Raw genomic sequence first — 119,503 nt, 5'->3', positions numbered from 1 at the left:
CAACAACTTGCTGTGCTTAAGAGACAGGGAAAGAGGGCTGAGCTGGTGCGATTGATTACTGTATACGGAGGCCACTAAGACCAAGGAGGACAGCACACAGCAAGAAGGCTGAAGTGTGCTGGACATCCTTGGTCCCAGGAGGCCATGCTGGCTAGAGAAGAACTCTATTCGCCCAGCTTACAGGGTAGACATGGCTGGCTTTGAAACCAGATCAGCATCTTGATGAAGTGACGGGAGGTCATTCTCCGAAATGTTTGGTAGTCAGCCTGGGCACAGTACTCTCAGTGCCTTTTAAGGAGGAGGGACAGGAGATCAATCTTCCGCCAGCCACCCGTGATGCGTTATAAACCCATGTGCACACCGCAGTTGAGGACAGTCCAAGCCAGAGAAATGAGACAACAACCTCACGCTGCTGCTCGTCAGAGCTCGGTTTTATTGTTTCAACAACACAAAAGGCTGCCATCTCTCTTTAAATAACAAACTATACAGATCACAAGGAGCAGTAAAATACAGATGGTTTCCATGGGAACACACATACGGATTCAATAAATAATATAAAATGCTTTTTGTGCTAAAATAGAACTCTTGTCTCATAGTTACAGGTCCATCCATCTCTGTTACCCAGAAAAAGCCAGGTCTGCTATTACCTAGAACATAGAAAAATATAATTTAATAACAGAACTAAAAAAAAAAAGGCCAGTGTTGAGTTTATAAACCACATGCAATACGTACAAACAAGGGCCGGTAAACAACTAAGGAAACAAACAAACGGACAAATCACAGTTGACGACTGGAATGATCGCTCCACCCCCGCCCCACCTTCAAAGACATTTTCTCTCTAGGGCCAAACGAAAAGGGAAGGAGGCTAGACACTTGTTTCCGAAAGGACCCCGCTGGGGACCTCACTCTAGCCACGGGTTTGGACTAACTATGAGAAGGTCTTTGTTCTTCATGACAGCATACACTTTGAACCCACTTTCCGCGCCACATCTCAGGACAGCACCTCCCCGCTGCTGGCTGAGTGCTCACACTTGTTCTTAGTCAGAAAGCAACAACTCTGATTCTGTCCTGGGACTTGTCAGCTTCCTGTCTCGGTGTCCTGAATACTAAGGCTGTGGGATCTGAGACGCTGCGCTCAGTTCTCTCTTATTTAAGTAAACAAAAGTGAATCAACAAGGAAAACCTTAAGGTCCATCACAACTGAGGAGAGCAGGCTTACAGCTCAGCTTTCTTCATTCCAAAGCAACAAACAAGCAGATGAGAATGAGGCCTGAATAAAGTAAAACAGTCCTGTTAACACAGACGCAAGCAACTTTCAGGTCAGCCTCACTTGGGAAAAGAAATTTTGTTTTTGTTTTTTGTTTTTTAAATTTGCCAAAGTTCAAAGTGGAAATGGAGTTAAACACGCAGAAAGGCCATGGTGTCATCCTGGGACACCGTCCCCAACCCCGGCAGCACATTCAGTAGCAGTGACCGGACACTGTCTCACAGTGTAAGGTGACAAACTCAGGGTCCAAGGAGAGACCACCGATGAGGGACCTCCCTGGGAATGTCCAGGGAAGAACGCATGATGACACCTTCATGAGGGGAGCAACTCAGTCTCGGGAACTCATCATTTGGGAATTCCCAGGGGGTCTCCCACTGGTGTCCATCCTTTCTTCCTTGGTGCTTTTTCATGTCCAAGAGTCGGGTTTCCATCAGCTGACCAAGCAAACCTTCTCCGCCTGCCCTGAGCCCACCACAGATTCCACTGGCCTCTCAGGAATATGAAACAGACTAGCTCCTGTCCTGGGGAGCTCTGACCCTTTGCCACACTGCCCACTGGTGAACAGTCATGGCTAGTGGGGCCTCAGAATAGCTTCTTCTAATAGGCACATGGCTAAGGACAAGCGGCTACTCAGGCTAAGTCTTATTAGGTGGCTAACAGTTGGCTCTCCACCCTCCACCCCCACTGTAGATTAAACCCAGACCATGAACTTGAGAGGCAAGAGTGTGGCCCCAAAGCTACTGCCAAAGCCCTTGGTGTTCTGAAGGCAAGGCCTTGCTATGTAGCCCAGGCTAGCCTCAAAATCATAAGCCCCCTTCCTCTGTCAATCAAGGCTGGGCTCATGATCCTGCTGAATCAAGTCTGTCCAATGCTATCTTTCTTGAAAGATATCATCTCTCCCCAGTAAGCCACCATCCACACTGCACGCTGCTGGTTTTACAGTTTGTAATATCAATCAACAGAGCCATCAGTGTGCAGACCCCTGTGTCAACAGTGAGACAGGTTCCCCTGTCAACCGTGACAGTGAGACAATTTCTACAGACTTTGCCAAAGTATCACACTTAACCATGTCCCAGAGGCACGTGCATGGAGCCCCAGGAGCCAGTGGGTAGTTCAGGTTAAAAAAATAAAAATAAACTGGGGTTTGCCAAAGGCTTTGATTTAGCGTGTGTCACATGGCTGCTTTAAAGTGATCTAACAGTCTTGTTTATGGAACCGGGGCTGCTTAGGACAGAACTGTATTAAAGCAGCATCTCTTGGAATGTCTTTGACCGTGTTAAGTACTCTTCCCCAGAAACTGGAACCAGGAGAAGGCATGGGCTCGTTCTGTTAATGTATAGAACCATCTGACATCCAGGGACCCACCAACGTGACAGAAACCCTCAAACAGTGTAAACTCAGCAGCTTTCCCTGACGCGGCCACCCCGTCACCGCATGCTTGGGTGGAAAGACGGCCTCTGAGGACCCATCACTGCCACAGGAATCTTGAGGACCTACTGCAAGGACCATCTGCCCTCCCTCAGCTGTGTCCTCATGAGGGAAACGGGGTTGAGGGGATAAAATGGTTTACCTGGAGTAAGTCTGAGGCAGGGGGCTCTGAGGAGAGCCTCTCCACACAGCAATTCTTTTCTAAAAGGGAAAAGAGTCTTCAAATTGGCTCAGCCAAGATGGTAACACATGATGTCTGTGAGAATGTAGCTCAATATCACGTAGGTACAGGAACCCATGATCCTCTGTCACCTTTAAAAACCCTTTGGTACGGCTATAACCCCATACAAAATTTAGTCTGGCTAGCCCAATGCTGGCTGGGGTCAAGCCACCCTCCTGATTGGCAGAGGGTACTGTATATCCCCTGAAAAGGCCAGAGATGCAGCTCCCACCCCTGCAGGTCTGCTTGAGCTTGTGTGAGCTGCCCACCCCAGCCACACCCACAGAGTAACATCAACACTTAACTACATGTGTATATGTGCAATAGAATCTGAACACCATTCTCTTGAAGCAAGCAGGGTGCCTGTGCTAGGCTGCAGCCATATTCCCACACTAGAGGCAGTGAACAGTGGTACATGGATGTGGACTCGAACCCTGAATGGGCAACGAGATGGGTACTGAGCCCCACAACTTCCCCACGCACCTGCATAGTAACAGATAAATTATCTTCCAAACTCTCAAAAGATCATTGCAATGTTAAAAATAAATAAACACCGTATTTTCCCAGCATAGAAACACAAGGGTACACACTGAGAACTGTCAGATCTAGGACAGAATGCAAAGAACTTCAATGTCAGGTTCTTACGTGCTCAGCAGTTTGTCTAGAAACACAGCCCCCAGGAGCTGGACAAGTCCGCGGAGCCCTTCAAGGACTTCTGTTTCAGTGCGATGACACAGGAACCCAGCATTTATTTGGGGCAGAGGTGGAGGAAGTAACTTTCAGGGGAAGGGTGCTGGGCAAACTGCCGCCCCCGTGAGAATAACCCAGTGCACAGTGCATCAATGACAGAAGGATGTGGGGCATGCCAGGGCGCACGGGAGACCGCTGGACACTGCCACCCATCAGTGTGAGTTCATTATAAATTATACTCTTCATGTCCTCGGATATGCTTCCCAGGCCTGGCAGAGGGAGCACGACTCTGTCATAGACCTGCCCCTCATGGAGACCCCAAGCGCGTGCCTGGTAGGTTACCTACATCCTGCTTGACCTGAAGTCCTGAGACATCTCGTCTGGTCGCGTTGACCAGAAGGTGGCTATTCCTCAAAGGGACATTCCTACCTCTGCTCTCTGACTGGCATCCTTAGAGCAGAGCCACCAGAGGCAAGCAGTGTACGTGCTACTCGGTGCTACCTCATCACCTCTGGGACAAACAGGAATTATCCCTGACCTACAGAGACCCCAGGCTACTGTACCTCCTCCAGGATGTGGAGCCACACCCCCAAACTCTAGGCAGGCACTCAGATACATCGGTGCCTAGGACAGCCCCAGACACTGTGGTCCCATCCCAGACAGGCTCGATGCCAGACACAAACGCTTGAGTGATAAAGGTCATTTCCTGTTCTGAGGCCATGGGTACCAAAGTAAGTGGGTATGCAGAAAAAAATGCCTTCTGCTTCTTCAGTAATTTCAATTGTGGACAGGCCAGCCCAGAGGTTGTCCCAACTCCTGCAAGGCCACCTTTTTGTTATGGGCATCCCCAGCCTGGAGCAGCCCGGTGCTCAGAACCGTTGTGTCTCAGCTCCACACGGCTCCCCGTGGCTCCATTCCACTCCTGCACTGAAGAGCCGGGGCCCCTCCTGCGGGCCTTGCTGCTCTGTGGTTTAGAGGCCGCTGCTGTTTCTGTGGCACAGTGGTGGCTTGGAGAGCTCCAGGATGGTGGTTCGGGGTTTGTTGAGGAACTTGGGGGCACGGCGCAGCAGCCTCTGGGCCTCATTGAAGGTGCATGTCAGCTCCTTCAGCCACTGTGCAAATTCGGGGTCACTCTGCACAGAGAGAGAAACACGCAGGAATTGGGACCTGTCTACCCATCTGCCAACAGTATCTACCAAAGTGTTTGGAGCCTGAAAGAGGACACATCCTGCCTGCCAGCCCTGCTTCAGCCTTGCTTCTTCCTTCAGGTCCCCTGCAGCGTGGTAAGAAACTCAGAGTCAGTTCTGGGCTCTCCCAGTGCATCCCTTGTATCCTATCTACTGCCTTGATCTAGTTGGGGATTTTCTCTGGGTCCTAAAAACCACAGCCTATAGAATAAAGAACAGGGGGAGAGGGTCCTGATATGGTAAGACACCCTCTCACATGTCTAAGGTAGTTCTGAAGTTCCTGTGTCCACCTGTAATTCCAATACTGGGAAAGCCAAGTCACAGAGTCCCAGGTTCCCCACCAGCCTGGACTACGTAGCAAGACCCTGTCTCAACAATAAGCTAACAGGTGTCCTTGTTCTACCAGTTCCTCTCCCTTCATCCTGTGAAAACACATGTGCACACACCTTAGTACACCAAAGAAAAGTGTAAAATGGTGAAACTTGAGCTACACTACAGCTCAGAAAAAAACAAAGACAGTCCCCCTGGAAAAGTCCTTTTGGAAACTCAGAGATCAGAGAGATAAGTTAGCCGGGAGAGCAGACTCCAGCTCTGCCTGCCCCAGGCAGTCCCCAGACTCAACTATCCTCTCCGCTAACACAAATTTACCTGTGTTAGTTTACAGGGACTTAACTGACCTAAACCTTACAGCTAAGTCTGTGAGAGAGGCAAGGAGAAGCTTGGGGATCTGGCAAGAGCCCCGGAAATCAGCCATCCCTGTCTGTTGTTATTCCAGAGAATGCCAATAAAAGCTCACCTCACATTGCAAGACGAACTGTTTCCCTCCTTTTATTCGGAATAAAATGCACTTTCTCTCTTTAATCTGGGTCTCCTCCACCGACAAGATCTGTTCCATGGTCAGTAAATTTTGCTAAATACAAATGGGAAAAGTGAACAATTAATCACTTTGCTACTTTGTGATCTCTTCCGGCAAATTAAAGGGTGAATTTTCAAAAGCCAATGACATTTTCTTTTTCTTTCTTGGCTGATATTCTAGAAATGAGGAGAAGGGCTACAAAGAACACCAAAAGAAGTTCAAAGTAACCAAGGAAGCACCGTTTCTGTGAGGGCCCCACCACCCAGGATTCTGGAATACAGTGTTGGTGTGGAAAGCCATGAAAGTACAGGGCCACATGGCAGGGACATCTGCAGCTGTCTAGCCATCAGCAGAACCGTGAACAGCGGTGGGTGACAGCTAAGGCATGGATGGGCTAAGACACTAGATCCACATCTGAAAGACCTAAATACAGGAGGCGGTCCTGCAGGATGCTCACAGCAGATCTAATGTGAAGGCTCAGCAGGCCGCAGTGAGGTTACACAGGGGCAGTGTTTGTTTATTTATATTTTAGATACATTCTAAGGAATCTGGAGTGGAAAACATGAGAAACTCCCACGCAGTCTGTTCCTCTGTTCATTCTTACAGATCTACCTCTGGACTGCCTAGCTTCACACAGAATACTGAATGTCCAAACAAAATAATAGTAATAATACATTGTTGCAACTGTGACAGTTTGCTTTGGCCTTGCACAGCGAGGCTTGAGAGGATTGCCTGCCCAGGCTCTGGGAAGATACTTCAATACCTGCCAGCACAGAGCTGCATCTAGGCGCACGAAGCAAATCTAAGATATTTTAATTTTAAAAGGCCTGTGGCACAACCGGGAAGTAACCACAGGCTACTGCCACTGTTCATAAGGAGCAGTTCTCAAAAACCATGACTCAAAGTCAACACAGCAGAGCTGAGCCTCCTGCTCGGGTCCTCTGAAGCTGAGAGGCTGCTGATCCTCATCCCAGACTCCTAATTACAACCATGGCCTTACCCCGGGGACCATGGCCGCACTCACAGTGATGAACCCTGCCCTGCCTCACGGCAGACCACACACCATCCACCCAGGTGGGGTCCTTTCTGGGCCTCTCACACGGAGGGTGTTTAATGAAGCAGCCTGCCTTGTCCCTTTGCTACCATTAGCTTGAGAAAGGGTCTGAGAGATTGAGATTCCAGCAGAGGGCAGACAGCCTGGGTCAGCGTCCTTGCCACCCTAAACAGATCCCACGGGTGACATTTCATCTGATCTGACTTGGGGAGAGACCAAGACATACCGGGGTCAACAGCCCTCTCCACCCACAGCAGGCTGGCTGTGCCCTTGGCTGCCCTGGATTCCTTTCGGTAAATTGGGGTTGGACCCTGCAAGCTGCTAACCACTGAGTTTGTTTATGGCGCCTGGCCTCGGGTTAGTGTGCCCTAATTATGGGAGCTGTGAGGCTTTCTGTGTCTCCCACTTCTCAGTGAGGAAACTGAGGCCCAGAGAGGCACCTTGGAGTGTGCTGAGTCCTGCGAGCCATGAGTTGGGATTGCCCTTTCCTGCTCTGCTCTTCTCCCATACCACCATTCCACTCTCCAGCCTCCAATGACTCTGTGAGGCTGCTGCACTCAGGACTCTGTCTTCAAAGGACACCTGTGTCTTTATTCCAGGAAGGAACTTGACACAGACACTAAAAGTTAGACCATAGCAACCCTTGCTTCTGAGACACAAGGGACACAGATAGGAGGCAGTGTGAGGGAGCCCCAGAACTCCAGCACCCCAGAGCTGCACAGGTGCCACCCCCAGAACTCACCCGAGATTCGCCCTCTCCTCTCCACTCCAGTCTGTTGGGGAACAGGTAGAAGTAGCGCCTCTGCCATTGCGTGAGAAAGGGGTTGCCCAGCTTCAGCATGAACCCATGCATGATGCAGTCCTTCCCCAGGGCATAATCTGAGAGTGGAGACACATGGTCACTCAGGTCCTGAGCTAACACCACTAATGACAAGCTTTGGGGCCAGACGGGGGCACATGTCTCTACAAAAGCAATTCGTTTTTTTAAACACCATGATCTCATTTTCTTAACACATGGGACTGGGATGTGGGAGGTCAGAAGGTTCCAGGCTCTGAGTTCAAACCTTGATTCTTGGCATTTGAACCAGCAGTACATACTGGCAACTCAGACCAGACAAAATTTTGTTCCCAAACTACTAAATAAGAGACTGTTTAATCGTGAATTATCTCCAAAGTCCCGTTAATCCACTTCCATCCTATAAATTCCCCTGGCAGTCACTGCAGGCTCACCCTCGGCTCACCGCCCTCGAAGACAGCGGAGTCCAACAGCTCAGACTCACACTGACTGAGTCTTTAAAGTGGGGGCATTTCACAATGTGGTAAAATCACCCACTCATCCATCAGTCTACCCATGATGCTATTGGGGCTAGGCATGGATCAGTGTTTGGTGGGCTCACTGAGGAACAACAATAAAAATGAGACAAAAATCTGCCTGCCCTTGGGAATGTACAATCTGGAGAGAGTCAAACAACACTCATGTTCCTTGAGATGGAGAAAAAGTAAAAGACAGCAGAGGAAGGCAGGGGTGGGGCCCACGGAGCTGCCCTTCTGACATGGGCTTGCATTTCTGGGTAGAATTAAAACACATTTAGTTCTGCCTTTGTCCTGGACACAGGTGGCGGGACTGTACTTTCCTGTCACCGAGACATCTGGAATCTCAATGCCCTATCTTCAAAGACTAAATCCTTCAAAGACTAAATCCAGGAGCAGGGAGACCCCAGAACACAGATAGCAATGCCTCCCTCAGTGTTCATTCCCATCTGCCTGGAGACTGGACAAACCCAAGCCTGACACACTGTTTCCTATGCTGGGAAGCACTTGATGACAGTGAGCCCCACAGCCTTTTACCTTCCTCCTGACCAAGTTGTTTATTTTTAGCCCTCTTCCTGGCCTCGATTTTATCTGTATCGGCGTTGACGGCATCGTAGATGGTCTCCACCACTTCCTGCTGCCAGCGCTCAGAGATCACCAGTGGGAAGTTCTTATAGAGGTCCTGATCGCAGTCCAAGAGCTGGGTGTGTAAGGACAGGGGAACACACGCTCTAGTGCCTCCCATGGCTACACCAGGGAAGGCTTCACTTTGGCCCCAGGTCAGGCAGACTGGGCCTGGTCTTCAATAACACTAGGGTATTTTTGTCAAGGAAAATGAACTTATGTTGACTTTTAAAATTTGTTTGTATGCATGTGTGTGTGGTCCTGTGTGTGTCCATGTGTATGAAGGTGCATGTGTATGTGTGTCTGTGTGAGTAGGCCAGAGGTAGGTAACAGTCTTTCTCTAACACAGCATATTTATGTATTTATACGTGGGGGACAGTCTCTCTTACTGAACCTGGAGCTTACTGACTAATGACACCAGGCTCTCTCTTGTCTCTGTTCTCCTTTACTTCTCAGTGCTGGTTATGAGTGTGCATCACTGTGCCTAGTTTTACTCCCATGCTAGGGCTCTGAACTCAGGCGCTCGTGTGCAGCAAACACTTGACTGTGTGCTCCTCCAGCCCCACACACTGTGTTTGATTTAGAAGCAGTAAGAGACTCTTGGCAGCCAAGTAGACTTTCAGCTGTGGGTGCCGTATTTATAAAAAAAAAATGGGGACAAGGGTCTGCATAGTATTCAAAATTCGATAAGGGAGAAAAGCTGGGCCGGCTGACCAACCTCCCTCACATGGTGTGAAAAAGCAGACTGCAGGCTGGGTCAGCCGGCATTGCATGACCTCCCAACACCAGCACTGTGCACAGACGAATGTTTAAACACAAGTGACTGGAGAGCAGGCGCCCAGTCCGGGAGCTGCAGTGAAGGGTGTGCACTTCACAGCAGCACTGTCTTCGTCTCACCCTCTAAGGCAGGCTGCCCTGGGGGTCCAAGAGACGGTGGCTTTGCTACAGTTCCTGTAACACCCCATGGTCTTGAGGTCAGTCTCCACCCAGCTGCCCCTGCTCACAGCTGCCTCTCCTCCAGGCTACATCTCCCTCCAGCCTCTATCTTCGTTCCGTCCCCAGCACTCCCGTTCTGAGTGTCCCTGTGACAGCCCCTGCCAGACGCAGTCACAGAGCCCACCATTCACTCTCCAAGTAGCTGGTGTGGGTTTGACATGCAGAACCATCACTGTGGCTGGAAGGGGGCCTTCAGGTGGGAAACTGAGCAACTGGCCCTGCTGGGATAAACTCCAGCAGCAGAGAAGAGCCGGGGCTGGGCTAAGCCCCAGAGTCAGGGCAGATGACAGGCTGGCAAGCTGGTGACCCGCTGACTTAGCATTTTACAGATGGTGCTCTTCCTCATGACTCACTCTCCCTGTGAGTATGTCTTGTCACCACTTGGAAAAACAGAGTCATGCACCAAAGTCTGAAAAATGCAGAGGACCCTTGATTGACATGTGCAAAGAGATTCCTGCTGTGTGCATATTCCCTCCTGACACAGGCAGATCCTAGACCAGTGTTCTCAACCTTCCTAAAGCAGGGACCCTTTGGTACAATTCCTCATGTTGTGGTGATGCCCAAACATAAAATTACTTTGTTGCTACTTCATAACTGTAATTTTGCTACTGTTATGGATTGTAATGTAAATATCTGATATGCAGATGGTCTTCAGAAGCCCAAGGGTCATTTGACTCCCAAAGGGGTCACAACCCACAGGTTGGGAACCACATCCCTAGACTTAGACGCACGAAGATCATGGATTCTTCTGCTCTGAGTGGAATGTGTTTGAATCAGTTGTTATTCCTGTCGCAGATCCAAGTTGGAGTCTAACTGCAAATGCCACACATGACAACGCAAGCGAGCACCCTGTCACTCGTCAACGTGAAATGATGGGGAAAAGAAAGCTGTGGCTGCTGCTGCTGAATGTAGGTGCTAATACTGAAACTATAGCTAAGTGCAATAGAGTCTCCTCTTCTCAAGCTAGAAGGGTGGGGTGGCCTGTTACGCCAGCAGCGGGGGAGCTGAGGAGGTCCTTTGGTTCAGGGCTTGCTGGGCTGCAGAGTGAGTGAAGGGTTGGGGGTATAGCTTGCTGGTAGAGTGTTTGTATAGCATGTACAAGGGCTCAAGTCGATCCCCAGTCCCCTCCATACACAGTGAATATAGCCGAAATCCCATACCTGGAAGTGTGCATACCTTAATGCCTTTGGTGTCTTCCTCATCAAATGAGCCAATATCAAAAGCGTCAGCAGCGTTGACTTCTCCCCGAGGAGGGATTAGGGGTGGTGGGTACTAGAATATCCAACAAGTAGGTAGGGCCCAGTTACCAGCTGCCCTGTATGCCCCCAGCCCAAAATAACAGTCTATAAAAAGAACACAGCCTGGTTTTCAGGAAGCACATGCCCAGAGAGGGCAGATCACCCTGAGCCTCATCAGTGCTGACTGCCCGGGTGACCTGAGCATGGCAGGGTGGGCGGGCACTCCCTCCTCCCCATAGGAACTGCCATCACTCTGCAGCTGGGCTTCACACAGAAACACACTTAAAAATTCAACTGGGGTGTTCCTATACCAAAGAGAAGCACAACGAAGCTTAAAATAAGGGGAAGGGGTAGGGTACGGCTGCACGGAAAAGGACGGCTTAGTGGAGAGAGGCCTGGTTTCGGCTCTAGCATGAAACAAAAGTTAAAAAAAAAATAAAAATCAGGAAAGGACAGTATAGGGCTAGAAAAACGTCTATGTTCCTTGCATACTGAAGGCTGACTCTATACATATTCCAATTAGGCAGACAACTGCTGTCCTGGGCCTTCTATTCATGTGTTGAGATGTTATCTCCAAAATTCTTAGATGGCTGCCCCTCAGCACCTGCAGAGGGCCTTTCCAGGCCGTCACCTGGCGACAAGTCCACTGAGGAGCAGGTCCCTCACATACAGCAGCAAGGGTTTGCACAGAACTTGTATATATCGTATATAGCCCCCATAAACTTCAGTCTTGAGGTGACAGTGTAAATGCTAGCAGATAGTGGTCAGTCTGTGTCATTTAACACCAGGAGTCTGCATGTGCTGAGCACACCAGTGGTTTTATGTTTTTTTGTTTTTTTCCTGAATATTTTCTATCCATGGTTGGTTGAACTACAGATGCAAAATCGGGCACATCTGGCCCGTGTGAAAAATAAGTAAAAGGAACCTCCCCAGTAGGAGTCCCCTACATGGCAATGCATCCAGGCAGAATATATAGACATGGCAGGCTGGGGTGGGGACCCTGGAGGGGCAGAGTTAGGAAGCCAGCAGCAGAAAGACAGACAGAGAGCTCAGAGGGCCCAGAGGGATACCTTCCGTAAGTACACGTGCTGCCAGTCGATGCCCTTGAAGAAGATGTGCTCCTTCACCTCCTGTGCCCTGGGGAAGAGGAGGGAGAGAGAGAGTCCTGCAGAGGTCAGATGGGAAATGTGACCAGTGCTGTGCTGTCTCCCAGAGAGTGTGTCTCTCCCACAGAGAACGGTCCTGTTCATCAAGAAACCAATTGCAGGCTGGAAAACAGCCCAGGGGGTAAAGTGCTTGCCATGTAGCCACAAGAACCTGAGTTTGGATCCCTGGCTCCCATGTAAATGCTGGACTGACATGATAGCAAGAGGCAGACAGGGGATGCCCTGGCACGCGGCTAGCTAGACTAGGCCAATCAGAAAACTCTGGGGAGCGACCTGCTCCAGTATATAAGGTAGAGAGCAATCAAGGAAGACACTCATCAATCTTGGGCTCACACACACACATGCAGATATGTGCACAAGCATAATACACAGATTCACATGTACACATGTGTAGAAAAAAAGCAAGAAGTTACTTTCCGAGAACATAGAAAATGCTGCAGCAACTGGAGGCATCAACACTGAACCTGGGAAGATGTCTCCTTGTCCAGATGCATCCTGTAGCTTAAGACAGCCTGGTAGTTCCCACAGACACACACATGTACATCCATGTTGTGTGGGTGCACATGAAACACAATCTGAAGAAGAGTGATGCTGGAGAGCCGAGTGTTAAAGTATCTCCAGCAAATTCCAATCAGCCATGATGGACAGAAGGACAGGAAGAGGGCAGGACTGTGAAGCCTCCAGCATTCACTTAGATCACAAACTCCAATGGCACAATGTGAGCCCCCACCCCCATTCAGCTGAGTAAACAAACTCCTGGAAGGTCAGGATCAAGGCTGAGCACACACAGCAGTGATGATTCCTGTGGGCTGATCCTCAGCCTTGCCCTGCCCCCTTTCTATCAATTCCCAAGACCCCAGATCCAGAGCGTGCAGCCCTTCGGAGCTATTCTTCACCTGCCCCCTCCTCCATCCTCGGTGACTCCAGTCTCTCTGCTCTGCTGAGCCACTGCAGTGGGGTCCCACCTCCAAGCCCTCACTCCCTCTGAAAGGCGAGTCACAGGTTTGACCACTGTATGGCCCTTTAGTGCAATGCTCAGACCTGTGACCCGCCTCTCTTCAAAGGATGCTGCTCAGTATCCCTTCTCTAGCACACTGCTGCATCTGCTGCCCTCACAGTTCCTCCTCAACCGAAATCACTTAACAAATGCTCAGAGATGGATGGAGGACCCCAGGCAAAGCAGATACCATGTCCTCAGGAGTGACATTCCAGGGGCCTTGTCCTGTCTTCACCTGCACCTGCTGCTGTCTACACACAGCAGGCTGAACACGTGACAGAAGGAACTAGAGAGGAGGCTGGCGTCCAGTCTGGCTCCTTCCTTTCCCTGCTGTCATAGGAAGCGCGGGGTGGAGCACACAGACACATCAAGAGGCTGTCCAAAGGTAGCTGGGGATGGACAGGGTGGTGTGCTCCGGGGATGGAGCACGTGCTGACCCCAGACTCTGTGTGCGTGCGTGTGTGTATGTGCGTGCTGGAACTCTGTGGAATCGCTGACACACACAGACACACATGTGCACTCAATTCACACACCAAGCATTGTTCCCACCCCTGAATCCTCAAGTCTCCACAACTAGATGTGAATTCTAACTGGAAGCTTCGAAGGCCCTGGAAGGTTTGACATTTGAGAAACCAAACTTGCCAAAGAGCTTCTTAAAAAACAAAATCAATAGAAAGGCTGGGGATCTAAATGATCAGAGAGTAAAACAAGGAATCAAAGGGGAGAGACAGCGAACACACAAGGTCAGGGCATCATTCTGCCAGTGCTCATAGGAGTGCTAAGTGAACACGATAGGCTGGGGAGATGGCGCAATCTCTAAAGCTGAAGAACACCGGTCTTGGAGAAGCCCCACCCCCAGCATCCAGAGAAGTCCTGACAGCACAAAGCCACAGCCTCAGACCTTTAGCACTTCTGCCCAGCTGCGACATCAGGCTGGTTTCGGGGGGCAGTATTCACTCCTCAGCCCCCCTCTAGGGGGCTACTTGGGAACATACTGAAGTTAAAGATGGGGCCCAGAAAGTGGAGGGCTGGGTTCAGGTTAACACCAGACCCAGGGACCTCAAGTGCAACAGGGGATGGTGAAAAGGGAGAGACTGAGACCACACTCAGTTCTCACAGGACTTGGGAGGAAAAAGGAAAACCCCTTATCTCTCCTCTCCTCTCTATTTCCTCCCCCTCTTCTCTGTCCCCCTTTGTTCCCCTCCCCTCCGGTCCCCATCTCTCCCCCTTCCTTTCATGATTTCCTTCACATCTCTCCCCCTCCCTCTCTCCTCCCCGCATGTCCCCCTCTCCCCTCCCTCACCCTCTCTTCCTGTCCAATCTCTCTCCCTCTCTCCCCCAACTTCTCTCCTGTCCCCCTCTCCCCATCCTTCCCCTTCCTCCATCTCCCTTCCTATCATCTCTTCCCCCTCTATACCCTATCTCCTCCCCTTTCTCTATTCTCCCTCCCCTCATTTTCTCCCCTCCTGTACCCCTCTCTGCCCACCCCTCCTCCATATTCTCTCTCCTCTCACAAGCTTCTGTTTGAACAGTTTTCCCAGATGTTAATACTATGTTGGAAGGCTGGAGTCTCTAACAATAAAGTTTGAGCTACAGTAAGACATTCACTTTGAAAAAAATCCTCCAGTTCCCCCATCTCTGCTTCCAGTTCAGCTAAGATACAAGCCCGGCCTATGCCCTCATGGAGAACTGACCCCCTGTGCTTTATCTTCCAGCCAGGATAGGCTGACCCCTCTGAAACTGTAAGCAGAAGCAAACATCTCCAGAGGGCATTTCTGTCTAGAATTGTAAGGGTAACAGCATGGATAACCAACGCCCTGTGTGGCCTCCTTCTGTGCAACCCCACCCCGTGTGACCCCGCCCCCATGTAATCCCACTCCAGTAGATGCTGAGGGCTTGTAGGGACTGTATATAAAAGACCACTGGTTTCCTTAGAGTGGAGACACTGAAAGATAGCCTACCCGCCTCCGCAGCAGCCCAGCCGCTGGCTCACATCCCGCTGGAGCAAACCCTCCAGGAGGGACCTCAGTTCTGGGGAGAAGGCATCCGGAAGCTGCACATTCTGGGGAAAGAAGAGGTGGATTTTGAAGGCCCATCCTAAGGCAGTGGCTTCACACCCAACCAGAGGTCAAGGCTGCTCCTTGGGTAAGAGATTATCTAAAACTGAATTCACGACAGGCTAGCATTAGTCTAAAACGGTTACTGATTGGTTTTGGAATCCTCCAGCAGGTTGGCAGGGCTAGTTTATTTGATGGCCATGCCCGCTCCCCACCTGCTCAGTTGCGGATCTCATCATTTGCCCGGGAGCATGCTTCCACTCATCTCTTTCTCTCAAAACTTCCCTAGGAATGGTTTTATCATCAAGTCTTTATTTCACATTTCATGTTTTATATATGTATGTATATATAACATTATATGTTTTATATAATACTTTGTGGTTTTGATCTGTCTTTATGGTTTTTTGTATTATATATCACAAACACATGCTTGTTCAAATGGGTGTGGGTCCCTTGTGGGGGTCAGAGGACGGTCTTGGGTGGCTGTCCTCATCATCCACCTGGTGTCTTTGGTGCCTTTCTGCTGGGCACACCAGGGCGAGGAGGTGAATTTTCCTCTCTTCAGTGGCCATCTCGCAGCAGGACTGCTATTACAAATGCATCCGGCTTCCACGGGGTTCTCGGGATCAGAACTCTGACCCTCAGGTCCGTGGGACAAATTCTTTGTCCACAGGGCCACCTCCCCAGCCCTGCGGTACCTTATGCCTTTCCCAGCATATTTGGCCGGTAACAATGAGACACAGAACACGGGAACCACCCTTAACCAGCTCACCACCGTCAGGGTCATGCGGTCTATCTCGTGCTTGTCTTTGGTTTTGTGCTGTCTGAAAGGGCTGTGGCTGTAGACATAAAAGAAAGCTCTATTAAAACATGGCATTGGCTAACTTGGTACAGGCATTGACTAGTATTTGGGTAAAGTACAGAAGTTAGATGATAAACATTCGCTATTTCTGAAAACAAAACCTAGCCACAGCAGAGACCATATCCTGAATGAGCCAGATACGACACACTTGGTCCTCGCTGCAGTGACATTAGGACAATAAGACAGGCTTCTCCAGCTAAGTCACCAGCAGGACACAGGCATCAGGCAGCCATGTCAGGAAGGGGGAGGGCTGCAGTAGCTGCAGCTCTGTGCTGCACCGGATGAGCCTGGAAGCCAGGGCGCACAGCATGACACAGCCCAGTAACAAGGACAGCACCAGCGGGCCCAATCTTGCTTCACCCAGGGTGAGTCAAGAAAGCTGGAGTCCATGTGACCTGGCTGTTCCCACACCTTCAGCATCCGTGTTTACATCTAGACAAAAGACAGTGGCAGCAGACAGTAGGTGCTAATACTGTGGTCAGCTGTAAAGTGTCAGAGCCCAGCCGGGCTTGGTAAGCCGAGGACTCTTCTTTGCTGTGTTATTTATTATATATACTTCTTTATTATTATTTTTCAAGCTATTATTCTCATATAGAGTTACACCAGGCCATTTTCAGCTGTGTATATAATGCTATCATCTCCTATTTCTCTCTCTCCCCCTGCTCCCCCTTCTCTCCCCTGCTCCCTCTTCTCTCTCTCTGCTCCTCTTTTTCTCTCTCTGCTTCCCCTTTTCTCTCCTTACTCCCCCTTCTCTCTGTTTCCCCCTTCCCCCTCTGCTCCACAGTTTTCAATATTCTCCTATAATCCACACATGTATTAAAATCTGGGACCACAAGTGACAACATGATGTTTGTGTCTCTGGAACAGACTCAGTTGGCATTAAATGATTAGCTCCAGAGTAGCCATTTTAACTACAAACGGCTTAACTTTGTTATCCCTTATGGCAGAACATAATGCTACATTGTCTTCATCCATGCCTTTGTTAGTGGATCCCTAGCTGCTTCCGTAGACTCGCCATTGTGAGCACTGATGTGGTGAGCATGGGTCAGCAAGTGTCTGTGATGTGTTCATGTAAAGTTTTACATAAACATCTGAGAGTGTTATATAGTACACACACACACACACACACACACACACACACACGGGAGGGGTCTATATAGCCCAGGTGGGTCCTAAACTCACTATGTAGCCTAGGCTGTCCTCAGACTCACTTCCATTCTTTCACCTTAGTTTCCAGTGTGCTGGGATTTCAAGTGCGAGCCATCCTCAGCTATGGAGGAATTTCAGGCAAGCATAGACTACACGAGACACCATCAGATAAATAAATAAAATAATAAAAGCCCAAAGCACGGAAGACAGTGCTTGTGTGTTACTGGTGACAATGTCCTTTGAATCACCAACTGCCTCTTGGACAGCCCCTCTTGGACAAACCCACAGAAGTACCAGTACGTTGGGGCCCAGGCAGAGGGATGCCAAGTCAGTGGTGGCGTCTCCATCTGCCATCCTACTGCCTCCACCCCACTATGTTTCTCAAGGTTAAGGGGTTGAAGAGGACCTTGAACTTAAGGATGCTCATGCATGTGAGTGCAAAGCCAGCAGACTCCGTTCATCCTTGACCTCTGACACAGTGTGAAGGTCACTCCCAGAGTCCTGCTGAAATATCCTAACTGTCCTGTGAGGCAGGGGCCTTTAAAAGGTGACATCAGGAGGGCTCTACCCCCAGGAAGGATTAAAGCTGTTGCAGAGGGGCCAGCTAGAAAGGTGAGTCTGGCTTCCCTCTCCCGCCTGGCCACATCCTGTAATGACACTGTAGGAAATCCTTCAAGCTGCTCACTAAACTCCTGGCTTCCAGGATCATGAGCCCAAATAAATGCTGCTCATTAAAAACCACCTGGTTGGCGTGGTTCCGTTTCAGCCCCTCCACCAAGCGCCCATCTGTCCCTAGGTCCACAGTCCCCATTTACAAGTTCAGTGAGTCCACGTCTGACTCAGCAAGGCAACATGGGAAGTGACTTTCCAGCTCTCCCACCCTGGGGCATCTCGTCAGGAACACTTGAGTATTCAGCCCCACACATACAAGCTGCCAAATAGAGTCTTGATTACTCTTTGTGAACCAAGTCTGGGACTTGGCTTTCTATTTTGGAAAATGTTAAAGAGAAACCTCAGATAAGTAACATCTCCATTTTGAGCAGGACAAGTGGCACTCACAGAACATGTGATGGCAGCTGTGCCCTGATGCAGGCTCTGTAAATAGATGCCCAGCTCCCGGCTGTCTTCAGCACAGAGTGCAGAGACAGGCTTCCCAGCTCTGGGTGGCTTTTGACGACAGAAAGCCCACATCCCGAGCAGCTGTGCCCTGATGCACGCTCTGTAAAAGGTCCCAGCTCCCGGCTGTCTTCAGCACAGAGTGCAGAGACAGGCTTCCCAGCTCTGGGTGGCTTTTGACGATAGAGAGCCCACATCCCGAGTAAAAGCACACACGGCTCTCTTAATGAGATAGTGTCAGGCTGAGCACATCCCCCCACACCTGCTAGGACACCGAGGAAGCCCACGCACTCCCACATCAGACACTTCAAATCCACAGGCTTGACACTGAGCCCAAACCAATGTGACATATGATTAAACACTCTCACAACTTAATTTTAGAATGCAAGAAAGATTGTATGTCATATCAAATATGCCTTTGGAATTTGAGCCAGTAACTGAAATTATCTATAAATGGTCCCCTTTCCCCCAGTGGCACTTAACCCTAACCCCAGACCTCCACTTGGGCTCTATGTTGATGGAAGACATATTGGGGGGGGGCTCCCCCAGAGGGAGAGTTCTTGATTCCCATAATTCTGAGGGGAACAGGGAATCTCCTATGCACTTGGATACCTGAGTAGTGCCCAAGCACCCTAAACTATGACAACTAAAACTATCCCTCAGGGAGTGCTGAGTGTCCCTGGAGATTGCAGCTGAGGGTTGCTGGTTGTGTGGCTGAGGCTGCCCTTAGGATAGGAAGGGAAAAGGTCACCCCAGGAATGCAGCAGGTCCCCAGGCCCAAGCTCTGCTCACTCAGTGTCCAGCTCCACCCACTTTCACTTCCCAGGGCCAATGAAGAGCAGCTTCAGGGGCCTCTAAACAGGTTCACAAGACAGTGCTGAGTCTCCCGGAGGCACATCTGTTATTTCCGGCTGGTGAAGGATGGTCCCCTGCCTAGTTCCTCTGCCTCTAAAGCAAATCCCCTCATTTTTACTTTATGGGTCTGGTTGTTTGCCTGCATCTTGTGCCTGCAGTGCCAGCAGAGGCCAGAGAACGGAGCCAGGGCCCCTGGAACTGGAGTTACGATGGCTGCAAGCTGCTATGTGGGTGCAGGGAATCGAACCTGGGTCCTCTGAAGAGCAGAGAGTGCCCTTCACCCCTGAGCCCTGTCTCTAGTCTCAGTTCCTCCTTCTGCAGACCCGCCTTGGGGCCTTGCTCATGAAAGGTCCCTGTGACCTTTAGTTCTGCCTGAAGCACTGTTGACTACACCCTCCCAAGAGTGAACTGCTGTCCTTCCTCAGCCAGGTGCACGGAACGTCCCTGCACTGTCTATGCTGACTCTACAGTACTGTTCTGTCCCTCACATCCCCTCCTGCTGCAGCTCAGGCATGTCTCTGTCCCACTACACTACAGGTGGCTTCAAGAATCATTTTGCTGCAGGTTACAAGGCCTTGTCATCCTGTTGTTAAAAATCCCCCAGTCCCTGACACCGGGAAACAAGGCCATGCTCCGCAACGCATACGGAGGTCCTCCCAGGTCGGTATTGCCTCTGCTAACATACCCTACTTGAGACAGTAATTACCACTCAGTGGGCCCCTGTGGCAAGCTGCACCTGTCCCCAGCACATCGTCTCCATCCTGAGAGCCCCATCTCCCACACAAAGTCACCCCACTCAGTCACACCAGAAGTGGGTCCTATACTTCTACGCTTCCCGGTTCCCAGTCCTCTGGGGGAGCCTCCCTCTCTTTTACCTTCCTTCTCCCTCCTCCCGAAGCCCTCCTCCCCTCCTCCTCTGCATCAGGCCCTCATGTGCTTTAAGTACTGAATAAATGTTTATCAAGTTTAAATCGCAGGAGTCAGAACTAATTTCCTGCTCTTTGCTTTTAGTGCTATGCAGTCCCTGGAAGGGTTCTGAGTAAGCACGGGAGAGAGTGGTCTGAGCGCTGAACCTCAGGGGGGAGGATGCATCAAAGCTCACTAGCCACCTAGGCCAAGACTCCTCCCCAGCTCAGGCAGTCAGCAGTCAGGGACCCCGGGAACTGGCCATGGAGAAGCAAGAGGCTTACATGGCCACAAATATAACAGATTCTTAGGTGATATAACCTCTCTCTGTCTCTCTGTCTCTGTGTGTGTGTGTGTCTGTCTGTGTGTGTGTGTATGTGTGTGTGTGTGTATGTGTGTATGTGTGTGTCTCTCTGTGTGTATGTGTGTGTATGTGTGTGTGTATGTGTGTGTATGTGTGTGTGTATGTGTGTATGTGTGTATGTGTGTGTGTATGTGTGTGTATGTGTGTGTGTATGTGTGTGTATGTGTGTGTGTATGTGTGTGTGTATGTGTGTGTGTGTATGTGTGTGTCTCTGTGTGTGTATATGTGTGCTAGCACATGCATGCACATACATGTGGGGAGATGTGTAGAGGTCAGAGGACAACTTTGAGGAATTGGTTCTCTCCTTCTACCATGTTGGTCCCAGGGATTGAACCCAGGTCCCCAGACTTGATGACAGGTGTCTTTCTGTGCTGAGCCATCTCACCAGACGCCCCCCTCCCAAAGCAGCCCTTCCATGAGACTCCCTTTTGAAGAGTTGCAGTCGGGCATTTTGGTCACCTGACCTGTGCCCACTCTCTGGCTTCCATCTCTCTCACCTCTCTCTCCACACTTGTCCCTGGGGCCATCCTCAGAAATCTTAAGGTCTGTGACAAAAACTTCTCGCCCCAGGAGAGGAAGGATTTCACCAAGGACTTTCTATTTCCCTATTCAGAAGGACTTAGAAATTGAACTGCAGCTGTGTAAAACTAAACTCAATCCACGAGCGGCAAATCACAGTTGCATAGGACTGAAGTGATAATCAGACAAGCCCTTCCCGATTCTTCAAACACAAAGTCGTCTTTCTCGGGCTTGCACCGTTTCCCTGGGGTCCTTTATTGATGACCCTCATATGGACAGTTTGGCTTGATGCTTTCGTAATCAAATTCCGCTGTGCCCTGTTGTCTCCAGCGACTGGAGCTGGGTGTCTCCCTGAACCTGCAAGGACTGTAGTGGGGCCAGAAGGGGGCCTCCCTGGGAAATGGCTTCCTCTGACTCGCTCTGCATAGCCTCTAATCAGGTCAGCTAGTCCTGGGATCAGGAATAAGGGGCGCCTGGGCTCCACCGACATGGTACTGGTAATGTAATTAAGGAATAACAGACCTGACTTTCTTAGCGGTAATACAATTTTAGATCCCCAGGGAATACGATGGGCGCAGCAGAATTGGATTACAGAAGCATCAAGGATATAGTGCGTGGTACTTGGAGCCAAGTTTGGGGGACTATGGCATTCAACAGCTCTTCAAATGTACTAAGCAGAACCTATGAGTTTTCCCAGGGGTGCAGTGAACCCTCAACAGACTGTAGGCACAGGCTACTGGGCAACTGATGAAAGGGAAATCGAGACAGGAAGCGGGGACAGGCATCTTTCTTGGACCTCTGTAGTGAGAATGACAAGTACAGTTGGGTTCCGCTAGAACAAGCTCCCACTTAAAACCAGCTAGAGCATCTAGAAAGTCACAGAAGGTGTCAACTATCGATTATCCCCTCCCTGCTGCCCAACTCAGTGTCTCTATAGCTTAGGATACAGTCAAGTAGAAAGGTCAACTTTCAAGAGACAACGTTAGCAGGCTCACAGAGAAATGCCAACTTTTCAGGCAGGGTTACTTTGGCACCCCCCGCCCCACTCTCCAGAATTCCCCAAATGCTTGATGTTCAGGAATCATGAGAAGTCATTTGTGGGGGGGGGGGGACACACCACCTTCTCCAGTCATCCATGTTTTAATACTTCCACATAGTTCTAGAATACGGCTTACTGTGGAAATGCTTCAAAACCCTCTTGGTTTGCTCTATTTAGTCTTATTTTACCTTAGTCCTAGCTTAAGGTACCTAGGACATATGGCATGGGACAAAAAGATGAAGCCATAAAGTTTTAATCTCTGAGTCTTCAGCATAGAAGCTGGCCTGAGTAAAAAAGGAGGAGCCACCATGGCTGTCATCTGCAACAGTGTGGCTTAAAGGCCACTGTGCGATTTAACATGACATCAAGACAGTAATTTATAAATATTCTCCCCACCCCCAGGCTAAGGATGGAACCCAGGGTCTCTTGCACTGGGCTAACCTCAGCCCAGGAAGCTCCACTGGACCCAAGCACCCCAGGATAGGACATGTGGGTTCCACTCACCCCCGCAGGAGCTTGAAGAGCATACAACCCAGGGAGAACCAGTCGGCGCTGCAGTCATACGGTGTCCCCTTCTGCAGCACCTCCGGAGCCATGTATCCATGGGTGCCCCTGGGGAGGGAAGGGGATGGTCACGGGAGGACACCGCCCCGTGTTGAGAGGGCAGTGGCTGAGCACGGAGAAGAGAGCATGCACCATGGCCTGAGCACACGCCTTATGCTGAGTGCTCTGCAGAAGGCGATCGTGAGTTCACACAGGAAGGGATGAGGGCAATTTGGCTAGGCCATCTATCACCCCGTGGACCGCCAGGGTTGATGCAACTGATCTGGCTGGTGGTGTCTGTGAAGACCCATAGGTACATACACTGTGCCCCAAGATGAGCCTGAGCGACCTGGGGGATCTATGACGCCATCAGAAAGAATGCTGGGAAAGCCCCTGTCTGCAGCTCTATAGCTGTTCTCTTTCTCACTGACTTCTGCCGATGAGAGGATGAAGAGGTGCTGAGGGGAACGCAAGTATGGCCATGGCTCAGCATCACGAGGCCCAAGAGGTGAAGTGAAGCTACGTAGGGCAGGAGGCAAGGTTCAAATCATGCCCTGCCTTAGGGTAAGTGCTGCTGACTTGCTTACGCACACTGAGGATTCACTCAGAAACCCCAAGTCAGTAAGGATCATGGGTGATCACTGGAGCCCATGGGGAGGCTTGAAGGAGCTGCACAATACGTGAAATGGGTGCTGGCAGGTAGTGGCAGGCCTGGCTTTCCACAAGCTGCCAGCATAAGATCAAAAGAGCCATGCCAGCAACAGAGGAGGCCCCTGCCAGGGCTTCCAAAATGCTTATTGGGAAAGCTGAGGTTTAGATAGCCTGGAAGCCCTTTGAGGTGACTGTGGGGTGCTATCCGTGACTGAACCACCATTTGGGAGGGGAGGGACATCTTCCAGGAGAAATCAAACCAGCTGATGTAGATGGCTCTGCAGGTGTCCACTAGCTCTGGAGTTCACTAGCGCCGCCCACGGTCACAATGCTCCCTGTACATTTATCTGCACTGAAGTGATGCCAGCATTTAAACCAGGAGCCTGGCCAACTTCTCAGCCCAATCTCTTTGTGAATGCTGTTTGAGACGGCCAGTGTCAACTGTCCACACAGATTTGGAATACCTGGGAGGGACCATTCATTCCTGGGCATGCCTGGGTCTGAACTGATTAAAGTTCATTGAGATGGGAAAACCCACACTAAAAGTGGGCAGCACCATTCCCTAGGCTTGGGTCCCGGGCTGTACAAAAGGGACAACGTGAGCAGAGCAGGGACCGTTCTCCTGACTGGATGTGATGTGCCCAGCTGCCTCAGGTCCACAGCTAGGATATCCCTGCCGTGATGCGATATAACCTGGAATACAACCCAAGTCCTCGCTCCCTTAAGTTGCTGTTATCAGAGTATTCTATCACAGTGACAGAAAAAGGAAGCCAAGCCACTGTTCAAAATACAGTGCTTCCGGAGGCAGGCACAGCAGGCCTCCATGTGGACTGGATTTGCCTCTCAGGACACAGGCGGCCAGCTTAGTAGGATAAACTATGCCATGCCACAGAGCTGAGTTCTGGGAAGATGCATCCTTATGAATCTCCTACTCATGTTTAGCAATGACCACAGTAAACTGAAGACAAGAACATGCCAAAGAGGGGTGGCATTAAAAATGCAAAAGCATCTATGGCCAAGGAACTGCCTGGGGGAAGTGCAGATAGCCCGCTGGGCAGACCCTTGATGCTCTCAGAGCCTTGCAACAGTTTCCGGGCAAAGAGCATCTGCTTAGAGAAACTGTACCGTTTACCACCCATGTATCAACAGAGGAGCAATGCGCTTTCAAAGGCAGTTTGCATTTAAAGCAGACCCTCATCAAGCACCGCAAATCCACCCCTTCAGATCTAGTTACACAAAAGGAAGGCCTGTATTTATTCTGCACACAGAATGAAACTCAGGGTAGAGAGAACATTTGCTCAGAGGGATGGTGAAATGTAACTGTAGAAGACTCGGCGCTAGGAATGAGAAACTTTCGTATTTATTTAGTGCCTGTGTGTGCATGTGTGTCAGGCCATGGCTTGTGTGTGGAGGACACAGGACAACTTATGGGAGTCAGTTTTCTCCTCCCTCCCTTCATGTGGAGCCTGGAGATTGAACTCAGGTGGTCAAGCAGTGTGGCAACAGCCTTCTCTGCTGAGCCATTCATGGGCCCAGGGGGAGACATTCTAGAAGGGAAAGTGGGCATTCGGGGTGGTCACTGGCACACTCTTCTTCAGAGCTAGGGCAAGGCTTTTATCTAGAGGTGGCCAAATGCCAGGTCACCTGAACTTAGCTCTGCCACCACTAAATGCAGCTCCTAGTCCTCAGAGATGGCTGTGGGCTGTGGCAACTGGTTCACTTCTCAAGTCTAGGATACGGCCTGTGTTAAGCCCTGAACGGTGAGTAAGCAGGTGGCTGGTTCCCTGAAGTTCCCGAAGTACAGAAGACAGAGATGGAAGCCGGCCTGAGCCTTCCCTGAGGGCATCCTGGGCAGCATCACATGCCTCTCTCGGGCACGGGCTCTGTCACATACTCCGGCAATGAGGTAAAAATGTATTCGCTCTACTTTACAGAAGAGACTGAAGGTAAGAGGTGAGCTGACTTGCTCAGATTCCACGGGCAGCATGACCTTCAGCTTCTTCAGAACCAGACCCCTTCCCCTTCCCAAGCAGGGTCAGTTCCCCAGGAGCCGTGTCTGTCCCCATAAACAGTGACAGGAAGCACTCTGCTCTTTACCTCCACTCCCACCACCTTGACACTGAGTACAACAGAGAAAATGCAGCTGATGCGGGAGACAGGGGTACCTGTGGCCAGGTGTGCTGCCTGAACAAAGGTGCCACGTTGTGGACCACGGCAAACGCAGCGGACATGCTACTCACACACTGGCATGTGGCTTCTTTTTGGAGAAATCGCAGGCAAGACCAAGATCAGATATCCTCACATGACCGTGTTCATCCAGGAGGATGTTTGCAGGCTGAAAGAAAAAGAAGTTCAAGAGTCCCCAGGAGACGACCGAGCTGCACATGACCTCCACAGGGCATCCCTATGTCATCATGGGGAACTCGGTGTTCTCAAATCAGCCAGCAGGACAAGGAACACAGCTCCACTCTGCTGACTTCAGTGGGAAGGAGCTGTAAGGCGGACAAAGGGCCCTCCCTGTAATGGTCTGTCCTGTCCCTTTAAGAGACAAGTCCCGCCCACACCCTCCTCCCATCCACAGAGGCAAGTAGATCTTCCTTCTGCTTCTAGCCTGGGCTCTCTCTGTCCTGTCTCTCTTTGGAAGAGGTAGCTGCAGCCTCCTCTCCTCTCCTCATCCTCTCCCCTCTCCCCCTCTTCCTTTCCTTCCATAACCTACTGAATAAACTATACCCAAACCCTCTCTCTGCATGGCATGCCTATCCATCTCTCACCCACTGCAGCTCCTTGTGGGGACCAGCTTCCATGCTGACCTACCAAGGTCTCTCACCCACCACCTCCCACCCTCCTGGGACACACAGAGGCCTCAGGTGGTGGGACCCAGCTACCCCTTATGGCCTACTGCCGCCCCTCAGGGAACTGCGCAATTTTATCTTAGCCATTACACCAACCCCACCAGAGAATGACACCCAAAGTGGGGGGGGGGAGCAGCAGGGTTCCCACTATAGAATTGGAAGCATGTCTTCCCCATTACTCCAAGGGCTCCAGTGTAGCCACAGGGACATGCTAGCAATGGAGTTACCCCAAGAGCTCAGGTGTAGCCGCATGGACATCCTAGTAATGGGGATCAGGTGCACAGGCTTCTGGAGGTCATCTGTGGACCACGAGGTTTAGAGAACATGGCTTCAAGAGCCAAGACAAGGAAGGGATCTTGCAGAGATGTGCAACTGTTGACCCAAGGACTGGGAACATCCCAAAGCTTCATGCTAATTCTGATGAACAGCCACCGCTGACGAGGGCCCTAGCAAATGGCCAAAACGGTCTGATCCTGACTCTGAGGTGACTGGCACAATTTCCATCCACATTAGATTTGGGCAGAGCAATCACAGAAACAAAAGCCACGCCCCCAACACACCCAACCACAGTCTCCTCAGGAATAGCTTTTTGCCTTCTGCCATGAAGCACCTATTGTTTTGACTAAAATAAAAATAATGGCAAGCTCTTACAATACTGAAGCATGAATAATCATGAGTGACTAGGATTCAATTATAATGGGAACTGAATAACATCACTGCCTACTAAAAAGCTTAGAAAACAAACACAGCAGAGACATGGGTAAAAGTCATCCCAGGGTCTAAATTAAGACACAGGGCAGCAGCTCCGTGAGCTGTCAGCATGTATCTGGTTCCTCATAAAATTCGTGAACAGCTAACATGCCATGAGCCCACCAGCATCTGGTTATTTCTAGTTCAATAAAAAATTATCTTTTCTTCTGTATGCACGCATGAAAGAAAGCTAAGAGAGTAATCCTTTAAAACAAAGAACACTTTCAAATTCTCAGAAGTATTCGGGGACAAGAAATTATGTGCCCAAAACCAAAATATAGCATTTTGCTTCCTAGATCTATCAGCGTCAGGACAGGCTGGTACAGCTTGGGAGGCTGAGACAGGAGGATCTCGAGTTCCATGCTGCCCTGGACTACACACAGGGAGACCCTTGTCTCAAACAAGCAACACAACGTCTCACAGAGCCCTGGAGAAAGTAACAGGACTTCATCTCAGACCACTGCATATTCGACCACTCCAGAAGGAGACAGAGACGAGCCACTGGCCCTTTGTCTCGGTGTTCTCTTATCCTATTGGTAAGCTGCCACCTCGACAATTCACCTCTCGCTGCTACTGAGACATCCTACCCGTGCCTATCATCTGTCGGGGGCTCACCCTGGATGATTTTGTTTGTTTTTGTCAACTTGACGCAAGCTAGAGTCATCTGAGAAGAGAGAAGCATCATTGAGAAGATGCCTTCATATGATCAAGCTGTAGGCAAGCCTGTAGGGCATTTTCTTAATTAGTGATTGATGGGGTAGACACAGCCCACTGTGGGTGGTACCGTCCCTGGTCAGGTGGCCCTGGGTTCTCTAAGAAAGCAGGCTGAGCAAGCAGTGGGGGAATAAACTAGTAAGCAGCACTGTAATGGTAAAAGTAAAACACTGCGGTCACCAAGAGGCGGCAGCGGGCAGCGTGCCACAAGGGGCAGTGGGTACCAGGCAGGCAGCCACATGGCAGGTGAGAGCCCTCGGTGGGTCAGCCAATCCCTCGAGGAGCTGCAGCGGATGAGAGACAGAGAGGGATAGCCATACCATGCGGAGAGAGGGTTTGGGCAGAGTTTACTCAGTGGGCTATGGGAGGGAGGGTGAGGAGAGAGGGAGGGAGAAGGGGGAGAAGGGGAGAGAGATGCAGGGGGGGGGGGACCAGAGGGGGAGGGGAGAAGGGAGGAGAAGGGAGAGAAGCAGAAGTTACTTCTTCAGGAGAGGGAAGAGAGAGACAGAAAGGAGGGAGCTTACAGGCTGAAAGAGGAAGGAAGATCCAAGGGGAGGAGAGTGGGCAGGGCTTATCTCTTAAAGGGACAGGGCAGACCATTACAAGCACCCCTCCATGGCCTCTGCATGCTCTTGCCTCTAAGTCCCTGCCATGTTTGAGCTCCTGTCTTGACTTCCTTACGTGATGGACTACAAACTATAAAATGAAACAAACCCTTTCCTCCCTAAGTTGGTGTTGGTCATGGAGGTTTACTGCAGAAATAGAGTCCCTGACTAATTCAGTCCCTTTTATTTTCTTCTCTGTCTGCATCACACATAAGACGGTGTCACCATGGACACACCCATATTCCCTCCTGCATGGAGACCCCAGCACCAAGCACTTGACCATAGCTCAGTAGTCAGTCTCAGCTCAGTAAGGGACAACAAGGTGTCCCCAGGAAGTTTTACGAACTGAGCTGCAATCCACAACCCACCCCTTTCCATCCAAGCAGCCTTGTTCACAGGAGCAAGGACTCCATCATCCTTTATCTCGGCCCACAGCTTGTCTTTATCCCTCTCAAGCCCTGACCCACCAGCAGGATAAGATCTGTTCCTTAGTGAGCATCAACCAAACCATGATTATATACGAAGTTGGAAATGCCCCAAACATACCAACTAGCATCTCCTTTATTGTGTAACACCTGGACCTAGCATGAGAACTTCACCCAGCATCTTAGCAGGCACTGAGGTTGCCATGACAATGGGGATTGGCCACAGGTACCATCCCTGCTGTGGGCACACCCCAATCTTCCTCACCTTCAGGTCTCTGTAGACAACGAAGCGTGTATGCATGTGCTCGAGACCCAGGATGATCTCGCTGGCATAAAAGCGCATCTCCTTCTCAGAAAACACCCCGTGCTGGGAGAGGTGGTAGTGCATGTCGCCCCCTGCAACCAGAGACCCAGAATGTTCACTGAGAGTAGACGGGGTCACCCTAAAGAAGGAGGGTGCTAGAGCAAAACAGAATGGCTCTTCCTTTTGCCTTGACATCTGTCTTTGGTTTCTGTAATCAGATCAAAGGTGTTGATCATTATAGAAACAACTTCAAGTGGATGAGATGGAGCCACCATTAGGGGCTTGGTGGCTCTGCTACCAATTATACCACCAGGCATGGGCCAGCTGAACCACTGATTATTTAAACCTGCTTAGTAACTGAACCCACCTACATAGTGTTCCAAAGCAATGACAGCCTCAATAGTCCACAGTTTAAAAAAAAAAAACAAGAAAAGCCTTCAACACTGGTCCCATGGAGGGGGATATGATGCTTTCAAACCAGTGAAGTGTAACTGGAAAACCCTAGGTGATGGGTATCCAAGAAACCTCATAAAACTGTTACCCTAGCCTTGACTTCAGAATTGTTCAAAATACAATGTTGGGAAAAGGAAACAGTTGCACTACTTCAAGGACCGTCCATAAGGCCCAGGGCAGGGAGAGGTGTATGATAAAGTCTGTCACATGGCTGACTTTGCTGCCCTGGACTCCACACACCTCTGCCCTCATTGTACATGTACTGAGACACTAAATAAAGGGCTCCAAGCTCTTCCCAGTGGGCCAGCTCAGCCTCCACCAGCCTGGCCCTGGCAGAGAAGGGGCTAGGCTACTCTGTCCTCACGCCTCCATGAGCACTGCCCCCTTCTGCCTATCTACACACAGGATCTGCAAGGCATGTGCTGTTGGCGCTGGCATCTTTGGCTCATTACTGACCTTATGTTCTTCCTATTTTGGGGGTAGATCTGAGCTCAAATCAAACACTCAAAACATAATAAAACTTCAAGGGAACTAAAAAAATAAAAAGAATCTGAATGGCTGAATGGTTCATCTTTCATGTCAGCTTTTCCTAAAAATACTCCAAGTGCTCCAATATCACATCCTCGCGCTGAAAGTCTCCACAGCTGAACATTTTGTGTCTGTGTGTTTTCGGGGTGACCGTTCATGTTTCAAAGATGAACGCAGAGTCCTGAGGACATCGGAAACACAGAGGAGCAAGGCAGGACCACACAAACCAGTCCTGGAAAGCCAGCTTCTTAATAATGCATGCCTGTGTTTGGCCTATATGCTTGGGAGATATTTCATTCCCAAGAGTTGAGACCACGAAATAAGCTAATTAAAGCCTGGGGGTAGCTGCAGTCCAGAAGGTAAAACTTCAAGGCCAGGATTAATTTTGTGAGAAGTTTCTAGACCTAGCTTCCCAGAGAGAGAATGGCAAGGCTGAGAGAGAAATCACAGCCAATATTGAAGATGAATCTACCGAAGTCCAAAGGGCAAAGATGCCCTCCAAATTACAAAGAGATTACAATTATGGGACAGGTTCGCAGAGTCCAGCATGCCTGGGTGCCACCAGCTCAGAATGAATGCCACACAGAGCATTCCCTGCAGCTGAACCCCTGGGTTTGCTTACCATTCATCAGGTCCAAGATGAAGCAGAGTTTGTCCGGTGTGTGAAAGGCGTAAGTCATGCAGACAATGAAGGGACAGTCCTAGAGAGAAAGAACACAAGTCTGAGAAGAACAGAAGCAGCCCCAGAAATCATTCCTACCACCAAACACCCCACTGCAGACTCCTACTCCTTCTCCTTGACCCTGAGTGTGACATGCACTGGTCACTTCAGAAACCATGGAGCAACGGATTCTGCTGATGAAAGAGACAGACACAGGCCATCAGAGCAGCCGAACTCAAGACATTCTCTCACCCTGACTCAACCTGGCATTGCTCTCTTCAGAGCCTTCAGGGACGCTGCTGCCCCACTGGCCTCTGCTGGCCATGGTTTGGGTTCTGTCCAGTCAACTATATATTTGAATCTCTGCTTTGAACGCAGGAGAACCGAACGAGAGGGTGGCTGGCATCTGTGCTATTAGGACGAAATTAGCTTTTGAAGGTGGAACCTATGTTGTAGAGTGACTGACAGAGTAACAGTAAATGGGTGTCCACGTCCCTTGAATCAGTTATGGATTCCACAGAAGCCTAACAGAAATGAGCGCTGACAGGCTGACAGCAACTAAAGTACAGACACGCTTTGTGAAAAAGAGCCAGGAAAGTCACAGACGGATGTGGGAGAAGGCTTGGTGGGAACACTGCTGCTGCACAGCGTGAGGACCTGAGTCCAGATGCCCGCACCCACCTCAGCACACACTGGAATGCTAACACTGGGGAGGCAGAGACAAGGGGATCCCTAGGGCTCACTGGCTGTCCATCTAGCCAAGTCAGTGAGCTCCAGGTTCAGGGTGAGACCCTGTCTCAAAACACAAGGTACAGAGTGACAGATTAAGCCAGCATCCACTTCTGGCCTCCACCGGCACACATATGGACAAGTATCCCCATGCCTCTGCATAAGGTGAACATACACACACAGATGACACATGCATATACACATATATAAAAGCAAAAATAAATACACATATTACATATATATGCACTCATATATACATGTGCACAAACATAGGAGCACACTATATAAATACACGTGTATACACATGTGTAGACACATATAGAGGCACACAGATACACACAGGTATGCTCATACATATACATATAAGTATCCATAGGTATACACACATGTATCCACAAACACAAGTGCATATAATATATATACATATACACACAGGTATACACATGTATACAGGAGCATACATACACATGCATACAAACAGGTGTGCACACACACACACACAGAACTGCTCATAAGGTAAATGTAGTTCAGATGGCATGGCCTAAGTTCAAGCACAAAACAATGCAACTGAGGAAGGAACTCTCCAGTGAGCACACATGCAGATGGTCACTTGAGTGCAATAAATGCAACATAAAAGGCAACAGGCAGGGTCAGAGTTTTCTATCAGTGCTGGACAGCTGAGCATCTGCACAACAAAGCCAAAGTATGGCCTGGCCTCACACTCTGTACCAACACTACTGTTCAGACACCTAGGTGCTAAGCCAGGACCAGCTGTTTGGAGCTGTTACCTGGACTGTGCATCACCTGCTGACCCCATGACCTGGCAACTCCACACCAGGCAGACAGTCGGGAGCCCACCTGTGCCCCAGGTGCAAGAGCTGCTGCATAGCTCTGCTGGATTTGCCCAGCCCAGGAAGTCCCCTGAGGAGAGTCAGCAGAAGGAGCACTAGACAGGAGCTCAGGCTCTGCAGACCATGCACAGCATCCTCCATCCATTCTGTGTCCTTTTCCTCCATCTAGAAAGGGATGAGCCGTTCTTGGCTCAGGGACTGTCTAGAAGATGGCCTCAAGCTGGATCTGGTCCTGGGGAAGCTCCCGCCAACCCTGCTGTCCAGCTCATCGAGCAAGCGCCATGTGCAGCAACACAGGCTACCTCGTGCTCTCAGGGGGAGAGAAGCAGACTCAGTCACACGTAGGTCGGGCTAACAGCAGAGCTAGCCACCTTGTGAAAGCTCAGGAGAGGAATGGCCTGGGCAGGGAACTGGTGTCCCAAGCCTTGGGTGACTTCAGGACTTCTGACTCCTGACAAGGCTGCTTCTCCTGATGACCAGTCCTCATGACTGACTGCTCTTCCGCAGGACTCACAAGTCCAGGTTCTTCACATGTCCTCACCACTGTGGAATATTTGTTTAACTATGCAAAGATGTGTTCCCCTTGCTGAACTACGCAAAGATGTGTTTAGTTATGTAAAGATGTGTTTCTGTTTTACCTTGCCTGCTCCTGATTTCTGATAAAAAGTTGAATGACCAAGAAAGAGGGATGAGGTATAGGCAGGACTTCTGTGCACGGAGAGTAAGTAGGAGGAGGAATTTAGTCTTTAAAGGAAAAAGAAAAAGAGACACCAGGGAGACACCGGGGGCCAGTAAGCCAGATACGGAGGAAGCAGGAAAGTAGGGCATACAGAATTAAAGACCCGAGGCAAAACATAGTTGAAGAGAAACAGGTTAAATTAGGCTAAAAGAGCTAGTAGGCAAGTCTAAACTATGGCTGGGCCTTCACAATTCATTAAGTCTCTGTGTCTCTATTTAGGAGACATTATTTAGGTGGCCCAAAGAAAATTCCAACTACACCTCACCACTAGAGGGTTGCAACCACAACACGGCCTATCCACACAATATAGACTTTCTCAACATTGTGAATTATTAAAATCCAAAGAAGGTGCCAAGGTTTCCACAGGAAAACTTCTTTAAAACCTTGGTATTAGGTAGACTCTTAATCTGTAAGTTCTCACCAAGCAAGCGAGACAGTCTGAGTGGGATCTCCAGAACCCACATTAAAGAGCTAGTCACAGTGACCTGTGCTTGCAATCCCAACACCACGGAGGCAGAGAGGCGGTGTACAAACTTAGACTAATTTCCATAAGTTCTAGAGAAAACTGGGTCAAGATGAACGACAGCTTCCTTTTTGGTCCTCTGCTGAGATGGCGAATTTATTGATGCCAAGTGTTGTGTGCCCTCAAGAACAAGAAGCACAGAGCTATCCTCCTGTGAGCCAATGGCCTTCTGGACCCTGTTTAACTCAGGGTTACTATTACTGTGATGAAACAACATGACCAAGATTTAGTTGGGAGAAAGGGTTTGTTTGGTTTACGTATCCTGGACCACAGTCCACTGAGGGAAGATAAGACAGGAACAGGGCAGGAGCCTGGAGGCAGGAGCTGATGCAGAGGTCATGGAGGGGTGCTGCTTAGTAACTTGCTCCTCATGGCTTGCTCAGTCTGCTTTTTTATAGAACCCAGGACCACCAGCTCAGGGATGGCCCCAATCACAATGGGCTGGACTCTCCCCCATCAACCACTAAGAAGATTCTCCACAGGCTTGTGTACAGACTGATCTTATGGAGACATTTTCTCAACTGAAGTTTCCTCTTCTCAGATGACTCTAACTTGTGCCAAGTTGACACAAAACAAGCCAGCATAGCCCCCCCCCCCCCTCCATGCTTCTCCAGATCTCTCCACGACCTTCTGGGGACACCATCTTATTCTCCTCCACAGTTCCCCCTTAATCCTCAGTGGTGCTCCCCTAAAACTTGTCCTGTGATCTAAGGGGCAGCTCAGTGGAACAGAGGACCCTAAACTCAGTAAGGCCAGGGTCTTTCCAAGCTTAGGTGGGGAACTGTACCCAGGACACTGGAGGACCTTACAGGGAAGATTCTGGGACACGCTGGCTGTAGTCCTTCTAATGACAGCCATGAAAAACTGCAAAGAGGCTGGCTGTGTCTCCCCGAGAAAGCAAGGGCCTTTAGTAAGAAAATGAATGAGTTTTAGATTTAGAATGAGGCTCTAAAAAACCAGCAGGCCTCACTTCCTTAATTCAAAGCCCAGGAAGTCAAGCCCAAGCCCATTGAATAGGGAACTGCTTGCCTGAGGCCACAAAGAAGTGGATAGCCAACCGTGATGGAAGCCCCACACCTGTTGGTCCCTGAGCATCCCCATTGCTCCATAGAAGGCGGTTTCATCCAGTGCCAGGTACAGGCTCCCGTCAACCCAGTTCCAGCCAGCAGGATCTACACCTTCTTCTTCTTCTTCTTCTTCTTCTTCTTCTTCTTCTTCTTCTTCTTCTTCCTCCTCCTCCTCCTCCTCCTCCTCCTCCTCCTCCTCCTCCTCCTCCTCCTCCTTCTTCTTCTTCTTCTTAACCAGCCTCAGTCCTGACCATCAAGTTCTCAACATGCAAGCCGTTCAAGTTTGAGTCTTTCAAATCCTTTATGCAAGCCTTGTTTCTCACAGCCTCAGACCACAGCCTGGTGATGATCTCTGCCTGCTTTCAAGTTCATGCTTGGGAAAACCCACAGCTACTTCACCAAAGCTGCACCTGCCACCAGAGCCTTCCCTGATCTCTGCATGAGGGTCGAGAGCCTAACAGTAACATGTGACAGTTGGGCATCTGACCAAAGTACTGTTGAGACTGTACAAATACTTGTGGTCAGCCCCTCCCCTGCCACACCTAGGAAGCCCCTCCCCTGGCACACATTAGAAGCCCCGTCTCCCCCAGGAGAGTCTGGAGCTCAGTTGTTCCCCCAGGGTAAGTGGTTAGTTTTCATGGCTTTAGTTCAAGCCCCACAGTGCTTACCACTGACGTGCTGTGAAACAGATCAGAAGGAGTAACATAGTAACAGAAAAAAGGGGTAGGCTGGGTGCTGCCTCGGAATCCACTGCCTGCCAGCCTCATTGATCCAGGGGCCAAGCAGCCGCCAGAAGGAGTGTCGTCTGGTGTCCATGCAGAACTAGACGCTGACAATCCCAAGTCACTTTGCTATTGCTCTCCAGGCTGAGGCACTTGTGCCCCCATTAACCAGCCTCCAGATCAGTATCTGGACATAAGTAGGGCTCTCTTCGGTCAGCTTACGTTAGTGGCCCAATGTAACATCATTTTCAAATTTATTCCCTTCAGGTCAGACCGAAGATACACCCTTGTTTGAAAAAAATTAAAAGAATACAAACCAAATGACCTTGTATACTTCCAACATAAAAAAAAAAATACATTCTCCATATGACATCTTGAAAACAAATGGGGCTTTAAAATAACTCACTGAAAATGGAGCTAAATGTCCAGAGCTGGAAAGCAGGGGCGCACAATGAGGGAGTATTTAGAGCCCCGTTCTCATCCTACAGGTCACCTAAATGACATGACTGTTTGGCCTCCATAGCAAAAAGTCCTTCTGGAAGCTCTGAAAATTAGAATCATTACCAACCACAAGTCAACAAAAGCTGGTCATGAAAACCCACTTTGCCTCCAAAGGGACGACTGAGCTTGGGTCAGTGAGGCCAAGAACTGGAAGCGGTGGGTCCACTCTGGGTCTCCACAGCCTTCTTACCAGCTGAACGGGATCTTTGACTAGCCATTAAGGTTTGATGAGATCCTTTGGGCAGAGAGGACATAGAATCCGGTGATGACAGTCAGAAGGGCCCACCTATGGCCTGGACAGGGACAATCAGACACCCTCCAATTACGACAGGGATACTGCACCACAGTACAACTCCATGGCACCAACCCCTGCCCTGCTCTGAGTGTTGCCCGCAGCCTTCTGATGTCCACATGCTGCATAGATTTAGACAAGGGAAGCTGTCTTGGTTAGGTCAACTCACTTGGTGGCATCTGGGGTTTCTGTAGGTGGTGGTACAGGGATTGAACACAAGGCCTCATGCCTGCCCATCAGGTGCTCTTTCCCACAGCCACATCTCCAGCTCCAGAGCTGAGGCTGCCATGAATGACAACACCCGCTGCCAGACAAATAAGTCAGAATGAAGTCCCACCCCCTACCTGGCTCATGAAGGACAGGGGGCAACCTTTCTTCCTCTGGCTAGCTTTCCACGGTGTAGGCAACTATTAAATGACATTCAAATGTTCTTCTCATTATAATTTCTGCCATCTGGCACTACACGCCACAAAGAAGGAAGCCAAGGAAGGGCAGGGCTCCGAGGGAGATGCTGGGTCTGCAGGACAGGGGCTGTGCTGTCCTCACACTCCACCCACCCTGCCCGGCCCTCCCTGTGTCACACCCTAACCCAGCCTTGTTCAACCTCCTCTGTGATCAGCTCGGACTGACAAGAACAATGGATAAGAGCTAAGAAGCCACAGGGCCAGCCACTCACCCCAGTGCTGACGAGGGACAGCATGATCCTCTCGTTCAGGGCCAGGGTCTCCCCCTGCTTCATCTTCACCCTCTTCTTGTCTAAGCATTTCATGGCATACCTGAGAACAAACGGGTGAGGGTGCAGTCAGCTGGTTACACCAGGCTACATGAACTTCTGGAATATTTCTACCACATTGAAAGAAAGCAAGATGACACCCAGGTGCCCTGCAGGGAATCTCCATTTTGCTGGCACTATGGGAAGAAAGAAATTGTACCGCACCAGAGGGATTTCTCTCAGCACGTGGGTAGAGAAGCTAGTTAGATAAAGAATGAAGCAGAAACAATAAATAAACATTAATAAAGAAATACATACCATCTGCTCCTGCCCCATGATACTGGGCGGGGGAACGGGGAGCAGGAGACCCTGACTGGCTTCTCCCACCCTCATGCATGTGTTGTGGTCTTTCAAGTGATAAATAGACTTTTCATGTCTGTGGCTGGTAATTGGAGGGCCCGCTGACAACTTAAAATTTGCGAGAACCATCTCAGATGGAGGAAAGCAGGAAGCACTTTCAGTAAAACAGTGGGAAGCTGAGAGAGAAATCTAAAGTTTGGGTGACAGTCCCGTTTGCTTCAACTCTCTGGGACTCAGAAAACCTGCTTGCTTGTGTTTTGTTAACTGAAACAGTGTGAGCTGGGCATGCTGGGAAATGCCTTGAGGCAGAGACAGGTGACCTCTAAGAGCCGGAGCTCAGCCTGGTCTAGCAGACAGTTCCAGGACAACCTCGGCCACACACTGAGACCCTATCACATGACCTATAGGAAAGCAGACGGATGCTCGAGTTTAGTGTTTTCTCTGTGCAATCCTACAATGACTGGGTTCCTGAGGCGGCAAGGAACCCTCAGTACATGGGAAATAGTTTCTCCCTGACAAGGAACTTTTGAGATGTTCCACATATTGCCAGGATGGTTTTCATAAAACCTCCTACTGAAGAGCAGAGAGGACGGGACACCCTGGTCCTTTCAGCAGGGGACTTTCAGCAGGAGCCCTACGGGGCCTTTGTGGGCATTATAGGGCTCAAGCTCCAAGAGGAACAGGTAGCAATTGCAGGACGGTCTCCCTGGCGTGGGCACTCTGTATGTGGCTCCTGTTAGCTTTACGGCAGCCCTGACAAGTGGAGGGCCAGGCTGACGGTCCAAGCTCAAGCCCTATCTCTTTCTGTGGAAGCAAGGCCTCCACAATGCACTCTTATGGCCCCAGTGAGAAGACAGAGGCTCACATTTTCCCGGTGTCTGCTTTCCTGCAGCCGTACACTTCCCCAAACCCTCCACGGCCAATAATCCTGTGCACGCTGAAGTCGTTCATGGTCAGCTGTGGAGGCATAAGACAGAAGGAAGACCAAAATCACAGAAAGTCACATCAAGCGAAGTGCAGACAGCCTGCTGTCCCCTCCCCCTTCCAGGAGAGACTCCTGAGCCCCTCAGGGTGGTGTAACTAGAAGCAGCCTTGTCCCCTGGCCACCTCCCCGTGACATACCAGGCCCAACATGGAGACAGTGTGGGGCTGCAGTGTGGGAGGGGATTGTCCCTGCACACTTGAAAACCTTAGGTTATACAAGCCATGACCCTGGGGCTAAGTGAGTGTAGAATTCCTATTCAAAATGAATAGTGATCTCAGCCACCAGGAAGCCTAGAGTTTGGGGACAATGAGACTATTCCAGGCACTATCCTGGGAGGTGGGGGGTGGGGGTGGACAAGAGTCCATGTCAAGAGCATCTGTTTCAGGACAAATGTCCTTCTCACTGGAAATGCTGAGAGGCTGGCTGTGGGCAGGACTCCTCAGATGAAAATAAAAGAGAGTCACAGAAAAAGGCTTCATTTATACAAGTGCTCCCTCCATCTACAGAGCTCAGGGGCCAGGAAAGAGGTGTGGGGGGGGGGTGCCTGTATCTGTGTATATATGTGTGTACGTGTGTCTGGATATATCTGTGTGTATCTGTGTCTGTGTATATATATATGTGTGTGTGTGTATGTGTGTGTGCCTGAATCTGTATATATATGTGTATATACGTGTGTATCTGTGTCTGTGTATGTATGCCTGTTTGTTATCTGTGTGTATATGTGTATGTGTCTGTTCCTGTGTGTATGTATATGTGTGTGCCTGTATACATGTGTGTGTATATATATGCCTGTATCTGTGTACATGTGTGTCTGTGTGCCTGTGTGTGTATGTGTGTGTCTGTGTGTATATATGTGTGTATGTGTATCTGTATGCCTGTATCTATGTACATGTGTATCTGTGTGCGTATATGCCTGTGTGTGTCTGTGTGTATCTATGTATATGTGTGTGTATGTTCCAAACCCTTTCTTTTAAACCATCCAGGACACGGGATACAAACAACAGGTTTAGTGAACTCCTCTTCTAACAGAACTGCTTTAGGTACAAATTTTCTTGAAAAACAAAACACAATTGATTCTTTTGCCCATTAAACCCCATGTTTTTCAGAAGATCCTCATGAGGAAGGCAGAGATGGAGACAGAACTGTGCATTCAAACATGACCCACGGACCAGTCCTTTCCCGGAATGACTGACACTTCAGACTAGGGAATGGCGTGCTACCTAGCAACTACACACAGCGGTGGTCTGCATCCAACTTTTTCAACTTTCCTGTTTTGTGGAGAGAGAGAGAGAGAGAGAGAGAGAGAGAGAGAGAGAGAGAGATTGATTTGTCCCTCATGCTGAGGCCTGAATCCTTGCGCTTAATAGTGTTCTACCATTGACCCAACCCCTACTTCTGTTAGTTTCAAAATAAGGAAAAGGAAACAAAACAACCCTGAAACTTTATTACAGCAAAGGATTCTACTCCTTTTATTATACCCTACAGCAGACAGGGAAAGGAAGCTTCACATCTTGGCCAGGGCCCAGGCTGCAGAGAAGCACATTAAGTTGTGTTGTCACTGTCACTCTCAGGGTCTATCAATTCCAGCCTAACATAGCCTTTCCTATGTATATAAACTCATTCTCACACAGATACGAGAAAAGACTGCTTCTCAGTGAGCATGGGAGCCCGCCTTTCCAGCCACGGAGCCATACAAGGACATCTGCGCTGAGAACCCTTGGGGAAAATGTTCCAGAACAAAGCAGCATTTTCTCATGACATCAGGGCAGAGGAAACAGAAGGATGGTACTCACATGAATATTTAATTCCACATTCTTCCACTGACAGAATCTGGTGAATTTATCACTAAAAGAGAATATAAGTAATTACCAAAGTGTTACATAAACACTTAATAGGGTTCTAGAAGAGCCTTAAGGGACGGGCTGAAATCAACTCCAGTGTTGCCTCTCAATGAGGAAAACATTCTCAAAGACTACACCCGACAGGTCTCCCACACAACCCCTGCACCTGCTACTTAGGGCAAATCTTGAAAGAGGGGCAGAGAGATTGTAAGAGCCAGGGACCAGGACATATAACAGAGAAGCCACAAACATGAATTCTCAGCATTATGGTTGCCCAAACAAGACCAGCACAGTTAACCTGCCAACAGGGACAAGAGACACCCCACATGGCCCCACCCCAAGTGAAAATCAGTCCCCTCCAAGAATGATCACCCACATAGCTTGTCTGGTCCCAAGTGGTCAGTCCTGCACACATGTGCACGTGAGCAAAGCGAAGTGGCCTCGGGTTATTCACTTGTGTGAATATATGTATTCACGCACAAATGTCTGTAGCAATAGTAATTATAGAAGAAACCATGAACTTGGAGACACAGCAGTTGGAGGGGGAGGAGCGATGACATACGACCCCAAAATATATATTAAAAGTTTTTTCACCCAGCATTCATGGCTTAATTTTACTGTTTAAATGAAAGAGCCAGTGTCTCCCCTCAGCTGTCACATGCCACATGTGTAATTTGATTTAATAGTGTATGGATGCTGATTTTCTATGTCTTTCTTTCCACACAGGGCCTCCGAGACCCAGTTTCTTTTATACACAAGAGGCATTTTAATTTGGAGCAGTCTCACTTCACGGGTTTGGTAGCTATAGATGGTCCTACTATTTTATACTCGAGGGGCATTTTGATGTGGAACAGTCTTACTTCACGGGCTTGGTAGCTATAGATGGTCCTACTATTTTATACTCGAGGGGCATTTTGATGTGGAGCAGTCTTACTTCACGGGCTTGGTAGCTATAGATGGTCCTACTATTTTATACTCGAGGGGCATTTCGATGTGAAGCAATCTCACTTCATGGGCTTGGTAGCTATAGATGGTCCTACTATTTTAGACCTTCTGCTCTAAACGCCCAAAAAGAAAAGGACAACCAATGTTCACAAATATCTCTAAGAGCACCAAACAGAGCCCGTGTTCACTGCATGCTCAATCCACACGGCTCATTGACCCCTTTCAACAGCCCTGTGACCTGGGGCCTCCCGACCCCACTTTATGACTGCCAAGACCAAGGCCAGCAAATGGTACCGGGCAAAGATCATATGTGGGTGAGCAGGTGGACAGAGACCTGCAGGCTCCTGAGCTTCTCAAGAAGCCATGGGGTACAGCAGGGAGCCCCTGGTACTCGAGGTACCTTCCCCACTGCCTGCCAAGCTCTGTCTTCATTCATGCAGTGGAGAAATGTCTTCCTCTGTCTTCTTAACTCAGGCACTATTATGCTTGCTTATCCATTAATGAGCAGAATTTTATGTGGTATTAAACTCGGGGTGTGGGCTTGGGCAATGGAGCTTTGGGGTAGAATGTCCATTGAACAGGTATAGAGTCTTGGATTCAGGAGAGAGGGAAAATAAAGAAAAGAAGTGGAGAGAGAAGGGAAGGGAAGGGCGATGAGGACCAGAAGACTGCATCTCACCTAGCCCCTGACTGATTCCTCATAAAGACACAGAATTCAAGCTTCTCTGAATGAAGCAGGGAGGAGGAAGGGAAGATGGGGTTTGTGTGAAGTCACAGGTACCGGCATCCTAAGCGAAAGACTCCAGGGATCACTGAATAAAAGGCTTCCGATATCAATCACCCAAAGCCCTGTGGTCTTCGCAAACACAGCAGTTCTCCCCGTGAACCTAAGTGACCTTTAGTCTCTGGTGCCCTCCTAATGTCTCTTTGAGGCTGTTTAAAATCACAGTTCAGACGTGCATTGGTTTGTGCAGAAACACCAGTCTTTGGGACTCCCCTCCCCTCATGACTTGAACCTACTCTTCTCTCTGAGAGTCTGGGTCTGACAGGATCTGACATATTTACAATCAGCCTTAGCGTTCTGGCAGCTCAGGAAGAGGAATAATAGTCAGTACCCTTTGCCGGCTAAGCGTGAACTTGCTGTGACTAGTTCCTCTTCAGGAAGCACAGATGTCCCCTGGGGATGTAGCAGAGTATCTGCCTCGGGGTTAACATGGGCACGGTTCTTCATTAATACCTGGAGCAGAGGGCAAATCTCTAGGGACCAGGGCAGTCAGAGCCAAAGGACCTGGAGGGTAAAGAGGGTGAAACCTGGATGTGGGAGCGGCTCGGGTGAGTCCAGGACCAACTCTGCTGCTGCTCAGTGCAAGAGGCTCATTGAGTCTGCGGCACTCCCAGTTTCCTCTCCCCCAGCCTCAGTGCTCCCTGAACACAGCAGAAGAGAGCCACAGTCATACTGCTAAGGCTTCTCCTTCTTCCTCAGACGCCAGAGCTCGCAGGGAATCCCACCTCGCCCCTGAATGCACCCACTCATCTGCCTATGCATCTCTGGTGATACCCAAGGCCCGTGTTTATGAAACCCAAACTCCACACTCACAAGAAGGCAATCATGCCCCTTGGCATTCCATGATGAAGGATCACCGACTCTTGAGATAAAGAACAGAATAGTCCCTAAGCCTGGAGTAAGCGGTACCCCATCACACAACAGTAAGAAAGGCTCAGAGGTGGGAGCCAGATTTGAGAAATCAAGGTAGTGGGGCTGGCCTGGAATGAGGTTGAAGATCAGCTCAGAGCGTGCACTCCTCCCTGGCTTCACTGAGCCCCTTTCCAGAGGTTTCTGTTGGTACCTGCGATACTATAAATAAATGCCAATTTCCCAAGACACTGGGCACAGGATAAATCACCACATACATGGTTGAGGAGAACACACAGGGGGCTGCCTCTCGGGGGCTCAGAGCCCAGAGAACTGGCTACGAGGTACACGGACAAACAGCTCAAGGAGCCCTGAGCAGCTTCAGACCAAGACTGGACACTACTCTGTAGCTTGGAAACCCAGGGGGACAAATCCATCAAGTATGCAAACAATACCTCTGAGCACATAGTCTATCCCTTCCCAGGCTTGACTCGCAGTAGGAAGACATGCCTCAAAGACCCAAGATATGACATCAGATAAAACACTGCCACCATGCTGTGTCAGCAAAGGCCTCCCTCTAATCCTGGAAGTTCCCCAGACTGTCTGAATTTTAGACCATGTTGAAGTAGAAAGCAGGGGTCCAGGGCACATCAAGCCATACACCCCGGAGCTATAACATAAAGTTCAGGAAGCAGTATGACCAAAGGCTGGCTGTGGGCCATGGCCACTAAGGGCCTGGGGAGGGCTAAGGCATGTTAGAAGGGTAGCACGCACTGGGAAACACCAGGTATCCACACACAGGCTGCATACCTTTCTATAAACTTCTGGAAAATATCCCCTCGAAGGCTCTCACAGATTTCTTCTATGTATGGCTAGAAAATATGGAGAAGAAACACCATGTAAGCAGGAACGAAGCAAAGACAGGCGCATACCAGTGGACTCGGGCCTGAGGTCAGCAACCACGCTTCTCGGGGACGATCGTTGCCCTGTGTTTGTCCCTCTTGCTGTCCCCTCATCCCAGGGTTATTATCTCAGTCAGCTCCTGCTACATTCCACATTGTCAGGGAGAGAGCAGCTCCTCAGGAGCTACAGACACTTCTTCAGTGATCGGAACTGGCTTCATGAGCCACGCAGAGGCTCCCAGCCCTGAGCTATGTGAACCTCTGTCATCATCTTGAAATTCTGACTGACTTCTGAAAGGGAGATCACATGTTTTCACTTGACACTGGGCCATGTGAGTGAATTTCCCAGCAAGCTTTGTAAATTGCTAGGAGCCTTTTCCATGTGGACTGAGATTTAAAGACTGGAAGCTGATTGTCCTAATTGTCTGTGTGGTTAATTAATGTTATACCTTCTTTAGATTCAGCGCTAAAGGTACTCAGGAGAAAGAAAAGAAGCCCCTGGGGTAGGGTGGGGTGGGTGCCCTTGGGACGTGTAGGGAGTTCCCTGGAGAGCTGCTGAGAACTCCAGGCTCCTCACATGGGGATCAACTACCTTCTTCCTCAGCTCTGCTTCATCATCCTGAACAAGCAGCCACATTTTCTGCTCCACACACTCCAGTTGAGAACAAGAAGCTGGCGGATGGCCATGCTTCAAAGTTCACAGAGTGGACTTTTGGGAAAATACCTTGATAACACTTGATGAGTTGGAAGATGGGAAATTTAACTTTTTCTGCATCTTCACTAAAAGTTTGCCAAAATACATAGAGAAAGTGGGAGACCGGAGTCCTCAGAAGCAGACAGTGTCCTGGCAGCAGGTCGCTCAGGCGGGGACTCATGTCCCCATGTTCCTCTAATAGACTTTCTCCACAGGGAACAGGTGGGTTCATTAATCGTTCACTTCTCCATTTTATCGAACACTGAATTCTTCCCATTAATTGGAGAGCAGCCAAGCCTCTCTAGGACTACTTCACCACCATCTGGGCACATTTTAACTTATCAAACCTATGCTGGCAGCTACTGATTGTCAGCCTTGAGTGGGGTCTAGAATCACCATGGAGACAGATCTCTCAGCATGTCTGTGAAGGAAGAGCCACCCTGATGCGGGGAACACCATCACGTGAGAGGCAGCTTCCTGACTGTGGACTCCTGCCCCCGCACCGTCCCCATCACAAGAGCTGTGTCTCCGTGGACTGTGAGCCCCAACAAACCCTTCTGTCCTGAGGTGGCTGTGTCAGGCACTGCTCAGAACCACTGCTCATGCACACAGGTGAAAGGAGACAGAACCAGTGGTCAGCCATGGGGGTGAGAGCACACGCCCCCTCTAGGTCCTCAGTTTCTTCAATCTATAAGAAGGGATAGTTGCATCTAACAAATGAGATTTAAGAATGTTGCCAGCAGAGCTTGGGGCCTAGCATGTTTCAGTCACCCACCAGCTAGGCCCCTCTCCCACCTCCAGCCAGGCCCCTCACCCCCCTACAAACGCACTGATGCAATTTATTTCTCTCCAAACCAGACTGGCAAACACACGGAATATTAATTGATGGCTTTGTATTTGCTGTAACACACTTGTGTTCCGCTCTAAGCTACAAGTGATTCCACTAGGTGATGGTCCTTAGTCCTTCCGTCCAGCCATTCATCCAGTTCATCACTAGGCTATGAGGATGCTGTCTTCTAAGTGAGAGTGCCCTGGGGCCACTTCTACCATAGTCTTTGGAACTCGCCTACAGAGACCTTGTTCCCTTGTCACTAAGACTGAAATCTGAATATGAAAGGAGCCAAGGGTTGACTGTGGCTGCACATGTCTCCCAGGGTCATATATTGGAAGCCTGGTCTCCAGCATGGTGATGCTGTACTGGTGGGCAGGAGGTGGACAGTGCCCCGAGGGGCTCAGAAGGCATTGATACAGTTCTCCCGGGACTCTGGTCAGTTCTCATGAGAGAGTAGTTATTAAGGAATAAGCCCTGTACCCCGCCCTCAACTCTCTGGCCTCAAGCCCCCTGCCATGAGAAGAGGCAGCCTAGAGGGAAGCTGGACTGCAGGGCTTCTACTCCTGATCTAGCACAGCACCCCAGCTGGCTAAAAGCTGAGCAAAACTCTTTACTGTGAGCAGTCACTGTTGTTTCTAGAAGATAAATCTGACTTAATACTGTATCTTGTCTCCCTTGTGGGAACTTCGAGTGACATGACAAGCAATAGATCATACGGCCCAGCAGCATCAAGACGCGACTGGGTACAGGCTGTCTGTATCCATACAGTCTATGGTACAGTCCAGCAATGTCAGACATGACTGGCTGAGGGCTATCTACATGTCATGTAGTCTATGGTACAGTCCAGCAATGTCAGACGTGACTGGCTGAGGGCTATCTACATGCCATGTAGTCTATGGTACAGTTCAGCAATGTCAGGTGTGACTGGCTGAGGGCTATCTACACGCCATGTAGTCTATGGTACAGTCCAGCAATGTCACATGTGACTGGCTACAGGCTGTCTACACACCATGTAGTCTATGGTACAGTCCAGCAATGTCACATGTGACTGGATGAGGGCTATCTACACGCCATGTAGTCTATGGTACAGTCCAGCAATGTCACATGTGACTGGCTGAGGGCTATCTACACGCCATGTAGTCTATGGTACAGTCCAGCAATGTCACATGTGACTGGCTGAGGGCTATCTACACGCCATGTAGTCTATGGTACAGTCCAGCAATGTCACATGTGACTGGCTGAGGGCTATCTACATGCCATGTAGTCTATGGTACAGTCCAGCAATGTCACATGTGACTGGCTACAGGCTGTCTACACACCATGTAGTCTATGGTACAGTCCAGCAATGTCACATGTGACTGGCTGAGGGCTATCTACACGCCATGTAGTCTATGGTACAGTCCAGCAATGTCACATGTGACTGGCTACAGGCTGTCTACACACCATGTAGTCTATGGTACAGTCCAGCAATGTCAGGAATGACTGGCTGAGGGCTATCTACATGCCATGTAGTCTATGGTACAGTCCAGCAATGTCACACCTGACTGGCTATGGGCTATCTATGCAAATCAGTTGAAACCTAAACTTCTCACACTACAATCCATGGAGACGACAATGCAGACATTAGTACCATGCTGACTGTGATAGCTAATCACAGTTTTTATTTGTGGGATGGTGAGACGGGCAGGCCCCTTGGAAAGCATCCTGTGTGTGCTCACTCCAACTCCAAGGCTCCTATGAGAGCCAGTGCCCTATTGGGTTCAGAAACTGCAGCAGACCGGAGCTGAAGCATGGACTCTTCTTGTGACTGGACTGGTGGGGATGAAGACAATCGAAAAAGATACCTGTGTCCCCCTGGCAGTCACCAAACTATGAAACAAGGTTTCAGAGAACTAGAATTTTCACAGGAATCTCACGCTTAAGGGAGAAAAAGGCTGAAGCACGGTGCCATTATGTGGTTCTGAGAACAGTCAGAACACCCTGCGGGATGACGTGGCAGCCTGGACACCTGAGATAGCAGACAGCCCTCTACCTGAACCTCGTCCTCACGTCAGGACCTAGACGATGGTTGTAGGGTGGGGTCCTTTGTCCTTCTCCCCAGTTTGGCTATGCTTTAGAAATCCCGTTCCTCTGTGTTTCACTGTGAACTTCGTGCATGTGTATTTCTTACTGATGACCAGTACTCAAGCAGCTTGTCGGTGTTGCCAGGGACACGTGCTCTGACCTAACTCTGGGAGCATCTGGGACTGTGTGAGGGGAAAGGAATGCCTGGCATGTCACTAGACGGGTGCTCTAAATCTGAGAATTACTGACTTTGCTTTATAGACGTTTGTAATGTTCTAAGACACTGAATCCAAAACCAGTGGGGTACAGTCACGTCTGCCTGTAATTGCCCCAGGGTGGTGGAGGATCCAGGGGCTAGCCTGGGCTATCCCAGTGTAGCTCACTGTAAACAACCTCGTAATCTAATAAAGGAGGAATGCATTCATTTCACTTTTGAGAACTAATTGATTAGTGGGGTTCCTTCATTTCTTATAATTCACAGAAACATGAACAGATGCTACCTGTCTGAGACTCGGATTGCCCTCATGACTACTGCTACCTCTACAGAAAACCCTAAACAACAGCAAACACACACAGGCCCATCAGCAGGAAAGCCAGCTTTCCAAGTCTTGTGTTAAATCTTTGTAGTGTTCAGGACAGAAGCAGTCAAGTGACTTGGGACCCCGAAGGTTCTTGGAGCATCACTTCTAACTCTCGAACATAAATCTCACTTAATCCAGTAGATAATCACTAGAAGCCATAGCGTTCTACTCCTCATAGACACCAAGTGCAGAGCAGGAGGAAGGCTCAACTCTGTCTTAGCTCAGTGGATTTCCAGAACATATCGTTACAAGAACACTGCAGCGGCCCCTTTCCGGGAACATCAGGGAAACCTGTCGGCTCTGAGGCAGGTTGCAGAAGAGGACCTACATGCTCTGAGCAGACCGCCGTGGATTCAGTTCTGCTAGTTGAGAACAACATTATCAGGTCTGACTGGGAGGCAGATCAGGGGCATCTGTATGGAAGCCATCTTATCTTACCTGAAAAAGAGTGGCTGTCACCTGCTTCTTGGAGAGATGGCTCTGGACATGTTCCACAGCTTGTTTGGAGAACGTCTTAGAAGAAAGAAAGGAAGGGAGACATGATTTTAACAAGGTGACGTGTCTACAGATCACACATTACAACAAATGGCTGACACAGAGATCCTGGAAGAGTAACCTGTGGGCTCTCTGCACACAGTCCAAGCACATAGTGTCTTCTGAGCATCCAGAGCCCTTATTTAAGTGCCCAGAATAGAACCCTCAGTAATCAAAGTTCCCATGGCAACAGAGTATAAGAAATCCCACCACTGCCTGACTACATAACCTCTTCCTTCCTTGATGCCGGCTCTATAGAAGTAAACTGTCTACTGTGTCAGAGAAGACAGATACAGGAATATGTATGTAGGAATTCATCACAAGAATTCCAAGCCAGGCCACAGTGGCAGGTGGCTCTGGGTCTGGGAGGTCTCACTGCCACCCCAGCAGAGGGCAGCTGGGGCAAACAGAACAGAACTTCCATGTGGGTTACAAACTTTATCTTCCAGAAACCTTTCAATGTAGACTGCTTTATTCAAATTGTTTATGACTGATTAATGGGATTCCTACATTTCTTGTAATTCACAGAAACATGAAAGTATGCTTCCCATCTGAGAGATCCTCACTACCACAGCCGCCTCCTCAGAAAACCCATACAGGAAAAGGCTTTCAGGGAGAAGCCATTCACCCTTAATAGCAGCAAACACACATACCGGCCTGTCAGGGAGAGGCCAGCTTTCTGAGTCTGGTCATTTAAATCTCTGTAGTGTTCAGGATAGAGGGAGTCAAGCAGCATGGGCATACCACTCAAAGCTTGTTTTTTTTTTTGTTCTTTTGTTTGTTTTTGTTTTTTGTGGTTTTTTTTTTGTTTTGTTTTAGCTCTTATAGACCAGGCTGGCCTTGAACTCACAGAGATCCGCGAGCCTCTGCCTCCTGAGTGCTGGGAAAGGCATGCGTCACTACCACCACCCAACTACTACTCATGGCTTGTTAACGGTTCTGAGAGCATTGCTTCTAACTCCTGAACATAAATCTCACTTAATCTGGAGGATAATCACCACAAGCCTTTTGAATAAAACCCACTCCGCCAAAGCCCCTCCCCTGTAGCTCAGCTGAGGAAAGTCAAATTCACATAGGTTCCACAAGACACATCCATCCTCTATGATTCAGCCAAGGCACCAGGGCACAAAGTGGTGAGCATCCATCCAGCCCCAATTCTTTCTATAAAGCACAGTAAAGCAATAGAAGCTCTGAGAGGGGCCAGCTCGTGTACAGCCGCTCACAGTGTCACTGAGAACTGTAACCACACCCTAAGTGCTAAGGCATGACAAGACCATCCAGTCAGCCTTCCTGCCACGGTACAGTGCTGTGCCCTTGTGTTGTCACATATGGAGATTCTGGGCACACAAACTCCAGGGTACTTCAGATGTGGTTGACAGGGAGCAATTTCATCTAATTTTAATTGCTTTAAATAAACTCAAACAGCCTATGTGGCTGGTGGCCAAGGCCCTGGACCGAGTAGGTGAAGACTGTGTGTCCTTTATAAAATGGCCCACATTGATAGAGAGGCATCCTCATGGTAATTTCCACATTGATAATTAGTCCACTTATTTCTGATGAAGTTAGTTCCTAAGAATCTAGTTTATCTCAATTAGATTGTTTATCTGATTTCTAAGGAAGACAATAATTTCAACCATTACTTAACTATTCGTGAAAAAAATTGACTTAACTATTCATGAATAAAATTAACATAATAATTATAGTTCTTATTAATCCCAAGACATCACTGAAAATTTATATTAATCAAATTCTGATTCACCTAATTGTTAAAGTACAGCTAAATTAAAACTAATAAAGCAAGGCTAGGGAGATGGCTTAGTAGTATTTGCATAGCAAGCATAAGAACCTGGGTTCAATTCTAAACAATACAGCAACACTAATTATCACATCATCATCATCATCATCATCATAATCACATCATCATCATCGTTACATCATAATCACATCATCATAATCACATCACTGTCATCATCATCACATCATCACCACATCATCATTATCACGTCATCATCACCACATCATCAGCATCATCACATCATCATCATCATCATCATCACGTCATCATCATCACATCATCACATCATCATCATCATCACATCACCATCACATCATCATCATCACGTCATCATCACCACATCATCATCATCACGTCATCATCACCACATCATCATCATCACGTCATCATCACATCATCATCACATCATCATATCATCATCATCACCATCACATCATCATCATCATCATCATCATCATCATCACATCATCATCATCATCATCATCACATCATCATCACATCATCATCATCACCATCATCATCATCACATCATCATCATCACATCATCACATCATCATCATCACATCATCATCACCATCACATCATCATCACATCATCATCATCACATCATCACCATCACATCATCACCACATCATCATCATCACATCATCATCATCATCACATCATCATCATCACGTCATCATCATCACATCATCACATCATCACATCATCACCATCACATCATCACCACATCATCATCATCACATCATCATCACATCATCTTCACATCATCATCACATCATCATCACATCATCACATCATCATCACATCCTCACATTACATCACATCATCATCTAGGTGTGGTGGTGTAGCATGTAGGACACTGAGGTAAAAGGATCGGGAGTTGAAGTTCAGCCTGAGCCACATAGAGAGACTCTGTCAAATAATAATGAGACTAAGAATGAGAGTAAATCCTCATTTCCTTCATCAAGTCTAGAATAGAAACCTTCTTCTTGATCCAAACAAGCCCTCTCTCATGGCATCAGCTGCCCGCAGTACCAAGACTGACTTCAGGGAATAAAGCAAGCATATATGTAGCAGGAGACACCGAGTCAGAAAACCGCATGGTTATGGGAGAAAAGGAGACCCAGACCCCACCCCAGGATTGCAGCTGTGTAGCTGGGCTCCCTTCTGGAAACCGGGTGGTGGGCAGTGTAACCCCTATGCGTGCAATCTGGGGGAGCCGGATGGGACACTCACGTGTGTGCAGGACAGGAGCTCTCTCATGATGTAGGCATCATACATCTGGCGGCTCCGGCGCAGCCGGTCCTCCTCGTTGTCCAGTTTCTCATACTCTTTTATCTAAATTTCCAGAGATTGTCAACATTAGCTTGCAGCTTCCTAGAAACCAGCTTTATTTAGAACCATGACTGACCCAGTCAGGAACCCTTCCACATGAGAGATAAGACAAATTACTGAGGCAGCGATTCCCAAAAAAAAAAAAATGACCTCTTCACATGAGGGTTTAACAAGGTTGCATCAAGTTAGGCCCAGCTGGAAACACAAATGGATTTCCCTCTCTGGTGACCCTGAGCATTTTCATATTGAAATAAAGATGACCATGGCCACAGTTTTCCCACAGCACAGAAGCCAGGGACCACTTGCCTGGCCAGTTCTCTCCAGATCTTCCAGCCTGGCTGTGCTTCAGCTCTGAGATGGAGCTGGTTCACACTCTACCAGAGTTCTAGGATCAGCAGGGGAAATTGGTCGGGATTCATCAGCAGGTTTCTAAAGTCATGTGAAGGAAGCGTGTATGTGGAGGTAGAGCACACTACTGGATAAAAGCAATGCTTTTCCAGCACTACTGCAAACGGTGTACTATTTACTGTAAATGCCTGTGTGGTGTGCATGGCTGTGCATCCCAGCCCTCCAAAGGCAGAGACGGATGAGTGTAGCCAAGGCTAGCCCGGGCTAGCAGCGAAACAGTTGGAAGGAAGGAAGGAAGGAAGGAAGGAAAGAAGGAAGGAAGGAAGGAAGGAAGGAAGGAAGGAAGGAAAGAAGGACACACTATTATGTCAAATGCTATGCTAGGAAAGGCTGCCAGCTGAATAAACAATGAGATGGGGTTTAGAGACAACTGTCCTATGAAGGAATGGTCCAAATTGCTATTATCTGACTACAAGAGGTCCCTGATCAGAAAGCTGTTCCCATTTCTTTACAGACATATTTTGACAACACAAGACAAGACAGAAGACAATGAACTATTAAGGTAGAGACACCTTCTGCACCCCATGCTGCTGTGCGTAACCTGGTTACACACATGGTGTCACACCTGAGAGCCGTCCACCTGGGCTGGCAGAAACAGGGACTTCCTTGTGGGAGTAGCTTTGACCTTACAGACTGGTGTCCACATACTGGAATTAAAGCCAGTCAGTCCTACGAGGATTTCTCAGATGGACAAGGTCATAGCTTGGAGGCAGGGAGGTGTCACCACTGAGGCCCTGTAACAGCAGGTTCCCACACGGAGAAATTACCAAGATCCCATCATGTGTAGCGTGGTGGCTAGCATGCACGCCTATGGGATTTCTGGGGCTTAGAATGGGGTCTTCTTGGGGCAGAAGACAGTCACCATAGGACCAGCTCAAGAGGATCAGAGGCTCTCGGCAGTGCAGCGAAGATGGCCTAACCAAGGACCCGATTCAACCATCCTACCTCAGCTTCTGAAAACTAACCACATGGCAGCTGCATAGATGGCATTGCCAGGTGGCCAAAGTCAGGTACAATGCACCCGAACCACCAGAAAGGAAAGAACTAGGGTTTGGTTCATTTCCTCTGCTTGGTGATTGTTCTGGTTACATTTTGGTCTTGGAAGATTCGAGGGTTAATGCCAGCAGGCCTGGATGCTAGAACAGATCTAACCCAACCAGAGACCAAGGTTTGTCCCTGGACATGCAAATGACCTCAAGCCATGGCACACCACCCCAAAACTGATATCCTGAACACACACATAATGGGGCGCAAGTCCAGGGGACCTGTGAGGCAGAGTGGCATCTGGTGGGTCACATGCTCATTCTCTGGAAGTTTCCATGATTTGTCTCTTGCAGTAGCTACACAGACAATCCCGGCTTCGTGAACAAAGGAGGAACGGCCCAGTGTCTGTGCTTCGAGACCCGAGTCTGACAAAAGCTGTGTGAACACCAGACAGAGTAGAGCAAGCATGGGACCAGCGCTGAACTTACACCTCACTTTCTTTCAGAAAGATCATTAAATAAATAACGGGCCATCAGCGGTGACTCTGCTGGCCTAAAGGAATTCTTGATTCAGTAACACTACATCCAATCCTGGTAGAAGGGCTGATTGGGTACTTATGTAAGTGGGACCACATTAGACATGTCTCCATGCTAAAGTACAGACACAGTGTCAGTGGTGACAGCATTCCCCCTTCAGGAAGTCAACTCTTTGCTCGGGCACACACATGGTTGAACATGTCACTGCCCAGGCCGCAGCTGTGTCCATAGCTCCCCCTCTCTGGGATCTGAGTTCTGCAGCTCCAGGGCTTTGCCTCCATTTCACTCAGTCTCCCATTGGCTTCAGAGCACTGGGCACTCTGTAAGGCTTTTGTCACTAGCCACACACACCTTTGGGAAAGCTGTCAGGCCCACAGACGTCAGCAAGAGGGGCCACACATGTGACCTTTCCTGCTGAGCATCTCCATCTGGGGTTATCTAAGGGAGCCCTAGCTAGCCACTCGCCACGAATCACAGTCACCATGTCCCACCCTGGTTACAGGGGTCACCGTAGACTCTTTGCCTACGTGCCGCACCCTTCATCCATGCTTGTACATCATTGAAAACCCATCAAACCCAGACAACAACCTTGGAGCAGAGTGGTCCTCCTGAGACCATGACTGTCAATTCAAGGAAGCACTGCAGTGAGACCTAAGAGACAGGGATAACAGAGAAGGAACATCAAACAGAAACTATGAGAGAAGAACATTCTGGAGATAACGAGCCACAAAGGCGGGCTCCAGAATCCACACAGATATCCATTCTACCAAACTTGCCGAGCACATGATGGGCATCTGGGCATGGCCAACCTCAGCGGCCCAGAATGGCTAAGGAGCCGAACCAGATACAGTGGTGGCATGCCGCGCAGGGGCGTGGCTGCTGGCACTAAACAACTCACACCCTCTCTGGGGTTGAGCACACCTTTGTGGACTGCACTGCTCTCCATATGTGCAGGAGATGGAGCCACACAGGAAAAAGCAGCTCAGCAGCAAGATCTAGCAAGATCGGGGCTGGAATGATCAGGGCAGGCGCTGCACACCAGTGATTGGAATTAGAAAGAACACGTGTGTGATAAAGGGAAGGATGGGTGGCAGCAGAAGGAAACGGCCATGCTACTCTAGTTGAACATCAACGTGTTAGAGCCTAGAATCACCTAGAAGACAGGAATGCTGAGTGATTTTCTACAGCAGGTGGCCTTGGCAGGGTGGATCCATGCGACGCTGTCTTTATTGTTAATCAATGTGAAAAGGTCCAGTCCATCCTGGGCAGCATTGCTCACCAGGTGCAGAAGGGAGATCCTGAACGGGCTGAGAGGAGAAAGTTAGCCTAAAGCAAGTTAGCAAGGAGCAAACTTAGGGTCTTTCTACTCTTGCCTGTAATGTGATCTGCTTCAGACTCTTGGCTTGACTTCAGCGACAGACTGTGACCCAGGACTTTAAGCAGAATAATCCCATCCTCCCGCTTCAAGGTTCTTGTCTAGGTATTTTATCACAGCAACAGAAATGAAAACAGGACAGCAGCTATTAAAAAAATCAACTGGAATTGTCAGAAGTGAAAGTCTGGAATCTGAAATAAGCCATTCGGTGGATGGATGGGAGAGCAGGCTGCAGAAGCTGAGACAAAATCCAATTTGCAGAAGAGGAAGAAAATATATTGAAAGAAAAACTGATCATAGTGCTGAGGCCAACAGGATAATATCCATCAATCATGAAAATACGACCAGAGTCCTGGAAGAGAGGAGAGCGTGTGCTCTAAGAGATAACTGTCCCAGTGGCTCCAGAGTTGTTTAAAGATGTAAACAGACAGACTGAAGAATTTCAGCAAACTCTGCAATATGAATACCATGTCTAAAATCACTCATTGGAGAGCAGGCATTGCCAGGATGGGAACGGTCAGTGGGACTCTTGTACCTACAATGAGGCACTGTAAAGACACGAGCCTCCCTGGTCTCTCACAAGGAAAAGCTATGGCTCTGGCCACAGCACAGGGAGAAAGAAGCCAATTTAGGACAAAAGAGGACTGAAATAAGAGGCAGGGCACTTCTTGTAGTGATATACCAGTGACATCATGTGTGAGCCCGACCACAGAGCTTCAACCTACAGGGAAAGTGGCAACAGAAATCAAAAAGGCCTTCCCCCATCCGAGTGGCAGATTTCAACATCTCTCACGGTAGGTGACAAAGACCTGCAGCGATGTGAGTCCAGATGGAGAGCATCCAGCTCATGGCAGAGGCTCCGGATCAACACACCCAAATATGCTAGAACCAGAACCTGCCACTGTCCCCCCATCCCCCACTCCCAGGCTGCCCTCCTCAATGTCAGCTCCTCACATGCTAAGCTCCTCCCACCACAAAGTTGGGTGTGGCCTCCTGTGCTTTCCTAACCCCACCTCAGAAAGGCCAGTCTTCTCATCACCCATGTTCTTGTTTAAATGAGACCTTGCTGAGATGATACTGAACTCATTCATGTAGAGTGGCCACCAACCCACAATAAACCACACGGAGTCTGCCTGAGCTCCTGGAGCAGTTCCTATGTCTGTGGACACCCAGCTGGCTGTAGCTTTCTCTCCCAGAGCGTAAGCACAGAGACAAAGAGCCACACAACGTCAAGCACGAGGCTGGGGTTTGAGGGATATGACTGAATAAGCAGGGGCAAAAACAAAAATCCTAGGAACTCATTCTCTGTTGCTATATTCTCTCTTCTAAGGTTGTCTGTCATGACAGGTGCCCTGGGAAGTGGACAGAAATATCCACCCAGCTCACTGGACCCCAGTCTTAAGTCCCCCTCATGAGAGCCCCTCAAGTGGAAGGAGCTTGGCATCTTACACACCAAGGATGGCCATGTGACTTGTCTCACACCTCACAGCACCTGGAGGGTATAGCTGCAGGCAGAGTTAAGGAGACTTTTGTGTGTGAGTCCTGTAAGGGGTGGGATGGACTTGGGCCCCCATCCCCTCTGCCATCTGAGTGTGGGATCACAGGCCTGTGCCAACAGCCCCCGCCCACTTCCACCCCACCCTGGCATCTGTGAGCAGTTATTTACTCCACTATTCATCTGCCCGGTCTTTGTGTCCGGTGTCTTCTCACTTGTCCCCTCCCATCGCATCCATCAAGGACAGGGTCTCCCTGTGCCCTACTGGGTACCTCATAGCAAGTGAGCCAGACTGGAGATGGGCTGTCATTTCCATGACATCCCGTCTGCTGTGGGTTTGATCCCTGGTGTGCGATGTCCTGTATATGTGTTGCTTTTGTTGGTTAATAAAAAAAAAAAAGCTGCTTTCTGCCAATGGCTTAACAGAATATAGCCAGGTTGGAAGACATATAGATAGATAGATAGATAGATAGATAGATAGATAGATAGATAGAGTAGGTGAGTAAAAGAGACATCATGTAGCCCCACGGGAGACAGACACTGGAGACAGAACTTTACCTAGTAAGTCACAGCCACGTGGCGATATACAGATTAATGGAGATGGGCTAGTTTAGGATGTAAGACCTAGCCAATAAGAAGCTAGAGCTAATAGGCTAAGCCGTGATTTAATTAATACAGTTTCTGTGTGATTATTTTAGGCCTGGGAAGCTGGAAACTAACAAGCGGTCTCCGCCAACAGATCCCTTCCTGAGTGTGGCCTTCTGTGGCATACAAAGACGGGTCTTTTCTAGAGACCAAGGAGTTCTCAGCCTAGCCTGGTGAATTCCACTCTCCTTGGCTTCAGTGTTTGGCATGTCTTGAGGGATTGGTCCTTCCCTAAAACCTCTCTATTCTCTTTGTGTCTGGAAACATCTCTCTGGCCAGTGGGGAGACTTAATTCCCAACTACCCAGTTCACCCCCAAAGAGTGGCTATACCTCAGCAGTGGGCATAACACTCCCACCAGGGTGTCCCTCACTTACTTGCATGGTTCCCAGGAAGCCTGCATTCTCTAACTCCCAAAAGGCTAAAACAGAGTTCAATGGACCTTCCAGAAACTTCTGTACTAACTCTACAGGTCCCTCTAATTCCAAACTTCACCCAATGTCTTAGGGAAAGCAAATGTATGTCTGGGAGCCCCAATCCCACAAGGTTTCCACCCCAGTTCTCCAAGATGGCCAGGAAACCTCGGGTTTTAAGTTCTTTTTCAAATCCTCCAGCCTCGGCTCTCATGGTCACAACCAACACCTATAGATGGCCAAAAGCAGATGCCGCTTACGACCTTCAAATGACTCTGGAGTCTCATCTGCTCTCTTCCTCCCTCGTGCTCCAGAGCCTCTAGAGTAGTGGTTCCCAATCATCCCAGCACTGCATCCCTTAAATGCAGTTTCTCATGAGATGATGACCCCCAACCATAAAGTTGTTTTCATTGCTACTTCATAACTGTAAGTTTGTTACAGTTATAAACCGTGATGTAAATATATGATATATAGAATGTCTGATATGTGACCTCTGTGAAAGGGTATTGGACCCCACAAAAGGGTCACGACCCACAGGCTGAGAACTTCTGCTCTCAGTCTTGAGTTCCAGCCCTCTCAAGACAGGGCACAGGCAGAGACAGAGGAACAGGGAGAGGCTGTGAGTTCAAGGCTAGGAGCCTGAACTGTACACCAGCCCTGGCTCTGAGCATGGTCAGCGCTGCTAACTCGTCTGCCACCACCAAGATATTTAACGGACTTCTGAATTCCACAAGGTGTTTGTGATCTTTAGGACTGTTCCATGGCTAAGCTAAAAATGCTTTGGAAGGGAATCGCATGAGAGGTCTGAGCCTTACCTCTTCATAAAACTTCACCTGGGGCACGGCTTCGTCGATTTCATTCAAACAGAAGTCTTTAAATAGCAGAAAGCCTAAAGGGAAAGAAGAAAAAACGTCAGCTGGGGAGACAAGGAAATTTTAGCCCACAGGGCTTTTTTGAAATAATGTGTTTATCACTCAGCATCTCCCTTCCCTACTTCAGGGGGAAATGAGGAACTGAAGAGGGTGAACCCCAGAGGACTGTACCATACCCACGGCTGGCTTGGTATTTTTTTTCTCTGCTTACAGCCCCTCCCATTGTCACCAGCCCCTGATACCGCAGGTCACTATAGTGAGCTAACAATCCAAGAGGACAGAGATGCAGAGGATAGAGTTCACGTGACCACCACAGGATTCTTGTGGAAACAGGACGCCTGGGGCTGGTGGAGCTTCTGGGCCCTTCTAGGCCCTTTCCTCACATTCTAGCAAACACGTGGTATGCAAGCTATTCATTGACAAGGAATTCTTGCTGAGGACACCAGGACCACCTTGAAGCCAGCCATGCCTCATGCCTAGAACACCCCAACTCCCTGCCCCACACACAAACAATTCTGAGACCCTTTATTCCTTCCAGTTGCTCCAAGAGCCACCTTTGCTCTGAGGTATGCCCAGGATGAGACACAACACTAGAGTCTGTATGGGGTACATGTCCCTCTCTGTACAAGATTGCTCAAAGGTGAGTGTGTGCGTGCATGCAGGCTAGATGTCAGTATCAGGTTCTCCTGGTAAGCTCCAGAATCTACCTGTCTCTGCACACCCAGGGCTGGAGGGAGAGGCAAGCACAGACACACCTGGGTTTTCAGATGGGCGCTGGGCATCCAAACTGAGACCCTCAAGCTTGCAAAGCAAGCTTATCTCACATAACTACCCTGAGCACTTCCCAGCCCAGGAGAGTACATCGCTTTCCACAGCTTCCCCCACAGGCCCCAGGCCTCCAGCTAGTTCTCTGAGTCTCAAGCCTCCTGTCCTTCACAACCACGATAGATAGCAGAAGCCTCACAGTCGAGCCTGAATAAGCCAAGTACATTGAGGGTGGAGACGCAAGGGTCAAAAACTCCAGAAGGTTGGGGGCCATGAAGATGGCTCAGCCAGTATCTGCCTGCCAAGCCAGGAGAGGCCATTAGATCCCCTGGAGCTGGGTGTGAGCTGGATGGGAGCTGGGTGGGAGCTGTCAGGGGTTAGCTCTGGCATCTGAACATCCCTGGCCTCTGGAAGGGCAGTGAGCACTCTTAACCAACCGGGTCATCTCTTCATGCCCTGAACAAAACTCTCGTAAGTCAGGCTGGTTTTTTTGTTTTTTGTTTTTTTTTTTTTAATGGAAACACCTTAATAAAGAGTGGGCAAATGTCTGGGCATTAAGGTTGAACACTTTGGGTATAGACACATAGAAAGGTCTCCTCCACATGTCTGCCATTGTCTCAATGTAAACTATGTACTCAGAGACTCCCCTTCCCAACCACTAGGATAGCCAGGTTACCAAGACCATGCTCGGTATAGAGCTCCCACATTGCTGGGGAGGGCTGGTAATGCCACTGCTCCTATCTCTGAATCCATAGGCACATTAAATTTTATTTTTAAAAATACAATATAGAGGCAAGAGGTGTCAATCTTGCACCCAGAAGGCTGAGGCAGGAGAACTGCTAGAAGTCTAGACCAGCCTGAGCTATATAGTGAATTCTAGACTAGTCAGGGCTACAGGATGAGACCATGTCTTAGAAATAAAACAAACAACAACAAAACAGTGCCAGGGGTAAATAAAAAATAATTTATGATTATATAATTTCCTGGAGGAGGCATTTTATTATGCTGGAGAGATAACCAAAGCCTTGCCTTTGATAATTAAAATTTTTATATGGCCAATAATAGAAACAAACTCTATCAGTATGGCTTTCAAATATGCATCCCTTACGTAATTAGCAGTTTCCTAACCACTTGAGATGGTTGAGTTTGGCACCAAAGAAAAAATAAACTTTGAGTACATTACATCCTTGAGCAAACACAAAAGGATGGAATTGCTAACATAAGCTAACTGGAGTGCCTTTCTGAGCTCCACAGCCATTACCCTGACGCCACATGAGGAGAGGAGTCACGTGGCCAGCCAAGACCCCATGCTCCGAGAGTTCTCTGAAAGGCCTTCAGGAACCACTGAGCGAGCACACACCCTGGTGCTCCGCTCTGCCACCTCATCAAGTGCCTTCAAACAAATGTCTTCATGCCAGCCTCATGACTGCATCACGGGAACTATCTGGGAATACCGCGCATGTGTCATGCCTGCTTCATCCGGGTGAGTGAGGTCACAAAACTCACATCATCTTCCTCTAGCACTTCTGCACAGTTCAACTTAAAAAAAAAAAAAGCCTTTGACCCAGTGAGATGGCTCAGTGAGTAAAGGAGCTTCCCACCAAGCTGACAAGCTGAGTTTGATCCCCAGGACCCACGTGGCAGAAGGAAGCGAATCACATAAGTGACCTTTGACCTCCACAGGCGCACCTTCACACCCACACAAATAAATTATGCAGTTTTAAAAAGGAAAGGGTCTTGGATCAGTCCCCAGAGGGTCTTCACCACTAAGGTTCTTTTTTTTTAAGTATGACAAAGTGAGCTGAACATTGTGGGATGCGTGGTTGGACATCGGTTTAAGTAGGAATCATGGTGTGAAGACCAGAGGACGGTGAAACAGAAGCAAGTTGGCAGTGGGAGACACTGCAAGCTTGCAGCACCCAGACAGGAGATGCCAGAAACTCAATGTCCCAAGAATAAAAATAAAATTATCCAAAGGGCAGACAGTGAACACTCACCATAATTATGTTGTGCAGAATAACAAACGGCCCTGGTAATAAAATAATCTGTATTTGCATTTTCTTACAATGTTTCAAAGGTTAAGGATGCCAAGAAGCTCCAGATTCAACATGAGAAATGTACAACCTAAAATACTGCCTTGAAAGAGCAGTGTCTGTCTAGAAACTGGGCTATAATGCAATAAAAGACTTCACTGTTGTGCAATGAGATCAACTAATGCAATAGATTCATGTCAAGCTTTGGTGCATAGCACCATGAGAAATTACACAACCGTGCAGCTCATCAACACCAACCAGTGCATCATTCGGGTACAAGCCTAGCCAGACATGTGTACAACTCCTCCGTTAAAAGTTACAAAGCACACAACCGAGAAAACATAAGTAAGCAGAGAGTAACACCATGCTTGTGGATAAATGGACCCTAAGAAGACTGTGACTCCAGATGGTGACCGTCATAGGAGAACAAAGGAGAAAGGCTTTGCAACCTTTGAGGTTAGCCAAGGTCACTAACAGCCTACCCATCTGTAGTAGAAAAATAGCAAAGTGCACTTCAGTATGCATTACCGCTTCTGTTAGGAGCTGCAAAAGAAGCCTGAGTACTTGGAGAAACATGCCTGCAAGCCATGTGTCCGCGAAAAGCCTTGCACGTAGACCCTTGGAAGAACTCTGATAATTCCACTTCCATACAAAAATATGTGAGTAAGAGGACTTAGCATTTCCACCCCAAAACACATAATACTGGAGTGTGGAGCCATCTCCTGCATCGTCAGCCATGGAAACAAGGGGTCAGAATCTTGTCCCACATAGGGGATAATAAAGGGAACCTTAAACAGTAAATAGAAACACAAATTAATAGGAAAATAAATAAGGCACACATCCAGCCATCAGATACGGCACTGCACACCCAGCTGCTGCAGGCCGATCTGACTAGCCCACGCTGTCAGTCCTCAGTGGGCCTCTCGATTCACCTCAGTTCCAACAGGAGCCAATGAATATAATAAAATAAACACATGGCTAACTGCCTCCCTGACGTGCTTCTACGTCTTTTAAGTTTAAAAATTTTAGTTACATTTATTTATTTATGTATTTATCTGTTTATTTCCATGTGTATATAGTGTGTGTGTCCACAGCAAGCATGTGGAGGTCACAGGAGTCAGTTGGGTCGGTTCCTTCCTTCAAGCAGGTGAATGCTGAGGCTAGAACTTGGGTTATAAGGCTTGGTGGTAAGTACTTTTACCTACTGAGCACCTTACTGCCCTCCTTGATAAACTTTTTGTTGTTCTTTTATCTTTGTTTAGTATTTTGAGACAGGGTTTCTTTGTATAGGCTTGGCTATCCTTGAACTCTCTCTGTAGACCAGGCTGGCCTCGGACTCAGAGATCCACCTCCCTCTGCCTCCTGAGTGCTGGGATTAAAGGCACAGGACGCCATAATTGTTCATGGTAGGGGAGCTTTTTCTTTCTTTTCTTTCTTTCTTTTTTTTTTTTTGCATGTGGACTTAAACCTTCACAGAAAAAAAACCATATTGAGTGTACTGCCACTGAACGCGAGAGCAGCCATGTCACCTGAGTTGAAATCCAAGCTCCGTCTGTTCCCAGGAAGCCCACACGCCCTAGGAGGAGCTACAGGATCCTTTCTTTTCTCACAAAATGCCATGAGTCCTGGGAACAGAGGGCAAATGACTATCTAGGTATGAGGCCAAAGGAAAACCCATGGAACAGCCTTGTCTGGAAAACAAAACAAAAGTGGAATGGGAGGAAACTTCTAGAACGCTGGGGAGGGAAAAAAATTGCACCCACCCCTTCCAATAGCTGTATTTCTTTCGGTTGTATAAAATGGTCTTGTCACAACTGGCATAATGCACAGTGAAAGTCTCCAGTCCTAGAGCAGGGTGGGCTCCCCCAGGTCACTATCCTTCACCAGTCTCAGCCCACCCTCCTTGTTTTAGGGTCTCTGTTGTTGTGAGAAACAACTAAACCAAAACACCTCAGGGTTGAAAGAGTTAATTCAGCTTACAGCCCCAGGGCGCAGTGTCACTGGAGAAAGTCAGGACAGGAACTCAGACAGGGCAAGAACCTGGAGGCAAGAGCCGCAGGGGCCAGGGAGGGGTGTGTTTACTGGCTTGCCCCGAGGCTTGCTCAGCCTGCTTTCCTGTAGAACCCAGGACCACCAGATCAAGGATGGCACCACCTACCATGGGTTGGGCCCCCCCATCGATCACTAATCAAGAAAATGCCCCACAGGCTTGACTACAGATAATCTGATGGAAAAGTTCTCTCAATTGATGTTCCTTCCTTCTTTCCAAATGACTCTAGTTTGTGTCAAGTGGACAGAAGACTAACCATGACATCCTTCTACAGGACAAACACTGACAATTAAGCCGATTTCGAATGATTTACAAAAAAATGGAGATAGTCTAATAAACCACTGGACAAATATTACCCAAAGAACTGTGTAGAGCCACCCACTCACACTGGCTCTGTGGGTGTGAGGCAGGAGGGTGTCACAGACCACATGGACCCAGCACGTCCAGACTGGGCGCACACAGACGTGAGCCCGGTCCACCTTGTCTGAAGGTCAGGGAGCTTGAGTTTATTTTGCTCTCTCAAAGCTGTTAACAACAGACGTGGCTACAAACAAGAGACTGGCCTAGGGTGTTGTCAATTAGTATTTTGAGTGTTGAGTAGATCTGCTCCACCTGGACCAAAGGTCAGAGAATTCAAATCTATTCCTTGTGTCATGCTAATGAAGTCTGTCGTGCCCCCACACACATACTTTTGGAGTGAAGTATATAAGCTACATGTGTGGACGAATAACGGAGGTGGATTCAGTATTCACTGAATGTCCCTCCCGACGCTGATGCTGTTCTGTGTTCCTGCCTCTTATTTCTCTTCTATCTCTGTTCCTTTTGCCTAATAATTCTTATCCTCACGCTCCTACCCTGGAATATAGGAGTTTTGTCAAAGCTGGTTTTCTACACCAGACCCAACAAGACGAAGCCAAGAGCAGCCAATGGACAAGGTGCATCCACCCGGTGTTCCGTGCTGACTGAGTCCATGGGAACATCTTCCCAGGGGTACGAGATTTCAAACAAGTTCCCTGAAATCAAAAGAGGATCTAGTATGTCACATATTTGTCATGAGGAGCCCTCCAAGCTGTAACCCACTGACTCAGAAAGCCAACAGCTGCCTGGAACAGGGACAGACTGGCCTGTTAAGGGAGAGGCTCCCTTAACCACACAAGCAAGCATCCTGCACCCTAGGAAGCTGTAGTACCTCTAATCTCCAGTGTCTTTTCCTACCAGCCCTTCCCCAGTGCCTTCCCAGTGCTTTCTAACGTCCCTGGATGCTGCTTCAGACATTAGAAAACACACATGGCCCCACAGTGACACCTGTTTTGCCTCACGAAAGGCAGTCTCCACATCCTACCTTCCCAGCCGGCCAGGGTCCAGCAGATAGGCTCCACCCACCATATCTGCATACTATATTTACTACTGTATCCACCATTCACCTGACCTCCACACATTAAGACTCTCACACTCTTCTCTCACTTGCCACAGGACATTCCTTGGCCATCTGCCCTCCAACTTCAGGTGGCTGGCACTTGTTGTGCCTTTAGGACTTAAAGCAAGCCTTACACAAAGCAGTAGCCCCTGAGTGACCCACTCAGAGATCCAGGGAGCCGTCCATTTCCTCTTATCCCCCTGCATTAGGTTCTTAACTTTCCCAAGTTAAGACAAGTCTCCAGGCACACACACCCATGAGAGGTTATCTTGAGTTAACAGAGAAGACCTGTCCACTATGGGCGGCACCATTCCCTAGCTGGGGCCCTGGACTGTATGAGTGGAGAAGCAACCTGCATTCATCACTCCCTGCTTCCTGCTTGAGGATGTAATGTGATCAGCTTCAGGCTCCCCCTGCCTTGGCTTCCCCACCATAATGGGCTTTGCCTTGAACTGTAAACCCTTCCTCTTTATCTTAGGGTTTCTATTGTTGTGAAGAGACACCATGGCCACGGCAGCTTTTATAAAGGAGAACATTTAATTGGGGCTGGCATACAGTTTCAGAGCCTTAGTTCATTATCATCATCATCATCATGGTCTGCAGTAGACATGGTGCTGGAGAAGCAGTGAGAGTTCTACATCCTGATCCTCAGGCAGCAGGAAGGAAACTAAGATAGGCATAGCTTGAGCAAATGTCTCAAAGCCCGCCCCCACAGTGACACACCTACTCCAAAAAGCCACACCTCCTGATAGTGCCACTCGTGGTGAGCTTATGGGAGCCAATCCGATTCAAACCACCACACTCCCTGAGTGCTTTGGTTAGGGTGCTTTATCCCAGCCACAGAGAAAGGAACAATGACACAAGCCGCCTCCAAACTCATGTCTTTCTGATTCCGTCCCCCATGTGCAGAGACTGGGCATACACTCCCACTCGGGATTGGAAGTCTTCATGAAGATCTACATGCCTGCCCCTCACGGCAGACTGGCAGTTTGTGCCATAGGGCGCCATGACTGAGGTGACTGTGGTATGAGCCCTGGCCCAGTGTAAGCAATGTGTCTCTCGGCTCCTTCCCCACTTCCTGGAGCAGAGGGTGTTTCCTTGTGCTATGACTGACAGCTAGGACCATGTTCAGGGAGTGGTCCCACCTCATTGGGTAAGTAGCTTTCTCATTACTGTTTCCCTATCACCAGGTCAGACTTGTGTGGAAGACAGGGGTTCACCCTTCTTTTCCTCTGTGTCCCCTGCCTAGGGCTGGCGGGAATCAACACTGTGAGAACATTAGCATGGTGGGAAGCCATGGAGGGTTATAGAGGAAGGGAAGTGTGGAGAAGTACATGGGCTGCAGGAAGAATTTCAAAGGCCCCGATGCAGGCATTTTCAACAGAGACGACACGCAACTTCAGCTCAGGAAGGGCAAGTCCCCGAGGGACAAGGACGGTGACAGGGATGATCTGCGACAGCACAGAGTCTCAAAGGTGCTGTTAAAGCTACTTTTTCCAGCGGCCCAGGGACCCATTTGCAAGAAACCCACATTCGATATGTCTCAGCTGGACAGCATGGTGTTTGCTGGAAGCTTCCAACTGCCAAAAGGCCTGTGGGGAATCATTTTAATAAAGTGGGCAATTGTTTTATAAGACATGAAAATCCAGCTTGCAAGTCCAGAGCTGAGGAGATTTGAGCCAAGACACTTCCTGAACACTCAGCCCTGAGCTAAGCTGAAATTCCACATTGGGAATTCAAATCCTTCACCAGTAGTCCCAAGGAACAGCACACACACACACACACACACACACACACACACACACACACACACCAAGCAAACAAAACTCACATTCTCCACATATGTGCCAATGGATGCTTTAGAAAACAAGGGTTTCAGGCACCTTAACAAAGTGATTGGCATTGTCCCTCAGATTTGGAAAAACACCAGGTAACCCAAATCCTGAGATGCCCAAGGAATCTGGTGGAATCTGAACCCATGCACTCACACAGTTCCCATCTTCCCACCGTAAGAAACAGATTGTGATTGGACGAGGTGGCACACACCTTTAATCTCAGCATTTGGGAGGCAGAGGCAGGCGGATCTCTGTGAGTTAGAGGCCAGCCTGGTTTATAGAGCTAGTTCCAGGACAGGCTCCAAAGCTACAGAGAAACCCTGTCTCGAGAAAAAGAAGAGAAGAGAAGAGAAGAGAAGAGAAGAGAAGAGAAGAGAAGAGAAATAGAGTGTGATGTCCCTTTTCAGCATGAGGTGCGCTTAGAGCTCTTGAGAATGACAGATAAGCAGGAGTGCTGAGACCCTCCTGCCCCTTACCTCAGATCCCCAAAAGCCAGAGCACTAGATAGAGGCAGTTGGTTGCATGTCAGCCCAGACAGAGAAAGAGGGCGGAATCAAGCCCAAAATTATTTATTAGATAAAGCTTTGCATCCTAGGCCACTAGGATGAAATTTGGGTGGCAGTCAAGAGCAGATGGGAGAGAAAGCAAGATTTCCTTGAGACCAGTCAGGGGCAGGGAATACTTTAAAAACCATCATCTTCTGCTGAATAAGCATGCCCTCCCTTTGTGCCTTTTCTCTATGAGACATCCTGCAGAACGGTGTGGTGAAGACTGCCTTGCTGTCCATCTCCTGAATTTATTTTATACAGTGAGGCTCTTTCTGTCCACACTTTTCCCATCCTCCCATACTCCCATCCTCTTCCCATCATCATGCTATTCTCCTATCATTCCATCCTCCCATCCTCTCACCAACATCCCATCATCCCATCCTCCCATATTCCCATCTTCCCGCCATTGTCCCTTCCTCCCATCCCCTCATCATTCCTGATGTGAAACACTGTGAAAATGGCAGTTCTGCTGTAGTACTCAGAGAACGTGGACCAGGGAACGTGCAACATTCAGCACAGATGTGATTTGTTTGGGAATATTCTCAATCTGCAGCTTCTTGAGTCCACAAGTGTAGAAGCTGCTGTTGTGGACATAGCAATGAGGGTGGGAGCCTAGTGCCCCTGGGGATGGCAGTGGGGACATTTCTCAGGAGGCAGGAGAAGGAAGGGGAAGAGTAAGAGGTAGCAGAGGCAAGTGAAATCAAGGAGAACAAACTGACTGAGGCTGTTTTGCTGGCCTGCATTCCTGAGTCTAGCAGATCTCTGCCCCAGTTAGAGTCACGGCGTGAGCCTGGTGTGATGTGGTGTGTCTGGTCAGTTAGGAAGGGATAAAAGTAACAACAGGACCACCAGTTAGGAAAACATCCTGAAATATCCTGGAGAGGGGATAATGCTGTAGGCTACAGTAGTAGCGTGGAGAAGGACAGTGATGAGCGAGGACAGATGTGTCAGTCACCTGCCTGAGTGTCTAGAGAACAGTGCAGTCGTCGATGCCCATAGGAAGTAGAACAAGAAACCAGAGGTATGAATGCATGTGTGCCCATGCACGCGTGTGTGTGCACTATGCTGAGTACATGCATTATACATACAGTCACTCCTGAGTGCTGTGCACAGTCTCTGCAGGGAAGTATGTTGTGCTGTGTGCATGTGTGCACACTTTCCTGCACACATCTATGGATTACAAGTACTGAGTGCATGTTTGGGGTGCCCTGTGTGTTCTGATGGCTGGGTGTGCACATGGGGGTTGAGCACTCTTCCAAATGAGCCACTGCCTCGGCCCCTACAGATGCACATGTTCTTTCCTAGTCTGCCCATGTGTGGAGAAAGGAAATGATAGCAGAAGTTAACTCAGCAGCAGCAGCAGGGGCAGTATTACATAAGTAGCACAGCTCCTTAGGGAGTGAACCACAAGTACAGCCAGCAGCGCAAGTGGAGGACGAAGCTATTGGTCTGAGCGTGGATGGACAATGTTGCTCATGGGAGGGGAAAATCTACCTTTAGAAAAAAATGCAAGTAGCTTTACCAGCCTGTGAATCATGGGTCAAAGGTCAGGAGCCAGGGGTTCAAGCACAGGGTAGCAGATATGTAACACACTAAAATGGACCTTTCCTGAATCTTCCTCTGAGCGGTGATGACTATGGTTGCTTCTAGAATTTGAGTGATGGCTTAAAAGGAAGACAAACAAGTTTCCTTGGGACACAGATGTGGCCCTTCCATCAGCGTTCACCTCAGACCTCTCATTTGTCCCCAGTTCCCAGGGTGCAGAGGCTGTGGGGAGGGCAGGTCCCCTATCTGACCCAAGCTGACAGAGTGGCTGCCAAGATCACCTTGTCAGTATCTGACAATGTCTGCTTCCTCTCCTCAGTGTCTCCCCCTGCATGGCTTTGTTATCCGAGGCAGAAACTGGAATCTGTGACTCTGACTGACCCAGGTTCCCCAGAGCTTGCCTGCCTGCTACCTTTTAGCCCTTTCTACTGAAAATTCAGTTAGCAGAACTTAGCTGAGCGCTCATTCCCACTCTCAGGAAGACCAAAGGGCTCCTTAACCCCCTCCCCCCCTCCCCCCTGCAGTGGATGACGCACAAGGCCAGCACCATTGAACCATTGATGCTGAGTCAAAGGGGCACCCTTGTCTTTCCTCTCCTGTGGTAAAAGGTGACTCTGAGCTAGAGGACACTGCACTGATGGAATGGGGAGGGGACCTGGGATGTCTGTCAGGAAAGGGTCAGTCCAGGGAGAATGGGGGTGCAGCATGGTCACAGTACTGGTCCCACTCTAGGGCCACAAGCAGACTGCTCAGTTGTCACCAGGCAGAGGCCGCCCAGCTATCAGTGTCTAAAGATTCTGCACATCTATTTTGCTTTAAGGCACAAAACTTCGAAAACAATCATTTTATGAGCCATAAAACAGATTGGTAGCTTTGCTCATTAAGGTTGACAACAATAAATCCTAAAGTGTTTTGTTTGTTTGTAGACAGGGTCTTGTGTAGCCCAAGCTAGCCTCAAACTCATTAGTGGTCAAAGATATCCTTGAACTTCTGTGCCTATAACCCCCAAGTGCTGTGATTACAGGGGTTCAATACCAACCCAGTTTGTGCAGAGCTGCGAATTGAACCCAGGGCTTCATCTACTAGAGGCAAGCATTCTACCCACCAAACCACATCACCAGACCCTAGAATGTCTTACTGGTATGAGCTATAGTGTTTAGTGTTAGTTCCGGAGTTTCTGTGTGGAATAAGACCACACACTTTGTAGAACAAGACCTAGGATGAATCAAGTTCATCTCCATCTCTACAAGAAAAAGACTAAAAAACATTCCCTCTTTCAAACGGCTATGATAACATGGCGGCCTCTGTTATGTCCACATGCTTTCATTTTCCCATCAGCAAATACACTTCTCTTGTTCTCAAAGCTTGTGGAAACCCTATTTTTATACCTGGGCCACAAAATCAAATGCAATTTATGAATTCTTTGTAGATGAATGTTATTTTAAATCATGCTAAAAAACAATTGAGAGAAACATTAAGAAATAAGAATTAAAATGAAAAATAATAAAGACACAAGATTATAAAAAAGTAAAACTAATTATTCAGACAGGTTGTAGACTAGCCTAAGGAATTCACATATACACACCTATATGCATACACACTTACATGCACACAAATACCATAACTGTACCATAAACACACAGGCACACACAAAACCACATTTGAACCACAGTCACACGCTCACATACACACACATAAGAGCACAAACACACACATACAGATACACACACATTGATGCATACATACAGAAACACACAGGTCCACACATGCAATAGACACACACGAACCACAGATGCATGCACACACACACACACACATGAACACACAGGTACACCCACACACAGAGACACATACATTCAGGTGCACACACAGGTCCACACATGCAATAGACACACACAAACCACAGATGCATGCACACACACACATGAACACACAGGTACACCCACACACAGAGACACATACATTCAGGAGCACACACAGACAGGTGCACACATACAAAAAATACACACATGCATGCACACAAACACTGGTGTGTGTGCACACACAGAAAGACACGGGCGCATGATCACAGGTGCATACACACAGGCACACACACAGGTGTACACACAGACAAGCACCCACCTAACTAGAACTGTTAACCTAGTTTGGACCCCAGGAGCTAGCTATAGAACACATTGTATTTCTGAATCTCCCAATGAGCAATCAAAAGTGGAAGCAGCTCCAGCTCGACCCTGTGGAAGAGGTTTCCTTCCTTAGGAATAAACTCACTGAGAAGTGCAAGGCTGGAAAAGACAGCACTGCCCTGAGCAGTCAAAGCAGCTGAGGCTATTCGCAAAAATAGGGTCAACACAGGGGCTTCCTCTATCACAGGCCCAGAGGAAACTGCAAAGGGATTACTAAAAACCCTCACACAAAAGTGTAAACGGTCCAGAATGCCCCCAAACAACCTTAAAACAAACAAAGAGAACACGGTGGAGACTTTTCTTTCCCAGCTCTAAACCTTGCTCTAAAGCAGGGACATGAACAATGTCCTAAGCCGACTCGGGGGTAAACAGATGTCAGAAGCCACACTAAACCAATTCTACAGTCAATTTTCAGCAAAGATTATAAAAGACAATACAATGGGGAAAAGGAAATGTCATGCTTAAGAAAGGGAAAAGGGCAGGTGAGATGGCTCAGCTGATAAAATGGGATTGCTGCCAAGCCCGACAGCCTGAGGTCAATCCCTAGAACCCACATGAGAGAAGGAGAGAACCAACTCCCGAACAAAAGTTGCCCTTTGACCTCTCATACAAGTCTTGGCATGCATACGTGCACCCCACACACAAATAAATAAATGTAAAATAAAGTATACAAAAAAAAAACTACCCCACTAATTTAGAAATTATTGTAGATTTAAAAACTTAACCCAGTAAGCTAAATACGAAACGTAAGATAAAAACCCAAAACATTTAGAAGAAAGTTGTTACAAACCATTGAGCAAAACGCTTTAGCTATGACTCCGAGCTGTGGCCAGAGAGCAAGTGTACAGACTGAACTGCATTAACAGTGAAACCTCGAGACTCCACATGCCGCCAGCGAAACAGGAAAGGAGGTCTTACCTACAGGAGCACATGACCATGACAATGACAAAGGTAACCCGATTTAAATAGACATTTCTCCAAAGACCAACTAGAAACGGCTAATTATTCAACACTGTTAACTGTGAGGGAACAAGAAATAGAACCCACAACAAGATGGCTGCAACCAAATGAACAGGGGGGGGTGGCGCAGCCAGGGGCAGGCACTTTGGACTCGGGAAACCAGAGCCCCCCATCAGGCGTGCGCAACAGTTCAGCCAGTTTAGAAGGAAGTCTTTCCTTAAAAGCTTAACGTGATTTTACCATACAACCCAGCAACTCTACTCTGGGGTGTATATCTAAGGAAAATGAATGGCTGTACAGGTACACACACACACATACACACACACACACACACACACACACACACACACGGGGGGGGGGAGGGGAAGGGAGGGAGAGAGATGGTGGTTGTAAATATTCACAGATCACAGCTACTTTGCTCAGAATGAACAAAAAAGTAGAGAGAATCCAACGGTCTTCTACCTCCTGCATGGATAAACAAAGTGTGGTGTGTCCACACACACCCCGAAACGGGATGAAGTGCTAGCATCGCAGCAGCAGATAAATAAACGCAAGCCTCGTTGTCAGGGAAAGTGGCCAGACACGGAGATCACAGGCTCCATGCAGAGCAAGCCTCCCTCTATGAGAAACAGCCAGCAAGTCTAAAGCTCAAACACAAAGAGCAAGCCTGGTGCTTCATGAGGCATTCTCAACAAGAAGAGGATTCTAACTTTAATCCATGGTGATCTGATAAGACACAGGTGGTTACTAATATTTTTTTGTAACTGTGTAAGTTCGCTTTGTTACCAAGTATGTGGTCAATTTTTGAGAAGGTTCCATGAGCTGTAGAGAAGAAGGTATATTCTTTCCTCTTTGGGTGGAATAATCTATAGATGTCTGTTAAGTCCATTTGCTTCATTACCTCCATTAATTCTCTAATTTCTCTGTTAGGTTTCTGTCTGATTGACCTGTCCATTGGTGAGAGAGGAGTGTTGAAGTCTCCTACTATTAGTGTGTGCGGTTTGATGGCTGCCTTGAGTTTTAGTAATGTTTCTTTTACGTACGTGGGTGCTTTTATATTAGGGGCATAGATATTCAGGATTGAGACTTCTTCCTGATGAATTGTTCCTGTTATGAGTATAAAATGTCCCTCTCCATCTCTTCTGATTGATTTAAGTTTGAAGTCAACTTTGTTAGAAATTAGTATGGCCACACCTGCTTGTTTCTTAGGTCCATTTGCTTGATAAGCCTTTTCCCAGCCCTTTACTCTGAGTAGGTGCCTGTCTTTGTGGTTGAGGTGTGTTTCTTGTAGACAGCAGAATGTTGGATCCTGTTTTCTTATCCAATCTCTTAGCCTGTGCCTTTTTATAGGTGAGTTGAGCCCATTGATATTAAGTGATATTAATGACCAGTGGTTGTTAACTCTGGTCATTTTTTTTTAGTAGTAGAGTTTGTGTGTTTCCCTTCTTTGAGTTGTGCTGGTGAAGGGTCTCTAGATGTCTGAGTTATTGTGGTCATTGTTGGACTCCTTGGTTAGTGATTTTCCTTCTATTATTTTCTGTAAGGCTGGATTTGTGGCTACGTATTGTTTAAATTTGTTTTTATCCTGGAAAATTTTGTTTTCTCCATTTATAGTGAATGAAAGTTTGGCTGGATATAGTAGTCTGGGCTTGCATCCGTGGTCTCTTAGTTTTTGGAGAACATCTATCCAGGACCTTCTGGCTTTCATGGTTTCCATAGAGAAGTCAGGTGTAAGTCTGATAGGTTTACCTTTATAAGTAACTTGGCCTTTTTCCTTTGCGGCTCTTAATATTCTTTCTTTATTCTGTATATTTTGTGTTTTGATTATTATATGGCGAGGGGATGTTTTCTTTTGATCCAGCCTATTTGGTGTTCTGTATGCTTCTTGAACCTTCATAGGTACATCTGTCTTCAGTTTGGGAAAGTTTTCTTCTATAATTTTATTAAGTATATTTTCTGTACCGTTGAGCTGCACTTCTTCTCCTTCTTCTACTCCAATTATTCTTAGGTTTGGTCTTTTTATTGTGTCCCATATTTCCTGAATGTTTTGTGATGAGAGTTTGTTGGACTTGCTGTTTTCTTTGATCAGAGTGTTTATTTTCTCTATGTTATCCTCAGAATCTGAGATTCTTTCTTCTATCTCTTGTATTCTGCTGGTTATACTTGATTCTGTAGTCTCTATTCGTTTACCTAGATTTTCCATGTCCAGCCGGCCCTCTGTTTGTGTTTTCTTCTTTGCCTCCATTTCAGTTTTCAAGTCATGAACTGTTTCCTTTATCTGCTTGATTGTTTTTCCTTGGTTTCCTAGGGTATCATTCACTGATTTACTCAATTCCTCGAACTTTCTATTATACTTCTCATCCATTTCTATAAGGGCGTTTTTTATATGCTGTTTAAGGGTGTCAATCACTTTCATGAAGTCAGTTTTTTCTACTTCTTCTTGATTAAGGTGTTCATGTCCTCCTGTTGTGGGGTCACTGGCTTCTGGTGGTTTCGTGTTGTTTTTCAGATTGTTGGGAGAATTCCTGCATTGGCGTCTGCCCATCTCTTCCTCCCAATACTCCCCTTTGGATCTTCTTTTATAGGATCAGGTCTTCTTGCCCACTGATGTACCTTCCCAGTGATGTCACTCCCCAGAGATGTTTCTCCACAATGATGTTTCACTCGGTGCCCAGAACGAAACTCCACGCTGCTTGGTTAGCTCGCGAACAAAGGGCCCACCCCACTCGCTGCGGGCAGGCTATGGGAACAAAGGAGCTACCGGCCACCCCTATGTCCTCCCGGTTCAGATTCGGTCCCAGCGCCCTAGCAGGCTGGGCAGGGAGGCGCTATGCCCCAAAGGAGGGAGGGAGACAGGGGGTGTGGGGATCTGGATGTAAGCTGAGTGGGATAGGAAGAGAGAGGGGGTTTGGGCAGTATAGCCCCTGTAGGATGGCCAGGAAGTGTGGGCGGGCTGAGGTATGATCCCAGCTGCAGCAGCACAGAGCTACAGTAATGAAAACAGTGTGGTACTGGCATAAAAACAGAGAAGTCGACCAATGGAATCGTATAGAAGACCCGGATTTTATCCCACAAACCTATGGACACCTCATTTTCGATAAAGGAGCTAAAAGTATGCAATGGAAGAAAGAAAGCATCTTCAACAAATGGTGCTGGCACAACTGGATGTCAACCTGTAGAAGAATGAAAATAGACCCATATCTCTCACCGTGCACAAAACTCAAGTCCAAATGGATTAAAGACCTCAATATCAGTCCGAACACACTGAACCTGATAGAAGAGAAAGTGGGAAATACCCTACAACAGATGGGCACAGGAGATCGCTTCCTATGTATAACCCCAGAAGCACAGACATTAAGGGCAACATTGAATAAATGGGACCTACTTAAGCTGAGAAGCTTCTGTAAAGCAAAGGACACTGTCACTAAGACACAAAGGCAACCTACTGACTGGGAGAAGATCTTCACCAACCCCGCAACAGACAAAGGTCTGATCTCCAAAATATATAGAGAACTCAAGAAACTAGACTTTAAAATGCTAATTAACCCAATTAAAAAATGGGGCACTGAACTGAACAGAGAATTCTCAACAGAAGAAGTTCAAATGGCCAAAAGACACTTAAGGTCGTGCTCAACTTCCTTAGCAATCAGGGAAATGCAAATCAAAACAACTTTGAGATATCATCTTACACCTGTCAGAATGGCTAAACTCAAAAACACCAAGGATAACCTTTGCTGGAGAGGCTGTGGAGGAACGGGTACCCTCATCCATTGCTGGTGGGAATGCAATCTTGTGCAACCACTGTGGAAGTCAGTGTTTCGGTTTCTCAGGAAATTCGGGATCAACTTACCCCTGGACCCAGCAATACCACTCTTGGGAATATACCCAAGAGATGCTCTATCAAATGACAAAAGCATTTGTTCAACTATGTTCATAGCAGTATTATTTGTAATAGCCAGAACCTGGAAACAACCTAGATGCCCTTCAATGGAAGAATGGATGAAGAAAGTATGGAATATATACACGCTAGAGTACTATGCTGCGGTAAAAAACAATGACTTCTCGAATTTTGCATGCAAATGGATGGAAATAGAAAACACTATCCTGAGTGAGGTGTCCCAGACCCAAAAAGATGAATATGGGATGTACTCACTCATAATTGGTTTCTAGCCATAAATAAGGACCACGGAGTCTACAATAGGTGAACCTAAAGAAGCTAAGGAAGAAGGTGAACCGAAGGAAAAACATATAGTTGTCCTCTTCGCTAAGGGAAGTAGACCAAATTTCCGGGGAGAAAATGGGATCTTGGGGGGGGGGTGGGATGGGGGTAAGGGGAGATGGGGAGAGAAAAGGTAGAAGGGAAGGAGGGGGGACCTGGGAAACGGGAGAATTGGGATAAAGGAAAGGTGGATAGGGGAGCACGGAACCACAATTCTTAGTTAAGGGAGCCACTTTAGGGTGGGCAAGCGACTTGACCCTAGAGGGGCTCCCTAGTGCCCAAGATGAGGTTCCCAGTTAGTTCCTTGGGCAGCTGAGGATTGGGAACCTGAAATGACCCTATCCTAGAGCAATACTGACGAATATCTTGCATATCATCATAGAATCTTCATCTGGTGATGGATAGAGATCGAGACAATGACCCACACAGGAGCACTGGACTGAGCTCCCAAGGTCCCAAGGAGGAGCAGAAGGAGGGAGAACATGAGCAAAGAATTCGGGACCACGAGGGGTGCATCCACCCACTGAGACAGAGGAGCTGATCTACGGGGAGCTCACCAAGGCCAGCTGGACTGTGACCGAAAAAGCATGGGATAAAACCGGACTCTCTGAACATGGCGAACAATGAGGGCTGATGAGACACCAAGGACAATGGCAGGGGGTTTTGATCCTACTTAATGTGCTGGCTTTGTGGGAGCCTAGCCAGTTTGGATGTTCACCTTCCTAGATATGGACGGAGAGGACCTAGGACTTACCACAGGGCAGGGAACCCGGACTGCTCTGTGGACTGGAGAGGGAGGGGGAGAGGAGTGGGGGGAGGGGGAGAAGGGTGGGAGGAGGGGGAGAAGGGTGGGAGGAGGGGGAGAAGGGTGGGAGGAGGGGGAGAAGGGTGGGAGGAGGGGAAGGGAAATGGGAGGCTGGGAGGAGGTGGAAACTTGTTTTTTGTTTATGTTTTTTTTCTTATTTTCGCAATAAAAAAAAAAAACAAGAAGAGGAGTGGCTCCAGTAGGAGGGGTCTCTCTGAGACACAGAAATGTCCTTCTGGTGTGAACAGGCAGAAACACCTTGAGTAATGTCTCCCTCTGAGAGAGGCAGCTCTGGGAACCTGCTGGGGAGGGACCGAACCTCTCCTCACTTTTCCCTCCAGGTTGTGGTGTTACACTCCACAAACACCCACCAATGACCTTAAAGCTTAAACCATCTGTTTCCAAATAACGCATTACAGGGAAAATACACAGGAGTGAAGCGAATCACTAACCACGTGACACTAACCAGACCCCTCTTCAGCTCAACATGGTACACAGCACCAAGGGCTCTACGCAGAGGTCACTGTGACATCACCAGCTCTCACTGCTGCCATGACAGTACCCGATGAAGAAGCAGAACTCACCGATTTTCTGATTGAAAATCTTGTCAAAGGTTATTTCGTTTCTTTCTGCAAGATACCTCTGCATCACGCTCCGGATACTGCAAGATAAGAGTGGCTGTTAGGGCATGGGTGCACAGTGCCCTGCAGACGCTCCAGTGTTTGAGGAAGCTGGGGACACTCTAGAGATGGGACCTCGCTGGAGGAAGCAGATGCTGGGAGCATCACGTACTGCCTGATCTCAGGGTTTTTCTTTGTTTGTTTGTTTGTTTGTTGACCCAGATGTGAGCAAGCAGCCTCAGACTCTAACGGCCACCATGCCTGCCGGCCACGACAGACTGAACCCTTGTCTTAGTCAGAGTTCCTATTGCTGTGATGAACACCATGACCAAAAGCAAGTTGGAAAGGAAAGAATTTATTTGGCTTATGCTTCCACATCGTAGTGGTGATGGTTTGAGTAAGAACAGACCCTACAGACTCAGATTTGAATGAGTAGGGGGTGGTATTGTAAGGTGTGGCCTTGTTCGAGGAAGTGTGCAACTGGGAGTGGGCTTTGAGGTTTCAGAAGCTCAAGCCAGGCCTAGTCTGTCTCTCTCACTCCCCCCATCTCTTTCTGCTGCCTGTGGATCCAGTTGTGGAATTCTCTGTTCCTTCTCCGGCATTCTGTCTGCCTGTATACCACCATGCTTCCTGTCTGCCTGTATACCACCATGCTTTCTGTCACGACCATAATGAACGAAACCTCTGAATCTGTAAGCCAGCCCAAATTAAATGTTTTTCTTTATAAATGTTACTGTGGTCACTGTGTCTCTTCACAGCACTAGAACCTTAACTAAGACAGTAGCCCATCACTGAAGGAAGTCAAGACAGGAACTCAAATAGGGCAGGAACCTGGAGACAAGAGCTGTCGCAGAGGCCATGCTGGTTACTGGCTTGGTCCTCATGGCTTGCTCAACCTACTTTTTATAGAACCCAGGACCACCAGCCCAGGGATGGCCCCACCTACAATGGGCTGGGCCCTCCTCCATCAACCACTCAGTAAGAAAGTGTCCTACAGCTGAATCTTATGGAGGCATTTCCTCAGCGGAGTTTCCCCACCTAGCTCGTGTCAAGTTGACATGAAACTAGCTAGCACAACCTCAAACTATAAATCAACATAAACCCTTCCCCTTCCTTGCTGTACATTTAGTCACAGAGACCCAAAAGAAGAGAATTGCTACTGGGGACGGAGATTCTGGCTCTGACCACCTGACCCTGTGGCTCTCGGGTTGATGAACCAGTGTGCAGGGGAATCATGGCTCTGACCACCTGACCATGTGGCTCTCAGGCTCATGAACCCATCTGCAGGGGAATCATGGCTCTGACCACCTGACCATGCGGCTCTCGGGCTCATGAACCAGTGTGCAGGGGAATCATGGCTCTGACCACCTGACCCTGTGGCTCTCGGGTTGATGAACCAGTGTGCAGGGGAATCATGGCTCTGACCACCTGACCATGCGGCTCTCAGGCTCATGAACCCATCTGCAGGGGAATCATGGCTCTGACCACCTGACCCTGTGGCTCTTGGGTTGATGAACCCATCTGCAGGGGAATCATGGCTCTGACCACCTGACCATGCGGCTCTCGGGCTCATGAACCAATGTGCAGGGGAATCATGGCTCTGACCACCTGACCATGCGGCTCTCAGGCTCATGAACCCATCTGCAGGGGAATCATGGCTCTGACCACCTGACCCTGTGGCTCTCGGGTTGATGAACCCATCTGCAGGGAAATCATGGCTCTGACCACCTGACCATGCGGCTCTCAGGCTCATGAACCCATCTGCAGGGGAATCATGGCTCTGACCACCTGACCCTGTGGCTCTCGGGCTCATGAACCACTTTGCAGAGGAATTTGGAAGATTTTGTATCTAAGAACTGAAGAGCCCTTAAATGCTATTACCAGACCTTAAAGGGTCATTCCAGAAGATGTCCAGATGCCCAAACCAGGCAAATGGTGGAGGCCACGCCCAGCAGGTGCATGGGGATAAGAGCTGCCTTGGGGGCCAGACTACAATTATTCGCATTACGTTCTGGCAGAGTGTGGCTGTCTTCTTCCTGTGCCCCCAATCTTGAGTGAGGCTGAGCTACAATGGGGCGAGGAGAAGAGACCCCTCAGGGTAGCATGGCGCTCAGGCCGGGATGTGGCTGGGACAGAGAGCAGAGAGATGAATGTGTGAAAGGTGGGCAGCCTTTCAAGGAACGGAGTGAGCAGCAAAGCAGCGGTGAAGTCGCTCAGGGGATGTTGACAAGTCAAGGCCTCATAACTGTGATTAATGAAAGAGCCCCGGACTCAGAGCTGGAACAGTAGGAAGACTCACAGGGTATTTTGATACAAGGGGAGTGGTTGAGCAAAGAGCACCCCTCAGGCATCTAAGATAAATGCTTTCTCATTTTCAGCCACAGAGGGCAGCTGTGGTCCACAGGGGTGGGGTGGGGTAAGAGAGGGTGGGAATGGGCAAGAATAAACATACAATGCCTGCACCCAGGTTCCAGAACCCTGAACCCTGGTCATGGGTAGCAGGGAACTTCTGAGCAGGTAAAGTCTAGGATGCAATGGGGAACCCAGGATATCGAGAGAACCCAGAAACAGAAGTCTGACAAAGCACTCAGTAGAGCAGGCCCAAGAGCACAGTCCCAGGTGCCACAGGCAACAGAGCTGAGGCTATGGATGTCCAAAATGCTGGAGCCCATAAGATGCCAGCAAGAGCCCCAATCCTGAACCTGGGGCTGTGGGATCCAGGGTCTACCCTGCTGGTTGTTTCTGCTTTTCTTGGCCTCTCCTCTCTAGGCCTCGACTCACCCCAGCCCTTTGGAACGGGAATATCTACTCAACACACATATGTTGGAACTAAGGAACATATTTTTAATGTTGCATGGACTTATAGTTAACAGTTTGTCTTCAGTCCAGGAAGAGACTTTGAACTTTTTGTTTTTTGAGACAGGGTCTTGGAACTCTCTGTGTACATCAAGATGGCCTTGAACTCAAAGAGATCTACCTGCCTCTGCCTCCCAAGTGCTGGGGTTAAAGGTGTGAGCCACCCAGGCCTGGCTGAGACTCTGAACTTTTGAAAACAGTGTGGGAACAAGAAGCCTTTTGAAATGAGACTGGACACAGCTGCATCACGAGATGGCCGTGAGCCTGTGGGGTCCCAGGAAGAAAGCTACGTTTAGGTGTAAAATGCCCCCCCCCCAGAATCCTATCTTTGAACTCTTGGTTGCAGCTGGTAGTGCTGTTTGGGGACTATGTGGGTCCTTTAGGAGGCGGGGCACAGTCGAAGGAAGTGTGGCACTAGAGTATGGGTCATGAGGTTCACAGTCAGAACCCACTTCCTGCCCCATCTCTACTTCCTGATCTGTCCAGATGTAAGCAAGCAGTTCCTGCAGTCACATCCAGAAGCCTCCTGCCGCCCTGCCGTCCCCACCATGACGGACTGCACCCTCAAACAGTAAGAGGAAGGAAGCCTTCCTCCTTCAGCTTGTTCTGCCAGGCATTCAGGCACGACAAGAGGAAGAGCAGTCGATAGAGTGGCATAGTTTAAAGACCACATTAAAAGTGAAGCGTGAGTAACCCCGATCCACAGAGGAAGAGATGGTCACTGCCACTGAGGACATCAGCTCTATGAGAGATTCCTCCTACTGCTGTCCAGGACTATAGGAACCGTCCAGGGACTGACAGCAGCCAAGACTCCAGCCACCACCCCCTCCCAGGACCCGGGTCAACTCTGTATGTAGAGAATCCATTTCAGAAGATGCCAAAACGCACCCTCAGTATCCCCTCTCTCTAAAGTATGTATGAGAGTAGGAGCATGCACATACACACTTACATACCCCCACAGCCTCATTCATGAACACATGTATTCTTCACAGCCCCAGGCATGCACATACCCCACACACAGCCCCATGCACGCATACATACCCTATAAGTCTCATGCATGCACACGCATACCCCACACACAGCCCCATGCATATACATATATCCAACATGTAGCCTCATGCCTCCACACTCCCATGTATGCATATTCATGTTCCTCATACAGCTCCCATGCATGCACATATATCCCACACACAGTCCTATGCATGCATACATACCCCCACAGCCCCTAGCATGCATACATACCCCATAATTTCATGCATGCATACATACATACCCCCCACAGACCCATACATTCACACACATACTCTCCACACAGTCCCACACCCCAGATATGCACATCAATGCCACATATACATTCCATGTATAGCCCCAGGTATGCATACACAACCCAAACAGTTTCATGCATGCAGGCATATCCCACACATGGCCCCATGCATGTACACATACTCTGCACACAACCCCAGATATGGACATCAATGCCACATGTATACTGAACACAGCCCTAGCCACATGCACACATACCAAATGCATACCCCCATACACTACCAGGCATGCTTACACAGAAATTCTGCTATCAATTTCTTCCTTAAACAAAAGCAAAAGGCCCCTCCCAGATACAGAATTAGTGTTTTGAAATAATTTCCATATGCCACCAATTTTTAAAGTGATTAAAAGGGAAGAGCCTAGTTACAATAAAATAAAAAAAGCTGAAATGCCTTGAAATTAAAACCTTCCAAAATGTGCACAAAACATTTATGGGGAAAATTATAAATCACATAGAGAGATTAAAGAGTGGGGATATGTACCACGGTTATGAACAGAAAGACTGACATTAAGAACATTCAAAGACCTGCCTCATTTCATTATTAAGTCGGTCTGGGTCCATCAGGACCCCAGGGGGACTTTCACAGAATGCAGAAACAAGAAACAATTTATATAAAACAACACAGAATCTAGGGCAGCCAGTACATTTCTGAAAGAAGAGAAGTAAGATATCAGGGCTAATTATGAAAGGAACACCATCAGGACACAAGGAAGCGCTGGATGCAGGAGGAGCAGTGAGCTCAGAAAGTAAACAACACACACACACTGAACTATGACGTGGGACAGAGACAGGAGATGGAAAAGGGAGCTTTTCAGCTTGTGAGCCCCACAGCACTGATCCAAATGGAATGAAATCTAGTCTGCTGATCACTGACAGTGAGTGAACAAGCTACTTCCATGCTTTGCATTCATTTAGTGTGTGTCAGTATGCACAGTGCAATTGTGGAGGTCAGAAGGCGTGTGCGGCTTAGTTCTCTTCTGCCTGTGGATTTGGGGCATAAATTCCTACTGTCAGGCTTCTCATCAATCGCCTCTACCCACTGAGCTCCTTGATAGTCAGAATACTTTTTTTAATCTGTTTAAAGGCAAACCAAGGTATAATTCAGTTTTAATTTTTTAGCATATATCATATTTTAATTAGGGTTTCTATTACTGTGAAGAAATACCATAATCATTGCAACTCTTATAAAGAAAAACATATAATTGGGGCTGGCTTACAGTTTCAGAGGTTTATCCCTGGCTGGAAGCAAGGCAGCAGGCAGACAGACATGGCGTTGGAGGCAGAGCTGAGAGTTCTACATCTTGAGCCTCAGGTTACAGGAAGTGAACTGAGTCCCACACTGGGTGTAGTTTGAGCATATGAGACTTCAAAGCCTGCCCCCACAGTGACATACTTCCACTAACAAGGCCACATCTCCTAACAGTGCCACTCTCAATGGACCAAACATTCAAACTGTGGTGGTTTGAATATGTATAGCTCCCTCAGACTCACGTGTTTGAATGTTTGGCCCATAGATAATGGCACTATTAGGAGGTTTGGCTTTGTTAGAATAGGTGTGGCCTCTTGGAGGAAGTCTCCCTATGGAGATAGACTTTGAGTATCATAAGCTACACCCAGTGTGGGACTCAGTTCACTTCCTATTGTATGCAGATCAAGGTACAGAACTCTCTCGGCTCCTTCTCCAGCGCCATGTTGGCCTGCACATTACCATATCTTGCCATGATGATAACAGACGAAACCTCTGAAAGTGTAAGTCAGCCCCAATTAAATTATTTCCTTTTTTAGAGTTGCTGTGCTCATGGTGTCTCTTCACAGCAATAGAAACCCCAACTATGACAAAATTGCATTAGTCTGTGGGAGCCATACCTATTCAAACCACCACAAGTCATAATTCAGTGCATATCTTGGTAGCACCGTTAGGTGCACCTTACACAAATACACGCACCCTGTAAATCCTTGTCCTAAAAATAGACATTAAAAGTTTCCATCAGTCCTACAAGGCAGAAAGCCTTCCACAGATTCTGGAGTCCAGGCAGCTAGGGGCCTTCCACACATGCCACGTGCTGCAGGTCAAAACTGCCGCTTGCATCGGCCTCCACGCTGGTCTGTCTCATCTCATGAGCTTGCTTTTTTCTTTAACCCCAGGGCTACTCCCACACTCCATATTGTGAATCCTTAGCCTTTCCCCAGCCAAGCTTCTGTTGCTGCAGGAATAGCCCAGAGTTTGCTGATCATTTGTCTGTGGGCATTTGCGTTGCCACCAGTTTGGGATTGTTATGAATAATAAACACCTTAAATATCCATGTGCAAGACATTTTAAAGACACGTGTTGTCATCCCTCACAGGGGAACACTGAGGAGCTGAGATGCTGCTTGCCTGGTACATTCTATCATCCGTCAAGGGAAACCGTGAACCGCACAGTCCCAAACAGTCGTGTCGTCTCACTGCCACTGACAGCATGTGATGTTTCAAGCTGCTCCTCCACCCTGTCCGGACTCAGGCTCTTCTCTCTTTTAAACACCTTGCTGCACGTGGAAGATCTTGGTTCAGTTTGTATTTTAACTTGCACTTCCCTCATGAGCAGTGATGTTGAACATGTCTGTACATGCTGACTGGGATCGACACATCTACTTTTGTGAGGAGCCTCATCAAATAGTCTGGCTTTTCACTGGGATGCTTGCCTGGTTATTGAACGGAAGGCTTCTTTATGCAGCCTGGAAGAACAGCCTGGATTACAACTCGAGTTGTCCCTGGATTGGCCCTTAGCGTCTTCTCTTGGTTTCTCACGGGGTCTCTGCAACACTGGTTTAGTTGATGACGTCATACGATGGGTCATTTTCCTGGTCAGGAACCCCACTTTGTAGTGTTCATACCTACAAAGGCCATCTATATTTTCCTTTAGAAGTTTCAGAATGATCAGAGCTGGGGAGATGGCTCAGTGGCTAAGAGCACTGGTCGCTCTAGCAGAGGACCAGGGTTCGGTTCCCAGTACTCACACCAGTGACTCACAAACACCTGTGACTACAGTTCCATGGGATCCAAGGTACTCTTTTAGACCCATGCACAGACACACACAGTTAAAATAACAAAATAATTCTTAGCCGTAGCTCTCCTGTCAGGTGCAGTGTTCCTTTCCAGCTGACCTCTGTGCACTGATAGGGTAAAAAACAAAAAGGTCTTGTTTCCTATATTGTCCCTAATGGTTCACTGTTTTGTCATAAGACAATCTGATCCTCACAGAGGCATCCTGAACCCTCTGTGGAGCCAACAGCACACACCCACAGCTTTGTATTTGCCCCACCTGACCCCTTACAGAAGTACCATGTGGTCTGGTCTTCATTGCTCCTCCGCTAGCTTGGGGGTCGCATGGGTGATAATCGTTTCTGAGGTAGCTTGGGAGTCACTGAGTTCTTGGAGAAGTCAGGTGCCTGCCAGTTACTGATTCTGGCTTAATTCTTCAGAGGCTAGAAAGCACATACCAAATGGTTCTGTTCTCTCTGGATTTGTCAATCTTTGCTTTACTGTCTGGCATGTAATCTATCTTTGAGTCTTTCGTACATGTGTTGCTACTGGAAGAACTGATTGGTAAATAATCATTGGGTCGGAATGAGTAATAGTGCCACTTTGATTTTCCAGATTCAGTATTGCCGGGGTGGGGATAAAGAACTCCCAAACTTTAACTCTGACTCTGTCCGTGTCTGCTTCCGATGTCACCTGCATTGTCTGTTTCGTAGCTCTATTCGACACATGAGCAGTGTGTACTGTGCCTCAATGCTGAGGGGACCCATCACCCTGAAGCTCCTCTTCTTCATGCATGTCACAGCCTTGGTTCATTAAAGCCCGACTAGGTTGCTGCAGGTTTCTCTCAGCTGGTGTCTGAGTGGGGTCTGCTGCCTAAGCACCTGTGTTTCCTACCTGGGTGAGTTTCTGGCTCACAGTGTACAGTTGGACCTGGCTTCCCTGTTCTCTTTGACCCTCTTTGACTTTTCAGTGAAGTATGTGGACAATTTGCATTGACTGTATGTGGGTGGACTTAAGTAAATAACCCTGCTATTGTGTTTTCTTGTGAGATCCTTTTCTTCAGTTTTTTGAGCTAGAGTTTCTTAGCCATGGAAATGCAGGTTGGAAAGGTTTTAATTTGTTTGCATTTTTTACATTTTATTTATTTTGGGTGTGTGTGCACGTGCACATGCCATGGTGGTGCGTATATGGGGATAGGAGGCCAACCCAGGGAGTCAGTTCTCTCCTTCTACCATGTGGGTCCTCCAGGCTCAAATGTCACTAGGCTTGGCAGCAAACACCTTTCCCTGCTGAGCCATCTCAGGTGATGACTTGTATGACATTTAACAAACACTTGGTCTGCCACGTCAAATGGCACACTTTCAATGTGCCAAGAGGATCTCCGTGTCCACAAGCAATCTACGTCTGCTCCCACCAGGGGCTATCCACCCACTAGCCATGTATCTTTGTCCCTTGTGACCCCTAGACATTCCATGTAGAAATGTGCAGAGTATGGTCTTCATGTCTGCGCTGTTGTACAGGGCGTATGTGCATCCCTTTTTCAGCATTGCCGAGGGGAATCCCGTGGACTGCATATACCATGTGACTTGCCGATTGGTGATTCCAGGAACACATACACCACTCTCCACACGGAGCTAATACTGCAAATGCACTGTAGACAGTGCCTGCCTTCTGGCCTCTGCATGGTCCTGGATAGTAAATTACTCAGAGTAGATAATAAACATGCTAAGCACCTAATCTGTCTGTTGCTGGCGTTTCTTCTGTGGGAGAACCCCTTCAAATACTTCGGCTACTTTGAGGAGGACTGGTATTTATTATTTAGTTCTTTCTATATTCAGGACTCGAGTTATCATATATTATCATCAGGATGTTTTGTCAACAGTCACCTGGGAGGGACTCACTGTAGATCAGGTTGGTCTGTGGAAATACCTGTGGGAGATCATCTTGACTATGTTAACTGACTTGGGAAGACCCAGCCTACAAGTGGCCATTCCCTTGTCTTGAGACCTGAGAGCTATGAAAGAGGAGGAAGTGATCAAGTGCACATGTGCAAGATTTGTCCTTGCTGCTCCTTTCTGTGGATGCGGCTGCTCCAACTCCCTGCCGCCGTGACTACCCTCAGTGACGGCCGTAACCTGGACTTAGGACTTAAAATAGACCTTTCTCTCTTCAGTTGCTTTAGCAACTAGAACGGAAACCATGACAGCTATTTAAATAGTTCCTCAGAGTTTAAAGTTCGTCTTGAAATCCCTTGATGTCTTCGAAGGGTGTTAGTATTTGCAACTTGATTAATCTTGACTTTTCAATATTTTTCTACTATGTATCGAGCTTCTGGTGCCAAAACCAAACCAAACCAAAACTGCTTAGTCTGAGGCTACAACCTGTCCCACCAGGGTTTTCTTCTAGAAGGTTCGCTTTAGCTCCTAAGTGCAGGCTTAAGAGGCAGCGGAGCTCCTCTGGGGTGTGGTGGATGGTGTTTCCTTGACTTCTCTGCCTGCAGAGGCTCCTTGCTCAGCATTATTAGTGAAAACACCTATCAGAGCTCTCTCCCCTGAACCACGATGATGGTACTTCAAACTATGGAGACCTGAGGATTGCTCCTGGCTCTGCATTCCACCCTGCAGGGTGCAGGGAGAGAAGAGACAGCAGTATCCCTCAGCTCAAGGAAAGGAAACATCATTACTGTCCTTCTTTGGAGTGGGTTACTAGTGATGAACTTTTCAAATAGGGTACAATAAGTAATTTAAAAGTAAAATTAGGCAAGCGCATGTTCCTCAATTCTCAGTGTGTCAACTGCTGCCTGAGGAAAGGGACCAAACTCAACTCTACACGGACTGCTTGTGGATTTGCTTCCTTTGGAAGACAGGATCTTTTCTTCTTTGATGAACTAAGGAATCCATTTATCTAGAATCTCGCATGTTATGGTTGGCTCACACACCATCCTGACACCTCTAGAGACCTCTCGGGAACATTCTAGACTCCCACAGTCAGCACATTTACCAGCCTAGCATTGGTTCCATTCTGACTCTCAATTCTTGCCTTATTTACCATGCTGAGACTTTTGAATCTGCCTCCTATAAAATGTGGCCCGCGTCTCAGAGCCCAATCCACTTACATGCAGTTCTCAAAGCAGTATAATCATCTTTCATTTAAAGGCCCAATTTCCTTTCTCATTGAAACCTATTCTATGCTTATGTCTTGATTTCCTGCTTGTATCTTCAATATTTCTCATGCTTAATTTCGGGCTCGGAGAAAGTGGCTGGTCTTCCAACGCAGCATACAGAAAATAATTTGAAATGCGCCGTAGACTTCTGTGAGGTGCACCGTGGACTTCTGTGAGGTGCACCGTAGACGACTTCAGTGAGGTGCACCGTAGACTTCAGTGAGGTGCACCGTAGACGACTTCAGTGAGGTGCACCGTAGACCTCAGTGAGGTACACCGTAGACTTCAGTAGGTGCACCGTAGACTTTCATACGGAACCACAGAACTTCCCAAAGAAAACCACAAAAAAGCCTTTACCCCCCCCCCCCCCCCGAGGAGTAAACAAAGATGTCAGATACGAGAGTGGACCACCAGCCTCACAGCTGGCAGGGTAGTCAATAAACTATGTTGCGCCAGTGAGGACCACAACCTGGAGTCCCAAAGCAAATGTAACATCCAGGCCGGCAACACTCATCTGTAATCCAATCCCCGGGGGCAGCAGAGACAGACCCCTGGAACCTGCCAGTGAGACCCCGTACCAAAACAGAGTGGAAAGTGAGCTAGGCAGACACTCAGCATTGACTCTGGCCTCCACACTGCACACGGGAAAAGAGAACTGGGAACCATAAGGGAAAAGCTGAGCCATTGGCATCAAAACTTCCCTTTTGCCATAGAATAAGAGGGTGAAGGAAAAGCCACAGCCTGAGAGAACCGACTGCAAATGCAGATCGCCATCTGCCTGGGGCCTGAATCCAACATACATGAAAACAAGGGCTCGAGACAGCTAGCGGTTAAGAGCACCTGTTGCTCTTGCAGAGGGGCGAAGTTCCCACGTGGTGACTCATCATCGCTGTCTGTAACTTCAGTTCCAGGGGACCCACCACCCTCTTCTGACCTCAGAGGGTGCCAAACATGCACACGGTGCACACACACACACACACACACACACACACACACACACACACACACAGAGGCAACCATGCATACACATAAAATAAATCAATCTTAAAAAGAAATTTAAAGAGAACAGCAATCTAAAACACTGAGTGTGTGTTGGTAAACTCCTGTAACCCTAGCACATTGGAGGTGGAAGCAGGAGAATCACAAGTTCAAGGACGTCCTCAGCTACATAACAAGTTGAGGGCCAGCCTGGGCTACCTGGGACCCTGTCTCCCCCCCCCCTCCAAAAAAAATAAAGCAAAAATCAACCCAATATAAATGAAAAAATACAAATGAACAGACACTTCACTGTAGACCATCTACAGATGGTGAAAAAGCTTGTGAAGAGGGACACAGCATCACGAGTCACCAGAAAACAGGAACTGAAACCACAGTGTAACTCCAGCACACACTGCCAGAGAAAAGACCAAACCCCATGTCAGCAAATGCGGAATAACTACTGGGAGTGTGGAACAGACACGGCAAAGGGCTCGGTAGTGCCCCGAAGTTCAACAACACTGCCATAAGACCCACCTTCTGCTTCTGGGCACTAACCCCAGAAATGTGAACGCATACAACCAAATACAAGCTGACACATGACAGGCTGGTCGTCTCAGCCCGATCCAAGCTGGAAAGCACACACACACTGCCACAAGGACGTCCGCTAATGACTATCACTTGCCAATAAAAGGGGATGAGCTAGGTAGAGGCGTAGTTATCTGAGAGTTTGAGGCCAGCCTGTTCTACATAATGAGTTCTGGGCTATCCAGAGCCACGCAGGGTCTCAAAACAGAGGATCAGAGGGAAACAAGCTACTGATTTATGCACTAAACAGAATAGATAAAATCTAAAGTAATTACACTGAGTTAAAGAACAGAGACTCTGAATCTCCCCTCAAAGCAGTGCATGTTCCTTGACTGCAGAGGGCAGACCCAGGTGCTGAAGATGGTTGTGTGGAGATGCGTCTGTTATTACCTAGTAATGTCATTATCCACACACTTGCATGTTTAATTTCGATGAAATCAAATTTATTGGGTTTTCTTATATTTCACTGTGTGTCTGTCTTGTCTCCTTTATTTTTTAAGTTTAAAAAATTTTTATATGTATGGGTGTTTTGTTTGACTGAACCCTCTGTGAGCCATGCATGTGCTTGGTGCCAGAAGAGGCCAAAAATGGGCTTTGGATATGTCCTGGGACTGGAGTTACAAGGCAGCTGTGAACTGCCATGTGGGTGCTGGGAACTGAACCCCAGTTGATGGAACTGTTTGGGAAAGATTAGGAGGTGTGACCTTGTTGGAGGAGGTGTGCCACTGGGGACAGGCTCTGAGGTTTCAGAAGCCTTGGCTATTCCCAGTGTGCTCTCTGCCTCCTGTTTGTGAGTCAGATGTGAGCTCTCAGCTGCTGCTCCAGCGCCACTCCTGCCTACCACTGCCATGCACCCTCCATGACGGTCATGGGTTCCTATCCATAGAACAACCATAAGCACACCCTTCCTTCTGACCTTGCCTTGGTCATGGTGTTTTATCACAGCAACAGAACACGAGGGACCTGACTTCTAGAACAACAACAAAAAAAATGATCAAAAGGTAACAGCAGAAGTGGGGACAAGTGTTCTGCAAGACAAAAAAGAATGTACCACGTAAGTACAAACTAAGAAAAAAAATCTTGCCAGGTGTGGTGCTTCTAATCTTAGCACTCAGGGGCTGAGGCAGGGGGATCATGAGTTTGACATCAGCCTGGGCTACATAGTGAGACTTTGTCAGAGAGAGTGGGGGAAGAGGGGAGAGAGATACCTGTGGCTTGATTGAACATCTGAAGCAACTTGTATCTGAAAAGAGTTACTTGCTCTCATGAATGCTTCCAGAAAGAGCTGGGGTGAAACAACATACCTGCCTGGGAGTGCTGCTTAATAACCAGGGGGAATGGGAGGTGGAGGGAGGTGCCCTAGAGAACAGGCTGAGGGGGCAGAGTGACGGCTGGGCGAGGTGGTGCTTACACACGCTGCTCTCTCCTTCTACACACTTGTGACAGCTTCGCCACACAAAGTGTGAAAGGACCCAAGTCCGGCCTTCAGCTTCCTTGACAGCCTAAGCCGGGATATAAGACAGATTCTGACTGGAGTCCAGTAGGTTCCTTAAAACTGCACGGCAGCTGGGTAGAGAGACAGCAGCACTGTTGAGGACATGGACCAGACAGCTCCATGACTAAAACGCCTCTGCTACTAAATCACATGAAATGCTGGCAAGATGGCACAGCGGACAAAGGGGCTGGTTGCCAAGACTGACAACCTGGGCTCAATACCCAGGACGCACATGGTGAAAGAGATGTGACTCCCGCAAGCGGTCCTCTGACTTCAATGCACACCCACACACAATTAATTGATTGAAGGACCAGCCAGCCACCTGATCTCCTCAGGCCAAGGGAAGAGAGACAGAGCCCCAGCTTGTGGCTGTTGGAGAAGACTCAGCAGTTGACCTGACTGAACAGCTTCCACAGTTAAAATCCACCAAACTCCACCTGAGGCCTGGCTGTTTCACTCTAGAGCATAAATATTTTACCCAGTAGGCATCACATTCCTGTAAAAAGTCTAGTTGCACAGGAAGCAGGTGGGGAGACCAGGCCAGCTGGTGTGTGCGAGGGTCTGCAAACCACACACACTCAGGATCACAAACCACAGGGCAGCTTCTTTAAGAAAAATGGCTCGGCAGTCACTTCAAACGTCAAGTCCCTCAAAACGAAACCGCAAGACTTGGGTGTTTTGTTTTCTAATGTACAGTTGCTAGAGATTTTCCACAAACAACTCATTAGGCACACAACCCAGAACTAAACAGCCAAAGTCGCCATGGAAACTTTGCCTTGCTGTTTAAGCCACCGGACCACACAGGCAGCACAGTAGGCTGTGTAAGTGTTTCACTATGGAGACGGGGGCCAGCTCCTCCCCAGCCTCCTCAACCCCCTAGCTCCTCCCCAGCCTCCTCCACCCCCTAGCTCCTCCCCAGCCTCCTCCACCCCCTAGCTCCTCCACAGCCTCCTCCACCCCCAGCTCCTCCCAGCCTCCTCCCCCCAGCTCCTCCACAGCCTCCTCCACCCCCAGCTCCTCCTCAGCATCCTCCAAACCCAGCTCCTCCCCAGCTTCCTCCACCCCCCCAGCTCATCCCAACCTCCTCCACCCCCCAGCTCATCCCCAGCCTCCTCCATCCCCCAGCTTCTCCCCAGCCTCCTCCACCCCCCAGCTCCTCCCAGCCTCCTCCATCCCCTAGCTTCTCCCCAGCCTCCTCCACCCCCCAGCTTCTCCCCAGCCTCCTCCACTCCCAGCTCCTCCCCAGCCTCCTCCATCCCCCAGCTCCTCATCACTCAGTCTTGCATATAAATCCCACAGCCTTGAGTGATCCAGCACCCATAGTAATTTGTCCCTGAATATCCATCCACATGCCAGTGAAGCTGTGTGCTACTCCTGGTGCTACTCCAACAAGATCTAGACAGTCAATGCCATGCGTGTGTGTGTGCGTGTGTGCGTGTGTGTGTGTGTGTGTGTGTGTGTGTGTGTGTGGTGTGATGCAGATGTAGTCCAGCACACGGAAGTAAGAGGTCAATGAGTTTCTTCCACAACGTGCCATTGTTTTTCTTTTTTCCTTTTCATTCATTATTCCATTTCTTTATTTACTTGCTTATTTATTGCAACATTGCCTCCCAATATGGCCCTGGCTGGCCTGGAACTCACAGATATCTGCCAGGCTCGACTTCCCAATCAATGGAAGACGTTCACCAGCAGAACCACACCCCGCATGCACCACCTTTTTTGAGATGGAGTTTTTCCCTGAGTCTGGAACTCACAGATTCCATGAGGTCAGCTGGCCAGCACGCCACAGGTTTCCCCCGTCTCCGACCCCTGTGCCAGGATTATACACAGGAACCACTGGGCATATGGATGTTGAAGACACAAACACTGGCCCTCTTGCTCGCACTGTGAACCCACTCCCCAATCCTCTTCTTTGCACTATAGTAAGCATACTTAAATTTTATTACCCAGGGTTCCAAGTGGCAGCACTGGACCTCACCTTGTCTAGTGCTGCCCCCCTGCATCTCTGCATAGCCTACCCTATGGGCACCCAAATAAACACCTCTCTGACAGGACAGTGCTTGGAAGAGCAGCTGAAGACTGAGATCTGAAACCTGCAAATCCATGACTGGCCAAGTGCAGCCTGTGAGCCTCTGGCATCCAGGACCCTTGATGCTGAGGGGGCTGTTTCTCGCCATTCTCCATCTCCATCTGAACAGAGAAGAACCCGGACAGCCCATAGGCAATGCACCTCAACAATCAGTGTGGTCACATGACCAAGTTCTCGATAGTGGAAACCTTACCAGAAGGGACAAGCCCTAATCACTTTCTTAAAAGGAAGTTGGCTTGCCCTTACTCCTCCCCTGCTCCTGCTGGGGATGCTCCCTAGCTGGCATCTGGCCTGGGGCAGAAGCCAACAGGAAGAGCACTGCGGATGGTAGGGACATGGAGCAGCCACGGGAAGCAGAGCTAGTTGTTTACTGGCTTCTCATCTTTGCCAAACCTGGGATCATGAAAAGACCACATAACTAGTTGTGCCAGGAGCTGAGGAGATGGCTCGGTGAATGAAGTGCTAGCCATGTAGCATAGGATCGGAGTTTGGCTCCCTGGAACTCAGGTGAAAGGTCAAGCACCAGGGCACACACCTGCGATCCCAGCACTGGAGAGGAGACGGGATTCCTGGTGCTCTGTAGCCACCCAGCCTGGCCTAACCAGGGAGCCCAGGGAGAGACTGTGTCTGAAAAATGGAAAAACAAAAGAGAACAGGTAAGGGAGATATTGACTTCTGACCTCCACGAGTGTATACACACACAAATGTGTACATTCCACTCTGCATACACACACGCACGCACACACACACACACACACCCTAGGACCCTCCATGGTCATTCTAATGTAATGGGATCTTAAACCATACCCTGCCCAACAGCACGGACCTTCAACAAACCCTCAGAGTACCCAGGTTCCCTTTATCTCTGTTTCTCAGACAACTGACACCAGCAAGGCAAGAGGTTGAGTGTGACAGCCAGTGTGACAGCCAGTGTGACAGCCAGTGTGGCGTCCTGTACTGACGTGGAGCTGACAAGTTACTTTTCAAAACAAAATGAGCCTTCCAGAAAATATCCTTCCAAGACTCCACAGCCTGGCCCTGAGCCCAGTGGTTCTGACCCCCACCACCTCGCCCTGAGCCCACTGGTTCCAGCCCCCTGTCTCATTAGGCACCAAGAAATGGTTAGGTTCCTCACCTAGTATTTTTCTCATGTAAGGGGCCCCGGAATTGTCTAGAGAAAATGATTCTTGAGTCAGACATAGTGGTGTACGCCTTTAAATCCCAGCACTTGGGAGGTAGAGGCAGGCAAATCTCTGAGTTCTCGGCCAACCTGTTCTACAGAGCGAGTTCCAGGATAACCAGGGCTACACAGAGAAACCCTGTCTGGAAAAAGAAAACTAAAATGATTCTCACAGCTTAAGGAAAGCTATTGAGCCCAATGTATCCAAATCTGCAGTTTAAAATAAGGTCACTTCCCAGATCAGCGGTGCTCAACCTTCCTAATGCTGCATCCCCTTAACATAGTTCCTCATGTTGTGCTGACCCTAACCATAAAATTATTTTCAATGCTACTTCATAACTATAATCTTGCTATTGTTGTGAATCATAATGTAAATAGCTGCATTTTCCAAGAGTTTTAGGCAACCCCTGTGAAAGGACCATGGGACCCCCCCAAAGGGGTCACAACCCACAGGTTGAGAACCACTATCCTATAACATCGCTTGTTTGTGTTTTTATGCATACATAGGAATCTAGGAGTTCCTGATATCATGAGCATAAAGAACCTTGTCAGCACTTTGGATATCGACCATACTACCACAATAGGTTAGCAAGCTCTCTCGCTCTTTGAGGGGATGGGTGGGGACTGAACCCAGAGCCTAGTATATGCTAGCAGAGTGCTCTCCCACTGAGCTGTATCCCCAGCACTCTTTACTCGGTTGCCTACTCTGAACTTACTCTGGCAAGGTAAAAGTCACAGGCCTTCAACCTTTTCATCCTCTGCCTCAGCCTCCCTGGCAGCTGGGATTACAGGCCTGCACCAACAGGCCTTGCTTTCTAAATACATATTCTTCCTCGGGGGAACAATGAAGAGAGAGTTCGCTCAGCTGCTACTCACTCATCTGCTCAAAGTCGGCTCTAGACTTGATCTTCACTGCCCTGCAGGGCCTCATTTAGGGGAGGCATGGAGAACGTAGCTAGGACAGTGGGGCATGGAGACACCCATACTGTTCAGGACTGCAGCTACTGAGGGGGTCCCCGTGAGGACCAAGAGAGAAGCAGGGACAGGAGGCGCTGGCTTTTCCAGGCCAGGAGAACACAGCAAACAAGCGCACAAAAGACCAGTAATTTCCCTTCAAATGCAGGAAAACAGAAGCCAGGGAGCAGCATCCACAGCGGGACTTGCTTGCCTCCACAGCATCAGGATCAGTGTGGCTGCTGGAAAGAAGCTCCTCCCTCCCGAGTCTATGAGGAAAAACTGTCCAGCAAACGGACTCGCTGACAGAAAAGGCCTGTGCTCTCAGCACTGGCCAGGTCGCCTCCTCCCTGAAGCCGTGTGAGTCCAGCAGAAATGTCATTAAATGAGTATTGCCCAGCAAAGAAGTGACAAGCTAAGTCACCCCATTCTAGGGCGGTCACCCAATGCACCCCTGACCTGAAGACTCAGAATTGAGAATACTCCAGAATCTGAAAGTGTTGTCTGTGTATTATTTATTACAAGGTCTCACTAACAAAATGCCCTTTAGGGCCAAGGGTGGGAGGTGTGCACGACACAGTCTTCCCTTTTCGACTAGATTTGTGTCCTATCTCGGTATGTGCCTGTAAATATTCCAAAATCTAAAAAGCTAAACCCCCAGACCGGGACACCTCTGGTCCGTGCACCTCTCCGAAGGGCACTTGGTCTTTTACGCTGGCGCATGGTAACTTGGGTCACGTGAGAACTTCAGATCCCTCGCCTCCTCAGTCACAGTCTATATATCTCAGGGTTTGCTCAGGAAAGCCCGTGTGTTCCCCCTGCTCACAGACGTAAGTCCCCTCACATTCTGATATAACTCTTGCACGACAACTTCATTAAATGCTCTGGAACTCGTCTTTGCACACAATGTAGAGGGATTAGAGTCTGTGTGATAGTGACTGGGAGCCCACCCCTCCCCCACAGCTCAGAGTTATTAGTTCACAAATCTAATCCAAGGACTGGGATGCGACTCCCTGGGTTTGTCATACTTTTTCAATAGCCTACTGGTTATCTTGTCCCCTTCCTCTCCTGAGTTAGTGAGGACCCACTTATGAGTTCCTTTAGGGTCTTCACCAACTTTGTTCAGTGGTGGGGATGGAAGTGAAGGCCTGTCCTGGGTTGGGCAAATGTTCTCTACCACTGACGAGGTACCAGCCGTGTTTTCAGGAATGAACAAGCTGTCTGGAGTTTACCGACATCTGCACACCGACGCGTCTCCTCTAGAAGCCCTGGAGCTCTCAATTGTCCAGATTCTCTCATGAGACTTTGTTTCTCTTCATACCGGTCCTAGTAACACATCTGGAAACGCAGCAATCACTGTGAAGTGGTGGCGGGTACGGGGTGGATGTGCGTATGTCATAGTGAGCATGTGGCCCTCAGAAGGACAGCCTGTGGAAGCTGGTTCTCTACTCCCACCACGTGGGTCCTGGGGATGGAACTCAGTTCATAGCCTGAGCCACAAACACTGCTACCTGCTGAGCTGGCTCACAGGTAACAAATGATTTCAAAATAGAGGGTTTTTGCGGGCCTCTTGGTAAAAAGATGGGGTGACAGTGTGCTTGAAGTGTGGCCTGTCTGAACCAGCCAGGCTCTCCCCACCTTCCCACTGGGTTTCTTTAGCAGCACGGCAACTCTAGCTCTCAGGGGACCTCAGCAAAGCTCTTTGCACCAGGAAGTTGTCAGTGCAGAAGGCTGCACCCATATGACACTGTCACAGTCCACTGTGTGACAACGGAGGCCCTCCACCTCAGAAGAACACAGTTAGCACCCTCACACCTCGCCATCACACAGGAATTCCCACGCCAGGCTGCTTGCCCAGCATGCACCAAGCCCTGGGTTTCACCCCAGCACCAACAAACAGGGCACGATAGTGCATTCTGTAAACCACACTCTAGAGGAAGAAGTCGGAATATCAGATATTCAAGTCATCCTTGGCTACACAGTGAGTTTGAAGCCAGCCTGTGCAACATGAGATCCTGTCTCAAATAATAATAATAATTTATCATCATCATCATTATTCTCAGTATAGGACACGGAGATCCTATCCTTAGCAGCTACCAGGATTTGGGGCTCCATTGCCTCCCACACTTCCTCCATCTTTGCACTCTTCCCTGCCCCACCCCACCCCCTCCATTCCAGAAGAAACTGTAACTCCGGAAGATACACAGCCTGCTCCCTCTTCTGACTCCAGGACCAGCCTTCCCATGGCTGTTGGACTTGAATCAGGATCTGGTCAAACCCACCTATCCCTGATTGTCACCCAATGCTGTGGCTCTGCCCTGACCCAGAGCAGCCAACAGCTAAAGAATAGCTTCAAATTCAGCTGAATGACGGACCAGCAGCGAACGCAAAGGGCCTATGGAGCAGCAGGACTCATCACCTTTTCCTATGTGGATTCTGCCATCAAGCGTGTTATCCCAGACAGATGGGAGAGAGCCACAAGCTAAGCCTGGAGCTTGAAACAGCAATGAGGCAGAGCCGCCAAATGAAGCCGCCCCAGCTCTGTGCATAAGCCATCAGTCTACAGCACAGAATCACAGGCGGGCATCTGTTTTCACAAGCATCTAAGCCAGCCAGCCAGCCAGCCAGCCAGCCAGCCGCTGATCAAACCCTGGAGGTGCGTCTGTCAGGGTGGAGGGGGAGAGGCAGTGCCCCACCTGTGCCACAGAGTACTGGGACTCTTTCCATAAACACTAACTCCTTCCTGCCCCACTGAGGAGGGTTCAGTGGGCGGCACCAAGGACACCAGCCAGGGCATGCCCTAGTCTGCACTTAATGCCCTGCTGAGAAGACTGCATGGCTCAGAAGTGCTAGAGAGCTGGAGACTGTCAGTGACGTGCCTGCTGGCCTTGCAAGGAGCATGAGGACTTGAGCTCTGGTGCAGCACTGGAGAAGCAAAACCTGGGGGACTCCCTGGCACTCGCTGGCCAGCCCAGCTTGTGGGTGAGTTCTGGGTCAGTGGGTGACTTTGTCTCAGCAAACCAAGGTGGACGGCTTCTGAAGGACAAAACCTTCGGTTGACCTCCAGCTTCCACATGCACACGCATGCAGTTCCATGTGCACCTGCATATGCATACGTGTGCAACACGCACGTGTGCAATGCATTCATGTGTGACACCACAAATTTAGTAGGAGATAGTGAGACCACACGGCAGGTGAGCAGTGCCTCGGCTTGCTGTCACGGGAGTCAGTGCTGGGTGGGCCTGGGTGCCTCAGGCTCACGTGTGAAGGCTTGCCTTCCTTCCTTCCTTCCTTCCTTCCTTCCTTCCTTCCTTCCCCTTTTGCACAAGGCCTCATCCAAGCTAGGCAAGAGTTCTGCCACCAAGGGCCCTCCAGACTCCCATACTTCACGAAGAGGATGTAGGCAGAATATCACAGCCTTTGATGTCTTTGAAGCTAAAACGCAGCCTTTGGAATTTAGCAGCCACATGAGGGTTGATTCACGCAACTCTTAGTCCTGTTCTAACTTAAATCCCTATCAAGAGTCATGTGGATACAGAAACCCTGGATGAAGTGTCTGGAAACTACAGAAACCCTTCTTGAGAAGATTTCGTCTACGTGAAACATTAACCCTGGCTGGCACTCACACAGCAGCACACCCCAGAGTGTGTTGCTCGGTAATATGATTCAGGATGCTACGCTGGGGAGGAGGGAGACAGCCAGTGCTTGCCTAGCTTGTGAGGTCCGGTCACACCCAGCTCTGGGAGCTTGGCTGCTAGGATTAAGAGAGTAGAGCCCTCCCCGGCTAATGGGATTTGTGTTCCTGAATCCCTGAAATGCTCATCTTTCCGTTCTCACAAGGCAGGGCAGCTGTCAGCACAATCAGGGCCCCCTTCTTCCTTAAACATCCTCATCAATAATGGCAAGCCTTCTACCTTGTAAGGCACCCACTGAGTGTTCAGTAGCCCTTGGTTGCCAAGGTAACTGACAGAATATGAGTATAACCCATCCCTCACTCCACGTCCTAATTCAAGCCCTGGTCAGAAAGCTGACACCACAGATTTTAAAGCATTCCCAGCGCCAAAAATCTCTTCTTAAAACTGAACTTAGAAGTAAGCCGACCACACGTTCAACATCCAAGATACCATACCTAAAGTAGTTATGGGGATTTTATAGCTGTCTTTTTTGACATCTTTGTGAATTTTAAGATCCTCATTTACCGGAGACACTCCTGTCCTGGGTAGATTACAAAGTGATGTGCACACCTCACTACACCCAAGATGACAAAGGCCCAGAGAACTTCCCACAGAAGCCAAGGCAGGCTGGGCAGTTGCCATGCTTGGAAGGTTGTGTTTTGGAGAACCACAGAGGGAAGAGGAACCCAGCGCTCAGACTGTAGAACAGACATTCCAAGGGTGCCCGAGACTTGTGGTCACTCTCCGAGAGCCCTTTAAACACGAGAAGGAGACCCTGAGAGTTCCCACAATCTCTCGTGCCTAAGAAAGAGTCGGGCAAAACCTGCTCACGACCCGGAGCCACCTAGAGCATCACACCATCAATCCTGGCTCATGTTAGGGAAGGAAGGCACAAAGTCAAGAGCAGAAGGCCTGTGAAGACCCCAGATCTCACCAGAGGAATAGAGGTGTGCAGGGAGAAGAGAGGAGGGAGGGAAACACCATGAAGGGGGATCTAGACACACTAGACCACAGTACACAGCTCACAGAAAAGCTGAGGAGACACCTGGGACCTGTACCCACTTCTGGTTCTAGGTCTCACCAGCTGCTCTTCCCTGGCCCAATCAGTCAGCCTCCCAATTCTCCAGGACTCTGCCTCCATCTCCTCCAGGCAGCCTGGCACCAGGGCCTCCAGAACACTGCTTCACAGCTACCACTGTCTAATTTGAGCTCCTCCCTCCCCCACCTCTTTTCATTAGTCCTCCTCCTTTTGAGTTTTGAGGCAGGTAGCCTCTAACTCACTATGCCGCAAAAGATGACTTTGAACTCCTGACCCTCCTGCCTCCACCTCCCAGTTACTGGGATTTCAGGTGTGGACCTGGGGTTTTCATGCATGCTGGGCAAATGCTTCTGCTGTCACATGTTTATGCCAGCTGACCCGCACTCCTAGCCATGCCATATGCTTTTTGAAAGTGTACCAGTGCCCTGTGCTATGTGTGCACAATCCCAACAACCAGATAGTACGCTGGAAGTCTGCCTTCTCCTGTGTCTGGCGTTCTTCAAGAGCCTTCCCCCATTCCATGCTCTACAAACAAATGAATAAAAATACTTAGGACAGGGGTTTCTGTTCGAGCAATCTAAGGTCAGATGAGCAGATAGTGTGCATGAGTGGTGGGGAAACTGGACTTTCCAAGTCTCTCTTTCCAAGGTTCTTCTAGAACCTTCTAGTCTACTACATTCATCAATGATAGGAGGGAGGGCACAGGAAGCTGAGAGACCCTGATGGCAGAGGGCTGTCAGGTCACTCTGCATTGAGGTCCTGGCCACCTCCTCTCATATATGATCTATACATCCTGCTCCTAACACCATGGAAGCATGGAGCAATGTTAGACAAGTGCGTGGACCCAAGGTGGAGTCCATGCTGACCTCGCCAGCTACCAGGTGTCCAGAAGGCCTTCACCAGGTGTCCAGAAGGCTTTCGCCAGGTACCCAGAAGGCCTTTGCCAGGTACCCAGAAGGCCTTCACCGACTACCAAGTACCCAGATGGCAGAACTCTGCTCCTGTAAAGCCACACACAGAAAGTATTTAAATATGTGCATGATTTGGCCAGAGCACAGAGGACCCAAAAGATGAGTTCTAAAATTAGAAATGACATTTGCAGGACAAGAGGACTGACCCACAGAGCAATCAGAAGGCCTGGAAATTCCAATTCTGCACTAATGATGAGAATAGAAGAAGGAAGACATGAGAGGCTGGAGAGCAGCAAAGGCAGAAGGGGGCACCAGCTCCGCCTGACCCAGTGGCTCAGGAATGTGCTTGGTAACCAGGCAGAGATGTCTCAGCCCTGCACACAGCAGGACTCCCAACACCATGTAAAAGCCATGCGTGATAGTGCATGTCTCAGCCCAGAGGTGGACTGGAGGCAGAGAGACAGGGGGAGGACTGGTTCTGCAGTTTGCTGACCAGCCAGTCCAGCCGAACCAATGAGTCCCAGGTTCACAGTGAGACCCTGTCTCAGGAAATAAGGTGGAAAAGCCAGGCACGGCAGTGAACACCTGTGATCCCAGCACTTGGGAGGTGGAGACAGGTGTAGCTCTGTAGGTCTGAACTCAACCTGGCCTACATAGTGAGCTCTAGGTCACACATACATGCAGTTTCTTGGTTTATTGTTACTGTGGTGGACACCATGACCAAAAGCACATCATTGTTCATTACCAAAGTAAGTCAGGGCAGGAGCCTGGAGGCAGGAGCTGAGGCAGAGGCCATGGAGGGTGCTGCTTACCAGCTTGCCCACATGGCTTGCTCAACCTGCTGGCTTAGAACCACCAGCCCAGGGATGGCCCCACCCACAGTGGCCTAAGCCCTCCCCCATCAAACACTAATTAAGAAAACGCCCTACAGGCTTGTCTACAGCTTGATCTCACAGAGGCATTTTCTCAGCTGAGGCTCCCTCTCTCCAGGCTCCCTCTCTCCAGTGACTCCAGCCTGTGTCAAGCCGAAACAAAATCAACCAGGGAAGAGTTTGTCACTTCTGTCCCTATTGCCAGTGTCTGCAGAGAGATACCGTGATGAGGAGACGACCATGCTCAGTCATTTCCCAGGGGTCGTCTTCACCTTATTATTCTCTAATAAGAGAAGGGTTTTTGAAATAGTGGTTTTATTAAGAATGAAGCTAAATACATTTTCTTTTCCTAGAAATGGAAGTGGGGATCAGCACCTCCTTTTTCTGAGTAGACACCCCAGTGGAAACCTGTCTGGAAGATGAGGCAACGTTGACCACAGCTCTTCACCACCCCAGCAAGGACACACAGCACACTTTTTCCTGTGTCATCGGACCTCATGCTTCACCACAATTACCTTTGTCAGAGGCCCTGGGGGTCACTGCTCTCTTACAGCCTGAGGACAGCCCTGCTATCTGGAAGCCACACCAGTGATTAAGATCTCTTAAGGTAACTTTTCCCCAAATTAAAACAGAGTTTCATCCATTCCTTGTAAAATAAAAGGTGAGGGCGTTGGCTCTTCTGTTCAGCTAGGAGAGACTAAACTGCTCAGTGGGTAGAATGGGGAACCCAGATCTGCATCCTGCATCCTGCATCCTGCATCCTGGATCCCTTCCCTGGTATTCTTGAGCATGCATGAAACAGGAAAATGGTGTGCACCTGGTGTGGCTACCTCAATAACACTTGATGGCGCCAAGGCCAAGACCTGGCCCAGGAGACATTGCCAGTGACGTTAGTTTCTATGCCATTACCTAGCAGACACCTTTCCTTTGTCTGGGTGTTGGGGGCCCCATGGAGAAAAGCCTCCTATTGCTTCCAATCTCACTTCACCCCTTTGCCATCCATCTGCCAGCCTGCTGTGCCTCCTCCAACCCTGACATCCTTGTCTTCATGGGTGCTTGACAAAGCCAAGTTCTGGACAAGCGCTTCAGAAGACTGTTGCTAAGAACACATCATCAAAGCAAGGACTGCCTGTACCTCAAAGAGACACACGGGACTCTGAATTTCAAGCATTTTACAGCTTTCTGCTGGACAGGTCCCTGGCCCCAAACTAATTGCTCCAGAGCATCTGTGTACAAGAACCAGCAGCTGTGAGCAGCCAGTGCCACTCCAAGTTGCTGGCACAAATTAACTTTGACCAAGAATGAAATAATAGTGGAAAGGACAAATTGCCTTTCGAACTCTTAGAATGACTCCTATCGAAGATGAAACGCTGTCTTCCTGAAGGTTCTGCAGGTTGGTTGGTTTGTTTGTGGGGGATGGGAGCCTTGCAGAGAGCCACCACCTGGTGACTTCCCGCCCTTATCGGTTCTCATCCCAGGTTAGGCTGTGGGCACAGAACGAAGCCAAGGGAACATCAGTAAAGCTGGACAGGGAGGGCTCTCTCAAGTGATCGCAATGTGAACGGGCAGAAAGCCACACCCTTTCCACGTTGGCCAAGGTTTGACAGACAGGAAACAAGAATGCACGTGTCACTTATGTGTTGCCAAGTGTGGACAGCTCTTCACGAGTCATGAGAAGGCTCTTCACAAGCATGATACGTTCCACAAATACAGAACCTCAGAATCCAAATGATGCCTGTTCGAGGTTAAATACAACAGTTAGAAGAAAAGCTCTTGCCCAGGACTACTCCCTGCGTCTTCACATCCCCATATCAGCTTCCGAGAAACAGGTCCACAACTGCTACCCACTTTGGATAAGAAACAATGAACAGGGCCGGGGATGGCTTAGGAAGTAAATCAAGAGTGTGAAGACCAGAGTTTGGATACTGAGGACCCACATAAAGAGGGACAGCAAGATGGGAGATAGAGACAGGAGAAGACCAGAAGTGGGTCAGTGAACAAGACGTGGCTCAAACACGGTGGGAAATGTGGACTGATAGCTGAGGCTGTCCCCCAACGGCTGCACATCTACCTTGGCACACCACACAGCTGTCCTCCGACGGCTGCACGTCCACCTTGGCACACCACACAGCTGTCCTCCAACAGCTGCACATGCACCTCTGCATGCCCACAGTCTCAGCTGTCCTCCGACAGTTGCACGTCCACCTCTGCATGCCCACACCTCAGCTGTCCTCCGACGGCTGCACATGCACCTCTGCACACCACACAGATGTCCTCCGATGGCTGCACATCCACCTCTGCATGCCCACAGCCTCAGCTGTCCTTCGACAGCTGCATGTCCACCTCGGCATGCCCACAGCCTCAGCTGTGTTCTCTCCTCTCCCAGGGATTTGGCATGAGTGATTGACAAGAGAGGTTTCCTAAGGAGGACCCAACATTGTCAACATCCAGTAGCCAGAAGGCATTTCTCAGAGGAGGACCTAGACTCATGACTCAACTTTCTTCAGTCGCATGTGACTTCAAGTCAACTCAGTAACAGTCTGTTTGGAAAAGGTTAGCAGAGAAATGGACCCAATATGAAGAGCTCTTAGCCTCAGCATGACGAAGAGCCTGCCTCTCTGGCCTCAGCCTGTGAGTGAGACCTAATTTAACTGGAACATTTCTTGTCACCGTAGCACACAATGGACACAGAGATAAACACCCTGGTTAGGAGGGCGGCAAGGGTCACAGCCACCACCTCCAGCAGGCCCCATTATCAGCTCCATTAGCTCAACAAATGTTTGGGTGAACTAAAGCAGAGATGTGATTTGAACAAATAGTCGCCTTCGGAGGATTTACACCCATCGGCCCGCTAATTGAGTAACGTGTCAACATAACAAAATGTTTGCCTCTTGCCTTCTTGGGGGAGAAAGACTCTCCCCTGGGCTCAGTGTTCCATTTTCCGAGGTTCTCTGTAACAGGCAAAGGAGGCTGGGCCCTGCAGACCAGTTTTGTCATAATTAACGTGATACTGTCTGGTTCTCTTGAAAACTAGGAAGAGGCAGAGGTACCGAGACGAGGAAGCACGAAGAATACTGATGGTAACCAGAAAATTAGTTGAAAATAAAGAAGTCGATAGTGACAGACCAATGGGCAAGTTCAAATGCACACTCCTCATTACGTAAATACAACTCTGAAAAATGTCTTCCAGCAGTCAAGCCCTCATAAGGCACCAGGAGGAACTGTCACCGGGTGGTTGTTACTTAGGGGCTGAAGCCACTGAGACAAGCAGGCAACCAATTAGACTCCTGGAAGGAAACAGATGGCCTAATTCAAGAGTCTACCTGAAAAAGAGCGACAGAAACGCAGTCCTCCAAGGACTCTGTCCTAACTCAATTCTCCTGTTGACGTCCCTCAACCTTAGAATGTCAGGGCTTGCGAACTCAACCACACCACTTCTCCTTTGCAAGAATCTATCGCCAAAGCCAAAAAAGGGCCATAGAAAAACGGAGGTGGTGGTACGGGGAAGTGGGCAGTGGAGTGTGTGTCCGAGAGCAACAGTGCAGAGCAGAAGCCCAGCAAGGGTTCAGATACCAAGAAGAAAAGATGAGCAGACAGACCTTCCTAATTTTAGGATTCATATGTCCCCCTCCCCCACAAAACTCCCCATGAGTTGTGATTTATCGGTTTTATATATAGAAACCATTCATGTTTAAGATTCCATGCCCCTCACAGGGTGGGGCAGAGGAAGGGGATGAGAGAACGAAATGAAGCCTTTTTGTGTCCCCCACAGGGGAGTTTTCTACTGAAGCTTGAGTCTGACTTGAGGAGTCCTGGGTCTTGCCCTTCCCACTTACTAGAGCTGTCAATCAAGTCTCATTTCCAGTGAGCTCCAGATAGGTTAAACTCCAGGAGGGGATGATGCGCTGTCCACAGTCCACTGTCCATGGTTCACTGTCCACTGAGGTCTCCCCTCATGGCTGGTTTGCACTATCAGGGAGCAACAAACCCCAAAAAACAGCAAGGGGCCAAGGCTTGGAAGGGAAGGCAAGCCAAAAATACCCAGCCAGCGCAGCTGTGTGTACAGTACGAATCTTCCCAGCAAACACAGCACAGGGATTTGATGCTCCCTGGATCACGGGGCTCACAAACACACTTGGGAAAAAATAATCTGACCATCGCTCAGCACTGAAAGGTTCTCTTTGGGCTGTGCATGCTGCTCAGTGGTAAACTGCTTACCTAGCACATGTGAAACCCTGGGTCCCCTCCCCAGTACCTCAAATGATTGAAAGAATAAATATGTATATTTTCCATCACATCAAGGTAACATTGGGGCTACATGGGTGTGTCACGCTTAATCATTTCAAAGCGGGGGGGGGGGGAGTGCAGCTTTGGTTTAGATCCTTACAGAATTGCATGGTTCAAGGGTTGCCATAAAGTCCGAGCTAAATTTCCTGCCGGGGGGGGGGGGGGGCGGGGGGAACCACACCAACTATGCAACTGGCAGTGGGCTCAGCTAAGAAGGTAGAACACTGGTGGGAACTCCCTGGGACAAGTACAGCCCAAAGGAGCCATCACACCTCCGTAAAATCAATAATCAATCAGTGGTGATAAAAGGGCAACTTGGCAGGGACTCACAAGCCAGGGCCAATTCAGCAGGAACCTACTACAGTCTTGAAAGACAGGCTAGACTCAAGCAGTTCTCCTGTCACCCTTTCCAGAAAGGGCAGACCACCAGGGGTCCAAGTTGAGGAAAGTGGCTGAGGTGACGGCACTGCTGACAGAACTAAGAAGATGTCAAGGTCTACTTACTGCTACAGGGGGAAGGGGGCGGAGGGCAGGGGAAGGGGTACTGACACACAGATGGCCCTGCAACCAGCCCGGGACAGGGGTGGAGGAGAAGGGAGGGGACTAGAGGCACTGGCGAGGGCGGGAGAGGACCGGAGTGAACAGGAGGGGACGGAAGGGACCAGAGAGGGCGGGAGAGGACCGAAGGGGACTGGAGAGGGCAGAGAGGGCCGGAGCCGTACCTGGGCTCCGGCAGGACGACCTTCTTGCTGGCGCGCGCAGCCGGCGCCGCCTTGCTCTTCTCCATGGCCATCAGGTAGCTGACGTCGGCCAACACGGCCTCCAAGTCCGCCATGGCGGCTCCGCAGCTCCCACCGCCCCGACGGGGCCACGGCGCGCCCGACGCGCGACCCCGACGCGGACCCCGACGCGCCGCCCCTTCCGCGGCTCCGCGTCCCAGCCCGGCGCGCCCCCAACCGTCCGCGGCCACGCGCTCCTGACCCAGCCTCTCAGGCACCAGGGACTTCCTCTCCCTCCTCCTTTCCTTCTCCCTCCTCCCTTTCCTCTCCTCCTCACCCTTAGCTCCCCAAGCACAGTCCAGATGCCCAGTACTCAGGGGACCCTGCCAGGAGGTCTCCAATAGCACACTGTCAAACATGCCCTTCCAGGAAGTACCCTGGAGCAGCCCCACCTGTCCTTTCAGGTGATTGCCAAAACCTGATTGAGGTCAGAGCTACTCCCAGGGGTTGTCCCCAGCCACTAGCCCCACCCTAGACCTCCCTCTGTGAACCATGCCAAGAGAAACCGAAATAGTGGAGAAAGTAGCTTGGCTACTGTGTGCAGGGTGAAGCAGGGTGAAGAGTCCTGCCCTGGAGCAGAGCTGTCCCTGGGGACACAGCTGATGAAGCACTCTAGGTTCAAGGTCACAGCTCGCTTGTACTCAGGTAAAAGGCCTCAGGGTGTGTGTCCAGTGGTGGGGCTTTGGGTGTTCTAGCTCTTGCAGGCTTAGTACCAACTCAAGGGGTACAAGAGGAAGCACCTCCTTGAGAGCTCTGGGCCTCCTGAGTTTTCAGGGAAGTAGAAGAGCTGAGGCCCCTCTTCTGGGCAATAGGGAATTTCCAGGGGCCTGGGCCTTCCATGGTGACCTTTTCACTACCCTCAATCCTGCCTGGGTTGCTACTTATTTTTTTGTAGCCAGGAGAACAGGTCGACATTCAGAATCCACGTGGCAGGCATTGAGGGACCAGAAAACCTGAAGCTATCCTGAACTTGAAGTGCCTTTATCCAAATTGTCACATAGCACAGTGAACCTCGGTTCGGCCAGAGCTGGATGGAGTCAACATCTGTCCTTAGCTGAGGGAGTAAAGGTCAAGTTTTGGCTAGTTCTGGGGCTGTCCTAGCAGAAGTGGCTTGGGTCTGCCAGCACATGACACAGCTTTTGTTTTCTCTCTTTTTGTTTTCTCTATTCTGTTTGCTAACTGACCAGTTTTACCAGAAGTTTCTCCAGCTCCAAGGTCCAGTATGTAGGGGCCAAGAAGAGGTGTGAAGGCCCTGAGAAGGAGCTGAATCTCTCCCTAGAACCGGTGTCACTGTGTGGTGCCACTTCCTCGGCAGAGACAGGCCAAGCCCAACCTGGCCTTGGACTTTCCACTTCTGCCACTTTCTCACCCAAAAATGGGAACACAGAATGTCTTGTCCACCCGAGGTGGAGGGAGGGGTAAGTTCCCCAAAAGGATGCTGCCTTTTTATGTCTGAATCAGAATAGTTTCTTCCAAAAACTTGGTTGTTTTTTTTTAAAGTCATCTGGGTGTTTTACAAATAAACCATCCTCCTGCCTCACTCATTTTCTTGATCCTCTTTGACCTAAGATACTTTTTGTTTCTTTCGTTGGGTTCTTTTTCCCAGTTGTAGTGTGTAGTAAGTTATGGAGACATTTTCATTCAAAGCCTTGGTCTCTGCTAAATGATTGAGAGACAGCAGAGGCAACATCTAAGTTCTCTTGTGGCTGTTTTCACTAATGACCTGGCAATGAGACCAGTTACAACCAGATCTTTTGTCTAAACAGAAGGAGGCCAGCACCTAGAAATGTACCTTGGTATAGGGTGATGGTTCAGTCTGTGAAGTGTCAGTCACACAAACATGAGGACTTTAGTTCTATTCCCAGACCCCACATCCCAGCACTGGGCCTGGGGGTGGGAGATGGCGCGGCAGGCAGAGATAAGGGAAGGCTCACTGGCCAGCCAGCCTAGCTGAATTTGTGAGCTCTGGACCATCAAGAGACCAAAGCTCAGAAAACAAGATGAGGGGCAAACATGATGGCTCAGCCAGTAAGGGTGCTTGCCACTAAGCATGATGATTCAAGCAAGTTCAGTGGACGAGGAGAGCTAAGGCCTGAAAGGTGACCTCTGACCTCTGCATGGGTGTATACATGTACGATAAATAAGTGTGACTTTTTTGTTCTTAAATTCCATTTGGGAACAACACCCAAGTTTGTCATCTGACTGCCCTTTTAAGTGCATACACACATACACATGTGAACACACACACACCTTGCCTGACACCTAGTAGGTCTTCCACCAACATCACCTCCTATTCTACTCCCTCTCCCATGCTAGAGAAGATTCTAAACCGGAGTCTCACAGTTACACACCAAAGCAGGAAGACCCCCCCTTACCAAAAATAACATCTCCCTAGGGCAATTCTAGGAACCAAAAATGGCAAAAGTGATGTGCGTTTATAAACACAAGCAATTGCTTTTCTAACAAAAGGAACAGCATGTCCTAAACGTGTCCATGTTTCTGAGGCCCCTCATCATGCCCAGGTACAACTTCTGGAAATAGTATCAGGTGGCCCACTCTGTCTTCTCTGCTGACTCCACCTCCCCTCTTTCTCATGGCTGCAATATGAAGCAGCGTTCCCTGCTCACTGAAAACAAAGGGCACTGATGACAGTGACATAGCTGTCATAACTGAGCCTCTGAGCCCTGTCATTAAACATCATCGTCACCAGCCTGCAGGCCCTAGAAAGATGCAGACAACAAATCGGCACCCACGCGTGTGCGTGGTGGGCAGAACTCCCTGGCAAACAATCACGGCCCAGCCCCCTCCACCCCCAAAAGACTGAAGTGCTCAGATCTTAAGCTGCTTCCAGACAGAACTCCAGGGTTCCCACACAGTTCGCAGTGTGCTCTCTCTCCTCTCCACCACATTGCGCCATTAGCGGGACGCGGCTGAGAACGGCATACTAAAGGCACAGCTCTCTGGAAGGTGAGAAGATTGAGGTAAAGACACTGTCAAGCCTAAGTTCGATTCCTGAGACCCACATGGTGGGGATGTAGAACTGCCTCCAGCAAGCTGTGCCCTGACTTCTGCATGGGCTCCCTGACACACACACACACACACACACACACACACACACACACACACACACACAGATTATTAACTGTGAAAACACACGTTTGGCCCACCAGAATATATGCTAGCAGATTCCAAGGGAAAAAGCTAAACAGGGATTACCTGGTCTCACTTATTTCGGCTTCTGAGCTTGCTGAGACTGCACACATGATCTCCAGGTGGTGAAATGAAGACTTAAATGGACAGAGCTGGGCATGGTGGCGAGCACCTTTACTCAGGAGGCAGAGGTGGGGAGTTTGAGGCCAGCCTGGTTTACAGAGTGAGTTCCAGGACAGCCAGGACTACACAGAGAAACACTGTCTCAAAGAAAAACAAACAAACACAAACTGAGCTGCTATGGTCATCCTCAGTTGAGGCACACCTGGGATCTTCCACCCTGTGAACAGAGTCGGTGAAAAATCCTTCACCACAAGAAGCACTCAGAGGAGAAGCTGGAGAGAATGAGAAAGCACCAATGTCCAAGGACAAGAACCCCAGAGAACATTCCAGAAGTCTATCCTACATTGTATGTTGTTTTGTTGACTGAGACATGCATCAACACTGGGTCTTCCCTCACACTCCATCACTAGATTGGAATTGGGAGTGTGCTGACCCCAGGGAAGGTGGAAAGCCAGAGTCTACACTAGGATCCACCCAGGACAGGAGGGCATGAAGGAGCAGGGCACATACCAGAGAGCAGGACCCGGGCAGATGTACGTGAAGTACAAGGGGTAAAGCCCATTAGGCGATCCAGTATTCAGTGCTTGGTAAGTGGTGGTCTGAGCCTTTCCGAGACCTGAGTGACAGGCTGGCCTCTGGCCCTCCCTTCTGTGCACATTTGCTCGGAATAACTGAGAAGTGAGACCCAAACCAATCCTAGAACACCCTCAGACACCAGCATGCTAGGCACCGTCTTGAGAGACATCCACATGACTCCCTAACAAGCATCAGGCAATTGGGGGCTACTGGACTGACTGCCCACCACTAAAAGGCCATCTGCTCTATCCCTGGTCGGCAATTAACAATGACTCACTCTGCCTTCTAAGTAGAGACTTGAGGTCCCTTCGCAGGAAGCGTGGACAGCACTGGAACAGACCTCTGGATGGAAAGGCCAAATCAGCTGACCCCAGAGGCAGGAGATCCTGAGCTGAGGAGAGAGGAGGACCACCTGGTGGGCCACTGGGGGCAGAAGGAAGAGCTAAAAAAGCCCTTCATCCCCTCAGCTGCCTCGGCCAGGTAGTTGGCAGCAATGAGAATATTAAAGAACCAGGCTGCAACCTGCTCCCCCGCTCCTCAGAGCCTCAGTCTCATCAGCCAATGCCAGGCATGGCAGTTCCATCCGTCTTCCCTTCTGGATGTCTGGATATCTGTCTTTCAAGGATTTCTGTCTGGCTGCTCAATGCACAGCTCTCTGCTCTGTGGTGTGTGTGCACATGCGTGTGTCTGTCTGTGTGCATGTATACTGCCATTCCTCTGTTAGAAGCAGCCTGGAAGCAACCTTGCAGGGCTGTTAAGAGTCCTTCCCTGAACTCTGTCCCCCACCCGGCTTCTGCTCTCTTCCTCTCTCTGGGCCTTTTACCTCCCCTTGCCCTTCTAACCTCAACACTTTCTCCTTCTCTATGCTCTCTTTAATCCAAACTGGTTTGGCAGGGTGTGGGGACACATGCGTGCCAGAGACCAATGCAGGAGGACTTGGAGTTTGGATCAGCCTGAGCTACCAAGCTAGACTCTGGGAAGGCTCCTGGGAGGATCAGGGAAGGCGCTGAGGGAGGTGGGAAGAGCTGCTAGGGGTGGAACCAGTGAGGTCAATTCTATGGGCCTGGGCACACAGGCTCCACCCAAGGGTCGCTTGCACACAGCCATTTCTGGAATAAACAGAAAGCGGGATTTGGCAGGAGCCATCTAGACTCCAGGAACCCAGTGGCCCTGAAGTGCAGCACCCTTGATTCTAAGGAACCTCATGCTCTCTGAGCAGATCTGATGTGTCAGACCAAATTAGGGTTTGGATCTGCTCCAGCCCCAAAGCTGTCCCTCCTGTCCCTGCCTAAGCCACTGTCATCCTCCAACTCACGCTTCTCATACCACATGCCAGGGGGTCACACACCATTCGCCAGAAAGCCAGGCGCTAACGTGGTAATTAAGTCAAGAAATCTCCCCTTGAGTCCTTCAAAGGGCAGGTAAGGACTTGGGTGGAGCAGAAACACCAACAGTCACCCATCCATCCATTCACAAATCCCTGTGCCCTGGCCACCATTCATTTAAGGAAATGTCTTAACATATATGAAGCCCAGCCTCACCCCCAGCCACAATGTCATGAAATAACATTCTAGCCAGGACATTAATGACAATTAATTGCTTGACTAAAGGGTGTGATGTGGCCAAAGGTCACAGATATCCTATAATAAGCCTATTCACAGTATGTGTGTGGGGAGGGGGTTCATCTCTGAGTAGATGACACTTTAGCCGAGAACTGAAGGATGGGGGGGCGGGGTGGAATGTAGCTCAGTGGGTAGTGTTGACCTTGATCCACCTCAATATATAAAGCCCTAGGTTCAATTCCCAGCACCGCCTAAACCAGGCATGCCAGCACACATCTGAAACCCCAGCATTTGGATGGTGGAGACAGAAGGAGCTAAGTTAAAGGTTTTTCTGGATATTTGAAGCCACCCTCAGCTACATAAGACTGTCTCTCAAAAAGAAAAATGAAATGAAAGATGCCAGGAAATGGTCTGGGGCCCTTCCAAGGGGACAGTAGGGCAGGGAACAGGGGCCTGAACAGGTACAGAGAAGAAATGAGATGCTGTGGAATATTAGTTTGAGATGTGTTACATTTGTTGATGCTGTGGGACATTTGTTTAGTGATGCAAAGTTGTGTTGCATTCTTTTATGTTGCATTTGTTTAACTCAATGAAGCTGTGTTATTTGACTGTCTAAAATGCCTGATGGTCTAATAAAGAGTTGAACGGCCAATAGCCAGGCAAGAGAAGGCTAGGTGGGGCGGGCAGAGAAAGTAAATAGGAGAAGTCTGGGAGGAGAGATTGAAGAACAAGAAAATGAGGGGCCAGCCACTCAGCCACACAGCCAGACACGGACTAAGAAGGAAAGAAAAGATACGCAGAAATAGAAAAAGGTAAAAGCAGAGAGGCAAAAGGTGGATGGGATAACAAGAAAGATTGGCTAGAAATAAGCTAAGCTAAGGCTGCCAGGCATTCATAAGTAAGAATAAGTCTCTTTTTATTTAACTGGGAGTGGGGTGGCAGGCCCCCCAAAGAGTCAGAGTGAAGAACAACCACCAACCATGAGACGTGGTCCTGGAGACCTTCAAGGCCATGTAAAGGAGCCCAGAGAGCATAGGAAGGGACGTGATGCCATTCCATCACCCTGTGAAAAGAACTGGTTACTCCTCCACGAAAATCTTCTGTCCCTTTAATACAGTCCCAAATAAGACCAGAGTGGGGGCAGGGGAACTAGACCTTTCGGCAGGGCTCTCCCCATAAGCTGCTTTAGAGGGAACCCAGGAAGCAAACACATGACAGCTCCGTCCATCAGCCCTGCATTTCTCTAAATAAACAAGCAGTAAGCACACTGAGCCCATCCTGGGAAAGCAGTTCCACCCAGGAAGTAGTCCTTGGAAAGAGAGAAGAGTTGGCTCTGTTTCTTCTCAGCGGAAGTGCCTGCTAGACCCCTGTGTACTATGCAAATACAGCCACAGGCAAACCAGAGCTTGAGCTGATTGGCCCAGGGCCAAAGTTCTCCAGGTCGCTGTGGAGCAGGGGAGAGCCGAGGCAGCACTGGCTCTCGCCTTGGCTGCCTGCTCCTGGAGCTCCACCAGCCCTCTCTGCCATGTGGGCACAGAGCACATGTTCAGGACTTCCCCAAGCTGAACCCTTGTTCCAGAAGCGTCGCTACAGCTCTAACCACCCACTTGGGAGTCAGAGCCAGGAGTCCTGTAATCGTGCTCAGCACCCAACAAGCAAGTGAGAAATCGGTTTCCTGAGATGTGGAACTGCAACTCAAATGTGAGCTGTGGCTCTCCGCTGCCAGTTCCCAGAGGCTCCGTTCTCACCTCCTTTAGGGAAGGTTCTAGAAGAGACCTTGCTTGACCACTTGGCTTCTATCTGACTATTTGTCCCTGGGTTAATTGCTGCTGGGTGTGGCTATCCTCTTGACAGCTCCATGCAGCTCAGCTCGCATTGGCTGTCCCCCAGTCTCTGAGCTAAGAGGTTAGGTGTAGCTCTGCAGGTCCACTTTCCAGGGTCTCACAAGGGTACGATATAGAGTCATTCAGAGCTGTGGTGTCAAGGGAGGCTTAACCGGGCTACAATGCACTTCCAGGCCCATGGGTTGCTTTGGAATATTGGATTCCTGGCCTGCATTTTCACGACAGTCATTTGGGGACTGAATTCTGTGCCCCTAGAGGCTCACCCGACTCTCCTTTCCCTACACACAAGGGCCTCCACAACCTGGTCGCTTATGTCCTCAGAGGACCTCACAACAGGAGCAGCAAACACCAAATGCAGCCAAGCAATCAAATCTACTCAAACTTGGCAGAGGCAGGCTGGCCCCACCTTTCACACGGTTCCTGGAGTACTCAATGTCACCCCCAAAACACTCCGTCCTGCATTCCTTCCTCCTGCAGCGAGGATCCCTCATGGAACCCCAGGCCACCTGCATATCTGGCTGGTGATGGCTCAGGGGAGATTAGCTGCCCCACCCCACCCCACTCCCCTGTTTAGATCCCAAGCCCCTGATGGCTGGGTTTTGCTCTGAGGACTCTAGAGGTTTCCCCTGAGGCTGGTCTCCAGGGGAAGCGCTCTGCGGAGAGCCACACTGCCCTCCCTCCCTTCCTCCCTCCATCCATCTTCTCATTTTCACCATGTTATTAGACCTCGTTGACACTTTCTTTGCCTCTCCACAGTTGAGCATGCAGCCAGTGTGTGGTAAACTGCAGCAATTACCTAGCTTAGCAGGCTTGCCTGGGCTCTGGGAAGGCCAGCTCTTCACAGCGAGGCCAACAGGACCCATGCAGGTCTGCCTAAGAACATAGAATTCAACCTTGAGGTGCCCCAGCTCACTGCCTTTATGTGGAGTGGGGCATCACACGCAATATTCTATTACTAAACTCAATTTGGTCACCGCTGGGACTCTCTGCTCTCGGGAGTTGGTACTTTTCACCCTGAGACCTGGGTCACTTGAAAGGGCCTGGAAAAGAAGTTATAGGTTACATTGTTACATAACAAAGTAACAAAGAATAGAGTCAAATTCTAGGGGGAACCACACACACACACCCACGGGTGTTTTAGATTTCAAGAGATGTGTAAGCTTTGTGTGTGCATGTGCGGTATGTGGTATGATGTGTGTGGTGTATATGTGGTTTGGAGTGTGTGTGTAGTTTGTGGTGTGTGTATGTGGTATGATGTGTGGTGCGTATGTGGTTTGTATGTGTGTGTGGTTTGTGTATGTGTAGTGTGATGTGTATGGTGCGTGTGTGTGTGAGTATGTGTGCTCCCACATCTGTGTGTACACATGCATGTGGGTGTTGCATGTATGCATGTGAACATGTGAGTGCTAGGCTACTATGCATGCATACTTTTTCTTTGTTTAATGGTTCTCGAATTGAACGCAGGGTCTCTAGCACACAAGGCAAACACTCCACCATTTTTATCTTATTTCATTGTCGGGGGGCAGGCTCTCACTGCTCTTGTATTTACGTTGTTGCCCTTGGCAGACCTTGACCCTTGCAATCCTCCTGCCTCAGCGCACAACTCCTGTGTGTCTGGAATTGCAGGTGTATTTGTGGACTGTATGCCTTTCCCAGAGCCCCAACACTTGATAAGGAAGCCACAGTCACTTGAGCCACTGCCAGAGGTACAGACAATGCCACCCTCACACTACAGTGCACAGGATAGAGTCCCCAAAGCTCAGACCAGTCCCTACTAGTCAGTAAGGGATCTCAGCATGGGGCTCTTAGGGCTCCTGGAGAGAAAGCTGTATGCTTGGGCCAAACTCAAGCTCAGCCAGACGGAACACTTCTGGAGGGAAGATGACTACAGCTCATTTTAATTTTGATTGTCAACTTGAAAGGGGTCTAGAACAACCTAGGGGATAAACTTCAGAATATGTTTGTAAGGGAGCTTCTATGTTGGCCAAGGTGGAGAAACCCACCCTGAGTGTGGTATCACGATCCCATGAGCTGATGAGGTTCTGGATGGAGAAACAGAAGAAAGTGAGCCGAGAACCAGCCTGTGTCTCTCTCTGCTTCCTGATATGTGACCAGCAGCCTCCAGCCTCCACCATGATGGGCTGACTGTACCCTCCAACTATGAACCAGACAAACGCACCCTTCCTTAAGTCACTTCTTGTGGGGTAGTGTATTACAAGAATGAGATAAATGCTAATACAGGATGGAGTGGGGTGGGGGAGAGAGAAAGAGAGGAAAGGAGACAAGGAGCGGAAGGGCAGGAGAAGTAAAAGGAAGATGTAAGCCAACAGCGTGGCCAAGGCTATAGCGCTTTCTAGATGGACTTGTCATGCCACATGACACAGCAGACAGTAAATCTGCCCCACAGTTCTTTAGACCTCTCTGCTCTCCCTCTGAGGTCGTGCACACATGTGTGTGCATGCATGTGCGTGTATGTGTATGCACATATAAATATACACTTATACAGGCATTCTCAAACAGAGCCAGCGGCCACCAACTGAGAGGAGCGCTGGTCAGGGTAGAGAGAGGCAGACAGCTGTGCAGGGGTGGTTGGCAGTCCCATCCCCCTGCACCTTCCATCCTCCTGCATGTGCCCAGCTGTGCCCAGACTCCATCAGCATCAAGCCTACATCCAGCCCTGCACTTGAGTTCACAGGAGCAGCGGTCACGGAGAGCTCACAGCCGCATCCACACACACAGCATCCTCTCCCGAAGCGCTGTCCTGCGGGTCCAGTGCGCCCACCCATTTAGACTCCCTTGATCTAAAGGGCTCTATCCGGACCTTCTCCCACAGTAGGTGCCTTGTTCTTGTCTCTGTAGCATGGTCTTGCTCAATAGTATGCTGTCTTGTGGCTCAGCTTCCATGCCTGACCCCAGTCCCACCCCATAAGGCTTAAAGACAGCAGATATGACACCGTAGACTCCTCAGGACCATAAAACTCAAGTAGGGAGTGTGTACTGAACCCTGGGAGTGATAGGGAGCCACTGATGCCCTATGCAGGCACTAGGCAGGACTATGATTTTACATTAAAAAAGCAAAAATAAAAACAAAAAAAAATAAATCTGCTTTGAGTAGTGTCATGGGTGTCCGGAGGGACTCTGGGGGGTGGGGCGGGGGCAGGAACAGCTCTCACATCTTCTGAAGGATTCATTTCCAGCTACCGCCAATAAAAGTTAAACTTCAGAGGTGGTGCAAATGGCAGTAAGATTTGCATTAAGCAAACAATTCATATTTCTGAACCACCGGGCCTCGGGGAATTATGGTGTCATCTCTTTCTCGAGCATCAAAACTAGCACTTAAGAAATGCAAAACAGAAGGGCTGAGGAGGTGCCTCAGCCAGGAAAGTGCTCGCCATTTAAGCCTGAGGACCTGAGTTCACCCACCCACCACCCCTGTCCAGTACTTATGCAGAAAAGTCAGGTGTGGAGACACACTCTGAAATCCCAACATGGAGGAGGCAGAGACAGGGGGATCCCTGGAGTTTGCTGGCCAGCCAGGCTAGCAGCCTAATCAGTCCATTCCAGGCCAGTTTCAGACACCAAGGCAGACAGCATCCTAAGGAATGGCCAAGGCTAACCTACGGAACACACATACACACACATGCACTATATACCTGCAGACACACGCATACAGGTCACAAAGAGAAAAGAGATGGCTCAGCAGTTATGAGCATGAACTGCTCTTGCAGAGGATCTGAATTCAGTTCCCAGCACCCACGATGGATGATGACTCAAAACCACCTGTAGCCCCTGCCCTGGAGAATCTCATATCCCCTCTGGCCTCTGTGGGCCCCACACTCATGTGCACACAGACACACACATACAGTCCATGACAAAATGAATTCTTTTTTTTTCAGACAGAAAAAGAAAAGAACACCACCAAAAAGACCAAAGAAACCAGCCAGAAGGAAAAGTTACAGAAAGGAAAGGAAGACCCAGTGACCGTCCATGTGCCAAGGGACCACACCAGCTGAGGCACCAAGAAAGGAACAAGTCCCTGTGCCCTCATCCCCTGGTCCCCTCCTCCATTCCCCTTGCCATCTGGCCACTGGCATTCCCATACACGCTCCACATTCTTACCTTGTTTGGCTCCTCAAGAGACCAGCGCCTATGGTGTCCCAGTTTCCGGGACAGTCACACAGGGTGCACTCATCCTTCTGTAAAGGGAATCTTCAGAAGTGGTTCAGATCTCTCTTGACCAGGAAAAGGAAGAACCTGAGGAAAGAGGGGCTTGGCTGCAGGCTGGCTTGGAGACTAAAGGGTGGGACACAGCTGCTGGGAGCTCCATCCTTTGCCCACCTCCTATGAGCTTTGTGTTCAGTAACGACAGCTGCTTGAGAAGGCTTTCCCTGGGACTAGGGAGTCAGCTCAGTAGGTAGAGTGCTTGCCACACAAACCTAAGGATCAGAGTTCGAGACCTAAAACCAGTGTGGAGAGCCAGGTGTGGCAGTGCGCTTCTGTAATCCCAGCATGGGAAGGCAGAGACTAGCAGATCCTGGAGACTGGTTGGCCAACCAGTCTCGCCTACTGGCTGATCTCAGGACCTCCCAGTGAGAGATCTTGTCTTTAAAAGAAGGTAGTGGACAGTGCCTGAGGAATGATGACCTCTGGCCTCCGCACATGTATGTATGCAAACTTGTACATATACATGAATTTCTAAAAACACAAGAGAAGAGCTTTAGGACAACACTCAGGGAGGTGTGTCAGTGAGTTAGCAGTCTGGGTGTGTCCCTCTGTCCCCACCCACAGTGGGCGCGCTTGGATCCCAAAAGTTCAGGTCTTGGCATTTTCATTCCCATCTAGTTCTACAGACACTGGGGACTCTGGGGACACAGAACAGGCAAGACACTGCCCTGGAAGAGCATGTTATCTGCTCAGAGGATGGGATAATGAGCTAATAAACTAATCAAACACTGTTCCAGGAAGCACAGCAGGGATCTCAGGGGATTAGGGAGTCTCTAAGGAGAGCCTGCTATCTGGGATAGATAACTGAAGTCAAGACAGGGACATTCTGGGCCAGTTGTCACAACTCACAGGGGTTGTCTGAGGCCATCCTGCACATCAGATATCCTGCATATCAGACATTTACATTATGATTCATAACAGTAGCAATTACAGTCATAAAGTAGAAATGAAAATAATTTTATGGTTGGGGATCACCACAGCAGAAGGAACTGTATTAAAAGGTTGAGAACCCCTGGTCTAGGCAAAAAGCCCTGGGATTGGAACAAACTCTAAGGACTTGGTCTTCGGGGAACTAAGGGGTAGTGCCCATGAACTGCTCAGGTTAGAGAGGACAGACTGGGTCACACGGGGTTAGCCCATAAGAGTGGCACAGCCCTAGAGTGGTGACCCCTGGTGTGGGCAATGGCTAGATTTGTGTGATGAAGTAGCCACCGCCCCTTCAGTGATGTTTCTATGCCTAGACCCCCGTGAACACCTTAAATTTTGGGGAGTCTCACTGCACCTGATAAATCTTGAAACTAAAGCTGAAAATCCATGTTCTGGCCACTCAGAATTGTTTTCCTTTGTATCCAGCTACACAGTGGCTGTCTCTCTTGTCCTCTTGACAAAGCTGTCTATGGAAAGCAACATAAGGGACTCAGTTTGAGGAGACCCTGAACTTACCAAGCCCAGGAAAAGAGTACCAGGGTGGGTATTTGGAGCAGACCCTCGGACCACTGGTCCAAATTCAACCTTCTCAGGCTGCAGAGATGACTCAGGAGATTGGAGCACTGGCTACTCCTGCAGAGGACCTAGGTTTGGTTTCCACCACCCACACGGTGGTTCTAACTATTATCTGTAAATCAACTCCAAGGGATCTGATGCCCTTTCTGGACTCTACAGGCACCAAGCACATGTGTGTTGCATAGAAACTAACAGACAAAATATGCATACGCATGTGTGTGTGTGTCTGTACAGGAACACTCAGACACAGACATCTCATAAAAGTAGCTAGCAGGGAGAGAAACCCTTAGACATGCACAACAGCAGTGGGGACAACCCAAATCTTGGTCACTTGTCACAGCAGGCAAGTCTCAAAACTGTTGTCAAGGGAACTCAGCACCTCCTGAAACTCCAACACTTGGGAGGCTGAGGCAGGAGGGAAAAAAATGACAAAAAAAAAATGTCAAGATCATCAAAAACAAAGAAAGTCTGAGAAACTGTCCCAACCAGAGGTGTCTGAGGAGGCATAAGAAACAACTGGACATTGTGTTTTGGGTGAGACCCTGAAGTAGAGAAAGGACACTAAACACCGACGGAGATC

General features: G+C 49.0%; 1 protein-coding gene across 3 annotated transcripts; it reads right to left on the bottom strand.

The window, feature by feature from the left end:
- Positions 1-413: 413 nt before the first annotated feature.
- On the bottom strand, positions 414-106,146 carry Grk3 (G protein-coupled receptor kinase 3). Of its 3 annotated transcripts, XM_041648261.1 has the most exons (21): positions 105,885-106,146; positions 76,699-76,775; positions 57,698-57,771; positions 50,929-51,030; positions 47,799-47,873; positions 43,098-43,159; positions 39,662-39,713; positions 37,749-37,840; positions 36,488-36,587; positions 30,349-30,427; positions 28,707-28,837; positions 25,336-25,430; positions 22,406-22,513; positions 15,864-15,930; positions 14,996-15,096; positions 11,942-12,008; positions 10,810-10,905; positions 8,551-8,713; positions 7,445-7,581; positions 5,589-5,702; positions 414-4,738 (listed from the first exon to the last, which is right to left on the bottom strand). In XM_041648261.1, the coding sequence occupies exons 1-21, from the start codon at positions 105,995-105,997 to the stop codon at positions 4,577-4,579; spliced, it is 2,067 nt and encodes a 688-aa protein (XP_041504195.1). In that variant the 5' UTR covers positions 105,998-106,146; the 3' UTR covers positions 414-4,576. The 3 variants fall into 3 exon arrangements, with proteins under 3 accessions (XP_041504195.1, XP_041504196.1, XP_041504198.1); XM_041648262.1 differs by lacking the exon at positions 76,699-76,775 and having other exon boundaries at positions 105,885-106,015; XM_041648264.1 differs by lacking the exons at positions 76,699-76,775; positions 105,885-106,146 and adding an exon at positions 70,921-71,005.
- Positions 106,147-119,503: the final 13,357 nt, after the last annotated feature.

Source organism: Microtus oregoni, unplaced genomic scaffold (genome assembly GCF_018167655.1).
Source record: "Microtus oregoni isolate MIOR12 unplaced genomic scaffold, Mior012 000003F_ref0000135, whole genome shotgun sequence".
In the NCBI taxonomy this organism is placed as follows: domain Eukaryota; kingdom Metazoa; phylum Chordata; class Mammalia; order Rodentia; family Cricetidae; genus Microtus; species Microtus oregoni.
The sequence above is the reverse complement of the archived record's forward strand: the minus strand, read 5'-3'. Positions and strand labels throughout refer to the sequence as shown.

Coding starts and splice junctions, on each gene's coding strand:
- Grk3 (XM_041648261.1), bottom strand. CDS start 105,997: ATGGCGGACTTGGAGGCCGTGTTGGCCGACGTCAGCTACCTGATGGCC. Junction 39,714..43,097: donor TTCCAGAAGTTTATAGAAAG/GTATGCAGCCTG, acceptor ATTCTCTTTTAG/TGATAAATTCACCAGATTCT. Junction 15,097..15,863: donor ACCGCATGACCCTGACGGTG/GTGAGCTGGTTA, acceptor TTCTTTCCCCAG/AATGTGCAGCTTCCGGATGC.